The sequence below is a fragment of the Poromitra crassiceps genome, assembly GCF_964638095.1.
Source record: "Poromitra crassiceps genome assembly, chromosome: 18".
Classification (NCBI taxonomy): Eukaryota; Metazoa; Chordata; class Actinopteri; order Beryciformes; family Melamphaidae; genus Poromitra; species Poromitra crassiceps.
Window position 1 is genome coordinate 12,086,818 of NC_139636.1, and position 141,245 is coordinate 12,228,062.

At 43.8% G+C, this 141,245-nt stretch overlaps 2 protein-coding genes across 2 annotated transcripts; both read left to right on the plus strand.

Moving 5' to 3' along the window:
• Positions 1-1,876: 1,876 nt before the first annotated feature.
• On the plus strand, positions 1,877-44,263 carry lamb4 (laminin, beta 4). The gene is made up of 35 exons (XM_083654946.1): positions 1,877-2,006; positions 7,824-7,870; positions 11,447-11,604; positions 15,040-15,175; positions 15,292-15,365; positions 15,726-15,914; positions 16,150-16,213; positions 16,316-16,530; positions 16,853-16,973; positions 17,750-17,938; positions 18,720-18,875; positions 19,472-19,584; positions 19,923-20,002; positions 22,357-22,519; positions 24,817-25,299; positions 26,132-26,314; positions 27,460-27,572; positions 28,225-28,342; positions 28,458-28,638; positions 29,706-29,849; positions 30,885-31,116; positions 32,868-33,019; positions 33,604-33,828; positions 34,134-34,351; positions 34,746-34,842; positions 35,900-36,269; positions 36,904-37,070; positions 37,337-37,542; positions 37,694-37,897; positions 39,045-39,189; positions 40,224-40,431; positions 40,817-40,952; positions 41,294-41,467; positions 42,285-42,441; positions 43,178-44,263. Exons 2-35 carry the CDS (start codon positions 7,846-7,848, stop codon positions 43,315-43,317), a joined length of 5,736 nt encoding a protein of 1,911 aa, XP_083511072.1. The 5' UTR covers positions 1,877-2,006; positions 7,824-7,845; the 3' UTR covers positions 43,318-44,263.
• Positions 44,264-48,680: 4,417 nt separating this feature from the next.
• Positions 48,681-113,712, plus strand: lamb1a (laminin, beta 1a). Its single transcript, XM_083654947.1, has 33 exons — positions 48,681-48,809; positions 52,157-52,389; positions 55,947-56,085; positions 60,059-60,132; positions 62,823-63,011; positions 63,250-63,313; positions 63,550-63,752; positions 72,699-72,819; positions 73,531-73,719; positions 76,896-77,072; positions 77,866-77,978; positions 79,290-79,369; positions 79,823-79,958; positions 80,240-80,398; positions 80,823-80,950; positions 82,077-82,197; positions 83,193-83,370; positions 88,672-88,815; positions 89,494-89,725; positions 90,790-90,950; positions 92,788-93,012; positions 94,052-94,269; positions 94,974-95,070; positions 102,850-103,219; positions 104,464-104,648; positions 104,986-105,227; positions 106,771-106,980; positions 107,279-107,423; positions 108,194-108,401; positions 109,024-109,165; positions 109,883-110,059; positions 110,630-110,789; positions 111,356-113,712. The coding sequence occupies exons 1-33, from the start codon at positions 48,779-48,781 to the stop codon at positions 111,493-111,495; spliced, it is 5,391 nt and encodes a 1,796-aa protein (XP_083511073.1). The 5' UTR covers positions 48,681-48,778; the 3' UTR covers positions 111,496-113,712.
• The last annotated feature ends 27,533 nt before the right edge of the window (positions 113,713-141,245 follow it).

Genomic DNA, 141,245 nt, shown 5'->3' on the forward strand with positions numbered 1-141,245 from the left:
TTCTAAATGGTTGATGTGTCACTTTGGACCAAACTCTTCATTATGGAGAAAGGTTAGCCTCCTAGGAAGAAATTAGTCACAGTCGTAAATTAATCTGTCTGGATTATTTGGCTTTACAGTGGTAGAATTAAATAGGCTACACCTTCAGAAATGCACTGTAAAGGTGAGTGCATTCAGTAGCCTACTCTAGGAGTTGAAGTTTGTTATAACAGCTGCTAAAATCCTTAAGTGAAAGTATCACTACCATAATGGAAAAATACTTAATTAAAAAGTTTACTTAAGTAAGTCTATTAGCAGTAAAATATACTGAAGTATGAAACAAGTCACCATACTTTCAGAGTGTTATTGAAGCCTTAAACTGTCAGAAGTATGTTGTCGGTGTAACCACTCCATATGCTGTTGGGAAGTTGAAACAAATTTTATGAGCTCATTGTATGTTTTGCATGTAAAACCTCATTCTAAAAAGTAATTAATAACTTCAGGCGTCAAAAAGTACAAGATTTCCCTCTGAAATGTACAGTAGTGGAGGAAAAGTAGAAGGTCTCGCAGAATGGGAAAAACTCAAAGTGCCAGAACCTCAAAACGTCCACCTCTGATATTAGTATTATTAAAATATTAAAAGCCAATATTACATATGATATTTCACTGCTTTGGATCATTGACTGTATTACCAGTGCTTTGGATTTATAACCTCTTAAATGTCATGTTAAATGTGTTTCTTCCTCTTCTATAATGTATTGAAATCACAGCATATTTATGAATTTACGACCTGTTTTGTGTGCAACTGTTTCCAGTCAACAAATCTGTTAACTGCAACAGAGTGCAATGGATAGAGGATGCAGTGGTGCTTTGAATGGTATAGTGAAGTAATGAAAATGAAAGAAGGAAAATCTCTCTAAAATATACATTGTAAAGTATCAATGCCTCAGATATGCACCTAAGTACAGCCCTGGAGTAAATGTGCCTGCTCTCGACTCCAGCCTGTCTGAGTGTTAGGGATAAGTGTTTGTGAAGGTGGTATTAGCAAGCAGCAGGTTAGTTTATTTTATGTTATTTTTTTATTTGTGCACATAAAATACAGAAATGGATAAAACCTGCAAAGAAATAAATAATATTGCGCAGGTAGAGAGAGGAAACCCTGGATGGGCTTATTCTGGGTCTCTACCTCAGAAAAATCTAATAATAATGATGATAATCCCTACAAAGCGTACTATACATCAAAAACAAGAAAGAAACATGATGAAAACAAATAGACAAAGAAAAGAAAATCAACAGTAAAAAAAGAAAAGAACAAAAAGTAATCAAAATGAGTGAGTAGACAGTTAAAATGGCAATGTGTGATGTATGAGAGATGATGGGTGTTTGCCAATATTGATATGTGTTCCATAGTATGGCACCTCTGTAGCGTATTGAAAATTGGTTATTGGTGGTAAGGTTAATTTACAGAGAGATCTGATCTGAGAGCTGTTTTGTTCATGTCAAGTTTCTCCGTCAAAGTGAACGAGGAGCCCGCTCTATGCTGGAGACCCAGAGGAGAGACAGCCAACACCTTCTGCCCGCTCTGTGCTGGAGACCCAGAGGAGAGTAGACACAGCCAGCACCTTCTGCCCGCTCTGTGCTGGAGACCAAGAAGAGACACAGCCAGGATCTTCTGCCTGCTGGAGACCCAGAGGAGAGGAGACACAGCCAGCACCTTCTGCCCGCTCCGTGCTGGAGACCCAGAGGAGATACTGCAAGGACCTTCTGCCCGCTCTGTGCTGGAGACCCAGAAGAGACACAGCCAGGACCTTCTGCCCGCTCTGTGCTGGAGACCCAGAGGAGACACAGCCAGGACCTTCTGCCCGCTCTGCGCTGGAGACCCAGAAGAGACACAGCCAGGACCTTCTGCCCGCTCTGTGCTGGAGACCCAGAGGAGACACAGCCAGGACCTTCTGCCCGCTCTGCGCTGGAGACCCAGAAGAGACACAGGCAGGACCTTCTGCTGCATACAGGCTGGTGAAGTCCAGGTGAGCTTCTCATACAACTGATGCTAAGACTCCTGCCACTCAACCCAATCACCAGGATAAAATATTGGCATTGTCAACACACTCTAACATAAGAACAATTCTTATAAAAGTAAATGATAGAGTGTTTTCTCTCGTTTTTCTTGTAAAGGAATCAAAAATAATTATACATTGTGACACATATAAACACACGGCTCAGCTATAACCTGATCATACATTTGAATGAGATCAAAAACAGGAAGAAGTTAGACCATATAGCTTATAGTGAGCAATAAGTCATAACCAAAAAATACCAAGGTGCAATTAATAAATAGGCATGGCGCCTACGCGTTTCCACTCGGTCTTCTGCAGGGCGTGTAAAAACAAGTGACAGCTACAGATATAGGCAGGCAATCACAGGAAAACTGGATAATTGACACAGGTGCAGCCAAGAAAGTTGGTGTGTACATAGATAGATCAATTCTAACGTTTTGCCAACCATAAATACATGAATAGCATTGGGTGTTCACAAACAAAATACACAAAAAATAATAATTATAAGTGATGTCACCTACAACGCCCATGCGGTTATTTATATGTGGGGAGAATAAAAAGAAAACTGAAAGAGAGAATCAAATATGCCATTATTACAGGAGACGAAGACCGATCATTATAAACAGCACCATGGATATAACCCGGACTCAAAGCAATAGAAATGTCCAAGCAATAAATTAAAGAAACTGTTACCTGAAATACTATGCACTGCCTTTATTTTTATTTATTTTATTCTTTTATTTTTTCAGCTCCCCAATTTGGCCAATTGTCCCATTGCTCCACCCCCTCTGCCGATCTGGGGAGAGCTGTAGACTAGCTGCTAGTCTACAGCTAGCACAAGGGTTCCAAAACGTTTCAGCCCCCGACCCCCAAAATAACGGTGCCAGAGGCTCGCGACCTCCACTATCCCCAGAGGTGGTTGAAGCATGCAAACGTTTGTGCGCATATGCTGAGAATTTTGTAAACAAAAACAAAAAAGTAACAGTAATGTTTAAAATATAAAATTGTATCTCACACATTCTGTAGTTCACATATTATATACGCCAATTTCACACATGTCCCGTGACACCCCGGGAGGGTCCCGACCCCCACTTTGGGAACCGCTGGACTAGCACATGCTTCCTCCGATACATGTGCAGTCGTCAGTCGCTTCTTTTCACCTGACAGCGAGGAGTTTCACCGGCAGGACATAGCGCGTGGGAGCATCACGCCACTAGCCCCAACCCTCCTACCCCAGGAACAGATGCCTCGACCGTCCAGAGAAGGCACTAATCCGGCTTTCCGCCCGCAGACACAGCCAATTGTGCCTGTATGGACGCCCGACCAAGCTGGAGGCAACACAGGGGCTCGAACCTGCGACCCTCGTGTTGCTAGGCAGGAAATGTAGCCTACCGCTGCCCATACATTTATTTATTTATTTATTTTTCAAATAGTTAGGGGTGTCACGATACACTCAGTTCACGATACGATACGATACACAATATTGGGTTCACAATAACGATACGATACAATATTTTACCAATATTTTTTTGCGATCGATTTGTAAGGTGAGGGGGCATCCTCCACGCTAATTTGAGTAATTTCACCATTTTCATCCTCCGTGTCTGTAACGTCCCTCGTCTGTTCAAACAAAGCAATGAAAAGGAGAGCGGGCATGCAATCAGATGCAGATCAGTGCCACCATGTTCAGCTTCTTTTTCTTGCGATATGAGATTTCATCTCAACGATACATATTGTCATGTTTTGATATCGCGATATATTGTGGGACGATATATTGTGGGACGATATATTGTGACATCCCTACAAATAGTGGATGTCGCACTTTGGAATAAAACAACTCTGTTGCTCATTCAAATACAGTCAGAGCCATTTCAGTGTTGAAGTTTGTGTGGGAGCATTCAGGTTGGCTGCAGCTCCCCTCACAATGTAAATCCCCAGACAATTACTGCTGGGGCCCAAGCATTCCCCCTGAAGTTCATCAATCCCTCCAGGCTTCACACCTTCATACAGAGCCATGTACAGTAGCAGGCAGCCAGGACATTCCTGCTCCCTCCCCTGGGCTTTATTTTGCCAGCATAACCTGCATTTAAGTCTCACAATGAGGAGAAAGCAGGCAAACACCATATGACAGGTTGTTACAACATCAAGTAAAAACCAATGGTAAAAACGCATCTTATTTGACTCATATGTCACAAAGTTGATGTTACACTCCGAGAAAGCAGTAACATTTTCACAGTTACAACTTGTCATGCATGATACTTGGCTTACGGTAATTAGGGCTGGGTATGGTTTAAAAAAGTTATGAGGTCAGTACCAATACCGGTAAGCGATGCCATCCAAGACCAATAGAGTATAGCCTACTTCAGTGGTTCTCAAAGTGGCATCTGGGAACCCCCAGGGGTCCTTGAGGTGGTTCCAGGGGAGTCCCCAGCTAAAAGGGGAATCATTTGTCATTTATTTTCACTGTAATTCCATACACAAGTAGCACAAGAATATATGACTATTTTGGTCGTGGATTTCATACCCTTTCTGCAATAAAACATCTAAAAGCTCAAATCCTATCAGATGGGGGACCCTGGGACAAAATCATGAAATGGGGGTCCATGGTCTAATTTGTGTCAGTTTAGTGGTTTAGTGGTGTTTGAGAACCCAGCCCCCCCCCCCCCTTTTTGTGTGTGTGCTGAGCTGCCAACTCCATCACATCCCTCATGAAAAAGTGCTAGTGGCTATGTAGTGACATACAGGAATGGTGAATCTGTAGTTTATACACTACTCACGACACACCAGTAGAGTTCTGTAGCAAAACAGTAGTCTTTCCAGTAATAATCAGGCAGTGAATTTAGCTACTTGGTGTTAGTAGTGAAAAAGCTGTTAAAAAACGACTGCTTCACTACACAGGCATTTAAATAGTAATCATGTAGAGGTTTTACTACTTGCTCATAATATAGTGAATATGTAGTCACAACACTACAGCAACACTACACATATTTTAAGTAGTGATTAAGTAGAGGTTCTACTTGGGCAGCAGGGCTAACGAGGCCAGATTGAGGGCAGGTGTGGAGGGAAGCAGCACACAAGGAATTGACATGACCAAACTAGACAGAGTTCATGACAAATGCAAAGCTAAATTTTTATTTTATAATGTTGTAAACTAAACAGAGATGTCAAGCAGAGCGGTTTCAGCAAAGAGGCTCAAACCAACTGTGACAGTGACAACGCAATAACTGTAAGTAGAAGGCATTTTCCTAAACCACAATCAAGTCTATCATGGTGTGTTAGCTAGCTAAAGCTAATCTAAGCCTGTTAGCCTGTGTTCACTTCATCAAAGATACTGTATACACAATCAGATAAGTGGGTGTGTGTGTAGGGTGGTTGTGGTTGACTCTGTGTGTGAGTGGAGGTCAGATTCTCTGAACTTATTTGCACAGTGAAAGTAATGTGAGGCCAAGGCATCTGTAAGGAGGTCAAGTGCACCACCACCACCACCAGGAAACTGGAGGCGGTTGCTGGTGAGAATATTGTTTAAATATTGTCTCATGAGGTTGGTCTGTTTGTAATATTCCCACATGTGACTTGGCTGTTCTGTGCATGTCTCATAGGGTACCTGATTTGTGACTGCAGCAAAAAAGATGTTCTGAAGATCGTCAAGGCAACGTTTAAAAAAAAAAGTGTAAATAGGGCAATAATTCAATGTAATAAATGGATTTGAAATCAAGCTTGTGTACTGTAAGCTCATTATGGTTTGATAAGAATCATTTATATGCACGATAATATAGCATGATACTGAATAGGCAAATAGTAGCAAATGTGTCAGTTTTCAATAGTGATTCAAAAGCTTTGTGTAGAAATGAAAATAAATTCAATAGTGATCAGTAGTGATCAAAGACTACAAATACAGAAGGATGTAGTCATTCCATAGGGATTGTGAAGGCATACAGTAGTAAATATGTAAGCATTGTGTAATAATTCAATAATACATGTGAAGGGATGAGTAGTGTTTATATAGTCATTTTCCAAAAGCCAAATAGTGAAACAGAAGTAATTAAGTAGTAATCATGCAGTGATTTAGATAGTCATTATGTAGTCATCACCAGTAGTGATCAGTAGTGAAAGGTCCCAATTCTCTACTCATTACTACTGAAATCACTACACATCTCAATAGCAATCAAGTAGTGGAACAGTAGGTTTTCTGTAGATATTGTGTAGTCGTGATGAGTAGTGATTCTGTAGTGCTTTTTCATGAGGGTTCACTGTGTGTACAGTGTCTGTATATCACTCCGCTTCACAGCTGTAACCTTGATTAGGTTGCGCACCTAGTAGGAACAGTGAAATGGATACATTTAACCTTAATTATGAACAGTAAGCTGAAATCATCTGTGCTAACCTCAAAGTAGCCAACGTTAGTTTTGCTAGCTTGCATTCGGGAAACTGCAGGCAGCAAGTTTACCTGTTGTTGCTTGGCAACTCCTGGTAGTGCACTCCTGAGGGAACTTTTTTTTGTTGGCGGAGACAAATAACAGACAAAAAGATGCTCTGATGAAGGCACATGCCGAAACGCGTTAGCCCTCAATAAAAAAAGAAAATGGAAATCTAAGTCTTGCATCTTAATTTTTGGAGTGCTGCTATCTTCACTCTTGTAGTGATTTTTTTGATACTAATTCCAGTAGCTGAGCACCCACAGCCAAGGAGGCAATCTGAGGAAGCGCACCTGCTCTACATCTCAACAGACAAAAAGCATCTGTTGTCTCAGATTACTTTAAAATGTGATTATTACTTGATAAATGGCTTTGTTAGATACTGTACAACTCAAATCACAGCCGTGATGATATTACTGTACAGTACAACAGCATGACCTCGAGTGTGATGTTGCTTAAATGTCATTGATCATCACTATTGTACTCATACAGTGATTATATCTTGATACTTTATTAAAGGAACAGTTTACCCAAAGAATTTAAATTCTGTCATCATCTACTCTCCCTAATGCCAGTTGAAACACAGGTGAGGTTTCTCCATATAACACACAGGGAGGTTGCCAGCACAACTCGAGAGAAAGCTCATCACCATTGACTTCTGAATAGCGGTGGGAATCCCAAGTTTCATCACGATATGATACTATATTGATTCTTTGGACAACGATACGATATTTGCTGATATCACAAAGTCTGCCATGATACAATTTTGATTCGATTCAATTCAGGGGCCTGCGATCGAAATGAGATGATGATATGCCCATTTAACACAATCAGTTACATTTATATCAACTCACAAAAAGCAACTAAAATATGATTTGACAATTTTATTTCCGGGCTCTTCCGGCCATTTAAATGGGAAACAACCTATTATTTTTAATACAATTGACAACCTTTCAATCTATGCTTGATCACATACAAGGTGTATCTTAAAGATGACGATATATATTGATATTTTCACTGTTCGATACAATGTCGATACGATATATGATATCAAACGATATGATGATACTTTGATCTGAGATCGATGTATCCTCATCCCACCCTTACTTCTGATGTAACTGTATAGTAAGTCAGTCAGCACTTCAAACTGAAGTCAGTGGTGACTGGTTTTCTCTTGAGGTGTGCTGACAAGCTCCCTGTGTGTTATATGGACAAACTTCACCTGTGTTTCAACTGGCATGAGGGTGAGTAGATGGTGACAGAATTTCCATTTTTGGGTGAACTCTTTCCTTTAAGCCTAAAGAATGTGTTATGGCTTCAGTATGCTATTGCTTTGGTGTTGTCTAACATGTTTTCTTTCTTCTGCCAACAGGTCTGCCAGCAGACGACAGAAGATGCTGCCTCTCTTCCTGCTTTTGGGTGAGTTCAGCTCCTGTTGGCACAGCTTGGCAGGCAAATAGTTAGAGAGTCTGCGGAGAAACAACACGTCCTTCGCAGCTATTTGTTCTGACAAGGGCAGGATTAGATAGTGGAGCTTTTTGGCAGCAGGATAACCCTCTCTGCCAGCCTCGTCTTCTCTGCAGGCGTGTGATCACTTGCTGAGCCCCGATGGAGAATATTTCCACTTGCTGGCACTTGCTCTTTTTCAGAGTCTGTGATATATTTGCATTTTTTCCTTTCATTTTTCCTTTAGCGCCAAGTGTCTTGTGCAGAGTTTGTATGGTAAAACATACGCACAGCCTGGTTGACGGAATACAATGTTGGTGGTTTACGTTTCTGTAAAGCATGCATAGGTTGAATGTCAACATTTGTGAACCAAAATGTTGCATATCAACATTTCTAGATAGGTGTATGTCATGTTTTTTTGTGTCATGCTGTCATGTTATGTCTTGCATTGTCATGTTATGTCATGTCTGTCATGATTATTTGCTGCTCGTGAGCTTTTTTAGGGTGTTGGGTAGGCCCTTCCGGGATAAATAAACTAATCTGATTCTAAATACATGTCATATTGAAATAGTGTGGTGGCCAGTAAGGGCGTTGTGGCCCGGGTAGATGGAGGGTGTAAACACTTGCCTTTCACACCGGAGAGCTGTGTTCGCACCCCAGTGCAAAGTCTGCATTTCAACCATGAGTCACATTTAAATGGACTTAATGAATGCATCAAGTTGAGCTGTCTGCTGAGTATGAACAAGGTCACGAGCAAAAACGTAAAAAACAAATAAAAAAAACTGAAAAAAACACACAAACAAACATAAAATGCTTCCATACTGCTCACCTGGCATAATCCAAGTCTCCACAAGCCCAGATGCCAAGTTGACTTGAAAATACACCATTTACACCTGGTTTTTAGCTGAGATATAGCCATATGTGCAGCTGGATTGCTCAATTTCTTCCTCAAGCACCTGGCTAGTGGCTACAGTGCAGATTTCAGCTAAAAACTTGGTGTAATTCACGTGTCAAACTCAAGGCCCGGGGGCCAAATCGAGACCGGACAAGAAGGCTAGATTCAATTATGTCATGTTAGTTACATTATATAACTGGCCCTTTGAGAGCAACCATAATGCTGATGTGGCCCGGGATGAAATTGAGTTTGACACCCCTGGCTCTAAATGATGTTTTCAACTTGGCATCTCAGGGCTTGTGGAGACTTGGATTACGCCAGGTGAGCAGTATGGAAGCCTTTTATGTTTGTTTGTGTGTGTTTTTTTTCCTCCGTTTTTTGCTTGTGACCGTGTTCACACTCAGCAGACAGCTCTACTTGCCTAACGCGGCCGGTCTCATTTCTCCAAACTGGAACCGGGCCAGCTGCATTCTACTGCATGTAGTACACTGACTGTCGACAAATACCTCATAGAACCCCACATCAAAAAACCTCAGAACTATACTGTACCTATAAAGAAAATATCAGCAGTCTAGTCTAAGTAAAAAAATTGATGATTACAGTGTCTGATTGCAATCAAAAGCAGCAATGCTTTTAGTGCCGACCTATAATGTATACATGATTAAGGCATGTGTCATCTAAGGCTGACAAGTATAGTGTTTTACAGTGTCACAAAGTACAGTTTAGATGAAGGATCTCCTCATGTGCCAGAGAGCATCAGCTCCTCCTCAGACAGCAAGAGCACAGAGGCTGTTTCTGTTTCCTCCTCCATCTGAAGAAAGCTCGCTGTCATTGCAAAATACAATAAAATGTAAAGGAATTTATCTTGGTTGCACTGAGACACAAATCAACAGAGGTGGTAGAAGTACACACATTTTTTACTCAAGTAAAAGTGCAAATGCTCAACTAAAAATATGGTCGCCTGAATAAAATGTTGGCAGTTTACGTTAGTCCAAACCACAGACACCGTGATAGCAAATTATTGATTGAGTGTTTATTGATTGATTGCTTATGAACTATGGCCCTTCTAAGATGTATTTTGTGAACTATGCTCTTCATCATTGCAGAATATTCCTGTGCAGGGAGAACATGTATCTTGTTTTGGGTGGGTAGACTGGATTGTTATTGCGACTGGATTGTTATGGCTTGTGAACATCAGATTGACTACTACCGTCATGGGAATGTACTGAGTTGGAGAGAGGTTTTGTGTTGTTGTGAATGTGTTTTGTTTGCCTGTGTGACTGAGGCAAGCAGGGGACATCGGATTGGGACATCAATTGAGCTCCAATGCCAAATGCTGAGATCCAACCTGCCCGCATCCTACACCGGCGCAATTAGCTTTGTCAATGCATTCAGCTCCTATCCTGATAAGCCTAATGACACTGGGGTAAAAAGTTCTTAAAGTCAAACTCTGTATGTGGTTGCCATATTTTGGGGATGTCTAAGAATCTGCCTTTGCTCTTGTAGTAAATGTTATCCAACGTATGGTAGCTTGAGAGTTAATTCCACCAGTGAACTACAGCTGGGGGATTGGATGCTTTCCAATTTAAAGCTATGCATTTCCTAGCTGCCAACAGGGCAAGATCTATGTATTTACTTTGAATGCATTGTTTTTGTTTGGTTATTTGTCCAATAGTCTTGTTTGTTCTTGGATTATTGTGTATCTTATGCAGTTTTCTTGTTTTGTTTTGTTGTGTTTTGATGTTCTTTGTGGGGGATATGGGATATGGGATATGATAGTCCATGTATGTCGTGTAAATACCTCATGTTCTTTCTTAAAGATTAAAAAAAACAAAAAAAAACGACTAGTCGACTACTAAGCACAGTGTCGACTAGTGGTTTTACTAGTCGACTAGTCTGTGAATGCCCTACAGTAAGTACAGTAATAAAGTAGGCTAGTCTTTGTTACTTCCCGCCTCTGCATATGAAAGCTCAAGTCCCAACACAGTCCATTCAGCACCGATGAAGAAACATACCAGCTCGTGTCCTAACAGCTCAGACTGGCACTGAGGTAGAACAAGGGAACAAACACAGCAAATGCTGTCACTCATAATGCCAGGGCAGCATACCTTCATGCTTACTTTATTAATTTCTTCATATTCCATATGATGACGACTCTCACCATACAATACATGAACCCAGAGGTGGAGACTTGGACTCGAGTCAGACTTGGGGTTCATGGTTTTAATTATTTGAGACTTGACTTGATGCATGAAGAGAAGACTTGCGACTTGATTTGTGTTCTAGTGACTTGTGACTTGTCTCTGACTTGTAATCTGATGACTTGAAAACATTTCTAAAAGTCTTGACTTGAGATCTTGTGTTTGTGTAAAGACTTACTGTAGATCGAAAGTGACGAGATTTGTTCCAGCAGATGATTGAATTTAAATTCTGTTTTCTGAATTTGTATGGAATGATTGAATTTATTGTAATTGAAAATTATTATAGAAATCAAATTCATGATGCTCGCTCACCAAGTTTTTATCCTATTAAACCAATATTGCATTTAAAAGTCCTAGATATTTCGTTTTTGACATGACTTACTGTTCTACATTTAGACTTGAGCAAAGTTGTTCTCTGCATGAGCCTGATGCTGCTCTGTGCTGTGTGTGCAGTGCTGGTGCCCGGCGCTCGGCTCCAGGAGGAGTGCGATGGCAACTCCTGTAACCCCCAGCTCGGTGACCTCATGGTGGGCCGGGCCGGCCAGCTGGCAGCCTCCTCCACCTGCGGCCTGGACGGACCCCAGAACTACTGCATCATTGGATACCTGGAGGTCAGAGGTCAACTTTAAAACAGGAGGAACTCTGGGGTTAGAAGATAATTGTACTGGGTTGTACTTTACCTTTTAGTTTTTGAGGTTTTAGTCATCCATTCATACACTTCCAGTTAGGCCCATGTTAGGACACAAACATTTAATTTAATTTAATTTAATATATTTTCTTTCTTTCTTTCTTTCTTTCTTTCTTTCTTTCTTTCTTTCTTTCTTTCTTTCTTTCTTTCTTTCTTTCTTTCTCTCTTTCTTTCTTTCTTTCTTTCTTTCTTTCTTTCTTTCTTTCTTTACTGTATTTAATTATTCATTTATTTAACAGTTCCCCCCCAATAATAGTAAAGTCATCAAGCTCTGAAATAACACAAATGCAATCATGTAGTGACAAAAGAGATGTTAAACAAATCAAAACATATTATTTTTAGATTCATTAAAATAGCCAGTTTTGGAAAGAAATTCATACATAGGATCAACTTCACTATTTATATTTGTGTAAGAAACTAATTTCAAGCATTTAAGAAACCTTGAGATTAAAAAAAAATTGCTTTAAGAGAATGAGAAACATAGCGCAAACGTTTGACTGGTAGTGTATAGTTCCGTAATATTCATATACTGGCTGCTGCCCCAGTTCACCCACAGTCTGATACTGTCCTGGGCACAAGCATGAGCACAAATTAGTCATGCGGTCTCGACACTTCCACAAGGTGTTTTATACAAATTGTACAAGAAGTACCTGATATCTATCAGTGGTTCTGCACACATTCCTCTTTTAATTTTCTTTATTAGCTCGTGGTTCGGCAGTGGTTCTTCCTGGTATGTGGGCTTGTCGCTTCTTCATGCACGCCAGTAAATTACAGTTCACATATATTTCAAAATATACAAATACAAAAGTTTTATTGTCCATGATGTTGAAATTTATCTTTGGCTTCAACAAAAGTAACAAGACAAGACTATACAGACTTTGTAAACAACATAGGAAATACAAACAGTAACAAGCGCAAACCTTTAGAGTCAAGCTGAAATGAAAAATTACTTTTTGACTATTTTAGATCACATCCCTCGTCATAGAATTAAAAAAATTACAACTAAATTCAACAATGTTTTCTTCATTCAAAGCAAAATCTACAGTGTGCTTACATCAGCATGTAGGCCTACTACCCAATTTCAACCAATAATTATCATGACATCCGACAGCTGTCAATCAATCTCCAACTGTCATTCTCCGGCAATAGCTCAACAGTCATGTGACGTCTTCAGCCCCGCAAGAGAAATCCCCATGGATGGAATTTTGATTTCAAAGGTGGGGGGGACACAATTTGTACAGCCCCACATCCTCAGGCCCACACCAAGCACATTTTTGGAAGTTTTTGTAAAGGAGTTCCAGAGGTGAGAGGGAACGGCGAGAAGGAAAGGGGGAATGGCATTCCTCTGCAGGCTCCCCATAACAAAATCTCTTGCAATGCAGTGGAGAGCAGAGCAGTGGAGAGCAGAGCAGTGGAGAGCAGAGCAGTGGAGAGGGGGCAGCATGAAAGGAGCAGATAATAGTAGGAGAACATGTATTTGGAAGCTGAATAAGCACTGAGCAGCGTCAATATCAATGTGTCATCAAGTCTGTCATGAATATACTCAAGGGAAAATCATCAGTAGAGCTCAGCAATCTTATTTAAGTTACTTTTGTATGAGATTTTTATCTAATGGTATAATGAGTAAAAAAACAACAACAATCAGCATTCAGAAATAATATCCTATGCTGGGCGGGGGGGCAGGCAGCACCGCGTGTGGGAACCCCCATCCTGCGTAAGTAGGGTTCCCAGAGTAAAACCTGGCCATTTCCACCATTGGGGGTAACATGCCGTGGCGGAGGTATGCACTCTACAGAGCACCGAGTGTCCTGGTTTAACACTGTATCACTGCCTCCATGATCAAACTGAGTGTCCTAGTTTAACACTGTATCACTGCCTCCATGATCAAACTGAGTGTCCTAGTTTAACACTGTATCATTGCCTCCATAATCAAACTGAGTGTCCTAGTTTAACACTGTATCACTGCCTCCATAATCAAACTGAGTGTCCTAGTTTAACACTGTATCACTGCCTCCATAATCAAACTGAGTGTCCTAGTTTAACACTGTATCACTGCCTCCATAATCAAACTGACGACACCAGTCCGGAAACTTTGAGATATCCCAGTGTAAATAAGAGTGCAGCTGTGATGAGGTGAACCTAAAGCCGCAGGTTTGACTGACATCTAGCTGGCTCGCCCTGGTGTGGGTGTGTGTGTGTGTGTGTGTGTGTGTGTGTGCGTGTGTGTGTGTGAGAGTGTGTGCGTGTGTGTGTGTGTGTGTGTGTGTGTGTGTGTGTGTGTGTGTTGGAGACAAGTCTTGATCTGCCACCTTTATAGGTCATTACCTGGCTCTCCCTTTACATCGCTCCGGGGACCAATTTATGTTTTCCAGCTCTCGTCATTACCTCTGTTCCCCTCTCTCTCTCTCTCTCTCTCTCTCTCTCTATCTGTGTGTGTGTGTGTGTGTGTGTGTGTGTGTGTCTCTCTCTCTCTCTATCTGTGTGTGTGTGTGTGTGTGTGTGTGTGTGTGTGTGTGTGTGTGTGTGTGTGTGTCTCTCTCTTTCTCTCTCTCTCTCTCTCTCTCTCTCTCTCTCTCCAAGGCAGGTTCATTCTTCATCCTGGTATGTGGGCTTGTCACTTTTTCATGCACCTCCCCCTATTATTAATTTGAGTGTTTCAGTTACATTTCACACATATTTCTTTCTTTTCTTATCAAGTTTTTCCCCCTGATTTTTCTCCCATTTTCTCACAAATTATACTTGGCCAATTCCCGCTGCTGCCCTGGTCGTTGCTCCACCCCCTCTGCTGGTCTGGGAAGAGTTGTACAGTAGAGTAGCACATGCTTCATCCGATACATGTGCAGTAGCCAGCCACTTCTTTTCACCTGACAGCGAGGCAGATTTAGGCATTTACAAAATGTTGGGGGCACTTTAAAAAAATAGTAATTAGTGCTCTTTGTGTGAGTGTGCTTTTTGTCGCCTTCTCCTGGCAACCAGCTTTCAGGTGCTGAGTGGGTGTTAGAAATGGAAATTAAATGAATCAGATGAAAATTAAATTCTCAAAATCTTGGGGGCAATTGTTGCCCCTTGATCATGGTTTTTAGGGGCATTCTGAGATTTCTCTGGGCATTTTTGTCTTTGCCCCTGACTAAATTCCTACAGTACACTGCCGGTCATTGTATTTTATTAATCTTGGAAGTAAATGTGTATGCTTTATATTCCTTGCTGATTTATGACTAGAACGTTTTTTTCTTGACTAGGCACTTGACTACATAGCTTTGGGGTTGTGACTAGTTATGAGTCATGACAATGCTAAAAACGATGAAACTGGATAATTGAGAAGTTCGGTATGATGTCTATGCTCTTCTTGGTCTGTCAGGAGGAGCAGAAGTGCTTCACGTGTGACTCCAAGGAGCAGTACGACCGCGACAGCAACCCAGACAGCCACCGCATCGACAACGTCATCACCAACTTCGACCCTGAGCACAAAATGAGGTGGTGGCAGTCTGAGAACGGTAGGCTGAAGACATGAAGATCTTATCATAGATTTTCTGATGTTCAACCCCACTACCCCAGGTTATTAAAGTGTCTGTCTGTCTGTCTGTCTGTCTGTTTCTTACTGTATCTGTAGGAGTTCATCAAGTCAGCATCCAACTGGACCTGGACATCTTGTTCCAGTTCAGTCATCTCATCCTCACCTTCAAGGTAAACTACCAAACATGAAGACAGACACACAGTGTTTCAGTTATTCATGGTGTCACAAAGGAACATTTCACTTCTTTGCTGCTGAGCCTAGGAATCGAGTGTGCTCGATTTCTAGTCGTCTTGAAAAAGCGTACACATCTCATCCTTATAGTAATCTCCACCACAGAGACCGGTGCTCAACAGAAGGACTTCAAGTTATGTTACTGTAGAAATAGGATGAAGGGTGCAAAATACTTGACACAGGCAAGTGTCTTCATCTTTGGCTGAGAGTAAAATCTCAAACCCCAGTAGAGGACTCATGTCCCTGGATGAAAGTGTGAACTGAAATGTTTTATCATTTCTTGTGCTTCTTCTTCACAGACTTTCCGTCCGGCAGCCATGCTGGTGGAGCGGTCCAAAGACTATGGACGGACGTGGAAGGTTTTCCGTTACTTTGCGGAGGACTGCGCGGCTCATTTCCCCTGGGCCTCCACACAGCCTGCCAACAGTGTGGACGACGTCGTCTGCGACAGTCGATACTCCTCGTCCGAGCCTTCCACTGATGGAGAGGTGCACGGGCGCACACACACACACACACGCACACACACACACACGCACGCACGCACACACGCACACACACACGCGCACACACACACACACACACACACACACACACACACACACACACACACACACACACACACACACACACACACACACCACTGCATGTATTCATTTCTCCTACTGTTTTCACTAATTACGGTACATCTTTAAATATCTGCTTCTTTCTGTATTTCCATCCCAGGTGGTGCTGAAGGCTTTGGACCCGACCTTTCAAATAGAAAACCCGTATGCGCCCCGAATTCAAGGTTTTGTCCTGTTTGTTTCATTTCATTATTGGCTGCATAAAACTCAAATACCTTTTCCAAATACTGTTCATTTTTACCCCCCCCCCCCCCCCCCATCTTTAGAGCTGATCACCATGACCAACATCCGGGTGAACTTCACCCGTCTGTTCACGCTGGGTGACATCCTGCTGGGCCGCAGGCGCAGGAACCCGCACGAGAAGTACTACTACGCCCTGTACAACATGGTGGTGCGCGGCAGCTGCTTCTGCAACGGCCACGCCAGCCAGTGCATGCCTGTGGACGGAGGCAGGGGGGACGTGTTCACTGTGCCAGGCATGGTACGCCACCCTTTGCTTTAATTACGGGATGTGTTTTTTGGGTGGTCGAGTGGTTAACCCTATACGCACCTTAGTCCAATGATGAGGCTGCCATCTTGCGGTGTCTGGACCTCTTGTTAATACAATGAATGTGAAGTCTAGATTTAATATCAGATAAAGTTTCTGAAATTAAATTCATGATGCATTTATTGTCTGTTGGGATCTCTATCATCCAAGGTAACAGCTATTCAAAGGAAATTTGCTGAAAACCTATTGAATTATTAAAGGTTTTTGCAGCATCAAGCCAACAATAGGTAGACACTTTTTTCTTTTCTTTTCTCAGGTTCACGGTCGCTGTGTGTGCCAACACAACACAGCTGGTGAGAACTGTGACAGCTGCCAGGACTTTCATAACGACGCCCCCTGGAGGCCGGGTGGAGAACATGGACCAAACATCTGCAGGAGTAGGCATTCTCCTTTTCACTCGTCTAAATGATGCTACTAAAAATGCTACTATCTTGTTAGTAAAGGACTCAACACACTTTTCAATGTAGAATTACATCTCATACATTTTTAACTATTGATGTCACCAATTTATACCATTTTATGATTTATATAAGAATAATTTAATTATTTGTTAAAAAAAATTATTTTATTTAACTTTTTTGCAAAGCAGACAAAAACAGTGCACAGACAAAATATACCAATGCAAAATACTGACAGACAGAAATGAGCAAGAGAGACAAAAAACAAAGAAAAACAAAACAAAAAGGGGAGAGTGGAGTCCAGAGAGTTCATGGTGGATAGACAACCTTACAGTATATCCTGCAGCCACTGATCCAGAGTGGAAGCTTTGTTTGTAATCCACATGACTAGGATACACACCGAGCAGAGTGCAAGAGAATATGTCAAAGGTCTTTGCTCCGCAATTTAGCAGGGAGCTATCTTTTTCTTTTTGTAATTTTAATTGATCAGATAATGTGTCACATTTTTCAGGTGATGATATCTAGTTTTGGAATATAAGTAACTGAACCCTAGACCTCTGCAATTGGCTGATCTTTGGTACCATGTGATGTCATCACCTGTTGTACTAAAGGTGACATCACTTGGCTCAAAAAGATCAGCCAATAGCAGATGGCAATTGCAACAGCACACATTTAACCATTAGATGTCAGCAAACCCACAAAAGTCTAGAGTTTATTTACTCTTTAAATGCATGTTGGTTTGCCTCCTCCGTCAGGGTGTAACTGTCACGGCCACTCTGAGCGGTGTCACTTCGACGCCGCGCGATTCGAGGCCTCTGGCGGAGAGAGCGGGGGAGTGTGTGACGACTGCCGAAACCAGCGTGTCGGGCCTCAGTGTGAGCAGTGCAGGCCTTACCTGCACCAGGACCCACAGAGAGCACTGCACGACCCACGTGGCTGCATCCGTATGTTTCTACATCTTCATATACAATGAGTCCATACCAGTAGTGCTACATGGACCTACATACTATTTTTCTGTTGTCCCCCCCCCCTCCCTCCCATTTTCTCCCCAATTGTACTTGGCCAATTTCCCCCTTCTGCCCCGGTCGCTGCTCCACCCCCGCTGCCGATCTGTGGAGAGCCGTAGACTAGCACCACGCTTCCTACGACACATGCGCAGTTGCCAGCCGCTTCTTTTCACCTGACAGGGGGGCGCTGTACCGGCAGGACGTAGCACGTTGGAGGATCACGCTTTTCCCACCAGTTCCATTCTGCCCCGAACAGGCGCCCCGACCGACCAGAGATGGCGCTACTGCAGCGACCAGGACACAGCCAATCGTGCCGCCCTGTATGGACACCCGACCAAGCCGGAGGCAACACAGGCGCGCAAACCTGCGATTGGTTTGCAGAGAATCTACCGCTACACTACCCCTAGAGGCCACGGACCTACAGACTATATCGGCAGAGTCAACTGTTGGTTAAAACCATTGACTCTATAAACCATGCGTCTCCACTTCCTCCCGCTATGCAAAAGTGAAACCAAAATATCTTGTTTCCCAGAGAAGCCATCTTGCTTGTGTGACATCATTTTTTAGCCCGAGTCTGCGGGACATGCCCCCTCACCCAATTATGCAAAAATTCCTACCTATTGTACCTACATATTAAACCTGATAAACCTAGGTTATGTTTCATACAACATTGATGTCAATCAATCTCCCTGAAGCATTTGTGTTCCCTCTCCTACAGCGTGTGACTGCGACGCAGCAGGCTCCCAGGGAGACGGCCTGTGTGACCCGGTGTCGGGTCAGTGTGTCTGCAAGGAGAACGTGGAGGGGCAACGCTGCGATCAGTGTAAACGCAACTTCTTTGGCCTCAGACAGGACGATCCCTCCGGCTGCCAGAGTAAGGATTCAAGATCACATAACAACCAACAATATGATCAGTCTTCTTTTTGTCTGCCAAATGCAATAAATGTGCAAGAATTTGTCTTCTGTATCTGCACCAACACGCGTTGGTGCAGATACAATCCATGCTGACACATCTAAAGGACGACAGGGTATCATACACTGCAAGGGGGACAGACAACAATATGACTCTGAGCGATATCCATTCAAGAGGTGTGGCCAAGTCAAAATGTAGATCTCATGAGTCAAAATGAACAAGAGTCCAGTATCAATTTAAATTTTTAAAGAAAAGAAAAGATCTAGGAGTTGTCAATGCAATATAATTTCATGATGATAAAAGATTGGAGGGGTATTTCAGATTCTGTCAGTTTAACTGTCATAGAAAATGTGCATAAATTACATTTCAGTTACATTTGCCTAGTTCATGTAGGCATTTACACATTCTTTTTGACCTGGGTCTGTAGTAGACCTTTCACTGTTTCTCTGAGGATTGTTAAATGTCCAGGTGTCATCCAGTTGGTCAGGCTTTCAGAGAATCGAGTTTGCGTTCTTCTCCTTCTCATCTCTCTGGCTCTCCCTCTGTATCGCATGCAGTGTGTAGCTGTAACCTGCTGGGCAGCGTCCTGTTCCCCCATGCATGTGACCAGCAGACAGGACAGTGTGTATGTGACCGTCTGGCCACAGGACCGTTCTGCGACCAGTGTCTGGTAGGTATACTGTACTATCAGCAGGGTTGAACATCCTGCATCCCAGGTGTAGAGCAGTCCGTTATCAGATGAATAGAATGAAAACCAGCAGGATTCTGGAACTGAAAACCACTGTTTAATCCAATAAATCAGAATGCAAGCTAAGCCAGTGGAGTGACAGCATTTCAGTGTATAAAGTAGTGTCTGAATAAGCACTTAATTCTTCTATTCTTTTCTATTGACTTTTTCAGTTGTCATACACTACATACATCATACATCGTTAGAGCCTATAAGACAACTTTTCAACACCAAAGTGTAATATTTTCATGAACTGTTTCTCCTCTATCATCTGTCCCCAGCCAGGTTACTGGGGTCTGGGCAACACTGTGTACCTCTGTGCACCTTGTGACTGTGACATTGGAGGAGCACACAGTGCAATGTAGGTTCACTCTGACACACAGTGCAATGTAGGTTCACTCTGACAGACAGTGCAATGTAGGTTCACTCTGACACTCTCTTTGTCTGCTTGTGAAAAGTCAACGCCCTGCACTGTACAGTAGCATGTCAAAACATGTATGTTTATATCCAGGTGGTCCTGCAGCATGGCACTAACACTACACTACTGCTGGACTGCCTATGCTAAACATGTATGTTTATATCCAGGTGGTCCTGCAGCATGGCACTAACACTACACTACTGCTGGACTGCCTATGCTAAACATGTATGTTTATATCAGGTGGTCCTACAGCATGGCACTAACACTACAGTACTGCTGGGCTGCCCATGCTAAACATGTATGTTTATATCCAGGTGGTCCTGCAGCATGGCACTAACACTACACTACTGCTGGACTGCCCATGCTAAACATGTATGTTTATATCCAGGTGGTCCTGCAGCATGGCACTAACACTACACTACTGCTGGACTGCCCATGCTAAACATGTATGTTTATATCCAGGTGGTCCTGCAGCATGGCACTAACACTACACTACTGCTGGACTGCCCATGCTAAACATGTATGTTTATAGCCAGGTGGTCCTGCAGCATGGCACTAACACTACACTACTGCTGGACTGCCCATGCTAAACATGTATGCACCCTACAAGATATTATTTTCTTTTGTGTCTTTCTCCATCTTGGTCCCTCAGCATCACTGTGGTGTTTATGTACTGCACTTCCCACAGATCACCTGTGTGCAAGATACATCTTCTTGATCCACAGGGACGCATCAACAGTGATGTGACCTGGACTCCTCGGGTGTTTTGGGTCTCACAACATCTGACACCCTCACCCAAGCAACCAGGCCAGGGTTGATCAGGCCCGGGCTTCCGTCCCAGCAGCAACCACCCACGGATCAGCCCTCTTAATCCAAAGCCACCTGGTGGCTTTCTCTGTGGCTTCTTCTTTGCCGCACCTGTTAATGTCCAATCGGTTGAGGGCTTTGCAAAGTGAATGTCTTGCAAAGCCTCTACAGCCCACCTCTATGGGCTCATACTGCATCTTCCAGCCTGGCCTGGCCTGGCACTTATCCACCAGTTCCTGGCTTCTTCAATATGCTCTTCCCAGGGCACTGTGAGCTCCAGCATGATCAGTCTCGAATTATGTAATCTACTCTCCTGTTGGTTGGCGTGTGAAGCTCACCCTTGTATTTAAACTGCCTTTTTTCACTATTCTTGTTACGCTGACGATGGCTTAAGGCTGAAACGCATACGTTTCTTTGCCACATTAAACAAGATAAGTTGATTTGTGAGTGCCAGTTTTTCGTCCTTTACTGTTCACTGTTGCAACCGGGAACCCAACAACACTGTGCTTCAAACTTGGAGTTGTGCACGCTGCTACCTTCTAAAAGGGCAAAAAGAATAACAGATGGTACAGCCTGTTATTATTCCTTTTCATTTATCGATGCCAGTCCGATGTTCTGACCTAGAATTGACCCTCAGCATCAGGTCCTTGATCTTGCTGGGAACATGGTGACAGTGTAGTCTGTAGTGCCAGCTCAATCAGTCTGTGCGGTATGGACCCATAGGCATTGGCCAGGTCTAACCACAGAACAACAAGGTCGCCTCTGTTTTCATGGGCTTCTTTGATGACTACATCAGTCCAACCGGGAACTCCAAGAATCCCACCCTTCTGCACTGAGGGGTCGATGTAGCTACAGTATTTTGGAGGAGAGACTCAGTGAATCTTCAGGAGACGATGCTGAAAAACACCTTCCCTTCAATGAGATTGATTGAAGCTGATTGATGTTCTTTTGAGTTTTCCTCTTTGGGGATCCAAACTCCCTCAGCACAGCTCCACTGGTCAGCAACTCTCTCCCTTCGCCATATGACCTTCAATATCTTCCATAAGTGTCGGAGGAGTTCTGCCATAGGTCGGCTAATGCTTGCTTGTCTCCTTCGGTGGATGTCTTATATTGGTTTTTGAGGGTTCAAATCTCCTGCCACAGTAGATGTATTTTGGTGGCCCTGCGGCTTAAGGTGTAGGTGGTGGGCTTGGTGTGGCCAAAGCGTTCGGCGGCGTAACTGATAATGATGGCAGTCAATGTTTGGAGAAACTGTAGCGATTCCCTCCGGTTGCTGGTTTGGGCCACTTAATCCATTGCTGTCAAACAACTGTGCAGGGGCTGGGAGACTCTGGTGCATGGAGGGAGGGACTGGGCTCTGTGGGGTGACTGCTGGTCACTAATGTGTTATATCAGTGTGTGATAGAAAGTAGAAAAACAGAAAGGTATGTTTATGCAAAATGTCACAGATTGTTGCTTTAAGTCACTGTGAGTCTTGTGTGTTACCCCAGGTGCTCTCGAGAGAACGGACAATGTCAGTGTTTGCCCAACATGGCAGGCCGGCAGTGCGCTGACCCCGCCCCCGGCCACTTTTTGCGCCCTCTGGACTACTTCCTGTACGAGGCAGAGAACGCTGCTCCACTGGACCGCGGGAGCTCTCCTTCTTCTTCTCTGGTGTGTGCTAAGCATGACCTCTGACCTCTAGAAGTAGAACCCATCTGATGGTCAGAGAAGTTCACCTATTTATTAATACACTTGGTGGAGAATTTCTGTATTACCAAATAATGTTGTTACTATGATCAGAGAAATTGACTAGGAGTCAATGACTAAGAGTGAACTTGAATTCAAATTAATTACTGGACCTTTCGATTCATTTCATATATGGTTTAGTCAACTCGTCAAATACTCACGTTTGGTCAAGACTCCTCGGCATCACTTAACACACTGGGTACCCCTTTTTAGTCATTTTTCAATGTGCAGGGTAGTCCAATAGACTTCTATGGAACTCCCACAACGTGCAGGGTAGTCCAATAGACTTCTATGGAACTCCCACAATGTGCAGGGTAGTCCAATAGACCTCTATAGAACTCCCACAACGTGCACTGCAGGGTAGTCCAATATACTTCTGTAGAACTCCCACAGCGTGCAGGCTAGTCCAATAGACTTCTATAGAACTCCCACAACATGCAGGGTAGTCCAATAGACTTCTATAGAACTCCCACAACATGCAGAGTAGTCCAATAGACCTCTATAGAACTCCCACAACGTGCAGGGTAGTCCAATAGACTTCTATAGAACTCCCACAACATCTGAAATTGACGCCACGAGGGTGACAATGTAGTTACATTAAACATACTTCAGCATGCGCTGGGACGCGTCATCAGTGATGTTGACTGGGGTCGTAAGGTGTTTCGGGTCAGTTCAACATCATACACCCTCGCCCAGTTGACCCAGCCGAGGCCGATTAAGACCCCGACCCGCATCCCAGAAGCAGCCGCACATGGATCAGCCCTCCTACTCTATCTGCAACGTTGCCCGCGGAAGGGTTGATCACGCCCAATCCGCTGCAATAAAGCTAGTGCTACGCCGCAGCATTGAAAGACCCTTCGGTGCATTGGAGGCTAAGGCATTATGGGTTGTCTCCCAGCCGCTCTCCTCCTTCGTCTTACCAGGCCCTCCCAGCAACACAGGCATCCAGCTATATGCCTGGTTGTCAGGCATCCAGTGGAAAAGATGCCTCAAGAAGGCCTGTGCGCTGCACGTCATCCGGCTGCGCCAAGCACCTCGCTCTAGCCTGGAGGACCCCAGGCCGCGCCGATGTTTACACAGATTTTCGGGAGACTAATCCGTAGCGTTTGTGGATTTCTCCCTCACGAGAGAACCAGTCTGGGGTGCTAACCCATCCCGTACCGGGTTGCCGTCTCTCCGACCGTCAACTGTCTCTCCAGTTTGTCACCAATCTATACCTGGTTGTCACCTAGTCTATTCCTAGTTGTCACTGGTCAGAGAACCCAGAGCTATATAGTTACATTAAACATACTTCAGCATGCGCTGGGACGCGTCATCAGTGATGTTGACTGGGGTCGTAAGGTGTTTCGGGTCAGTTCAACATCATACACCCTCGCCCAGTTGACCCAGCCGAGGCCGATTAAGACCCCGACCCGCATCCCAGAAGCAGCCGCACACGGATCAGCCCTCCTACTCTATCTGCAGAAGGGTTGATCACGCCCAATCCGCTGCAATAAAGCTAGTGCTACGCCGCAGCATTGAAAGACCCTTCGGTGCATTGGAGGCTAAGGCATTATGGGTTGCTCCCAGCCGCTCTCCTCCTTCGTCTTACCAGGCCCTCCCAGCAACACAGGCATCCAGCTATATGCCTGGTTGTCAGGCATCCAGTGGAAAAGATGCCTCAAGAAGGCCTGTGCGCTGCACGTCATCCGGCTGCGCCAAGCACCTCGCTCTAGCCTGGAGGACCCCAGGCCGCGCCGATGTTTACACAGATTTTCGGGAGACTAATCTGTAGCGTTTGTGGATTTCTCCCTCACGAGAGAACCAGTCTGAAATAAAATGGGGGCCAGTAAGGGCGTTGTGGTCGGGTTGGCGGATGGGTAACGTTTGTCTTCTATGCCGACAGCCGGGGTTTGATTCCCAGCGTTTTCAGGTACATTTCAACCGGTAGCCACATAAAAACAACCATTTTTCTTATTTAAACATAACCAAACCATTCTCTAACCTCATCCAATTTGTTTCATTCTCTCACCATAACCATAAGTTGTTGGCTACGGTCTCGTGACGTAAACAAAAAAAAAAAGTGGTGTTGATAAATGAGGAAAAAGGTGTACCCAGTGCGTTAAAATGATGCAAAGGGGTCCTGACCTGACCAAACGTGTTGTTTAAGTACATTTTTATTAATTGTTGTACTCATTGAGAGTAACTGTGGTTTGTCTGTTTCAATGTGTCCAACTTCCCAGTTGAACCCTACAGATCCACCCATCCAGTACCCTACATATCCGCCCTACCAGTACCCTACAGATCCTCTCTACCAGTACCCTAAACATGCACCCTACCAGTACCCTCCAAATCCCCCCAACCAGAACCCTACAAATCCTCCCTACCAGTACCCTCCAAATCCCCCCTACCAGTACCCCCCAAATCCCCCCTACCAGTACCCTACAGATCCGCCCTATCAGTACCCTACAGATCCGCCCTATCAGTACCCTACAGATCCACCCTACCAGTACCCTACAGATCCACCCTACCAGTACCCTACAGATCCGCCTACAGATCCACCCTACCAGTACAATACAGATCCACCCTACCAGTTGAATCGTACAGGTCTGCCTAAGTGTGAGAAGTACTTCAGGGAGCAGGGCTACGACTTCAAGTACAGCAACGGCCGCTTTGTGTTGGTCCGACGGACTCGAAGACAAATCCGCAAGAGGAGACAGGGCAAGGTAGGACATCCTCAGTCATGGTGGCTCCAGCGGTAGAGGACAAACCATTCAGGAAAAGTCTTAATCCTCCTCCCTCCTCTCTCTGCCTTCATTTTCCTGTCAATCTCTCCTGACCTATCAATAAAGGCCAAAAGTTTTCAAATTTGGCACACACATGGTAAACTGCGTTAAGCAGATCTCCAAGCCATTTTGTCACATTGAAACTTAAATGGCCCTCCCGGCCGCCTCGTTTGACCTCAACACTTGAAATTTGGTACAGCTGTCACAAATTTCAAATTAAAACCCATAAGGTTTGTCTGCGTAGATTTTCTGCCATCTTGGAAATTTTGAAGAAACTTTGAGTATCTCCTCCTGAACCTGAAAATGGCACCAAATTTGAGATGCATGGTCCATGGACATCCCAGAACAAAAATATTTGTTGGAATGATCGCAGTTATTAGCCAAACAGATTTTTACAAAATTCAATCTATCAGAAGTCCACTTCACAGTGGCCTATGACCATGAAACTTGATGGGGACTCGCATTCACTCTCAATCGCTTGTGGACGCTTCTTGCACCGGTCCTGAGTGATTTTCAGAGGCTGTAGGCTGCTGGGCGTACAATTGGGGAGAAAATGGGAGAAGAATATGAGAAAAAAACATGATGAAAAGAAAAAGAAAACAAGTGAATGCAGTGTAGAGCTCAGGTGTGGCAACAGTCATGCCGTGGTTTAGAGCCGTTTAGGGCCACATTGAAATGTTTGTTTTTCTGGCTTAAACTTGACATTTGGCTGGGAACAGGAATAATGGCTGGTGTGTTTTGGATGGATGTTTGTCTCCTGTTCTCCATGCAGACGATTCCTCTGGACCCAGGCTCGGCGCTGCAGATCGTCCCTCGGCGGAGGACGGAGGGTGAGCCGGTCACCTGGACCGGCCCGGGATTCGTCCGCGTGCTGGACGGGGCGGGGCTGAGGTTCACTGTTGACAACATCCCCTCCTCTCTGGACTACCACCTGGTCATCCGCTACGAGCCCGAGGTAGTGGTACGCACCGCCAGCACAGTGACACCAGCATGTCCAAGTCATTATTTTACTTGCTGAGAGAGTGGGTAACCTAAAGCCCATGGCACACCAATCAAACATTCTACAACAAACACAGACAAGCACAGATGTTTGTTTGGTGTGTCTGTCCTTGTTTGGAGATGTTTGGAGATGTTTGCTCAGATTTGACATCTTCAATCCTTGGTTGTCTGTGTTTAGCCCATATGGCACACCAGTCAAACATTATTCAACAACTGCCGCACTTGTTGGATAATGTTTGATTGATGTGCCATGGCCTTAAGAGCTAACACTTACAGACTGGACCATCTATATTTGAGAGATATTGAATGATTTCTTTTTAAAGAAATGCTATATTGAGCATAGCATTAGTTCTGGCAGGCCACGAAGGCAAACTCAGCTCACAAACTCAGCCCACATCAGCTGATGCCGATGGCTCAGCTGATTCTCTTTATGCATTCAATTGGCAAATTTCATACAAGGCGCCTCATTTAAAACTGTTTCATCTCCGCCTACTTTTTTTCTGCTTCCTCTGCAAGCCGTTTGCAACCTGCCTCCAGCTCCTCCTTACATGCTGTGTCTGACTTAAACAATGTTATTTCTGTTCATTGTCATTGTTGCTGCTCTGTTGTGTAGCTGTCCTTTTTGTTTGTTTGTTTGTTTTTGTTTTTTTGCTGAGCAGTTCTCACACACATGGAAGGGCAGGGAGCTCCCAGAACATGCCACCAAATATATAACTATTGGATATGGCAATAAAAGTTTCCTTTTGACTACCAGTGGTCCTGACTGAAATAGTGTTTTGGAATAACACTCTGGACTTGCACTAACACAAGCTAAACAACACTTATATAGGCTAGTTCTTTTGTATTTACAGTATATCAACTTAGACTCTCTAGAATATACAGTATTAATCTTTATATTTTAGGTATTGTTTTTTCCCTCTCCAAAAGGATTAATGTACAGTCATTATTTGCCATTGGTCCCATGTATTGTAGTCGCACATGTATCTCCGGCTACTACACGTGTACATGCTACATACTTACAGTACATACACAAATTTCAGTGTACTACAACAAACCAGAGTAATAAGTGTGAGCCTGACGTGTTGAGCTGTTGCGTTGCAGTCTCCAGACGACTGGCTGGCCTCGGTCAGCATCATCCCTCTGTCTCCTGGTGACGGCCGCTGCTCCAGAGATCCAACAGAAGCCAGAACTCTCACCCTGCTTGGGATCGCCAGGTGAGACGCTGTGACAGACATCACTGTGTCTGCTCACCTGCACACAGTCCTCCTGACGAAGGTCTTACTCAGAATAAGCTGTTGATATATGCCTCTTCATCTTCATCATAAACACCCCTGCTTAAGTGCCTGAAATTTATGGTAACATTTTACATTAAATATCCGTTCATTAACTAATGTTAATTAATGCATTACTAACTTGGAAATCTAACATGAATAACAACATTAAGAAAGATTAGTTAACGTTAAATGCACATGAACAACTGCACTAATTCATTTTGTTACACATCTTTTGTTAATAATGACAACTATTGTGTTTACTAAGCCTGAACAGTGACATCAACAAAGATAAGTTCATATTAAATGCACAATCATTCACCAGCCATTAAACAGAATACTTAGAAATCCTGAATAACATTGTAATATTAATGTCGGTGTAAATGCACTCAATGTTTCAGAATGTAACTCGCCATTTTTATGTGTTAATTCTATGATGAATTCCTGACTACTGCAGTGCTTTGGACTACATGTCATCTCTCAATACAGTACATGGAGTTGGCAGATAACTGCTGACAAAGCCATCAATCATGTGGAAGTTCCATACGTTTTTATTGGGAACAGTTGTTTACTACTAAAATTTGTTTGTTCCCAGGAGCGCCATATTGGACGAACCGGTGTGTCTGAATGCGGGGGGGCGGTACTTTGTGGACATCATCTTTAAACACCCCAACTCTGATCCCAGATCCAGCTCACACATCCTTGTCGACTCTGTAAGACGTTCTATGTGCTTGAAAAATAATATTGGTTTTAATTTGATTTCAGCAGCTGCTCTATAGTGAGTTGCCTGGGCCTCAAAATGACTGTCAGTGGCTGTCTGTTGTCCAGATGGGTCTGATTCCGCGGATCGAGGCGGTGCAGGACTTGTGTTCGCAGAGCGAGCTGGACTCGTACCGGCTGTTCGGCTGCATGGGGCTGGCTGCTGAGCCCGGCCAGCAGGAGGCGCTGCCCGAGGTGTGTGAGGGCCTCATCAGCAGCATGTCCGCTCGCATCAACAACGGAGCTGAGCGTGAGTAACAGGCCAGCCAAGTCTACTCATATTATGGAAAGTATCAATGCATTCTCAATTCAAACTCGTCCAATAGATCGTTTTCATAGTATTGTGTGAGGCTGTGGTTTACAGTGATTTTACAACAGCTAAGAGGTGTTTACGGCACGCTTAACCGTTGTAAAGTCACTGTAAACCATCTTGGGGCTTATTGCTGAATTTGAAACCTATCTTATTTCCTGTCAGCTGTTGTATTAGCAACAGGAAGTAAGCTAGGGGGAATTTAAAATGTTTATGTTGTCAAGTTAAAACCGTCTATAATATGTTGACCCCTTGGCGTCACTTCTTAACGCACAGGATACTACCCTTTTTCATCATTCTTCGACGCCATCGACCAGTTATGTTCCTCCATCAATTAATTCGAAAACGTTGCCACGTTCCCTGGTTATGTTTAGGCAAGTAAAACAACGTTGGTTATTAGGCCATTAAAAAACTTGATTAGCTAAGGTGATGGTTATGGTTTGGGTTAGGGTTAGGGTTAAATCACAAAAATGTTAAATGCCTTACGGTTGTAATGTAGACTTTGAACATGCTGGGAATTGAACTGTGGTCCCCAGGATGAAAGGAAAGCATTTTACACCTCCACTGCACCCGGGCTTTTTTGATTGTCACACTTGCGTGACATCGATTTCAGACATTGTGGGATTTCTATGGCAGTCTATTGGACTAGTAGGACTACCCTGCATGTCCAAAAATGACAAAGAAGGGTACCCCATGCGTTAAGAAGTGACTGAGGGGTCCCCCTGACAAATAGGACATGTTGGGTATGAGAATGTATGTGTATGTGTATGTGTATGTGTATGTGTATGTGTATGTGTATGTGTATGTGTATGTGTATGTGTATGTGTATGTGTATGTGTATGTGTATGTGTGCATGTATGTGTGTCTCTGTTTTTCCTTCTGAAAACAGTACACACAGGATAGAAGCCACTTTATTTCACTTGCACTATTTGGTATTGTTTCTCTCTTTTTTTGTTTATCACTGCATTCCACATGAAAGTGGCTCTAAAGTATGCGATGTGTTTCAGCCTGCAGGTGTAATGTGCAGGGCTCTCGGGGGCCGTCCTGCAGCAAGCTGGGCGGGGTTTGTGAGTGTAAGCCTAACGTGATTGGCCGTTGCTGCGATACCTGCGCACCGTTGACCTTTGGATTCGGACCGGAAGGCTGCAAATGTACGTAACTGTTACTAACAAAGTCATCAATTAATATTGTGAGCCCCAACAGATCAGTCCACCTTATTTCTCATAGCCACAATAGACAGACACCACAGCAGGGTTTTCAACATGCATTCATATATAATAAGAATAGAGATGAATGCCATTTACCTTGTTTAGTGGTTGATTGTAGTGTTGGTCGTAGTGTGTTGGTCCTGTCAGGTTTACGGTAGCAGTATGGAGGGGTGTTTAAAAGGCAGGATGATAATTTAAACTTATAAAAATAAGACCATAATAGTATACCAAAAAGTGGTTGAAAATTGTGTGAGGACATTCCTAACAAACATGGCACGGGGTGCCAATGGTAATTTTGTCAATTTAAAACATAACTTTGCATGTCAAGAAAGTCGCAGTTTGACGCCAAACTGTTGCGCTACAAGTTATAAATCAGAAAGACTACATACACTGTCACCTAAGTGACGTCACTTTCTCTACCGGCAAAGCTGAAGACCGGCGACATGCTCCGAACTTCCACCAGCTATGTAGTTTTTATACGAAACTAACCCCTACGTTTCAGTTTGACGACAAACTTATGCAAAGTTATGTTTTAAATTGACAAAACTTACGTTGGCACCCCGTGGCACAATTCAAACGGGATCAAAAAAGTAACGTTATTCTCCGTTCACTGCCATTCATATTTATTTCAGCGCTGGTACAGGGAGAAAGCAGGAAGTGACGTTTCACTTTGGCTCTCTATAGTATACATTTTTTGTAGTATACATTTTTGTTCCAAAAACCGGTGGTCATCTCAGGATCTTAAGTGGGTAGAACTTGACAGAAGGTTTATTGTTGTCGATTGTGAAACAGCATTGGACCAGAAATTACACATAGACCCAAAATAATAAAACCCAAAAAGAAGATTTCAGATAAAGGCACAACTGAACTGATTGCAAGAAACTAAATGACATCCAAACTTAAAAGGAAACGATGTAACAACAGCAAAGCATATAGATGACTGCCACACACCCATTCCCCTCTGCTCTCTTCATCCAGCGTGTGACTGCGACCCGCGTGGCTCGGTGTCGGAGCTGTGCGACCAGGTGAGAGGTCAGTGTCCGTGCCGTATGGAGGTGGCGGGCCGCCGCTGCGACGTCTGCCAGCCGGGCTACTGGGGCTACCCGCTGTGTCGGCCCTGTGAGTGCCACGGCCTCGCTGAGCTCTGCAGCCAGGAGAACGGAGCCTGCCTCAACTGCAGGGGGCACGCCACTGGAGACCACTGTGACAGGTATACTGACCAGAGGGCACGCCACTGGAGACCACTGTGACAGGTATACTGACCAGGGGGCATGCCACTGGAGACCACTGTGACAGGTATACTGACCAGAGGGCATGCCACTGGAGACCACTGTGACAGGTATACTGACCAGGTAGTCTCTTAGAACAGACGAGTTGGCTTCCGCAATTTTCAAATGCTTCCGCCATACCGTCTGTACTTCGTGGGGAAGAATCATGCACCAACCGGAATGGGAAGCAGAAAGGCGGGTCTTCCGCTCATTAGTCCAATCAGAATCCAATATGCCGGCAGAAAGGCGGGTCTTCTGCTCATTAGTCCAATCAGAATCCAATATGCCGCATTCGCGTGTCGTGATTGGTCGGATTCCGTAGAACTTCCTTCCAGTCTGAAGGTTTTTTTCCCAACTTCCTTGTGCGTGTTTTGGGGGTGTAACGTACAGACTGTATATAGCTGCATTCGCCGGATGTAGATGAGACAGTCTGTTTTAAGAGACTACTGACCAGGGGGCACACCACTGGAGACCACTGTGACAGGTATACTGACCAGGGGGCATGCCACTGGAGACCACTGTGACAGGTATACTGACCAGGGGGCACACCACTGGAGACCACTGTGACAGGTATACTGACCAGGGGGCACGCCACTGGACACCACTGTGACAGGTATACTGACCAGGGGGCATGCCACTGGACACCACTGTGACAGGTATACTGACCAGGGGGCACGCCACTGGAGACCACTGTGACAGGTATACTGACCAGGGGGCACGCCACTGGACTCCACTGTGACAGGTATACTGACCAGGGGGCACACCACTGGACACCACTGTGACAGGTATACTGACCAGGGGGCATGCCACTGGAGACCACTGTGTCAGGTATACTGACCAGGGGGCACGCCACTGGAGACCACTGTGTCAGGTATACTGACCAGGGGGCACGCCACTGGACACCACTGTGACAGGTATACTGACCAGGGGGCATGCCACTGGAGACCACTGTGTCAGGTATACTGACCAGGGGGCACGCCACTGGAGACCACTGTGACAGGTATACTGACCAGGGGGCATGCCACTGGACACCACTGTGACAGGTATACTGACCAGGGGGCACACCACTGGACACCACTGTGACAGGTATACTGACCAGAAGGCACACCACTGGACACCACTGTGACAGGTATATTGACCAGGGGGCATGCCACTGGACACCACTGTGACAGGTATACTGACCAGAAGGCACACCACTGGACTCCACTGTGACAGGTATATTGACCAGGGGGCACACCACTGGAGACCACTGTGACAGGTATACTGACCAGGGGGCACACCACTGGAGACCACTGTGACAGGTATACTGACCAGGGGGCATGCCACTGGACACCACTGTGACAGGTATACTGACCAGAAGGCATGCCACTGGAGACCACTGTGACAGGTATACTGACCAGAAGGCACACCACTGGACTCCACTGTGACAGGTATACTGACCAGGGGGCACACCACTGGAGACCACTGTGACAGGTATACTGACCAGGGGGCATGCCACTGGACACCACTGTGACAGGTATACTGACCAGAAGGCACACCACTGGACTCCACTGTGACAGGTATACTGACCAGGGGGCACACCACTGGAGACCACTGTGACAGGTATACTAACCAGGGGGCACACCACTCGAGACCACTGTGACAGGTGTCCTGTAAATGTATCGATTCTTACAATTCTATGTTGCTGACTCAGGTGTGTGGAGGGTTTTTACGGTGACCCGGTTTCCAGAGAGCCCTGTGAGCCTTGCCTGTGTCCAGATGTTCAGACCAGCGAACGATTCTTCGCAAGTTCCTGCAACAAGGACTCCCGCAGTCTGACCTGCAACTGCTTGGATGGACATACAGGTAGGCAGTAAATGTAATTACTGACGTGCAAACATGCTTCTTGTAACAGGCTTTGTGGCACTTGGCGATTATCTGTGGTAATGCCATACTGTAAATGGTCAATAAGGTAATACCTTATTACATTATTGGCAGATATTACTGTTACGTTACAGGTTCAAGAGACACATTTCCGGGGGGCATCCTGGTAGTGTAGCGGTAGGTTCCCTGTCTACCAACATGAGGGTCGCAGGTTTGAACCCCGCGTGTTACCTCCGGCTTGGTCGGGCATCCATACAGGCACAATTGGCCGTGTCTGCGGATGGGAAGTGGGGGGTGATCGATCCTCCCACGCATTACGTCCTACAGGTGAAACTCTGCGCTGTCAGGTGAAAAGTAGCGGCTGGTGACTGCACATGTATCGGAGGAAGCGTGTGCTAGTCTACAACTCTCCCCAGATCGGCAGAGGGGGTGGAGCGACGACCGGGACAGCAGGGGCAATTGGCCAAGTACAATTGGGGAGAAAATCATGGGTGGAAATGTGAGATTTTCTTTTTTAAAGAGACAAATTCTCAAAGATGAAGTCACTGTGTCTGTGACTTTCTCAGGTCCCCGCTGTGACCAATGCGCCCCTGGTTTCTACGGCGACCTGACGTTACCGGGAGCCCACTGCGACGAGTGTCCCTGCAACAACAACATCGACCCGGAGGACCGGGCAGCCTGCGACGTCCAGACGGGACGGTGCCTCCGCTGCCTCCACAACACACAGGGAGCCCAGTGCCAGAGCTGCAAGCCCGGTTACTATGGAGACGCTCTGGCTCAGGACTGCAAAGGTACTGATGATGAAGTTAAGACCTGAAGGGTCGGACCGCTATCTGGTTCCGTCCAGCTGAGTGAACACTGGCACATATGGATAATACTCTTGTTGTATTTGTTGTATACAGATAATACTACTGATGTTTATCACATCTCTTTTCGTCTGATTTCTGTTTGTTTTGTAGATTACAAAGAAATGTGCTGACCATATAAAAAAAGTTTGGTCCATTGGCTAGCTAGAGGGCTAGCTGACCATGCTACATTGTTTTATCCAGGACATCTTCCTTGCCTCCCTAACATAGAAATATATTGTATTTCCCAGCGTGCTCCTGTGAGCGGCGAGGTACGGAGGTCACTCGGTGCCCCCTGCGGAGTCCGTGTTTCTGCGACGTGCTGACGGGACAGTGCCCGTGCAGGACGGGCGCGGTGGGCGTCCTCTGTGACGAATGTGACGACGGATACTGGAACATCGGCGGGGCGTCGGGCTGTCGGCCATGCAACTGCGATCCCGCCAACGCTCTGTCCAACGTCTGCAACAAGGCAAGACTTCAACCATCTGGCTGTCTGTACTGTTTTGAAGGATGTGGTGCGCATTTTCAAAGTGCTGCACAGTTACACACCTGTAATGTGGACACCTAGATTCAGTCTTGTGCAACTAAGGTCACAAAACTGGTTGGCTATATAACTCAGTAGGCTATTCCGCACAGCTTCCAAGTTCAAGGCACTGTAAAAAAAGAAAAAGAAAAAGAAAAAGAAAAGAAAAAATCAAACGACACTGGAATGTCCTTTAAACCCCTGATAACACAGATAAATATAACACCTTTACAGATTGAATCCTTGATATTCTTAAAAAATATGGATTGAACTTAATTGAATGATTTTCCCATAGGATGGTTATAAAGCATTTTGTAAATGTTGTAACTGTTGTCTCCAGGTGACTGGACAGTGTCCGTGTCGTCCAGAGTTTGGAGGGAAACAGTGTCATGAATGTGCAGAAAATCACTTTGGGAATGCTGACCTGCAGTGTATATGTAAGTGATGCAGACAACAGACACCAAACTCATAAGGTACACCAGCATGCTGAACACAATACACAAGTCAGTTTAATTGGCAGGTATAATAAATATACAACCTGTGATTATACAGGACGATAGACTGTAACAGACTATATATACAACCTGCGATTATACAGGACGATAGACTGTAACAGACTATATAATAAATATACAACCTGCGATTATACAGGACGATAGACTGTAACAGACTACCGGTATATAATAAATATACAACCTGCGATTATACAGGACGATTGACTGTAACAGACTATATAATAAATATACAACCTGCGATTATACAGGACGATAGACTGTAACAGACTGACAGTATACTGACACACACGGTACAGGACAACAGGGAGAAGCTAGCAGGTTTGTCTGTGGCAGTCCTTGGATGGGTGACCATAGTTATAGCAGTAGTAGTTTATTTTGTCCTCAGAGAGGAAATGATTTTCAAGAGAAGGTGCGCAAGTACGACATGGTGGGCTACAAAATTATGGAATTATATCCCTATCTTTAATCAGGAGCGCGGGCTAGCAATTTGAGAGCATGATTTATAGATTTCACGTCCAGATTTTGTAAGTAACCCCATCCTCAGACTTAAATAGCCCCCGCGTCAGCTTAGATTTGCTCTGCTTGTCCTCAAACTGTATGCTCACTCAAAAGCATTATGCTTGGACAGATTTCATGAACTCACACTCAAATAGCCCCTGCTCGCAATTACATTTGCTCTGCTTGTGCTCAAACTCTGTGCTTGCAGTCAAACTGCTTCTGTGCACTCTTGAAACTTCTGCTCTTGGATTTCTTCTCTGCGCTTGGATTTTGTGTGTGTGCAAAAGCACTGTCAGAAATCCCCAACCAATAGAATGCCAGGTATAGTGTGGACCAATGAAATTGCCCATTGGTCCATTGGTATACTCCAGCTCGTCCATCTTCTTGAAAAACGTGACGAAATGTTCCGTTTGTTCTGTTCTCATCATCTCTGTCCTAATCATTTACATTGAATCCGGTCTTACATGTATCTCTCTCCTAGCTTGTGACTGTAACATGGAGGGAACGGAGCATCCGGCATGTGACCCCGACACCGGCGAGTGTCTATGTCGCGTGGGCGTCAGGGGCATCTTCTGTGACGAGTGTGGTCCCGAGTTCGACTCGCGCTTCCCGGCCTGCGCGCCATGCCACGCCTGCTACTCCCTCTGGAGTGGAAATGTCACCGACGTCAAGCGCGCCGCCCAGAGGATGCGGACCTTCATCCCTCTCCACGGTGACCGCGTGCAGCCTGGATATAGTCACCGCTGGCAACGGATGCTGGAGCTGCACTCCAAGCTGGACTGGCTGGTCAACCTGACGGGACGCTCCGTTCCCAAGGTGGACAAGGTGGAGAAACTGAGTCTGAAAATTGGGTATGTTGTGTTGTGGTAACACACTGTATAAAAATATGGACGTAGTATAGCCACCATGACGCCAGCCTTTGTGGACTCCCGTTTTTGAAGCCTTGAGTTTGACGTTTTGATCTTTGCCATCTTGATTTTTTTTGGAGACAGAAGCAGCTAGCATGAGACCAGGGGTTTCCCACAGAGCCGCAGCGCCGCCACCTGTCGATCACACATCAAAACATAGTCTGCTTTATCGTCTATTGTACTCTAAAAGAATCTGATGAAGGTCTGCGTGCCCAAACGTTATTCTCATTCAAACTTTTTAAATGTCAAGTGACGTAGACAGTGTGCGGGAGTCCTTTGTGTCACCTTAAATGGGACAAAATGAGCATGCTGTATTGAAGGAAAGTGTTTACTCAAGTAAGAAGTAGGCTCATTTCCCCATTGACTTCTATACAATCCGACTTCTTTTTGCAGCCACTGGAGTCGCCCCCTGCTGTCCAATTGTCAATTGTGAAATTTGGAGCCTTGTTTTTGTGAATGCACCCATTTGGATTAGAAGGAATACATGATCAGTATAGGAGGAGCTGGCTTCAGTGGCTTCAATCATCACTCAAGCTGGGTTTTTTACATACCTTCTCCAATTGTTTGTACTACACAGGAAGCTGAAAGACAGCATTGATCCCAATTTAATCCTGATCGACCCGTCCCCGCTCCTGAACACTGAGATTGACGACATACTGCAGGAGTTCAACAAGCTGCTCAACAACTTGAAGGAAAAAGGCGATGAAGACGATGATAGAAAGGTGGATGAAGATGACATGGAAGGTACAGTGAAGCCGAATTGTCCGGCTGTGGACGTCTAACATCAGCTCTGTCATTATATGAAGAGCTCTATTCCAGATCCATGTATCCATTTTGCCACAAAGTCATTGCCTGAAATGCATTATTTCCCAAGCCCTAAGACGCAGCTGCCAGGAATTGAACCCGGGTCGCGGTGGTATGCGAGTGCTTTTACCTCTACACTACCCAGACGGTAGTGCAAGTTGAGCCATCATCCATTTTGACTAGGTTAACGTACCTTGATGTTTCAGAGCTGCTGGATGAGATCAGGAAGCTTCACAAAGCCTTCATGGCGGAGGAGAAGAGGGTGAGGAATGCTAACAAGGCGCTGGAGGACTCCATGGACACACGACAGGACATCAAAGAGAAGCTGGCTAGCTGCAGCAGCAAAGGAGACAGCTGGACTCAACTGGAGAAGAAGGTCAAGGCACTGAGCGTGGCCGACCTCAATGAAAACGTGAGTATTCATCTGAATTAATTCCGCCGAAACAAAAAACAAAACCACCTCGAGTGGTTCTCGTGACCCTTAAAACAAAGTCTATCTAGGTCAGTGGATAATACATTTGTAACGTAGACAGACCTGGGTGACCATGTTGTGTCTCCTGCAGATCTGCGGATCGCCGGCCCATGAGAACTGCTCCAAATCAGAATGTGGAGGCGCTCTCTGTCGCCTCTCCCTGGGAAAGAGGAAGTGCGGTGGTCCCAACTGCAGCGGGAGCGTCCCGCTGAGCCGCAACGCTACAGACATCGCAGACCGAGTGGCCGACGATATTAATGACCTGCTCAACAAAGTGCAGGACTCCAAAAATAAGGCAAGTTATCAGAGGACTGGTGTACCGAGGTCCACTCCTTTTTTCTTTTCTTGTTTTTTTTGCTGCTGCAGCTGTCACTGATGGTTGGTTGCTCGGTCAGTTAGGTGGTTGATCGGTCCACAAACAGTTCACCACCCTTTTGCTTTTGATGTCAGCTCTAAGCCTGTCTTCTGTTCCAGATCAGTGATGTCAGCTCTAAGCCTGTCTTCCAGATCAGTGGTGTCAGCTCTAAGCCTGTCTTCTGTTCCAGATCAGTGATGTCAGCTCTAAGCCTGTCTTCTGTTCCAGATCAGTGATGCCAGCTCTAAGCCTGTCTTCTGTTCCAGATCAGTGATGTCAGCTCTAAGCCTGTCTTCTGTTCCAGATCAGTGATGTCAGCTCTAAGCCTGTCTTCTGTTCCAGATCAGTGATGTCAGCTCTAAGCCTGTCTTCTGTTCCAGATCAGTGATGTCAGCTCTAAGCCTGTCTTCCAGATCAGTGATGTCAGCTCTAAGCCTGTCTTCTGTTCCAGATCAGTGATGTCAGCTCTAAGCCTGTCTTCTGTTCCAGATCAGTGATGTCAGCTCTAAGCCTGTCTTCTGTTCCAGATCAGTGATGTCAGCTCTAAGCCTGTCTTCCAGATCAGTGGTGTCAGCTCTAAGCCTGTCTTCTGTTCCAGATCAGTGATGTCAGCTCTAAGCATGTCTTCTGTTCCAGATCAGTGATGTCAGCTCTAAGCCTGTCTTCTGTTCCAGATCAGTGATGTCAGCTCTAAGCCTGTCTTCTGTTCCAGATCAGTGATGTCAGCTCTAAGCCTGTCTTCCAGATCAGTGATGTCAGCTCTAAGCCTGTCTTCTGTTCCAGATCAGTGATGTCAGCTCTAAGCATGTCTTCTGTTCCAGATCAGTGATGCCAGCTCTAAGCCTGTCTTCTGTTCCAGATCAGTGATGTCAGCTCTAAGCATGTCTTCTGTTCCAGATCAGTGATGTCAGCTCTAAGCCTGTCTTCTGTTCCAAATCAGTGATGCCAGCTCTAAGCCTGTCTTCTGTTCCAGATCAGTGATGTCAGCTCTAAGCCTGTCTTCTGTTCCAGATCAGTGATGTCAGCTCTAAGCATGTCTTCTGTTCCAGATCAGTGATGTCAGCTCTAAGCCTGTCTTCTGTTCCAGATCAGTGATGCCAGGCAGGTGGCTCTGGACACCAAGGATCTGGCGGAGAAACTTCAGGACCGGATCAACAACAAGAAGGAAAACTTTGAGAAGGAGAAAAACAAAACCAAGGAGCTCATCAGACAGGTCAAGCAGTATCTGAGGGGTCAGTATGACCGACACTGAAAACCTGGCCTGAGCCATACCCCAAGGGGTACGGGGAGGTACTACAGGGGGTACTTTAGAGAAAGGGGAAAATGGAAAAAATTTAATAAAGCATGAAAGTGTGTGTGTGTGTGTGTGTGTGTGTGCGTGCGTGTGTGCGTGTGTGTGCGTGTGCGTGAGTGTGTGTGTGTGTGTGTTTCTGCTACTTTTGCAAATTACTCCCTGGATTTCTTGTGTGATTGGAATAAAAGTGGTGTTGATAGAATCAGTGGAGGCTGAACCTTAATAATTATTTTTGAAAAATCCTATACTCACCCTGATTTCCAGAAGCCAGTTATAGTTTGTGGATGTGGTGTCTTTGACATTTTTCTGGAATATTTCATGAATGCTTTGTCCAATCCAAACAAAAACAAAATGATATCCTCAACGTTCGTATCGTTTGTCCCAGGAATCTGAAACGTTCTGAACTGGAGTTTCAGAATCACAATTCTTTTATTCGCCATTTTCACATACTAGGAAATTGTCTTGGTGTGGTTGGTGCTCATGTAACATTGATAAGAACAAATATACGAGATATGGACAAAATAAGATATAAAGAATCTAAAAAGATTATGAAAAAATATAAAAAGATAACAGATATGAACAGTATAAACAGATATAGCAGTATTAATAGATATCAACAGTCTTGACAGCTTGAACTTGGTGTAAATCCTTAACAGGCTATACCAAAACAAAGTAGGCTACAGTTAAAAAGAAAGATAGAAAGAAAGGTTGCCATCAACCAATGAAATGTGAGCACACTTATGCCCTAATGCATAGTTACATGCTTTCAACAAGCACTATCACAAAACCTTCACCAACTCCAGAGTTGCCCTTCAGGTTTAAAGCACAGGTCTTCAAAGCACAAGATTTTGAGTTCGATTTTCACGCCTCTGAACTTGTACCACCACCCATGTCTGCAGACTCTGCACCTTGATTCATGACAAAAACCCTTCAAGTTATTTGACCCAGTGATGTATATTCCCTCACCAACAGATGAGATGGTTCCACCAGAGGACATTGAGAAGATGGCCAGAGCCGTCTTGGCCATCCAGTTACCAGGATCCCCGGATGAGATCCGCTCCATGATCGACAAAATCAAAAATCTGCTCTCCAACGCCACAGACTTCGATGAGGATCTGCAGAGGCTGGAGGAGCAAGCCAAGAAAGCCAAGGAACTGCAGGAGAAAGCCCGCAAACTCAAGTTAGCACACTAGAAAGACATGGGTTGTGTTTCTTATGCCAAGCTCAGACAACACTAAATTGTATGATGGCTGTGAGGTTAAAGGGCACATATGGTGTAAAGCAGGATTCCACTTGCCTCTGTGATCATAAGGGAATTGGATGTGCTATCTAAAAATGGTGAAAGTATCTAAACGCACGGTCGCCAACTAAATCCACACAATCCATCTAGTGACTTAACAGACTAGAGTGCCTGAGACATTTCACAAATGTATGTGCTCTGGAAAATTTTAGGAAAATATCGACTGAATAACAACTCTTTAAATGGAATTTCGTCACTTGAGGTCTTTATATTTTCAGTGGAAGTGTTGAGGCGTGGTGTGATCGTTGCGACCTCCTGTTTCCAGGGACAGGACCAAGAACATCGACGTGACAGAAATCACCAAAAACATTTACGCTGCAGAGAGTGCGCAGGACGCGGCCAACAACGACCTGGAGGAGGCCAGCCGCGACAAAGACATGGCTGACGACCTAACCAACTCCGTAAATATTAGTCGTCCCTCTCGTGGTGTTGTCCATAATGAAAATGCCTTCAGCTCATCATACACAGTTTTTGTTTGTACACCTCCATCTTTCAGTTCATTTCTTTAAACTAAATTACATAACCTAAATTAATTTCTTTCCCTTTGTGCCTAAATATTGAAAAACTGAATTTCAAGATTCAAGTGGCCAACATTCAATTGGCATCACTTTTGAATGCACTGCCCCTTTTCCATAATTCAGTATCTGGTGACACAAATCTCCGCCCGTAATCCAGCCATCCATCCATCCATCCATCTGTTTAAACATGTTCCAGACGTGTGTTGATCCATTCTGACTCACAGATTACAGATAAACTGGGCGGCATTGAGAAGAAGCTGGAGCTGGAGAAGCCTCCTGCAGACCCGCTGGAGGAGATCGAAGCCCTGAAGAACAAAACGGAGATGAACCGAGAGCAGGCCAGAGAGGCCAAGCAGGCGGCAGACTCCGCCTTAGCCAATGCTACAGACGCCCAGACTGTAAGCTGCCTGCAGCCACAGACCACCTTTTCATCTCGCTACAGATAACATGCATTTTAACATATTGATTATGAATAATCTGTTCATACTAAATGTTTGTTATTTTAAGCTTACATGGATAGTTGAAGGCTGATGCCAATATTTTCAGACTGAAGTTGCTGATAGCTGCAATTCTGTGCACATATTCAATATCTTTAATGACAAAAATGTAATTATTAAATTCAAATTACAACAGCAAGAACAACAACGATGATAATAATAATAACAACAACAACAACAACAACGACAACAACAACAACAACAACAACAACTGAACAATACAATACTAGTAGTTGTAGCACTAGTAGCTTAAGAATAGTTTATTTTTCTTTTAATAATTGATCTGTATTACATATTAACAATCAGTGTGATTTTCAGGATTACACTCTGGTTCATTAAGTCTTAAAAACCAGATGAGAAACTGATTTCTGTACCTTTAACAAGGACTACTTTAACAAGTGAGACAAAGGCATCGGATAAGACGTCATGTGATGACAATAAAAAAAAAGTCCATTTTGCGGGGAAAGACCCCGCCGGGCCCTTCACCAGCTGCTGCTGAGGCTGATCTGGTCTGCATAATGTAAAAGAAGCAGACTGGGAAACAATCATGCATTCCGAGGGATTATCAGTCTGGTCAGTCCAGTAACACCAACGCAGCTAATGAAGTGTGCCACATACAGTACATGTACAGTAGGCTACTCATTCAGCTACATTCACTCACATTATTGTTGTAGTTGAAGATTCTTAGTTTTTTTTTCCTGGCATGTTTTTCCAACAGGAGCTGGAAGACGTGAAGAAACGGTTTGATGTTTTAAAGGAATCTCTCAGCTCCAACCAGACTCTGCAGGACGAGGCCACCGAACGGCTGAAGAACATAACCAAGGAGGCCGAGGAGATTAAAACCCAAGTAGAGAAGAAACTTAAACTAATTGAAGGTAGACATCTCAGCGATTTGAGCTTCTTTCACAGACAGTGCTTTCATTAATTATATTTGTGGTATACTATTGTATACAACAATAGTCCGCACCGTGGCTCCTGCGTTACATTGCTGGCTTGCTGGGGAAGCTAAGCAGGTATAGCTGTGGTTAGTCCTTGGATGGGAGACCATCTGGTGCTGGAAGTGGTGTTGGTAGCCTGGTAAACCAGCCAGTCACGTGAACATTTCATTTTGTTCTACCAGACCATCTGGCCTCAAGCTTTTGCTGCGCTCACGTGCTCCTCAGAAGCTACTACAGTAGATGTAGCTATGTGTGGAATAAAGGAAAAACAAAAGAGAATCATATTACTACATTCCAGTCCCACATAATAATGCAAAGTGGTCGCCAACCTGCACCATGCTCTTTAACGGCCATGTTCTCGCTGACTGCTCTGCTCTCTCAAATTGTAATCTTGCTAGTCATTCTGTTTTTTACTAAACGTAACTGTAATCTTGATTACATATTTTTTCTTTTGTTATCTGATTACATAATCCTGTTCTCTGTAATCTGTTACTCCCCAAGCCTGAGTAATAGTCATTATAATTTATTATTATTATTGTTATTATTATTATTATTATTATTATTATTATTATTATTGTTATTATTATTATTATTATTATTGTAGTAGTAGTAGTAGTAGGAAGAATAATTTTCTCATGGAGAGGTTTGTTGCTTTCCTTGTCTCGGTTTCTAGATTTGGAGAAAAAGATCCAGGATTTCATCAAGAGTAAAGAGGAAAGGGCGTTGGAGGTTGACACGTTGCTGGAGGAAGTGGATATGCTCCGGGAGGAGATCACCAAGCGGGTAGCCGGATACATTAAATGCACCTCCTAGACCTCTGCATCATGGATTGGGAGGCGTGTGAAGAGTGACTTCTCTCTGCTTCCTGGTACACACAGCAGTGTGGTCTCTCTGCTTCCTGGTACACACAGCAGTGTGGTCTCTCTGCTTCCTGGTACACACAGCAGTGTGGTCTCTCTGCTTCCTGGTACACACAGCAGTGTGGTCTCTCTCCTTCCTGGCACACACAGCAGTGTGGTCTCTCTGCTTCCTGGCACACACAGCAGTGTGGTCGGCACTGGAAGCCATGGCAATCAATCAACCATGTATGTAGGCTACATGTTAAGCTTTAAACCGCCTGGTCGTCTGAATAAAATGTTGCCGGCTTACCTTTCTGCGAGCCACGGATACGTTGAATGTCAACATTTGTGAACCAAAATATGTTGCATCAGCATTTCTAAATTTGTGTATGTCAATGTTATACACGTCATACAGTCTGCTGTTGGTGGCCAGTAAGGGCATTGTGCTCGGGGTGGATGGAGGCCTTAAACACGTTTCCTTTCACACCAGAGAGCCGTGTTCGATCCCCAGTGTGTGTCTGGAGGGCCTAGTTCTCTATTTTCACTTTGTGTTTCTGTCTCAGCTACAACTCACACTGCGGTTACCCTTCATGCCCGCCAGATGGCGCTCTGTGACCAAACTCTCAGCCACAACAGGAGGCTCTGTGTCTGTCCTCTGTCTCCCCTCTCGCTCAGGGTGGCATGTTTTTACCTACTATCAGTGACATTGTGCTGAAAAGCTGGTGAAGCTTTGAAACTATACAAACCTTTCTGTTTTGAATTTCCTACCTCCCATTTTGCCATTTACCATTTAAAGCTATGTCATATTTTCAGTCTAGTGTATTATTTCTACATAAGTCTGTGTGCTGGATAAATTGACCACCTTGATACCAAATGTGACTTTTTTTCAGCAGTGTCACAAGATTAAACAGTGACTGTCAGCTTGGAGTGTTTGTTTGCCTCGGAGCTCGATCCTGTTGTTATTGACTTGTAATGTAATAATTTGTAATCATTCACATAATCAATCTAGTAATCAAACATCATGTAATCATACAAACACTATCTCGAAACACGACTTGGGGAATTTACAAAACTTGTTTGGACTGATGGATCCACAATTATTGGCCAATTTATGTCGGACAGACACAACATCTGTCCTCTGTAATGGGTGTGATTTCAAATGTAACTACTGCACTTACTGAATAGCCTCAGATCTTACAACACAAAATGTCCTGACTCTCCACTCCACTGAGCGCTCTAGCTGTGAAAATACACACAGCCTAATGGACTTTCCATTTCTCTGTTAATGGTTAGGTGCATGATCGCTACACTCCAGCTAGTCTGGGGCCTAAAATCATGCAGCAGCTCTAAACCAAGCTCTCTCTCTCTCCCCCCCCCTCCACATCTCTCTCTGCGCCCCCCCCCCCCCCCCCAACACACACACACACACACACACATTTTGTGCTCTACAGGCCTCAGCATGCAGAGTCTCTCGAATCAAAAGTGGTCACTCCATCAGACTGTTCCAGTGTACAGAGATACAGGAGGAAACAGGTTTTCAACATGATTTATATCCTGGAGAGAGAGAGAGAGAGGGGGGGGGGGTAGATCCTGGGCCATGATCATGGATCCATGGGACATGCGCTGTGGGGAGAGAAAAAAAAGCTTTATATCCATGTTGTCAAAATAAAATGACCTTGTATTTACTCAATCTGTAGATATTATGTACAGTCTATGATCTGTAGCCAGAGGGGGCAACCCCTTCACACTCCCAACTCGTCACCACCTACTCATGTCTGATCAGGACCGCTTGACCAAAATGATGAGCTGGGTGTGAGAAGGTGTTGGAGTGGGAGCAGGAGCAGAGATTTGTCCTTGCGGGTACGGAGAATGTGTCTCCTCCCTGCCTCCTGGACGCGTCTCCTCACCTGGGAACAAACAAAGAGTTATTCTACAGAGGAATCCACAGGGGGCCCGGGGCTATCTGCGTTAGCATGCGGGAGCTAAAGGAATTTCTAAAAGCATCTTGAATGTCGTTATCTAAAGCGAGGCATCAAAATCTCAAATACACTGAAATGCAGCATAGAAGAGAACATGCAGAGAGCTGAACTGTCCATAAAAATGAGCTTGCTGGTGTCAACAAAGCAATACCATAGCCTACTCCATAGCCTTGAAAAAAATACTTCCTTAAAAATAAAAGTTCTGCATTCAAATGTTTTCTTCAGCAAAAATACAGAAGTATTCACAGTCAAAATAAACAGTAAAAGTCTAAATTCTTTCACAGTATACACACACACACACACACACACACACACACACACACACACACACACACACACACACACACACACACACACACACACACACACACATATTACACTCGTGATTACTTTACTAAAAAAAAAGGTCTACCGCTTCATCAATGTTTGATGGGTAAAAATCTGTATTCATGTGTTATTTCTTAGTCTCAGTAAAACATTCTAAAATATGACTCAATGGCTTACAATGAGTTAATAACAGTGGAATGAGCTTCACTTCCTAAATTGCCCAGATTACAACCAACCCCGGAGGTCAAAGGTCAGAGCCTGCTGCGCTTTGGGTCAGCAGTCACAGAGGAGCGTCTGATCTGAGACTAGCATGTCTGCAATCCTGAAGAGTCTGTTACCATAAACCTCAACAAGTCATCCATGTTAAGCTGTTCCAAAGCTCCCTGCCTCTCGTTTCTTTACTGTACATCTGATTTTAGCCTCTTCTTTCTTTACCTGATTTTAAGGACACATAGCCTACAGCAGTGATACTCAACTTGCGGCCCGGGGGCCAGATGCGGCCCGCGATGGGGTGCAGAGTGGCCCCCTGACCATTTTCTAATTCACAATTGAAAACTAATTTTAAATCAAATTTGACTGAGCTGCAGCTAAATTGTCAAATATGGCTATCTGCTCGCTGCCCAGGCACTTACAGTATAGTACTTAACTAACTTAACTTAACCTAACTAACTATCCTGTGTGCAAACAATTGTGAGACTAAACTCCGGCTGACACCCTAAAAACCTACAATCCGCTACAGAAAGATTTATATTAATATTTGTTTATTACTTGGCCCCTGGCCTCCTGTTATTTTGCAAAAGTGGCCCCTGGGCAAAGCAAGTTGAGTATCCCTGGCTTACAGACTCCGGGAGTGAGGATGAAGTAACCAGCTGAAGTTCATCCTTTCCCAGGGAACAGAGCGGGAACAGCTCTCCCCTCCCCAAACGAGTCAGGACCCCCGCCCTAATGCACACACACACACACACACACACACACACACACACACACACACACACACACACACACACACACACACACACACACACACACACACACACACACACACACACACACACACACACACACAAATGCCCTTCAAGTTGAGTGTTTGGTGATGATCTGTTATTACAGCGGGGCTCTGCCTGCCTGCCTGAGAGAGCAGAGAGGAGAGGAGGTGCTCACTTTGGAAATCTGGAAGTTTCTCTCTGCAGTGTTCAGGTCAATTGGTAGGTAGGTAGGTAGGCTTTAGTAGCCCACCTCAACCTGCTGGGCCCAGGGCCATGGGGCTGGGGGGGGGGGGGTCTTGTCTGTGGAATGTATTGTTTAGTTGTGTGTGTGAGAGGGGGGAGGGGAATATAATACTATGATAGTAGGCTACTATATAGATTCATTACACAGCTTTGTTGAATACTCAATTCTGATTGGTCAATCGACAATCGCAGCATTCTACGGTCCGCTTGGTGGTTAAAAGCACCGGGCAGGCTACCCGGTGCACAAATTGACACAGTGCGAGAACGGGCTGTCAAATCAAATTACAGTTTATTTTTCTTCATTGCAAAACCTATAATTTCAATTAGCCTAACTAATTTGAAGTTATGGGTACATTGCTTTTGCCTGCCTTTTTTTTTGGGGGGGGGGGGGCATCTGTTCTGCACACTGAAGGAAGCAGTGTTGCCAGAGAGAGAGAGAGAGAGATGCAGGCGCGGACTGCATAATCGGGCACGTTGGGCAAATGCCCGGTGGCCTGGCCTGGCCTGGCCTGATTTTTTTTTTTTTTTTTTTGTGCTCGCAGTCACGCCACTCACTGAACAGCATCCCAGGCGCCGCCTACTGGTTTACTAGTGGTTTTATTACTTTATTCAGGGTTAAGTGGGTGCATCTCATTGTAAAATTGGACTCGGCCCAAATTGGGCTTCAAACGGCCCAAATTGTGCTTCAAACGGCCCAAATCTGGCTACAAACGACCCAAATTGGGCTTCAAACGGCCCAAATCTGGCTTCAAACGGCCCAAATTGGGCTTCAAACGGCCCAAATTTTTCGACGCCGCCCTTCGGACGCCGGCACGCGCGTCGGCCCGTATCGGCCTGGCCTGCTTGGTATCTAATGCCCGGCCTGAATTAGGATCCCAGTCCGCCCCTGGAGAGATGGCAATGTAAAGATGCACCTAGGCTTTTGAGTTGAATTGAATTGAGAGAGAGAGAGAGAGAGAGAGAGAGAGAGAGAGAGAGAGAGAGAGAGAGAGAGAGAGAGAGAGAGAGATGAACAAAATGCCTTGTTTTCTGTTTTGGATTCTCTGTAATTGCTAAGTGTTGCTAATGTATGCTTTGGCAATGTAAGATGCACCTTATCATGCCAATAAAGCCCTTTGAATTGAATTGAATTGAATTGAGAGAGAGAGAGAGAGAGAGAGGGGGGGGGGGGGGGGGGAGAGAGAGAGGGAGAGGAAGAGGGTGGGAAGGGGCAGTCAAGCCCACCAAAATTAACCAGGGTAACGGGAAATAAGACCGAAAATTAGGCGATTTTTGTTTCACAATAAAACTGTTGGACGAAATGGACTTTTAAAATAGGTAAATAGATGGATTAGATAGATAGATAGATAGATAGATAGATAGATAGATAGATAGATAGATAGATAGATAGATAGATAGATAAAATGTGCCTTGTGTGATGCTATATTTTCTCCTGTCGTTTTTTACAGCTTTTTTGTTTTACACTCTTCTTTTATTGCATTTCATTATCTTGTGGTTCTTCATTGTTTTTACACATTTTAATGTATTTCATGAGCTATTATTTCAAGCATTTGGTAAGGTCTGTTCTAAATGAAATAAAAATAAACATTGTTGTTGTTTAGTAGTAGGTTAGCCTTAGGTTACAGTAGTAGTAGTAGTAATAATCATAATCGTAATCATAATCATAATTTAATGTTAATAATTATATGTGTGTAGCCCGTTGTACAAACGTTAATGACATTTTATTTTGAAAGTTGTTACAGGAAACAGTTAGCTTTATCCTCTGGGACTTGATGGTGGAGGTAGCGGGTGGGCGGGCAGACACGGCCCGGGCTCTCTGGAGGTCTGTGGAGGTCTTCAGAGGGGTCTGCAGGTCTGGAGGTGTGGAGACAACACAGAAACAGACAGAAGAACCGGCGTCATGTTGCTTGTTGAACTCGCGGCGCTGCTCGGTGAGTTTCTGCTTTCATCAAATCTGCTGCAACATTATAAAAGCGTTACAACATTTCACAATTAAAATAAAACAGCGTTGAATGAGGCTGTGAGGATGGAGTCATTACATTCACTGAAGATCAGCAGGCTACTGTAAAACAAAAGTTTAGGCAGTAAAGTAGCCTACATTTTAGCATAGGAATTGTAATGCCAGAGAGAAATGTTTCTCCATCAGAAACGGAAAAGTTATAAATTGGCCAAATTGTGGATCCATTCACAGAGAAGAGTAATCTGACTTTATAAGTATTTACTACTTTGTTTCTGCACTTTATTTTGTCATTTACAAATCCTCAAATAAAAACAATCTAGTTTGAACTGAACCACATGGGAGAGATCACAGCTAACAACCTTCTCTATTCTAAACTATCTTTTACATTTTAAACGAGACACTTTTTAGACTACTTCAGTAGGCTAGTACATTTACACCAGTAGCCTTTTACTTCTACTCCTACTTCATCTAAAATGTCAACAAAGTAACAGTAAAGTAACAGTAGCCTACTTCTACTGGAGCAGCAGGACATTCTAGTGTTCTTTGCAGGCTGCCTGCAGGCTGGGCTGTGCAGTGGTTCTCAACATGGGGCCCGGGGACCAGCAGGGGTCCTTGAGGGGGCTCCAGGGGGTCTCCAGCAAACTGATGAATTGTTCAACTTCACCCCTATTCATTTACAAGAAGTTAACACAGTTAGAGACTGTAGAAGAATATCAATGCCTGTTTTGATCATTTCTCTGTGATCTCTCTGCTGCCTACAATACAGACAGACAGTCATGGAATTCTGGACAAAATCATATCTGACAATACAAATATTCTCAGATTTGGGTCTGAGAGACAGAAATCTCACATATCGGAGCTCTGTTGCTCTTGTGTGGACTTAATGTGTTCTTGGTATGAAAAAGGTTGAGAATCACTGCTCTACTACATCCCACAATACATCCATTGAATAACTTTGTGATTCATTTCTGCGGATTATCTATGCTATTTCTGTAAATGTTTCAATTTAACTTGAGAGTAGTGAGACCCAAAAGCGTGTAACTCTCTCCGCATGAAGTGCAAAGCAGCACACTGTTCCTGTTAGCCGACACGGAGCCTCGCTGCATGTGACACTGATTTATTTAGTGCAAGACGTGATCTGCTCCAGCTGTGTGTAACTTCACATCCTCACACAGTTAGCTGGGATCCGTGGGAAATGCTGTCTTTTTTATTTGATGGCCAGAAAAATGTCTTCTCTCTGCTTCAAAGCTGGAAGCTGGAATCCTGTTAATAATACATCAACAACAATAAACTTTATTTATAAGGTGCTTTCCCCCCCCCCTTTTTACCACAAGTTAAAGTGCTTTACAGGAATAAAACAAATGACAATACAAATGGAATGAGAATAAAAAGAAAGAACACAATTTAATTTAAAAGAACCGAGTCAGCACCCAGATGGTTCCTGAAGGAAAGGCTAGGGGGCTTAGTTACTAAGCCTTTCTTAGCAAATTATCTCTTTTTCAGAGCTGTCTTAATAGCTCTGCTCTGCTGTCTAGTGTCTTGATAAACATTAAAGTTGCAGACAAACAACTGGAGGCTAAAGTAAAATACAGTCAAACACACATCAAAGTAAGAGAAAAGTCCTGTACGACTTGGTTAAGGAAAGGCGGCTCCTGAGTGAATCTGCCACAAGATCAGTTTATCAAACAGCATCGTCAGTTTAAACTTGACAAGAGAAAGCAAACGGTTTACAGTGAGGTTGAGTTCCCACACTTTTACCTGAGTTTCCGTTCAGAACTTAGGGCTTAGGGACTGAGAAGAGACCATAGGTCTTTGCACACATACAGTGTCTTTTTTCGTATGCTTAAAAAAAACAATCCGAAAACACAGACAGGTTAGTGGCTATATCGCCCCCTGCTGGTTACTGCATCTTCATGTGTGTGTGTGTGTGTGTGTGTGTGCGCGCGCGTACGTGCGCGCATTCGTGTGTGTGTGTGTGCCACCCGCTGGATGCTGAGAATAGTGCTATCACTATTTGCTGATACCTGCTGGAGCATGCAATCACTGTCTGTCTGGGCACCTGCTGACTGCTGTGGGTAGTCATAATCACTAATATCACTAATTGGTTGGTGTGTGTGTGTGTGTTGTATGTCTGGGTGTTACCTGCTGGGTGCTGTGGGTAGTGCTATGACTAATTGGATGTTTTTGGTCATTTAATCGGCCATAATGACTTAATAAAAAAATCTGGGCCTGTCACGTATGCTCGGGACCTCTGCCGGTACCCATGCCAAATATGAATTCTGGCAGGCCGACGGTGTCCACGGAAAATGAAACCGAGAGGATACAAACATGATGCATACTAGGGATGCCACAGTGTGGACATTTTCCCACCGGTTAATAAACACGTGACAACACCAGTGTTACCGGTGACACCGTATAAATAAATCTAAAAAAAAACCTCCAGCAGTCCTCACGGCCCGGATTTTTCATTTGACTGATCCCACTCCGACACAACCTTCAAGGTACTAGTCACTAATAAAAGCGTGGAAGGGATGTAAGGTTATTAGTTTTGACCGGTTCCGCTTGTCGGTAGTTAATCTACATACAATGCTTTCTCCTCCAGTCAGTCAGCCCCTCTCCTCCCTGCTGCTGTTCACTCAGTGCGCTCACACCAACACTGGCTCAGTCTCACTACATAACGTTACACACTCGCATTCATGGCTGCATCTGACTCAGACCACCTTTTCAGACCCTCCTGGAGAAAAGAGACTAACGTCAGCGACAAGTCTTGGGATTTTCTTCTGGCCATGGGATTAACATTACCAGAATTGTTTTTTATTTACATCTGCCTTATCTGTGGTCCTAAATGTATTTTTTTGATAGCAAGCTCATTCATATTGGACAATTCTACACAAAGTTGCCCCCAAAAATAATATTTCCGTGGTGGAAATGGCGGCCATATTGGGAAAATCTTGATTTTTGCTTGGCTAATAGGTTTTTATCAAAAGAACAGTCCCCAAGGAGTATTTAAGTGACAATTTTGGTAGGCTCCTTCTTTCCGCTTGTGAACGATTTTACATTAAAAGTGCATTAATCTGCTCCACTATGATATCAGAGCAGAAGTAATGAAGCAGCAGATTCAGCGTGAAGCTGAAGTGGGGCGTCCACAGGTGGCTCGTGAACCCACGACACCGTGGGTTTGAATCCTGTCTGGGATCTTTGTCGCTCATTGTCCTGATCTGCTCTGTCTCCATTATGCCAAAGAACCAAAGAATGGGTCAAATAAATCTGCTCTTGCCTGAAACACGTGGTTCAACCTGCTTTCCTCCTGTTGTGCAGCGACGGGGGCGTTCCTTTTGGCCCGGGAGGGTGAGGCCCAGAGTGGCGGGGCCCTGGATTTCGAGGCCCAGCAGGAGGTCTGGGGCCTCCCTGAGTTCAGTGACGTGTGCACAGAGGGCAGCTGCTACCCGGCCACCGGAGACCTCCTGATCGGCCGCGCGCACCAGCTCTCCTCCACCTCCACCTGCGGCCAGCGCCAGCCCGAACCCTTCTGCATCGTCAGCCACTTACAGGTAAATGTGCCTCTCTGGGGGTTCCCAAACTGGGGTCTGGGGACCTCCAGGTGTCTTTGAGGTTGTTCCTGAGGTGGGCAGTATAAACCATTATATACCATTATCACATTCATTTCACTGGTACTGAATTCAGTAGAGTTTAGCCCAATGAGAGTCTCTCTTTGCACCTGTTGTAGGATGCTATTGTTATTGTTAGATATGATTTTGTCCAGAATTCCATGACTGTCTGTATTGTAGGTAGAGAGATAACAGAGAAACTAGGATCAAAACATTCATTCTTCTACATTCTCCAATTGTGTTCACTTCTTGTCAATTAAATAATGGTGAAGTTTAACAATTGCTGGGGACCCCCTAGAACCCCCTCAACGACCGCCTGGTGGTCCCTGGTCCTCACATTGAGAACCACTGTTCTAAACCTTTCTCTCCTGCAGCTCTGTGGTCTGAACTTGACCTGATGCTCGTTCACTTGAAATGTTTGTGAAGCCTTGAGGTCCTTGCACACTGGGGGCGTTTTTTAAATATTTTCAAACCTATATCCTGTCTAGTCAATGCAACCGTGCATACCAATACCAAATTCCACCGAGCGAACTCCGGGGCACATATTTTTTCAGATCAAGGTCGATTTTTCAGAAATTCGCTTCCGACATGACATGTACACGTGTTGCTGTGATTGACAGGTGGGTAAAAATGTTCCTCGCAATCTTGTGCTGTTTATTCGCGTCGCTCTTGGTGTGTAATGGCCTTTATGATCGCCTGCCAGCAAAATCTTTCAGGTTTTTCATCTCACGGAGTACTTTTATTCTGTCTCTGATGATAATTATGATAATGATATAATAACCAGGCATTCCTTAAATGTGGTGTATTTCAATAGCACCACTGCAGACAGGTTCATATTTTTTATCCATGACCATCACATGCTGAGATGATCAGATGTCTGTGGTGGATAACGGCTGAATCCAATCAGCTTTACATTTATTTTACACTATAGATCAGATAATGAAAGAAAGCAAAACAAACGCACCAATTAAGTTGACTCATAATCAAACATGATTTACGATAACAATATTTTAATATCCGCTGTGCGGAAATCAACCACATACAGTAATTTGCTTCTCGCTGTGGGCATTTTGGCATTCAATGTTTTATTATTTCATGCAATGAAAAGTTAGTTTAAAAGCTTTCGTCTGCTGGGGGTGGACCTGATCCAACTCCCCAGCCGCTTCCCCTCAGTGAGACGCTGTTTTCTTAGCCCCCTGCTCCAGGAGCATAGGAGGAGTGAGGGAGGAGAGGAGAGGAGGTCTCAGAGTCTAGACCGTTTCCTCTGTCGCAAAAATCCCCCCATAAAGAGCTGCCTGACTTCTGACACCAACACAAGAGCCTGCCTGGGACGGTCTGGAGATGAATGGCTTGTATGCATGAGGGCGCATTGTCGGGGCGCAGACAGACCCCTGATGGCAGGAGATATGGTCCAACATCTCCTGTAGAGAAAGGCAAACAAGAGCCCAACCTCAAAGACTTTTTATCAGAGCGAACGTGTCGGCAGAGATTCACTCAAAGTCTGTTCAAACAAAGCATGAATGTTTAATGATGTTGGCCTGTATCTCTCAGGCTCAGTCCCCTCACAGGTCTATGTGATGCCTTTGTTTCTATTGAAATGTAATCAAATATAGGCTTGATTTGGCTGTAGAAAAACCAACAGATTGTATCTCCTTTGACTTCAGTTGAAATTATTTAATGACTGCTTGAAGGAGGCTTTGTATGAGAGAAGCAGCGATGTTAATAGAATTTTCAACATGTGTTTGTGTCTAGTTTGGGACAACACACATCATATATAGGCTATGCAGTGTTGGGGGATTAGTTAAGCTGGAAACATGCTACAATGTCAGCCTGGACTTGGAGCCTTGCTGAAGGCAGCTAGACCTACTGTATATACCTGAACATCAGCTTGATGAGGGGCTCGCAGGGAAGTCTTCAGCAAAATGAGTAAATTGTGTGATTTCACTACGATTTCAATGACTAGAAGTTAGCCCAAGGAGAAATGGAGTGCATATACTTGGTAATAGCTTTCACTCTCTCCTGTTATTTATCTCCCCATTTATATCATACTTGCGCTGTTCAGCTGCATCAAGTCACATTTTTGGGCAGCTGCACGCCAGCTGTGACGACAGTCTCGCCAGCCACGGCGTAGCCCTCCGCGCATACGGCGAGGGCTTTGACGTTGTAGCATGTTTTCTGCTTAAGTCTCTCAAGACAGTCTCTCTTCCACAATCTTCGAATTCTCCAGAGACAGTCTGTGCTTCAGACAATTAAAATCAGACAATAATAAGGACAGAGGAAGTTGTCATCTTCCAAAGACAAAAAATGCTTCAGACCTTAAAGGAAGTTCGATGGTATTCAACCAATCTTGACACATTGTAAAGTTTGTAAACATAACCGAGGCAGGTGATTGGGGAAATAACCAGATATCCTGCCTTATTTTGACCGGACATCCTGCATTCTTTTTTGACCAACTTTGATCAACTTGCGGGAGCCAACGCGTCAACACGATACGATATGGCACAACCCTAGGTTGAACTACTTTCTGAAATTAGTTTTAGTTTGACAAGCTGTTTTGTTGTTTTGTCCAGTTATTAATATGTAGTTATTTAACTACTTTTCATTGTGATGTACCTGCTATTTTGTGTTTCTACTCAACACAACACACACATGCTATGCGTCAACATGTGTTGTTATTGACTTGCTGTTGACATGCTCTTGGGTTTGAAGCAGCACAGATGTCCAGTATGTTGCTCCAGACTAGACACACGGATTTGCTGAAGATACCGAGGGCTTTCCCGCAGCACAATCCAGATGTTTCCGATCTGAAACACACACACACACACACACACACACACACACACACACACACACACACACACACACACACACACACACACACACACACACAAACACACACACACACACACATACGCATACACATCTTTCTGGCACACACACTTGCCCTTATTTGTCCGTAATAAATGAATCTGAATCTGAATCTGATTTAAGAGTCCCCAAGTTCCTATTTTGTTCTCAACGTGGGGTTTCGGGGTTACCACCAGGGTTTCCTTGTTTCAAACAAATGGATGCATTGTAAAATTTACAAGAAGTTATCACATTTAGAGAATGTAGAAGAATTACTGTTTTGTCCATAGTTTCTCTGTTATCTCGACAGTTTTGCAATTCTGGACAAAATTATATCCAACAATATTCTCATCTTTGGGCTCGAGAGACAAAAGTCTCCTCAAATGGGGGTCTGTGGGCCTAATGTGGACACATTATGGGCCTTGATATGGTAACTTGAGACTCACTGGTGTAGAGTCTGTAGACCGTCCACAGGCGGAACAAAAAGCCCCCATTTCAATGACTTTACCATGAATGGCCTCTTCAACGGCCGTCCTTATCTCTTCCCTTGCTTGGAGAAGATCAGCATTCTATGTGAGGAATTTCTCTGACGGTCCTCCTCTCCCTGTGTCTCTCCCCCTCTCTCTCTCCCCGACCTCCAACCCGCTCACCAGGATGAGAAGAAGTGCTTCACGTGCGACTCGGTGGCGCTCTACAACAAACAAACCGACCAGGTCAACAGCCACCGCGTCGAGAACGTCGTCAGCACGTTCGCCCAGAACCGCCTCAAGACATGGTGGCAGTCAGAGAACGGTGAGTTCCAGCCTGGTCGCCATTGGCAATGCTGCGTTTATGCAATTCACAGATATGTAGAATGTCATCGTTTCTTTTATTATTATTATTATTATTATTATTATTATTATTATTATTATTATTATTATTATTATTATTATTATTATTATTATTATTATTATTATTATTATTATTATTATTATACCCTTTATTGGATCGGACAGTAGATAAACAGGAAAAGTGGGGAGGGACAGGGGATGACATGTGGCAAAGGACCACGGGTCGAATTTGAACCCGGGTCGGCCACGCAAAGGACTAAGCCTTAGTGGTACGCGCCACCGGGACGCTGCGAATGTCAACGTTTCTGAACCAAAAATACGGAGCATATCAACATTTCTAGACGCGTGTGTATATCAACGCCTAGACATGTAGCGTCGTGTAAATTTCGACAGTCTGCTATTGCAATAGCACGGTGGCAAGTAACGGGGTTGTGGTCTGGGTGGCGGATGTGGGTAAGCCTTCGCCTCCGACACTGGAGACCGGGGTTACGCATCCCAGTGTTCAAAGTCAACATTTCAACTCTAAAGGCGGAAACGTGCTTCAGCGTAGCCTGTTTACGACGACGTCGTAGACTACGTAGCCTGGAGTTTACGACGACGTCGTAGACTACGTAGCCTGGAGTTTACGACGACGTCGTAGACAACGTAGCCTGGAGTTTACGACGACGTCGTAGACAACGTAGCCTGGAGTTTACGACGACGCCGTAGACAACGTAGCCTGGAGTTTACGACGACGTCGTAGACAACGTAGCCTGGAGTTTACGACGTTGTCGGCGGCAGCTAGACGTACATACACGAACGTCAGCTTGACGAGGGCGTCCCAGAGGACTCCCCAGCAAAATGAGTAAATTGTGTGATTTCACGAGGATTTCGTTGACTAGAAGTTAGTCCAAGGAGAGAATGTAGTGTGTATACTTGGTCATAGCTTTCACTCTCTCCTGTTAGCTCCCCCTCTACATGATAGTATACTTGCTCTGTTCACGTCAGCTGCATCGACCTCACATTTTTGGGGAGCTGCACGCCACAGCGCAGCCCTACGGCGAACACGGCGAGGGCTTTTTTTTGTGTCCGAGTAGAAATTATGCTTAAGTAACGTTTTTACACGAGCCATACTACTAACCATAACCAAATTGCCGAAACATAACCAAAAGTTGTTCTACTTGCCAAAACATAACCAAAAGGTGTTTTACTTGCCTAAACATAACCAAAAGTTAAGTTAAGTTTTATTTGCATTTATTTCAACGTTGGAAAGGCGATGATGTTTTCAAATCAACGAGCCGTTTTGTTTCGCATTTACCCTGATATCTCTTGATACCTTGACGTTTTATTCTGGTGACTAGGTTGTGAGTTCTCATGGGAAAACACAAGTCTGGGTTAAGAGTTCAATTAAAGGTGACTCTATTTCCTTCTTCTTTGGTGCCTCTGTCTTTGTGCCCTCTTGCTTTCTCATCTCCTAGTTTGTGTGTAAAGACACTGTAATCAGGCTGTAGGAGGAGGGAGGCCTTCAAAGACAAAGGCCAGCAATGGCTGACCAGCGAGACACGGTGACCTGTCAGTAAACTTTGGAATGACGGGAGGAACCCTCGGGAATGATTAGCAGGATGTAGCCCGGCTTGTAAAAGTGTGCACAGCGTGTCATTAATGCTAAGAGGCAGGCGTTAACAAGGCACCACTTCTCTGTGTTTTTCCCCCGCTAGTTTAAAGCTAGTGCAATGGATAGAGCAAGGCACTAATACCTTTTCACATCAGAATGACCACTATTATCTGGGGCTTTCAAACGCAGGTAAACAGCGTGCGTTAAACACTAAGAATAGGCCATTGACACTTTCAGGTTGCCTTGACCCGCAACACAGTAGTCGGTCAGACTGTTCTGTACACCCAGCAGCCTACATGTACGTACGTAGCTGGAAGAAGAAGCTCTCTGGAGGTTTCTCAGGAAAATGCCTAAGATGGGAAGAGAGACGCGCTGCTGGCTGTTCTCCGTTCCATAGGAAGTGGATGGAGAAGTGGATGAGGGTCCTGCTTGTTGTTCTTGGCTTGACACAAGTCCAGATGACTCTGTTTTTGTTTCTCTTTCTCTCTTCCCTTCCTGCCTCCATCTGTGTGAGCCTCTCTGCCTGCTTGTGGGGAGTCTCTCTCTGTCATTCAATCTCTCCCCCCGGTATGTCATCCCATCTCCCTCTGCTGCACTCCTCTTAAAACCCTTTCTTCTTCCTGATCGCTTTTTCCCTTTTTGAGGGGAGAGTTTTGAGTGTGGGTTTAAGACCATTCTGACTTATGAGACAGAGACTGAATCATGTAGAGTCCATGGTCAGAATGTGATGTTCTACTACATAACATTTACATTTGACAGTTTAGGTCAAAGAGAATGTTACTTACTGCTAAGCAAGAGATTTCTCTAAATGAAAGAATTGTGCAGGAGAAATGTGTCTCCAAGCCAATTCACGGGCAGCAGCTGTGGTGCACATTCCTGCAGTCAGCATGCCAATCGCACGCTCCCTCCAGACATCCGTGTATATCATCATCCGTGTATAGCATTGTGTTTTAACCTGTGCTGTAACCGTGTATAGCATTGTGTTGTAACCTGTGCTGTAACCGTGTATAGCATTGTGTTTTAACCTGTGCTGTAACCGTGTATAGCATTGTGTTGTAACCTGTGTTGTAACCGTGTATAGCATTGTGTTGTAACCTGTATAGCATTGTGTTGTAACCTGTGCAATAGGTTGAGTCGATGTCTCGTCGTAGACGCCGGGGTAGCTGGCTGGTGGGGGCGTGGTCAGGGTGGGGTAAATCCTACCCGTTCTCTCCCCATTCAGCAGAGTTAGCATTTAGCTGCTAGCCCAGCCCAGGCAGACAGCATCGGGGATTCAACCATCGCAGTAAACGCACACCTGAACAGACGTCTATGTACCTGCTCTAGAATCCCCAATCCTGTAGTGTAGAGCCACAGCACCGTCCTTTGATGAGTCAGCCCGTTGAGATATATGTTTTTTTTTTACCCTACTCGCGCGCCAGCCGTAGCAACATTTATACATCTATAATCATACTGTTTAATCAACATCTTGATATGCCACACCTGTCAGGTGGATGCATTGTCTTGGCAAACTGCTCACTAACACAGATTTAAACACATTTATGAACAAAATATGAGAGAAATAAGCCTTTTGTGTGCGTAGAAAAAGTCTTGAAAAAAAAATGGGAGCCACAACCAAAGTGTTGTGTTTATATTTTTGTTCAGTAGTAGGCTATACATAGTTGAGTGCAGGACAAAAATGATACTTAGCTACATATTGCACACATATTGCATACTTGTTGCACACATGCGTAAGGGATAATCAACTGCTAGGTGAGCGTTTAATGATTTTAATGCACGACGTGGAGGCGAAGAACCACGCGAGGCGTACTGTAGCCGAGGTTGCCTTCACAAAGTGCATTAAAATTGCACAGCTGGCAGTTTGTTATCCCGCTTATACCGTGGTAATTTGCCAACAATATAAAATAAAAGCATTCGCAATGCAATGGAAATGCAGTGCTCCAATACGACGAACTTTGGATACGATCGGGCAACGTCGAGAGGTAATGTTAATCTAGTCCGCATACATCGCCTCCCTGTGGTGGTGCTGTGCCGTTTACCGTAATTAAACTGTGCAGGTTGGCTAGCGGATGGATTTACAATGTGATTAGACTTGAGCTGGACCACATGTGCGTTAAACGGTTTTAACGCACACCTGCCGGCCAATCCGAGAAGAGTACTCACCCAGACCATGTTATAATTGTTCAATATTGCACAGCCCTGGACATATTGCACTGGGGGGAGTCTTTAAAAAATGTTAATGTGAGAGTGCGGGCAGGCAGAACAGTGTGATTGATCTGCTCTTTCTCTCCCTCCCTCTCTCTCTCCCCCTCTCTCTCTCCACACTCCCCTCTCTCTGCAGGTCAGGAGAATGTGACCATCCAGCTGAACTTGGAGGCGGAGTTTCACTTCACCCATCTCATCATGACCTTCAAGGTGACCAATAGGAAGAGGCGTGGGGGAGTGTGGGAGAGGGAGGGGGAGGAGGGAAGGAAGGGGGGGGGGGGTTCCTGGAAGCTAAGCTATTCTCCCTGGGAGGTCCACACACACACACACACACACACACACACACACACACACACACACACACACACACACACACACACAATACTTTCTCACATATTTTCTCTCGCTCCCCTTCTCTCTCTCTCTTGCTCTCTTTTTCTTTCACTCTTATGTCCTCTCTTTCCTCCGTACTCACTTTCTCTTTATTCATGTTTCCAGTGTATTTTGATGCACATTTTGAAGTATCAGATTAGAAAATGTAGAAAATGATGGAAACGGCTAAATTTCGCAAAAAAAAAATGTACGCTCGCTTGAGGTGGTTTTCGGTCTTTTTCGAAAACTACCGGTAGTTAGAAAGCTATCAGAGCAGTGACCGGCTTCTTCCGGACCCATCAACCAATGAAATTAGCTCGGCGCATGGTCATCCTGCACCCATCCTAGGAAGAAAAAAAGCGTCCTGCACAGCTGGCAGCTTGGCTATGCGATGCAAATGACCCGATAATCCTGCAGCAGATCAAATGTTCTGGATCCTAAAGTATTACCCCCAAAGGCTCTCACTCCGTCCATAAAATGCCTTTTGCACGGTGACTCCTCAAGCAACTGTTTTGTGCATCTCGTTTCCCAGATGTATGGCAAGCGTGGTAGAATGGGGGCATTTCTCCTGTGATAATGGCCATACTATTTACTCATCACCGCCGGGAAGAAACAAATATGGCCACCAGCAGATTACATGACATAATAATTACTACGTATCTGTGGCAAATAAAGCTCTCTCCAGCTATGATCTTGTCTCACCTGACCCCACCCACACAGCCTACTTATTCGCTTTACAGCCGTTAATCAATGTAAATGCACCTGATTCAAATTTTGAAATGAGAAAGTTTGCTTAGAATTTACGCAAAACCTCAATGTCAATCAATCAATCAATCAATCTATCTACCGGTATCTATCAATCAATCTATCAATCTATCAATAGAAGTAGAAGGCAAGGCTCTTTAAAATGTAAACATGACTACTTTCTCTTTGTCTCCATCTTTTCTCTCTCCTCCTCTCTCTCTCTCTTTATTTCTCTCTCTCGCTCACTTCCTCACACCCACACCCACACACACACACACACACACACACACACACACACACACACACACACACACACACACACACACACACACACACACACACACACACACACACACACACACACACACACACACACACACACACACACACACACACACACACACACACACACACACACACACACACACACACACACACACACACACACACACACACACACACATAGCTGTGTAAGCCTGTGGAATGTGGTAAAAGCTTGCCTGGGGGTGTTTCCCGGCTGTGTGCAGGTCAGATGGCGTTACTCTGTCAGAGTTAATGCTGACAGCCTAATAGCCTAATAGCAGCTTTACAGCTTTGAGTCTCACTCTGCAGCATCTCTCTTTTATATATATATCTATATATCTATATCTATATCTATATCTATATCTATATATATATATATATATATATATATATATATATTTATATATATATATATATATATATTAACAGTACATAGCAGAATGCAGTGTAAGAAATAAAATGGAGGCATAGCAAAAGCGCTATATCACCACAGTTCAATCCCACCGAGATGACGAAACACGATCGTGGACCTGGCCCGTCGTCCAGCTCTAATTTACAAGCAGAAAAAACACAGGTTCCACTGCAACTCAAGTCTGGAAAGGAAAAGACAAAAACAGAAGAAATATTTGGCTTGGCTCTAGATTTTTCTAAAAGAGAGATATCATAAAACAATACCGCCCAGACTCTTTTAAGAATCGTCTTTTTTGCAGCTGTCGAAACAGCAAGAATCGTTTCACTGCGTATGATATTACGTTTAGGTTATAACCAAAAAGCCAGAGGGCTGGGCAAAGTGGAAGATCTACTAATGTTTCAACAAGATGTACCCAGATTAATTTAACAGTTGTACAATTCCAAAATATATGCATAAAGGTTCCTAGTTCAGAATGGGAGCACCTGTCACATAGATCACTATCAGTAAGTTTCAGTCTGACTATGTGCATAATGGTACCAGTCCAGTACCTTCATGACTGGTACTTACCGGACCCAATTGCAAAACAGATTTAGGTGCTTCATTTAGGTGCCATGCCCGAGCTGCTGAGTGAAATATCCACCCTCCGGTGCTCCGGAACCGGCGCCGCACGCACCTTCACTAACATTACACTTTAAATGTTCAAAAGTATTAAAAAGGCTTCAGGCACGTTTAAGCACTGAAAGGTATCATTTTAGCACCGCTATCGGAAAAATACTAAACGATGCCCATCCCTACGTGAAACATCTGAGAAAGTCTTCAATTAAAGTAATCTGGGACATTTTCAAACAAACACATGTCTGTCCTGCTCCTCTAACTCAACACTGATCCAGTCTATCTCCAGGTCATACATCTTGTCTGTTGTAAACAGGCCATGTCTGCTAGCTCTTTCTTAAACACTCTGGAGGGGGTCTTCAATGTCACAGAGACACATTCCTGTTCGTAATTCTGACTGGCGCGTCCTCTCTCCTGTTTGTCATTCTGACTGGTGTGTCCTCTCTCCTGGGCCCAGACCTTCCGGCCGGCGGCCATGGTGATCGAGCGCTCCTCAGACTTCGGGAGGAGCTGGCAGGTGTACCGCTACTTCGCCTACGACTGTGAGTCGTCCTTCCCCGCCGTGTCCCCGGGGCCCATGCACACGGTCGACGAGGTCATCTGCGACTCGCGCTACTCCGACATCGAGCCCTCCACGGAGGGAGAGGTACTGAACTGCCCTGAGATCCACACATCTCAAACGTTACTATTGACGACACAAACTTAAATTCTGCTACTTTTTAAAGGATAACAAGTGGAGTCCTTGCTTGAACAATTAACTGCAAAAAATCAATATGTAGAGTTTTGCAATAGAACTCTTCAATTTGGCATTGCTCTTATTTGACTTATACAAATGAATCAACAGTGAATCTGTAATCAGTGTGTCGTCCAACGGCTCTTTGCAGGTTATTTTCAGAGTTCTAGACCCTGCGTTCCGGATTGAGGACCCCTACAGCCCTCATATCCAAAGTAAGTCACTCTCACTCTACACTTTCACAATCGTGTGTTGTCTCCTGTGTTGTGCATGAACGCGTTAACTCTCGCAGGAGTTAACGACGTGCACAGGAGCAGCAGGAGTTAACAGCGTTCACCAAACAGCACGTCGTTACCGCAACTGCTCAAGTTTCCGAGCGGAAATCTGTGTGTGCGCGTGGGCATACGTGCGTACGTGTGTGTAATGTGTGTGTGTGTGTGTGTGTGTGCAGACATGCTGAAGATCACCAACCTGCGGGTGAAGTTCACCAAGCTGCACACGCTGGGCGACAACCTTCTGGACTCCAGGGTGGAGATCAAGGAGAAGTATTACTATGCTGTGTACGACATGGTGGTGCGGGGGAACTGCTTCTGCTATGGCCACGCCTCCGAGTGTGCGCCCGTCCAGAGCACCGGGGATGCCATGGAGGGCATGGTGAGTAGAAATGGATCGTGTGCGTGGGTGTGTGCGTGGCGTGGGTGCGTGCGTGTGTGTGTGTGTGTGTGTATGTATGTGTGTGAGTGTGTTTGTGTGTGTGTGTGTGTGTGCGCGTGCGTGTGCGTGTGCGTGTGTGAGTATTGCCAATCAGAGGAAATCTAAACAATGCATTTCCTGTTAAAATTTTCTGTATCATTCTCTGCTTAGACTCAGTCTGTGTTTTGTCTGGTTCACTTTTACAGCTTGTCTTTATTGCCAGTCAGGAAGCTGTGGTGAGATATTTCGTTTTAACCTTTAAATAAGTCCATTTACTAGAGAGTAAATTGTAACATAGTTTATTTACAAAAACAAAAGTCCATACACGGATCCGGATCACTGCCTGCTTACCCTACTTCCTCAAGATGGCAAATGACCCTGAACAAAGGAGGTCTTACTTCTTTATAACCTTTGGTCTAGGCTCCGCCCAGACACTGTGTCTGCAGTTCACAGCGCCCTCTATCTTCCTGGAGTAGTAATGAACAGGATTATTTATCTACAGTTCCCTCCTTTTTTTCCTTATAAGGAAAAACTTAACTGAGGGATTTATTATAAAGTTGCTTTTTGGTTTTGCAACTTTTGTCTATCAGCATACATCATCAGCATTTTGACATCTCACCCCATCCAGAGATGCGCACAAGCAGGTCCACAACGCAGCCTTTCCCAGATCACATAATCCACAAAGTCCAAACCACTTCTATGAATCAAATGACCCGGGAACCATGTTACGAACCACCCTGCACACAGCTCTGCACTGAGTGCGGTGACTTTTAACAGCTTATTCACATGCAGAGGTAAACCTACTTTTTCCATTTGCTGTCCTTCGAAGTAGGGAAAGGCCTCTGCGAGCTTCTACTGTTATAGAACCTCTCACTTAAAAAGCCTGTGCATAACCCAGCCTACCAGCGATACCAAAAGTCTATGATGATGCTTATTATATAATGATAATGTTTATACTATATTATAATAGGCCTTTTATACAATACTTCTAGAATTAATTAGTTACATACTCTAGTACTAGACACAACATACATTCAACTCAATCATTTACAGTACATATTATTACACTTAACAGCTTTCAAGGTTTATAGTTCACTATCAATTATTTGGCATATGTTTCTGAATTCAATTAGGGAGTGCATGATTCTTGTGGCAGTTTTATTTCTTCTTCGTCCTCGCGTTGGGTCGTCTTCATTGGCTCCACCTACTTGCTATTCACACACACTCCATCCATTCCACTTCATTCATTAAATCAATATCCTTTCTCACTGCTAAACTGTCTGTTTTATTGACAAGTTCCTTTGTCTTGAACTCGATGTCTCCCTCGATGTTCCTGGTTTTCCTGAAACAGAAAATCTAATCTTAGTTCTCCTTTTACATACATCAGTTTATCTCAACAGTCCTGCTATTGTTTAATTTTGATTGCATTTTTCATCATTATAACCAGCGTTCATGCAGACATTACAAAATGAAATTCAAGGATTTTCCAGTACTTTCCATAATACTATTTTCATTGTCAAGGATTTCACATAACCAAGACTTCATGGCAGATGTAAGTTTGGCTCAAAAGCCATCAATTTTACAATTTATTTTATTGGGTATTTGATAATTTATTGGTCTAACAACACAAAAGCTTAACTTCCGTGTGATCAGATCAAACCCCCTCTTTCCTTACGTTCCACATTATTTGGTTCTGTTTTGCATACGCTGTTTCTACTTGGCTTAGACAACCTGTATGATGATAGGGTTAGCATTAGGTGAGGGAAAATTGCAAAGTAAACTGGCTTATTAATCAATGGGAGGCCATATTTAATATATTTTGAGAGACAATCCAAGGACCACTCAAAATCTGTCCACAAACCTCATTCGGCCTCAGGGCCGTGCTTTAGAAACCTGTATTGAATTTTCAACTTGCCAATTCATCTCAAAATACTGCACACTCCAGATTGCACATTTTCGCTTAAAATCACACAGTATCTCAGCATTAAACTAAATCAATAACACTACTACAATTGCAAATAGCTGAAGATTATTCAACAAGAAACATTATACAAATATGCCACTTTGTACTCAACTTATCATTGGCGACTCTTTCTGCAACACTGGACAATTTCCCTCATTATTTCAACATTTAAATTTGTACTGTATACATTTTCATACTCACCAAACTATTTTTCCTATATTTTCATATTATTAATTGCTATATTCATTGATTGTATCACACATTTTCAAATATTAATTGTCCAGTGTTCCATCAATGAGTCATTTCCTATCTGTTGCATTGAACCCTCCTCTTTGGCTCTTTGTATCCTCCGTCTCCACTTCCTTCTCTGTAAAGACACAAACATAACTTAAATTATTTACATAGCACCACACAAACATGGATCTTCAGGATTCAATTGACATTAACAGCATAATTTGTATAAAGAATGATTCATCTCACCTCTTAAATTAATTCCTCTTCAATATTACCTGCCATGAATTCGATCCCCTCCACGACTACTTGTCCAATAACTTTGGTTATAACAATCAACTTTTCATAGTTAGTTATGAATTAGTTAGTTTGGTTAGTGTATTAATTCATGCAGTATTTCAGCTGTTCCCATATTTCCACGTCATACTTACCTTACTTTCTGATCCTGTAAACAATTAATCACACAACAAATAACACAAATAACCATTCTCTATCTACAGTATTGAGCTCACTTAGATTCTATAACAAATAAAATTCTCTCCTAGTCAGTCCGAAAATGTCAAGTCCGTCCCTTTCCCTCTCATACACACAGTCACAAGTCTGAACTCCCTAATTCTTCATTATTCTCATTATTCTCCGCTTCCTTCCCCCCTCTGAAAATCGCTTCCAGATTTTCACTCCATTGTCCATCTCTGTATAACAGACAAGCATACAGATTAATGACAATTTACACTTTTAAAAAGCAAGATTATTTTCTCCATCAAACCTCCACACTTCCTTATGACGAAATAAAATTAGACTGAATATTAACCAATACACTTTAATTTAGTTGGAGTTTACCCACTGTGGAGTTCACATTCAAATTTTGTTCTTCAAACCCTGTTTACAATGACAGACAGACGGCTCTTCTCGGTCTTCAAATTAGCATTTCAATCACTTTTGCTGCAATAAAACCTTTGATCAGCATGACTTCCAATTCTTTTCAACTCCCCTTCTGTGAAAGGAAAATAGTACCAAAATTCTGTTGTCTTATTAGTTCCTTTTAAATGATTACCCTCTTTCCACGCTTTATTATGCTGAAGCACTGACTAAAGCTCTCCACTTAAGCACTGCTTCCCCTCCTTCTTGGTATCTGAAAAATAAGAGTTAATTGTCCCTGCACATCATTCTTAAATGACACCCCTTGATATAACAGATTAACATGAACTGGCCTTGCTTTTTCTTCTCCTGTAACCAAAAGCTTGCACTGCAGGTTTTTCTTTGAAACAAAGCCCACTCTCCTCTTTTTAGCCAAATGCTTGGTTAGTGTTGACTCCCTTTTGCATACTCACACCTACTGGGGACCAATCGCTTTCACATCCTGTAGTGAGCGCTCTTGCTCATTCTGTGAAATTAAAATTTAATTCAGATGTTTAATTTCCCCACTAATAGATTTGTTAATCACCACATGTCCGACCTAAAGGAAAATATTAAATCAGGAATAACAGCTTTTCTTCCTTCCTGCAAGTAAAGTAATGTTATGCTTCACCTCAGAGTTTTACATGACATCACCTCTCAGCCTACAGTCCCCTGTAAGAAAATTAGCATTTAGATTATTCCAAGTTCTCCTCCCATTCCTGTTAAGTCTCAGAGATTTAAATGACAAGACAACATTGTGTAAATATAATTCCTGACTACCTTTGCTTGAAACTTATCAGCTCTTCACTACTGTGGGTTTTTTCCAGCCGCTCATCTCATCTCGGCCTGTTTCTGAAATGTTAAAACCAACATTAATACCCTTCATAATGTACAATTTTCCTGCACACAACAACTGCCTCCTCTCTTCCTCCCATGGTTCCTTTCCCTGAAACACACACAAATTATGTTAAACACAGCATAGATTTCCCATTTTCATTTATTACTTAATTTTCTGTGCTCTCATTTTCTCCAGTTCAGCTGGACTCCGTCTGAAATAAAAGAACATAGTGCTTTATTTACTTGTGACTTAATCACGGTAGACAATTCATTTTCTCTTCTTCTCAACTTTCAGCAAAGTTAAATATGGATCTTCATAAAGCAGTGTAACACAATAAAATACTAACAAAGGATTTCTAACCCACAATGACTTCATCTGAAATGAGGTTCATCGTGTTGTTTATATTCATAGCCTTCACCTTGTCTCTAATTCTAATTGGCAACATAAATTGGAAGAATCCGAAATTCAACTCAAAATATGGATATTGATATTACCATAATTAGACAATTCTGTGTTATTTATTCCCAACCAAATTTTCATTTTGCTCTCCACCTGAAATCTTACCATCTCAAAGTCTCACTCAATGCTATTGTTTTCTACCCCCTCACCCCTACTTCAACTCTTCTTATCTCTGTTTAGGAAGAAGGGATGAGATGCATTGTCACTATGTTAAATAACTAAGTCCTTTTACCCAACTGGAGTCATTCTGTACTCTTATTCTTCAAGGAGCCTGCACATTGTAAGGACACTCCCTTATTCTGTGCTCCTCACTCTTACAACAAAAGCATCCTGTCCTCTTGTCTCTGTTCTTTTGTCTTTGATCAGGCTGCCCTGCTGTCACACCCCACCCCCCCCTATTTACCTGAAGGGAGCGGGGGTGAGGTGGCTTCCTGTGAAATCCTTCTCTTCTGTCTTTTGTTGCAATTTCTGTTTGCTTTGTATTTACAAATGCCTCAGTTATACTTATTTTCTCCTCTCCTGTCAATAATTCTACACTCTCCTGTTTAACTATCTGTAATTGACGCATAGCTTGTACTAAGAATTCCTCTGCTTGTCTTTTGGCGATCTGAGCAGCCCATAAATTGTATACTATTTCATGTTCCCTTCGGGCCTGGTCATCCAATTGTTTAAGAGATAATTGTTCTAACACTGCATTTAATTTCGCTTTCTCAAAAGTGCCCATAGCTGGCCATGAACCCTGTGTCCAATAAGACCACTCAGTTGTCTTTTCTGCTGCCATGAGCCCATACAGATTCATCATTTCTTGGATAGGCAGGATTTTCTTATCTTGATTTCTCAACTCCATTTCTGAAAATTACACAAATAGGTTATTACACAGCAAAGTTTCCCCTAATTCTACTTTATTTTACCAAGTTGCTTATTTACTATACAATCATGTGCTTTACTTCTAATCACGTTTGAGTATAATATTTGTAGTTTTACACATGCAGTACATTCATTCCCACAAAGACTACAAGTCCCATTGTCCTTGTGAACAACACTCAAAATGGCCGACAGCCATGTGCTCCCCAACTCACACAATAAACAACCGGCGTAAAGCAGCTGCTGGCTTATAAATTAATTCCCTAATTATTAAGCCCCAGCTGAGGATAGAAACTATTGATGTGATAGTCAATGATTTTCTTTCATACAAGCCGATTTAACAAACAACCGCGGTAAAACAACACAGCCACATGCAACAAATTCTGCTACCATTGTTCATCCCAGCAACTGAATAGCATTCACACTTAGAAGCATCGTCTTATTAAATTTGTGCAACCACAACTGGTACTGCGTCTCTTTTCATTTCAGTATATACAAAATCTCCTGAGTGCCACTATCTCAGAGCGGCCAGCTTTTAAGCTTACCGTTTCTCACATAAACTCCCTTCAACATTCCTTACCATACACTTTTTATTTGCTAGCTAATTCAGTCACTGGATGACTAACGTACGTTTTATTACTTATTTATTTATATAGCGCTAATTATCTCCCAACCGGGGGAAATCCGGCGACTTCAAAGCATTTACTCCGCTTCCTCTAAGGATTTACTGTGGTCTCATGGGTCGCCAATGCGACTTCCCCTTTCTTTGTTAGCACATTAGCCACTGCTAACTATTGTACTAAACAGTCTCCCAGAACAGACAAGTTGGCTTTCTCAGGTCTTTATCTCTAGAGCATAAACTTTACAGGCCTCTAAGGTCTCATTCCCACTCCTTGTGAACGATTCTGCTCCTGATAAAAACCCCATCTAACGGTCAAATGCTTCCACCATATGTGTATAGCTGCATTCGCCAGAAGTAGATGAAACAGTCTGTTTTAAGAGACTACTGAACAAAGGATCGTCCCCCCTCCCGCACAGCCTCTAAGGATTTTATTTATTTACCTAGGTTCTTAATTCTCTCTCACTGGTAGGCCTACACAATCTGCAGCAGAATATCTGTTACATCAATAATATGATTAGTTACCGAACTCAGTTACCTTATAATGTTTAATGATTTCCACCTAGTGGATCCTTGAGGCTCCAACTTGCCTCTTAATCAAATTTCCCAATAGCAACATAGCAATCTTTCTTCCACGCTATTCTTTATGCTCTTTTAATCATTCGGTAACCAATCATCTATTGGGCACATTTAACACACAACACACTTAGACTTTTGCATTTCCAAATAATCAAATTACAACTCACCTTGGCTTTCCATTTGCTTCTCGCCGGCCTGCTCTGCCTGTGTTGTTGTTGATTTGCGCGCTCCACAGGAATTCAGGTCCGACGTGAAACAATGGCCCCAAACCTCAGGCCCAAAGCCTGCTCTGACTATACCACTATACTTCCCCCCTCGACACGGGTTTCGGCAACCAAACTGTGGTGAGATATTTCGTTTTAACCTTTAAATAAGTCCATTTACTAGAGAGTAAATTGTAACATAGTTTATTTACAAAAACAAAAGTCCATACACGGATCCGGATCACTGCCTGCTTACCCTACTTCCTCAAGATGGCAAATGACCCTGAACAAAGGAGGTCTTACTTCTTTATAACCTTTGGTCTAGGCTCCGCCCAGACACTGTGTCTGCAGTTCACAGCGCCCTCTATCTTCCTGGAGTAGTAATGAACAGGATTATTTATCTACAAAGCTTAGAAGAATTAATTCAGTCTTCTTGATCCCAGACAGTAAATCTCCGTCAGCAATTAATTAACTACACAAAGCTTCAAATGATTAAGTGCAATCCCCTTATGGAGAAATAGGCAGACACTGTCACCGCAGGTAATCATTTTAAAACTGATTCCAACATGAAACCAACAGCTAAACTCCAGTCTCAGCCGGCTTTCTGAAATAAACAACACAACGCATAACTCAACACTGATTCATGTTTGTCTTGCCTGACAACAGCACTGCAGCTATGCTGATTACAAAACAGTGTATCATAGTGTCTTTTTTGTTTTCTGGAGGGTCTTAAAGGAGAACTTCACCAAAAAACAATGCTGATTTATTTCGCACATGATCTCACACAGATCAGAAAACTGTACGCAGTTTTGCAGGCATTCGTTTAGTTTGATAGTTATTGACAGTTGACTTGAGTTACGTGTGGACCGGTGATGTCATCACAAGACTGTACACATTGATTCAGTGCCTTCTGATGACCTCACTGGTCCACACCTAACTCAAATCAAATCTCAATAACTACCCAACTAAAGGAATGCCTGCAAAAGTCTTTACAGTTTTCAGATATGTGTGAGATCATGTGCGAAATAAATCGGCATCGTTTTTCGGTGAAGTGTCCCTTTAAGACCCGGACACATCGGGCCATCGGTGAGCGTCTGTGCAGCCCTAGTCTTTGCGGTGTGTCGCACACCGTTGGCTCTAGTCGGCTTTTTATGCGGCTTTTTCAGCCAATTCTACATGTTGAATCTCCGTCGGTGACAGAAATCACTCTGATTGGCTGGTCAGCAGCTTGAGTGAATCAGTGCACGAGAAGGGAGGGCACACGCAAAAACATTCTTCTCATTTTTCAACTTCATCTCATCTGATCATTCTAATACAGAGATATTTTCACCATGACGTGGCCTTCAGGAACGCCCCTTGAGCCTGTCTCTGCATGATATCACCCACTTAGGGCTTTGACACCGGCAGGGCGCGTTCAGACCGAAAAAATAATTGGTTCAGAACCTGAAAAGTTGGTTCTCAGCGGAACCAAAAAATAGTTGGTTTTCCCTTGGGTACCATGACATCGTCAGTGGGCGTGTCTTATTCTAGGCTGTGAAAACGAGCAGGAAGGAGAAGAAGGCAGTGACAACATGGAGAAAAATAATTTGCGGTGGTCTCCTGAGGAAACCAAATGTTTAGTGGCAATTTGGGCATCTACCGAATCTCAAGAAAAGCTAGAAAGCAGTACAAGAAAGAGCAAGTCGTATGCCGAACTTGAGGAAGAGATGGCCAAGGCTGGGTTCACTCGAACGCCAGACCAAATAATTAATAAACTTAAAAAACTGAAGAAGGACTACCGAATAATGTCCTCCCACTTAGGTTCCGCTTAAACTGGTGTGAACACGGGCTGGTTCGCCAGAAAGCACCAAGGTTCTGCGACTCACAGAGCCAGAACCAGAACCGCGTCTGTCTGAAAGCGATTACGGTAGTGTGGTGGTTTCTCCTTATTTTTCACCTCCGCCTCTTCCTTTCTTCTTCCACAAGCAAAAGAACAGACAGGACAATGCCAGCGCCATTTACAACTTTTTATCAGAAATATTCTAGATTACAAGTAGCTGTATTAGGAAACCATCTAAGCCAGTGTGGTGTGAAAATGGTAGGCAAACAACACTGCTTTGTTTCATGTATCTGGTTTGTACATCAACAGTCCTCCTAGGTCTCAAACAGAAGCAGAACTAAGTGCTAGTGCTAGTTGACCGTCGGCTGTAGTCTTTGTGGTGTGTTCAAGTGCAACTTGTGTGTGTGTGTGTGTGTGTGTGTGTGTTCCTCTCAGGTGCATGGTCACTGCATGTGTAACCACAACACTAAGGGTCTGAACTGTGAGAAGTGTGAGGAATTCTACCACGACCTGCCCTGGAGGCCGGCCGAGGGCAAGAACACAAACGCCTGCAAGAGTGAGACATTTTTCTATTTTTTAGCATTTTATTTTGCGTTTTTCGCACTCAATACATGAATAAATAAATATATAAATAAATAAATATATATATAAATAAACAAACAAACAAACAAACAAACAAATAAACAAATAAATAAATAAATTGGGCTTCACATCTATTCGTTGACAGCCAAAGTCTTTCCATGTTACTGCAATACAAAGAGCTCTATCTATCAATTCAATTAAGTTTTCAGAACAAGATGTTTTTTAAACTTTATTCCTCTCTTTATTCTCAAGTACCGTATTCAATTTATTTTGATATGTAGCTACAAACTCTTTACATTTTTCGACATTCAACGTATAGTTTTCTGATATTCATTAATGCTCAATAAATCATAAAATACAGGAGATTGCATTTCTTTTCTGAACACAAATGTCATAAGATAGAAATGTATTATTCCTTAAGAGTCCTGCTTTTTTCTTAGTCCTGCAAAATAAAGCAGAAGAGTTGTGTATTTGAGTTTGTACAAATGTCCCTCTGGTTTCACTCCTCACTGTGGGAGTCAGTACGTGATTCATCCTCTCAGTCTTTCCACAGCTTCATTGTGCCTTCAGATCCTCAGTGTTTGGTCCTCAAACAGGAGAGATGTCACATCTGTTTACAGCATCTGCCTGCTGTAAACACTCACTTATCCCCCCCCTCTCCTCTCCTCTCCTTCCTTCTCCCCAGAGTGTAACTGTAACCACCACTCTGACTCGTGTCACTTCGACATGGCGGTGTTTGTGTCGACGGGGAACGTGAGCGGGGGCGTGTGTGAGGCGTGCCAGCACCACACAGCAGGACAGCACTGTGAGCAGTGCCAGCCCTTCTTCTTCCAGCACCCCGAGCGGGACGTCCGCGACCCCAACCTCTGTGAACGTGAGTGACCGCTGCCCAGGTAGAGTAGGTCTCCAACATGTGCCATCACAAACCAGGAGTCTGCAGGTGGCCATTTTGAACACTCAGGGTGGGAAACTATTTGGAAGAGCGAGTCCAGCCCATTCTGTGCTGCTGTCGTGAACCAAGATACGCTTAAAGAAAGGCTTTGCCCATTTTCACACACTTCAAAATGGCCACCATGTGAATAAGGTCAAGAACCTTTTATATCCCAAATTTAAAACGTTCTTAGTTCTTAGTTATTGGATGGTGGGTGATGGCAAAATGGAAAATCACAGTATATATCGTGCGATGGCACATGAGGCTCTACAAGAGCAGATGAACAGAAACACAATGTAGATCACAATGTAGATCTGGTAGGTCTGGTTCTTCTATGGCTTCACTCCAAAGAAGCATTTTTAGTACCATTTTGCACCTTTATGTTTCTGAGCTTCTTCAAGCTGAGCTGTGTCAGACAGGAAGCTGCTCTTTGGCAGAGGCTGCAAATATCTCACTTGAGAGAGAGAGAAGCCAAGGAAGTCTCAGCTTGAAGTGAAAAAATAACATACAGTAAAATGACTTTGGCAAGTTCTATACAGAATATGGTTTAAAAATTATCTCTGACATGTTTTGGCTAGGGATGCATTTATCAGCCGTACATCGGCATTGGCCGATATTCGCCTTGTTGACTGACTTGGCAAATAAGATGACATTCAACGTTCAACTGTGCCTAGGAAATATGGGCTTTTGGCGATGTCATGGTGTGTTGAATGTACCATTCACGCTAGGAAATTCCAGTGTTTGGCGGAGAGCTAACTACAGCATAGCTGCTACAGTGTGAGCGAACTACAAGATAGCTAATGGGAAAAAATATTAAATTATTAATATATATATATTTTGTTTTTATTATTATTAAAATTAGATCTTATAGAATAGCCTAAATGTGTGTGATTTCGTTAGATAGTTCAGAGATTCATTAGTTTTGGGGAATTTGACAGTTTTTCCCACTTTCCAAGAGTCAGACCAAATAAATGCCTTCAGAGTCAGACAGACCTTTTTAAGTATTTGGTGTAGTCTGTAGTTAGTATGTCGACCGGCAATAGGTTCTATGTTGACTCAATTGTTGAGTGTCTATGGGATCAAAATAATAACATAATAATGATCACATAGGCATCCATGATTTGAGCGAGGGGGCTCCTTTTTCCAAGCTTCTTTCTCTTATCGCTCCTCATATCCTGCCTTCACTCCTGCCCCCCTTCCTGCCTCTCTTTAAAATATATCATTTATATGAAATGTTCATGTCATGTCTGGCTCTTTGATGAGTTGAGAGGAACACCTGGGCTTTGAAGACAGATCAGATCCCTCTGGTTGCACACTGTAAAAAAAACCTCACCTGGTAGAGTGCGTACCACAAAGGCTTACCGCGGGCGACCCGGGTTCGAATCCGAGCCGTGGTCCATTGCCGCATGTCATCCCCTCTCTCTCTCCCCACCTTTCCTGTCTGCCTACTGGCCTATTTAATAAAGGCAAAATTACCCCCCCCCCCCCCCCCTGCATAAAAGAATCAAATTTAAACGTTACTTTTATTAAACTTGAAAAACATCTGTCATTGGGGTGAGATAGTCCCACAGGTTGCCAGTGCAATCGACTTGTTTTAAGAATCTTCTTGAGACATTTAGTGGAGTGATCCGCCTTATTTCAACATATTAACACTTGTAACCTGGAAATGCAACCAAGTAAAACGATCACAGCCCACTCAAAAAATGTAAGTTGACAAAAAATAAGTTAGAATAAGATTGAATAATATGAGACCAAATGACTTGTTCTGATAAACATTTTTTACAGTGTAGCCCTAACCGCAGCTATGTGGCTGGTTTGTCATCTGCTTGACTTTCATGTTTGAAACGCAAGCGGTCTAATGAGGCCTCAGATGTCTGTGTGTGTGTGTGTGTGTGTGTGTGTGTGTGTGTGTGTGTGTGGGGGGGGAGGGGGGGCTGTGTTGGTACTTGCCTCTGTGTTTGACATTTTACCTCTTTTAGTTCATTTTCACTCTATTTGTTATCGCTAGTGTACATTTCTGTAGCTCGGTCTCAAGCACACACAGTGACTAGTTGAGAGACTTGACTTGAGACTCCTCAAAAGACTTGAGACTCGACACGTACTTGAGATTTGGAACTCGTGAACAATCTTTATTTATTGATATATATTTTTTGGCACATTAACATTCAGGAAATGTCTACTAAGTAATAATGTCAACTAATCAATGCTGATACTGTAATGTTAATAGATAAAGGATAATAAAATCCATGCCTTGAATTCCTTAGTTTTAGCGATGCAGTATTTCTAAGCAGACCAGATGGCATGCAGCAGATGATAGAACGCTCATCCATAAGAGCCTTCACTCTTGACTTGGACTTGTGACCAAAGACTTGTCACTTGACTTGGACTTGCAAAAAAAAAATCGCTTGTGAGCATCTCTGGTAGCTCGTGCTTCGCTGTCTCGTCACTCAGTAAGTGTGAACTCTGCCATTTTCCCATGGCATGTTCGCTTTCTGTCTTTGAAAAGGATGTTACAGCGAGTCTGTCCTCTTTATCCGCTTCCTGTTTATGAGTTGAGAAATAACATTACTATTTGGTCATTTCCTTTCCTTTGTTTTCAGACTGGCCATCTGTATGTTTTCAGACTGGCCATCTGTATGTTTTCAGACTGGCCATCTGTATGTTTTCAGACTGGCCATCTGTACTGTATGTTTTCAGACTGGCCATCTGTACAGTATGTTTTCAGACTGGCCATCTGTACAGTATGTTTTCAGTGGGCATCTGTATGTTATTTTGAGCTTGGTCCACTGTGGAGACTGAGAATGAGCCGTGAAGCTGTAGAAATGATGCTCTCTTATCAGTGAATCCAGTAACTCCCATCCCACCGTTCCCTCTCGCTTTCAATTCTTTATTCTTTACCTTCCTCCACTGTGGATAAATGTTGTGTTTTCTGCTAGTGCATACGATGTCCAGCTGGGTCAAAATAGTGGCTCGGAGTCGGCACCCCCGTTGAGTGGAGTTTGCCGTGTTAAATGCTGCGTTTGTTTAGAACTCGGAGAAGAAAGAATAGTGGTTATTTGAGCCTCTCTCCATCACTGAAAATGTGTTAGCTGAAGTTTGTCCTGCGTGTGTCTCCGTAGCGTGTAACTGTGACCATCTGGGCTCTCTGCACGGGGGGATCTGTGACGGCCTGACGGACGTGCGGGCGGGGCTGATCGCCGGGCAGTGCCGCTGTAAGCCCAACGTGGAGGGAGAGCGCTGTGACCAGTGCAGACCGGCTCACTATGGCCTGGGGGACCCCCAACTGGGCTGCCTGGGTGAGACACACACACACGCGCACGCACACGCACACGCGCACACAAACACACACACACACGCACACACACACAAACACACACACACGAGACGCACTGTCACACACACATACAGTATACACACTGTCATACCCCTTTCAGATCGAGGTTGATCTTGTGTCTGAAAGGGTTAATCCGTGTTGCCCAACTCGTCTTGGCTCAGACATGGGTCGGACAAGGGTTGATTTGGGGGCTTGACAAACGAATCTCATTGCTTACAAATGGGCGGCCTTGGAGCTCTTAAACTCTATGCAGCTGACATATCGGTAGGTCAGACACATGGCTGTAAGACTCTTGCGGTTCTAATGAGCCCAATTTCATCCACATAACTTGATGTGAGAGGTCAAGGGACCGATTTTAAAATAGTTAATTTACCTTTCTTAAAAACGTTGCTGAATTTGGAGCTATGTTATGCTTAATTTCCAGCGAGCCAGCATAACAGGTCTGGTACCTTCGTATTTGTCTGGATGTCTAGTTTCAGCTAGTAACAGAAGCTTCGCTCTGGCTTAAAAACTGAGCTGGCGAGAGCTTGTCAAACACTGCACCATCTTGTTTTAACAAATAATTACCGAGGTCCGGATCTTGGTGCTCCCAGTGAGCACCTATAAACCTGAGGTCTTCACTACTTTTCTTAATCTTCCAGAGCACCAAGTGTTACGTCCATAAGAAATCAGGAAATTGAGTATCAACAAAGTAATAACAGAGAAATGCTTGATATGAAGTAGCTTATGAGTGAGTGTGTGTTGGTGTCCTGCAGCCTGCACCTGCAGCCCTCTGGGGACCGTCCCGGGAGGAAACCCCTGTGACGCCCACTCTGGAGAATGTTACTGCAAACGCCTGGTGACCGGCCGAGACTGTGACCAGTGTCTGGTGAGGACCGCACACACACCTTAGCAAACGTTACATACCACATCTTGATATTTGCATGTTATTCTTAGCATTTGTTTTATGCTTTTGACTAAGAGCAGTACCATGTGATGTGTTGAATATTACAGAGCTGCTAAGGCGGTTAATCGATTAAAATCTCACTATTATACTAAGGCGGATGGGTTCCGCGCGGCGCACAATTTCTCACCCGCATGTGCAGTTGAGCGTGCAGAGCGTGCTACAAATGCAAAGCACGAGCATGCGATGCTAGAAATGAGCGTGCTAACCGCGCAATATTTCTAGTTTAAATGATCGATTAACTGTTTTATTCCTTTATCAAGCAAAAATACAAAACATTCGCTGGTTACAGTTTCACAAATGCCAAGATTTGCTGCCTTTCTCCATTTAAAGTATATCATTATAAAACTAAAATCTTTGGGATTGATTTTTATTTGCTGGTCAGACGTGACATTTTGCAGTTAATTTGGATTATGTGTCCAGCTATTTACCAAGCAACTGAAGATGGAAGAGAGGCTGATCCCAGACAGCGGTTATTTTCCTATAGTCAATAAGTGAATGATTATAGAAATATTTTTGCTTTACAGTGCTTTGTTTCAGAGCTAAAAGATAGGCTCGCTAAACGCTGTATCGCCGGACGCAATGTGAACGCTCGCTTATACCGTTCAGGTCGTTCTGCGTCAGTTGCCAATCACGGAAAAGTAGACTCAACTACTTCAAATGATTTCCTGTGGTCGTCTACAACTTTCTACAACTTGTACCGTCCTTTGTGGCAAACCACACCGATCTGGTGGTGCAAGGAGATTAAAACAAACATTAAGAATGATTTATAATTAATGTTTCATAATCAGATGTGGCACTCAAGAGCCATTTAAACTACTCTGCTCTCTGGTCCTGCAGCTTTGCTGTGTAAGTGGTTTTCTGGCTCCACTCGCTGCTGTCCCACTCCAGCTGTAAATCTCCAGCTGTGAGCCAGCTGGGGGTCTGGCTTGGGGAGGGGAGGGGTGTGGGGAAAGTGGGATGTGTGGGGGAGGGGAGGGGTGTGGGGGGTGTGGGGGAGGCGTGTGGGGGGTGTGGGGGAGGGGTGTGGGGGGTGTGGGGGAGGGAAAGTCCCAATCCACTTTATATCCATCCACAGCTTGCAACCAGCTTTTTAGAGAGGAACAAGGTGGGAGGTCGATAATGACATGTCGTTTAAGGCCTGTTTTTTAAATGGTGTGTGTGTGTGTGTGTGTGTGTGTGTGTGTGTGTGTGTGTGTGTGTGTGTGTGCGCGTGCGTGCGTGTGACTCCCACAGCCTCACCACTGGGGGCTCAGTAACGACATGGATGGCTGCAGACCATGTGACTGCGACCTGGGCGGAGCCATCAACGACGAGTGAGTTCACAGTTCAGCTGATTGAAAACATCAAAGGCTTTTCTGTTTCAAAAAGAGACCACCGCATAGTCCCGACTCAACTCCACTCGTCTTTTTTGGTTTTCCACTGTGCAAGTACCTGTTTAGTACCATCTCTGTCATGGTTCCAAGAGAGCTGAGGTGATACCAAAAGGTGATGCGAAAACACTGCAGACTAACTGATTGGTCAGAAAGAATTGTCGTCATTGCGCACACATTATACTAACGTTAGCTACCAGGTTAGCTTACCCTCTTGCGTGTAGGATTTCACAAACTCCTATTCTTTTCATTCATCTTGCTGCCTTCCTCAGCCTATTAATAAGTCGCCTACAAATGGATCGGATCATGAAATAAGAATATCATCCCAGGATCCATATGTTTTTCTATGTCTGACCCCCCCCCCCCCCCCCCCCCTTTCCTCCCGCCTCTCTGCAGCTGCTCCCAGGAGACGGGTCAGTGTGTGTGCAGGGAGCACATGTTTGGCCGTCGCTGTGACCAGGTGGAGTCCGGCTTCTACTTCATCGCTCTGGACCACTACACCTACGAGGCCGAGAGCGCCAACTTCGGACCCGTGAGTCACCTGTCACCTCGCAGCCTGGTTCCCCTCAGCCTGTCACCGTGCTCAGAGGAGACTTCCTCTCCGTCAGCTTTCTGCCCCTTTTTGTAACTGAAACTTATATGACCAAGGTCTTCTTCTTCAATTCAATCTAATTCAATTAAATTCACTTCAATTCAATAAGTATCTTACCCCCAGTTTATCCTATGCAGTGTTGGGTAATTTTGGGTAATGGGTAATTTTATAATTTTTCCAGTAACTAGTAATATAAGGGAGTACAATTGTCTGGTCCTCAGGGAGTGACGGTGGTGCCGCGGCCTCAGCCTCAGGACCGCAGCCCCACCTGGACAGGGATCGGGCTGGTCAACGTGCCGGAGGGAGCCTTCCTGGAGTTCTCCATCCACAACATCCCCCACTCCATGGAGTACGACATCGTCATCCGCTACGAGCCACAGGTGGGAAGCAGGGCGGCTCCTCTGTCTGATGGGGGGAGATCAAAAGCCTTCACTGTATTCAATGCCCTTCATAGTGAGAGTCTTTTTTGTCAATCCATTTTAAAAAGCAACATTCCCAAACAATATGTTGTGGTCTAAAAGTGAAAGGGTGATTTCAAAGGTGTTGGATGTGCTTTCTAAACATGGTGCACACAATCCAGAAAGGCGAGCTTCTAAACGAGCCGTTTGGACTTCCCTCCCTGTAGCTGCTGGATTGCGGCGTCTCACGTTTCACTCATGAAACGGTTAGCCAATCAGAACAGATTGGGTCATTAATATGAATTAGCCTTAGATTGTTTTTGGTACATGACACCACAGACAGCATATACTGTATATACTGGAGGGCTGGCTTTAAGGCAGTCTGTCTGGATGTGTTGTGCTGCAGCTGCCGGACCAGTGGGAGGAGGTTCTGATGACGGTCTTTCGGCCCGGGCCCATCACCGCCGACAGCCGCTGTGCCAACACCATGCCTGATGACGACAACCAGAGCCTCTCCCTGCACCCCGCCTCCCGGTAACACACACCAACTAGCATCCGCGCATGCGAGCGCGTGTGTTTGTGTGTGTGTGTGTGTGTGTGTGAGAGAGAGTCTGTGTGCGTCTGTAGAGTGTGTCTGTATGTGCAAGTGTGCATGTGCCTTTCTGTGAGTGTGTGTGTGTGTGTGTGTGTGTGTGTGTGTGTGTGTGTGTGTGTGTGTGTGTGTGTGTGTGTGTGGCTGAAGGATGATTCCACACAGAGACATCTCTCTCCTCCTGTGTTGATGTTATTAACCATAACATATAACTCTAGTGTACACACAAAGTAAGTCAATGATGTGTGTGTTTAGAGTGTCCTGTCCCGTAAACCATCCTGATCACATGACCTCACATTCTGTTTGGTTCTGGCCAGAGCCGTATAATAGAAGAGTTCCGACATCTCCATTCACTCCAATGGACCAGTTTTTTTTCCAGGAAGTAGAAAGTGGAACTCTTGAGTAAAAAAAGCAGCACTGTCGAGTTGCAGCAAAATAGACAGTTTGTGTTGTACTTTGAAAGGGTTTTTCATCCCTTGAATCAAATTGTACATTATCAGCTTTGTTTTAGCATGCAAAAGTAGCGTGAGACCCATTCCTGGCTGTTCATTGGCTAATGAGTCTCGCATTTTGGTCCTCCGCTGACGCCACTCTCTTACTAGAGGACACTAGTTCTGGCGATCAGTCTGGCCTCCAGCCCGCCCCCAGCAGATTTCCAGAAATTACAAAGTGCACGGGCCAATCAGGGACCTGCCTTGTATTTGACAGCTGGCGAATCAGGCAAAACAATATGGCAGCTCCCAAAGCCACAAGTGGCAACATTAACCTTAGCAGAGTAAACACAGCCCTAAGTGCAGTTATTGCAGAAATAGACCCAATAACAGCAATTAAACAAGAACCAAGAGTATGCACCAGTTTGTCTGTGGAAAAAAAGGTTTTCACTCTTGACTGGATTTCGATTGGATTTGACTATGCTGATTGGCAGAAGGAGTTGTCTGTCAAGGCAAGTACTCCCACACACTGAAATGGACGGGGATGGATTGGAGTCCAGGCTGATACGCAGAGCCACACAGAGTGTGAGATCACGCTATCAGGATGGTTGTAAACCAGGCTGTGTCTCCTCCACAGCTACGTGGTTCTGCCGCGGCCCGTGTGCTTTGAGACCGGGCTCAACTACACCGTGCGCCTCAGCCTGCCACGGTACTCCGCCCTCAGCGACGTGCAGTCTCCGTACACACTCATCGACTCGGTGAGCAAAAACACTCACACCCGTTAGGGCTGAAAGATACAGACAAAAATATCCATTCACGATTATTTGACAGAATACTGCAATTGACCTTTCCTAAGTCCCGCCTCTTTTTGCTATACCAGCAGTCAACTTTCCCCTTTCCTGTTATGGACCTATTCACCAATTACACGTTTGTTAGAAGGTAACATTACTAAGTCATGGACAAATTACATTGTATATAGTCACATCTTAAGTTTTCGTTAGCAAAATGCTAGCTAACTAGCTAGCTAATGTATAGCTACGTCTAGAGGAGTAGCCTAATGTCAGATCACCAACCTCCTCCTTATTTCTGTGGTAACATTACGTAACGGGATTTGGGAAAGGACAATTAGGTTGGTTGCTGACACATTTTTAAGATGACATGAATTAGAATTACCCAGAGATAAGAAGGGAGTTGGTGATCTGACATTAGGCTAACTCTTCTTGATGTAGCTATAGCTAGCTAGTTAGCTAGCTTTTGGCTAATATTAGCTAAAGTAAGATGTGACTATACAATGTAACATGTCCGTGAAGATTGAATGAGATACCCATGAAATATGACTTAATAATGTTACCTTTGAACAGACGTGTCCTTGCTGAGTATAACAGGAAAGGGGAAAGTTAACATTCTGCCGGTACAGCGAAAAGGGGCTTAGGAAAGGTAGTTTTTCTTTAATTAATAATAAATTGTTTAAAGAAAAGTATGGAAGGATTAGAGCCACATGAAAAAATATTTGTTCTGAATTTAAAGTCAGAATTCTTAGAATAATTATTTTAACTCTGAACTCTCAGAACACAAAAACAAAAATAGAGATATAGATATCAGTATGCAGGATTTACTGAGTTGAGTATGATAAAATGTTCATTGGTATATTCTTATAATTTCTTTATTAACAAACATTATTATTGAGTAGTACTATCTTCAGTACTATCTTCATCACTAATCCTGCCCCCGTTGGGTCCACCTTGGCCCGCAGATCGTGCTGATGCCTCACTGTAAGAACCTGGAGGAGATCTTCCCCGGCGCGGCCTGGGACACCTTCCAGAGGTACCGCTGTCTGGAGAACAGCCAGAGTGTGGTGAAGACGCCCATGACTGACATCTGCTACAACTACATCTTCAGCGTCTCCGCCCTGCTGCACCAGGGAGCCAAAGGTACGTCTGCTCCGTCTCTACTGGAACACAACAAAGGAAAGTCACATGTGATATTTATAATGATTCGGATATGTGTGATGTTTGTCACTGGGATTTCTAGTTGTGGGAATCATGGAAAAGTCAGTCAGTCAGTCACTCAGTCAGTCAGTCACTGAGTTTAGTTAGTGAGTTTAGTGGGAAAATAGCTCGGGATAGGAAGGTGGTAGAAAGTCACGATTCAAGGGGTGGGTAGGAATAGTGGTTAGAGGGATATGGGTGGTGTTTGGGGGGAGCGAAAGAAAAGGGGCCATAGGGGTGCCCAAACTTTTTTAGGATGAAAGTTAGCGGGAAACAAAACAAGCGCAGGGCGGGAATCGGATTTTAGATTTTTGTTCCCCCGTCTTTAGTTTAGTTTTTGCTCCAAGTGAAATGTTTTATGGTCACTCACAATTCAGTAGGTCACAGGTTGGCTTTGTTCTAGCCTTAAAACTCGTTATATAAGGATTTTTCTAAATGTCTATCGAGAAAATGAATGGGAAACTCACTTCCGGGGCAAGAGACGTCATGTGACTGTTCAGCTCCATTGGTCAGCTAGAGTCAGGATTTGAGGGGTGGGTAGGATTAGTGGCTAGCTAGGGGGATATGGGTGGTGTTTTTTCTTTTTTTCTCTCTTTTTTTTTGGGGGGGGGGGGGCGAGGGGATAAAGTGCTGTGTTCTAAAAGGTTTGCACTTGTTCAACTGCAAATTATGTCCTCCAATGAAAAAACTCTGCCAACATCTATTTTACCGACCTACCCCACCCTTAGGGCTTTCACACCAAATGTACAATCGCTGCATTGTGCAGAGCAAAGCCATTGTTTTCAATCAGGGACGACGCGGCAGTGCTCTCCTAAACAGCTGCGCAGCCTGAAAGAGCCGCGATATTTCGCCAGGGTTTGCGCCCAAAGTTCAGCTATATTGAACTTTGACCCAAATACGCTGACCTCTATGAGGCGTCTCCACTGGCATTCCGACATTTACAGAAAGCGGAAGTTCTGCAGGCGCCAAGGAGCCTACAAAGGAGCACCAAGTGGGGAAAAACACATTTTAACGTTAGCATTGTAAACCAGTAGGCCTATTGAGAAAAACACATTTTAACGTTAGCATTGTAATAGGGCTGCAACTAACGATTATTTTCATAACCGATTAATCTGTCGATTCTTTTCTCGATTAATCGATTAGTTGTTTGGTCTATAAAATGACAGAAAATGGTGGCAAATGACGATCAGTGTTTCCCAAAGCCCAAGATGACGCCCTCAAATGTCTTGTTTTGTCCACAACTCAAAGATAATATCAGTTTACTGTCATACAGGAGTAAAGAAACCAGAAAATATTCACATTTACGAAGCTGGAATCAGAGAATTTAGACCTTTTCTCTTAAAATTGTACTCAAAACGATGAATCGATTATCAAAATAGTTGTCGATTAATTTTCTGTCGATCGACTAATTGATTAATCGATTAATCGTTGCAGCTCTACATTGTAAACCAGTAGGCCTATTGAGAAAAACACATTTTAACGTTAGCATTGTAAACCAGTAGGCCTATTGAGAAAAACACATTTTAACGTTAGCATTGTAAACCAGTAGGCCTTTTGAGAACGAGTATTTGACCGTTTCTTCGGAAATCACAACACATTTTATGACACGGTGAGAGAGTATCATGCGTCGTCGTGCCTGTGGTTAGAGAGGCCGTTCTTCAACTTAAACCCCCCACTCTGCTGAAGTGCCCTTGAGCAAGACACTGAACCTCTGACCACCTGTGGATGGGGGGGGGACAGAGAAGAGAATTTCCCTTCAGGGTTAAAATAAAACTGATGTTGTTGCAAGCAACTTTGACTGACAACATTCATTCTCTCTTTGCTTTGACACATCATCCTCTCTGTGTAAAACCTCAAATACCAAGAAACGCCATTAAACCCATTTGAGTGAGTGCGGCTGACGCGTTTGGGAAATGACGGCATGTCTTTCCCTGTTGACCTGTCAATCATCCAGTATCCGTTCTCCTCCCTCTGTCTTCTCTCCCCTCCACTCTCTCCCCTCCCCTCCCCTCCCCTCCACTCTCTTCTCTCCCCTCCACTCTCTTCTCTCCCCTCCACTCTCCAGCTGTTTCCATGATCTCTCTTCTTTCCATGCTCTCTTCCTCATATTCCTCCCTGCTGTTCTTGTCTCTACCTGCCCCGCCTCCCCCGTGTAGTTAGCATGCGCTGGCTGTGTCGGCTTTCCGACCTTTGTCACTCGTCGAGTCTTACCAACCTCCAGACTCCGTGACCGTCATGCCGGGTCTTGTACAAACCTCGGCTGGCTTCTCCGTCACATTCCCCTGGCCCTGTGTCCTGGATATGATGAAACAATTATCTGATCCATAATGATGGATTATTTTGTATCACGTGTTCTGATCCAGATCCTGCAGACCTCACCTTGTGTGCGACTGACAAATGACATTACAGAGTGCTGCAAACAACACACCTGTATGTTAAATAGCTAGCTAGCTGTTAGCTACATTAGCTAATATAAGCCCACTACTGCTGCCGTAACCACTTCACCGACACGGGACTCAAAATGCCAGTGTCTCTTCTTGTCTCTCTGCTAGATTTATTCAATGCATTTATTTCCTTTTTTTTTTGCAGCATCATTGGACCACTTGAATATGAATGAGGATGGCTCAGAATAGAATAGAGTAGAGTAGAGCAGAATAAAATAAAAAAATAAATAAAAATAAATAAAAATAAATAAAATAAAATAAAATAAAATAAAATAAAATAAAATAAAATAAAATAAAATAAAATAAAATAAAATAAAATAAAATAAAATAAAATAAAATAAAATAGAATAAAGCAGGCATCCGGGTAGTGTAGCGGTAGATTTCCTGCCCACCAAAGCGAGGGTTGCTGGTTTGAGCCCCATGTTACCTGCGGCTTGGTCTTGCATCCATACAGGGACAATTGGCCGTGTCTGCGGGTGGGAACCTGGATTAAGCGTATGTGTCCTGGTCGCTGCACTAGTGCCTCCTCTGGTCGGTCGGGGCACCTGTTCGGGAGGAAGGGGAACTGAGGGGAATAGCGTGATCCTCCCACGTGCTACGTCCTGCTGGTGAAACGCCTCGCTGTCATGTGAAAAGAAGCGGCAGGTGACTACACATGTATCAGAGGAAGCATGTGCTAGTCAGAGGAGGTGGAGCAATGCCGACCCGGGACGGCCTAACAGGGAATTGGTCAATTACAATTTGGGGAGAAAACCAAAATGGTTTGCTCCTTCACATAAGCCCTTTTCCCACATGCGTACCGGAAAATTACCTGTAAGTCAATATCGGACATTTCCCTTCACACTTCGGCTCGCGCATGTGGGAATCTATCAGCGAATTTGCCTGTATGTTGGGGGGCGGGGGGAGGGGGGAGCTTATTTGGGGGGTCGGCAAAACTCGAAATAAGTTCGCTTGTCAGTTGTCACACAATAAATCACACTCGTTTGACTTAAGAGCAGCGTCAAGCCGCCAGCGTAATAAACACAGCCGATTTACCCCCTCCCCTCTCTGCTCGAGAGCAGCAGCCACACAGGACAGACACAGCGAGAATGGCAGTGGCTTGCAAGGTGCTCAACGCTTGTATGTATGTAGAGAAAGCAAATGCACGAAGCGAAATGTGGAAGTAGTTTGCTTTGATGTGCGCGAATGATTAGATGATGCACGTTGAAGAAGTTGGGATCCGTGTCTGAGAGAAATAGTTGCTGGTTCGGTTTATCCGTTCACCTGCGTCGCGTTGAAGCACTTTTTACAGACTGGCTTCGTTTGATGTGTCCGGGGTTGCCTTCGGAAATCAGCAAGCTGACATACTGCTCTTATTAGGCTATCACAAGCTCATTTCGCCAGTTTGCTTTAATGTGCGCGAATGATTAGATTATGCCCGCTGGAACATTAAGCAACGTGTGTAGGCTACACCTTGCCCATGATTGAAGGACCGCTGTCGCGAAAAATGACTGGACCCGTTTCCACTTGCGTCCCCTTAAGAGCATACCGCTCTTCTGACTGGCTCGAAACTGGTGAAATGTCGGGGACGACGGGGTCGCGCTTATACCGGCACGACGACTTTCTCACATGCAGGCATTAGACCACGTTCCGGTCATTTAGCGGTACAAAGCGCATGTGGGAAAAGGGCTATAGAAAGGAGGTTGAGGTGATTCAGGCATCTGGTAAGGATGCCTCTTGGTCGCCTCCCCAGGAAGGGGTTCCAGCCACGTCCAGCTGGGAGGAGACCAGGGGGCAGACCGAGGACCAGGCGGAGTGAATACATCTCCACACTGGCCTGGGAACGCCTCAGGATCCCTCAGTCAGAGCTGCTTAATGAAAGGGAAGTTTGGGGTCCCCTGTCTTACTGCAGTAAATATCAGATGATTCCATGGCCTGTGTGGGCATGTTGTCTGGATCACGTTATCATCAGACTGTATATTCTGCAGTGAAGCTATCCCGGTCCCTCAGCTGTGGCTTCTTCTGCCATTACAAACCGCTCCTTGGTCTCCAGCTGCTGCCTGCTGTGTTTATTTACCTTATCTTAATGAACCTCCATTCATCTTGTTTAGTCTTGGGTTGGCATCAAAGAGGTTCTTTCCAGCGGAGATGCGGACGGCAAGAGACACAGCAACACATTTAAATGCAGATGAAGAAAAAGCGAGAGAAAAAGGAGAAAACCGAGGAGAGAGAATGGCCTCCTGACAGACTGTAAACATTAATGAATTGAAAGGAAAAACAGCTGTTAACATTTTGCATCGCAGCTCTGCCTCCATTTCAGGGCTGGGCGATATGACTTCAACTCAATGTCACGATTATTTCAAACTTTTACCTCGATTATGATTTATGAGCGATTATTTATTTTATACGCTTTTTTCCTTTTGTTTGCTCGATTTTCGCTCGTGTCATCCTCCAGCCTGAACGCGGACTAGCGTTAGTTTGCCGTACCCATTTAGTAATTTGGTGTATTTCTCTTCTTTGTGGATAACTGGCCAATTGTCCATATATTTCCATACAATGATGATGAAAATGTGTGAGCGCTCTAAAACAGCAGTGGTAAACATCAGGTTTTAGTGTCAATGAAGACAGGTTAAGATCTTGCTCGTGAGCTCTCAGCAGGAAGACACTTATTATTATACACTGTACACATGACAGTTGTATTATTGTGACAATAACAGTTTGAAGTTAACGCTTGTCCCTAACAAGCATGCGGTCAGCAGGAGCAGCAGTTGAGTGTTTGGGTTCCCTGACGTGTCTCCTCCTTTCTGACTCCATTTCCCAGCATGCAAGTGTGACCCTCAGGGCTCCCTCAGCACCGTGTGCGACGCGAGCGGTGGGCAGTGCCAGTGTCGGCCCAACGTGGTCGGCAGGAACTGTGACCGCTGCGCCCCCTCCACCTTCCACTTCGGACCCAACGGCTGCAGAGGTACCACCATTTATTTCTAGGTTTTATTTCTATAGCTGCTCTCCTCAAAGTGCATAAACACATAAAACATAGCAGGTATAATCTGTCACATTAGCTGAGGTTTACTATTCACTCTCTACCATCTGGTCTCAAGGATTTAAAGGATAAGTTCACCCAAAAATGAAAATTCACTTATTATCTACGCACACCCTTTTTAATTCATAAAACCGTCCTGGAGTTTCACAGCAAAACACTGTTGCAGCATTCTCCTAAACAATTACAGTGGATGGTGACCAACTTTCAAACGTAAAAAAAAAAAAAAAAGGGAAACACACACACACACACACACACACACACACACACACACACACACACACACACACACACACACACACACACACACAATGCCTCCATACTGCTCCTCTGGGATAATCCAAGTCTCCAGAAGCCCTGAGATGCCAAGTTGACTTTAAAACACGTCATTTACACCCTGTGTTTAGCTGAAATCTTCATTGTAGCTGTGAGTGTAAAGTGAGTGTGAAGTGACAGCGGGACTTTCAGCTCACGGCTACAGTGAAGATTTCAGCTCAAAACAGTTCGAGTGTAAACATAGATACTGATATGATTGCCAATATAATGGTACATCCCTAAATAAACCCTTCTCCCTCCCCTCTGTACCCCCTCTCTCCCTGTGTGCAGCCTGTGAGTGTGACCCTCAGGGCTCGGAGCACGGCTTCTGCTCGGAGCTGAGCGGTCAGTGTGTGTGTGTGGCCGGGGCGTACGGCCGGCAGTGTGAGCGCTGCCTGCCCGGGCACTGGGGCTTCCCCGCCTGTCGGCCATGCTCCTGCAACGGCCACAGCGAGGAGTGTGACGCCCACACGGGACGCTGCCTGGCCTGCGGGGATCAAACCACCGGACATACCTGTGAGAGGTCAGTCACAGGTCACATGATGAGGAGTTTGATTTCTATAATACTTCATTCAATTCAATCATTCCATACAAATTCAGAAAGCAAACAAACGGCAACAGTCGTCTGCTTACCACGTCAAGTCCATGTCGAGTCAAGTGAGAACAAATTAAGAGTCCAGTATCAATTTAATATCGTAAAGAAAACTTAAAACCATATCTCAATACTATATACTGTAATAAGGCGGAGGGGTACAATTGCTCAACTGTGTACATGCTCAGAACGATGCACGAAGTGCGGCCCTAGAACTGAGCGTGCATTACTTTTCAATGCAATATGGTTTTAATGGGACAAAAACTTGGTACGTGTAAGAGTATCATGAGTTTGATTTTCTATAATCAGTTTCAACTTCAATAAATTCAATCTTTCCATACAAATTCAGAAAACTGGATTTAAATTCAGTCGTCTGCCGGAACAAATCTCATCACTTTCAATCTAAGTCATTAATACACAAACACAAGATCTCAAGTCAAGACTTTAGAAACCTTTTCAAGTCATGTAAACACATTCATGAAAAAACAGTATTACATTGTTTTCATTCATAATTGTGCGGGAAAATTGCAAAACGGTTCCATGTGTACATTGGAACATTTCGCTGCCTTTTGTTATCAGTCATTTTGTACGAGTGGATCTCACTTCTTCACTCTTCAAGTGGGGGCGGCTTTAGCTCAGGAGGTAGAGCGGGTCGGCCAATGACGCAAGGGTTGGCGGTTCGATCCCCGCTCCCTCCCAGCTGTTAATCGTTGGGTCCCTGGGCAAGACACTTAACCCTCCTTGCCTCGTATGATTGGTATGAATGTAGACATGAATGGTATGATTGGTATGAATGTAGACATGAATGATGGTGGTTCAGAGGGGCCGTTGAGCACCAATGTGTGGCTGCCACGCTTCTGAACCACCGGTACGAATGGTGTGAACGAATAATCATCCTGTGTCAGTGCTTTGAGCCTTGGAAAGGCGCTATATAAATCCAATGATTATTATATTATTATTTACTCATTCACCTGTGTTGAACCCCCCTCCCACAGGTGTCTGGACGGTTACTATGGCGACCCTGTGCTGGGGTCAGGTGATCACTGCCGTCCCTGTATGTGCCCCGACGGGCCGGGCAGCGCGCGACAGTTTGCCGGAGGCTGCTACCGCGGCGCAGACTACCAGGTGCTGTGTCTCTGCAGCAACGGCTACAGAGGTACAACGGCTCTCTTTAGGAATAACAACACTATACAAAGAATCAAAGAGACGACGATGAAAAGATAAATAAGCATACAAGTAAGAATAGGTAGTTATACAAACATGAGAGACATTGCCTCAACCTATATAGAATATATAGCCAAAATTACATAATAACAATAAAAACATGTAACATGAAAGCATAATGCAAGAATAAAACCAGTCAGGGAGTAAGTTACTTGCTCTTTGTCTGTCTGTCTGTCTGAATGTCTGCAGGATATCTCAAAAAGTTATGAATGGATTTGCATAGAACTTTGTAGAAAAGTAGGTCATGGGCCAATTTAGAGCTGATTAACTAATCCACGACCACTGGCCAAAAGGGGGCGTGGCGATGGGCGTGGCCAATCACAAAAAAGGCGCCTAACTTCTCATAACACCACGAAAAGTTGTAGATAGGCTAGCGGAGGTATGCACTCTACCGAGTGCCCTCTAGTTGATTATGGTATTGTAAAATACCTTTTCATTGCAACTTTGATTGACCGATTGAAAGTTTCCTTCTCCAAAGCTGCGCAGAGGCTGCAAAAAAACAGGCCAAAACAACATTTGGTTTGGTCCACATGTCACAATCAGTGTGTGCTGTTGGATAGATAAAGACATGCAACACATACTCAATGTGTCCTTATGCATTTAGAATGTTTCTGAATTTTTTTTCCCCCTTTTTTGGTAACCCTATATATCTACCCAGGCTACTATATATCTTGTTTCCATGATAAGAAATAAATCGCATCCGTGAATCAAAGCTGCGATTAAAATGCATGTTGTAATATAAAATCAAAAGACGGCACCTGATCACGTCCATTACAACATGTATTTATCCCATGGAATCCGTGCCCAGTTTGCAGGTTTCACAGTTAAAAGCCCGCGTGACACAAACAGCTGCCAGCGTTTACTGAACACCGGTACATTTTCCCCGTGGCGGGCATGATTACACAGTGCCACTGCTCAGACATGTCGCCCTCAGGAAGCGGAGTTTTAATGCAGTTGTGTGGTGCGCAGGGAGCTTTGTGATTTCCTGTGATGTCAACATGTGTGGAATGTGATATATGGCTAGATTTGACGGGAGGTGTGTTATTAGCTGCGTGTGTTATTAGCTGCGTGCTGCGCGTGGCTGTGAGGCGCTAGAGATGCTAGTTATTTCCTCTGAATGGGAAGGTGTTGATGGAATGATGACGACTCCCAATGTGCAAAAGTGTTAATTAATGTACTTTCTCCTTTGTTTCCTCTCTGCATTCTTCTCTTCTATACACTCAACTCTCCCCTTCCTCTTATTCATTTATCTCCTTGCCTTTCTTTCTTTCTTTCTTTCTTTCTTTCTTTCTTTCTTTCTTTCTTTCTTTCTTTCTTTCTTTCTTCCTGCATTTTGGAAACTCACAGTGGGCGATATGTGTGAGAAAGCAGGAACGCGCGGATGCATTATGCATACGTGGTCGTGCCTATTGGGAATTCGCACTTGTTAAACAAATGTGTACCCTACAAAGTTTCCAATAACTATTTCTGAGAGAAGGATGTGCAATAACAAAGATGTGTATTAATATTAGAAGATAATCCAATAAATGATGCACATTTTAAAATAAAAAGTTTCGGTTTGGAACTCGGGCAACCTTTTCTTTATATAGTGGGGGGGAGGGGGAGACAACAACAATGAATCGATTGGTTTGTTAACTCGATAAAATGCAGCCGTGACTGTCGTACTGTACGTAGGAGACCCATTCTGATCATAGCTTAGTAAATCTGTTGGAGGCTAATTGAAAATGTTTTTTTTTTTCCTCTTCTCTGTCTCCTCCCCTTTCGACTAGGTGGGAGGTGTGATGAATGCTCTCCTGGTTACTATGGCAACCCGGCGGTGGCGGGTGGGCAGTGCCAGCCGTGCCAGTGTAACAACAACATCGACATGCTGGACCCGGGCTCGTGTGACGCGGACAGCGGGGAGTGTCTGAGCTGCCTGTACCACACAGAGGGCCCCGCCTGCCACACCTGCAGCCTGGGCTACTATGGAGATGCCCTGCTGCAAGACTGCAGGAGTAAGTCCACTGCTCTTTACTGATGCTGTGCTTTCAACCAATCAGGTGCAGCTCTCTCCACCTTCACTTAGCCTGCTAGACCATCCTGACCACGTCAGTAGAGCAGGGAGGAGCTATTTTTGTAGGCTTACCCAGAAGTCCCTGCACTTCCCTGGTTCTTACACGTAAATGTCAATGGGATTTTTTTTTATTAAACGGTTAAATGCATGAAATAAGGTCTGTGGTGGTTAACACAAGAGTTTATGAAACAGCGAAGGTTTGTGTTCAGCAAGATAATCTTCACAAGTGAGGACCGCTTTTATGACTTTTGAAGCGTTAAAAAATGCATTTACGCTTCGAAAATCATAAAAGTGGTCCTCACTTGTGAAGATTATCTTGCTGAACACAAACTTCGCTGTTTCATAAACTTTTGTTAACCACAGACCTTATTTCAAGCATTTAACCCAAATCCCCATACAAAAATCCTATTGACTCTTACACGTAAGAGCGGGAAATGCTAACATCCAGGTCTTCCAGACTCATTCCTGCTGTACTATATAGTTATTTGTATAGTTATTTTCTACTGTACTACGTTCTTCCCCTTTGTCTAGCCAACCGTCTGTCTCCTCTGACTCATTTATTGTTTCAACATGGTGTCTAACACAATACAGCTGTGGTCACTGGCTGCACAACTTCAATGTGGAGCTGTTTCCCCTCAGTCCTCCGCTCATTAGCATTAGCATTAGCATTTTGTGACCCTCGATCAAATCACTTAGTCGTCTGACAACAACTAACACCTATATTGTGTTGTAAGCTATATTGAGTTATTTAGGAGAAAGAAGTTCTTCTTATAAGAATAATAAATATTGTGGTTCAAGATTTAATTACATATGTTGTGAGAATAAAAAAATAAATAAAGCAGTATGCTAAAACTAGCTATCCAGCCATTCATCTGCAACCGCATATCTGTTGATAATTCTGAATACAAGATAAGAATGACATGCCAAACTTCCCATTGAAATCTTTAAATCCTCATTGCTCTGTGTTTTGTCCTCCTCAGAGTGTGTGTGTAACCACCTGGGCAGCACCCCAGCCAGCTGCCCGGTGGCGGGCGACTGCCATTGCGACCGGGGCACCGGGCAGTGCCAGTGTCTTCCCAACGTGGTCGGCCAGTACTGTGACCGCTGCGTCGACGACACCTGGAACATGGCCAGCCAGAGGGGCTGCGAGGCCTGCGACTGCGACCCCACACACTCCTTTGGAGCCTCCTGTAATGAGGTGAGCCTCGTGAGGGTGGGACTGCACAGCATTTTCATGCCTTTCCCATGTCCCACATATTGACATGATGTCCCACTTTTTGATTCACTCTAGTTTTCAAAAGCCAAACTACTGAGAGAGAGATAGACCAAAAAAAAGGTTTTCTGTTGTTCCGGCTTTCCTGATGTTTAGTCTTCTATGACAGACTATGTTTGGGTTGTGGATTGTAGGTCAGGATCAAAGAAGACATTTGAGGATGTCATGTTGGGCTTTGGTGGGGGGAATTGTCGCCATTTTTCACCATTTGGTGACATTTTATAGACCAAACGGTTAATCGATTAGTCTAAAATAATCAACAGATTAATCGATAATGAAAATAATCCTCTTAATAATACTTTGTCCTTAATAATAATTGTCCCACATTTGGCTTGTCGGGATTGGTCACCCTAGCCTCGTCTGTAGGACCGGTATCGAGAGGTGCTTCCAGTTTAGTCCCGGTGTACAGTAGGTACCAGATGTGTTCGGCCTGCTAGGTGTGTTTGGGGTACAGATGATGTCATGACGTCAAGCATTATGATTGCTATGCTAAAGCTGTAAAAATGTTTACCAGCTTTGATGGAGAGTTTTTCAATCTGTCATCTTTTTCGACTCATTGCACAGCATTTTCATTCATTTTTCTCTGTATGTTTGAAATATAAAATAATATTTTGTTATCTGCTCCACAGATCAGTGGCCAGTGTTCCTGTATGCCAGGCTTCGGAGGCAAAACGTGCACGGAGTGCAGAGAGCTGTTCTGGGGAGATCCAGAGGTCAAATGTCACTGTGAGTTCAGGACTTAAGTTTTTAGATGTGTTTACATGTGTTCATGATCGATGCAAAAGTGAATACAGATCCAACCCATGTTTTCCTCAGAAATGTGTCTTGGTGGGTGGAGAGGCTTGAGGTTTCCTCATTCTCGGTCATTCTCGTACGGACTTCTGTACGCAAAGTGACCGCTTCTTTCCTTCAACATCAACATTTCAAAACACAATATTAAACTTTGGAGGTGTTTTTGCTCGACTCCTAAGTCAGTCTCAAGTCTTGGTGAACAAGTCTCACATCAAGTCGCAAGTCTAGAGAGTCCAGTATCAATTTAATATCTTAAAAAAAACTAAATATATGGGATCCTTCAATGCAATAAGGTTTTAATAGCATAAAAACTTAGTAAGAGCATCATGAGATCGATTTATATAATCACTTTCAGCTTCAGTCGTCTGCTGGAACAAACCTAATCACTTTCAATCAGAGTCATTTACACAAACGCAAGATCTCAAGTCAAGACTTGAGAAACCTTTTTAAGTCATCAAAGTAGAAGTCAGAGTCCTTAATCCCAAGTCACCAGAACCAAGTCTCACGTCTCCTCTCCGTGCATCAAGTCAATCAAGCAGTTAAAAGTCCCCACCTCTGGTAAACTTCAACAAACACAGAAGCCCTTTGTCCTAAATTCCTACAGTCCTGTCACACCAGGAGCCCCCATCCCCCCCCCACCTGGTGCATCGTGGGAACTGCGCTGCAGCAGCTTGGTCTGCGGAGGACAAACCTCACAGCATCCTCGCTGATCTGCTGTGCTGCGATATTAAGTCCAGATGTGGCCCTTGGCCCTTTGGCTGTGTTTCCATGGCGATCGACGGGAATCTGTCTGAGCCTCCCAATATCCCCCCCGTCCCCCCACACAATGCAGCGTCTCTGTTCTGACGGAGAGAAGGCTGTCCGACGCGGTGCCTGCTGCCGGCAGAAAGGACCCTCTGTTCTCGCACCTGACGGGACACATGCTGCTGCTGAGTGAGGAAACCACTATCAAATTAAACTATAGATGCATGTCCTTACCCCAAGTGAGGGAGTTCAAGTATCTCGGGGTCTTGTTCTCGAGTGAGGGGCACGGCGGAGTGCGAGACGGGCCAGAGAATCGGAGCGGTGTTGCATTCGCTTTACCGCACTGTTGTGACGAAGAGAGAGCTGAGCCAGAAGGCAAAGCTCTCGATCTACCGGTCGATCTTCGTTCCTACCCTCACCTATGGTCATGACCGAAAAGACGAGATTGTGGATACAACTGCCCGAAATGGGTTTTCTCAGGAGGGTGGCTGGCATCTCCCTTATGGGTGAGAAGCTGCTCGTTCACACCGTGAGGGACTCAGAGTAGAGTCGCCGCTGCTCCTTCACATAGAAAGGAGACAGTGGAGGTGGTTCGGGCACCTGGTAAGGATGCCTCCTGGTCGCCTTCCTAGTGAGGTGTTCCAGGCACATCCAGCTGGGAGGAGCCCACAGGGCAGAGCCAGGACCTGGTGGAGTGACCACATCTCCACGCTGGCCTGAGAACGCCTCCGGATCCCCCAGTCAGAGCTGGCTTATTTGGGGGTTTGGTGTCCCCTGCTGGACCTGCTACCTTTGCCACCCGACTCCGGATAAGCGGTTGAAGATAGATGAATGCATGACATGTTGAGGGGCTCCATTTTTCTTTGTTTCAACAAACCACTTCTTCTTCTTCGAGGTCACCATGCTCATTGGCACTGAACATCAAAGCGTGGTTCTACACCATTAGAAGTGTGGTGTGTTTTGGGTTTTGGTGTAAGACTGAAAGACCCCCCTCCCCCCCCCCCCCCCCCCCCCCCCCCCCCCCCCCCTCCCACACACACACACACACACACACACACACACACAGAGCATCCTCCCAGACCATCGAATTGAAGCCAGATGGGATTTGTATGTTGCGAAAATGTGGGAGTCTCCCTCCCCCAGACCCAGTGGTTAGCTGTCTTCTTATCTTCTGGAACACACAGCAAATGCTTGTGGAGCAGAGAGGAGAGGGGAGGCAGTATCGGCTCTGCAGATCTGACTCAGAGATTTCCTGTAAAACATCTTCACAGTGAAGGAAATATAAAGTTTACTGAGGGGACTCTTAACTCTTCACCAAGCTATATTACTTATCTGTGGAGCAGCTATTTTATAGTCTTTTAAACTCCCATGTTTTATTTGAAGAGAGTGTTTTTTCTTTTACTACTACTGTCCTGAAATTCAACGTTAAGTAACAACAGTTACCACTTCCCCTCTAGCTCCATAAGTTAATGAAGCAGTATACAGGGCATCTGGGTACTGCAACGGTAGATTCCCTGACGAGCAACACGAGGGCCGCAGGTTCGAGCCCCCGTGTTACCTCCAGCTTGGTCGGGCGTCCAAACAGCCACAAACGGCCGTGTCTGTGGCTGGGAAGCCGGATTACTGTAACAGCCCGTTCACACCATATGCCGAAGAAACGCTCAACCTACGCTGAACCCACAAGTTTAATTTTGGCGTCCTTGTTAACAGGCAAGGCCGTTCACACCAGCCGCGCGCGTGTCACGCTCAAGGCACGCTCACGCCTTGCTCAAGCGATCGTTCAGGATTCAGTCCTATTTTCCACGCGTGAAGCGTGAAGCTGTCAGGCATGAAGTCAATGGAAGTTGTGGGCGGGTTCAAGGCGTGCCGAGCGAGGCGCTGAGGAAAAGAGAAGGCTTCTTGTGTGACCGGTTAAGCGTCAGCTCAGCTTGAGCCTGCCTCAAGCTTCAGTTGTGCTTATGTTAAGCGCCAGGTATGAACAAAGGCTAAGGGTATGTGTCCTGTTCGCTGCACTAGTGCCTCCTCTGGTCGATCATAAAAGTGCTCCTCATTTGTGAAGATTATATTTCTCAACACAGTTCGCCGTTTCATAAATCTTTGTTAACCACAGACCTCATTTCATGCATTTAACCCAAATCCTCATACAAAAATCCATTGACTTCAAGACAAGGGAACCAGGAAGTGCATGACTTATGGATTGGCCTCTTGAGCGGGGGGGGGGGGGGTTTCATCACTAAATGCCATGGGGGGGGGGGGGGGGGGGGGGGGGGGTGTTTCATCACTAAATGCCGTGGGGGGGAGGGGGGGTGTCGTCACTAAATGGCTTGATGTGAGGAATGTTTGTGTTGCCACGGTGTGTTTAGTCTGCTGTTGAGGAGAGGAGAGCACCTGGACCATGTGCTCATTCTCCCACACTGCAAACACACACAGAGCTTTTGGAGAGGGTTGTTTGGTGTGTGTGACGGGGTGTCTGGAGGGGTGGGCAGTGATGAGTGAAGCCTCCACTTCACCAGTTAACACCCTGAAGGGACAGAAGGGGGACAGACCTCATCACTACGGAGCTCACACTCACAACACATTTCCATTGAGGAGCCTCTTAACTCGCTGTGCGTGTGTGTGTGTGTGTGTGTGTGTGTGTGTGTGCACGTGTGTGTGTGTGTGTGTGTGTGTGTGCGTACACGTGTGTGTGTGCGTGTGTGAGGCACAAAACCAGGATTATTCCAGAGCTAAGCCCTCGTTTCCCCTCTCATTCCAGCGCTCTGAGGTGACTGGGAGTCCAAAGTCCCCTTAAGGAGGGAGGAGAATAGTGATTGAATGCCTCTGTGTGTGTGTGTGTGTGTGTGTGTGTGTGTGTGTGTGTGTGTGTGTGTGTGTGTGTGTGTGTGTGTGTGTGTGTGTGTGTGTGCGCGTGTGTGTGTGTGTGTGTATGTGTGTGAGAGAGTGAGAGAGAGACCAGATTAGACTGTTTGTCTGTCATTGTCTGTTTTCCACAAATGTGTCTTGTGTAGAAGTGCAGAAATATACTGTACATGAAAACAGTCATCCCTTTGTCCTCCTGTCTCCTCTCTCTCTCCCCCTCTCCCCCACCCTCTCTCTCTCTCCCCACTCTCCCTCCCCCCCCTCTCTCTCCCTCTCTCTCCCCACTCTCTCTCCCTCTCTCCACCCGCCTCTCTCTCTCTCCTCACCCAGCAGTCCTTCAGTCTTCCTCTGCGTCTGTTCAGAATCAGCAGTGTGATGGACTCGGTCATAGATAAAGTTTGCAGACTGGGAGTGTGAGCCACACAAACAGAAACATCTCATAGTTCATATCCAAAATCTCTCGAGTAAATTCCTGGAATCTCTGCGTTTCCTTCGCATATCTCGAGAACCGTTCGACCGATCAACTTCACACTTGGCCGGGTGTATTGCTGGGGACCCCCAGGAAGTGCAGTGTTGGATTTGGTGCAATTTGCACACGTGACACGTTCAGTATTAATCAACTTTGAAGAAAAAAGCAGCAGAGCTCAAGTGCTATGGGCACACACGGTTAGGGCTGGGTCGGTTTGAAAATTTTAAAACTGGTTCGATATTGCTGTCTAAACCGGATCGAACCGGTATACCGATTTTTTTTGTAATAAAAAAAAAAAAAAAATTTTTTTTTTTTTTTTTTCAAGCAGGGCTCCCGAGTGTGGCCCATAACTGTCTGTAGTGCAACTTCAGTCCACCTGATAGCGATAATACACCTCTAAGCTGGTATTGTCAACCAGCAATGATACTGAATAAAAAGAAGCAGGACACCTGTGTAACAAACACACCCTGTATTTATTTCTCATAACTATTCAGCTCAACTTTTCTTCTAAACATCAAAATAATAAATGAAATAAGACTTCTGCCTATAGTGCAACTTGAGAAAAAGGCTAATAAAAACACAAGCAGTGCAATCAGAATGGATTGGCTTACAGCTGAGCTGCCTTATAAACTTCAAAACTCACAAATTCACACAATATAGGGCCTAGGCATGGGTCGGTTTGAACATTTTGAAACCGGTTCGATATTCCCCAAAAAAACGTATCAAAGTGGCTGCAGTTGGTGGCGATAATGCACCTCTAAGCTGGTATGCTGCCAACCAGCACGAACACTGAATACAAATAAGCAGAACCTTTTAACTGTAACAACACACTGTTTTTATTTCTCATAACTATTCAGCTTAACTTTTCTTCAAACATCAACATAATAAACAAAATAAGACTTTTGCCTACTAGTGCAACTTGAGAAGAGGCTAATACGAACAATAGTGCAATCAGAATGGACTGGCAAAAAAAAAAAAAAAAAAAACTTAATTTTTTTTTTTTTTTTTTTTTTTTTTTTTAGGTTTTTTCGGTTTGCACGTGATCAAACCGGTTTGGGCTCGTATACCGAACCGAACCGGTAAAACCGGAAATCGACCCATGCCTACACACGGTTCTTGAGAAAGCTGCTTGTTCCGGACAGGCATGTTTTGAACAGGCACTGCACTAGTGTTTTTTTTTTTTTTTTGGGGGGGGGGGGGGGGGGGATTGACTGAAGTTCAATATCTCTCTATAGTATAGAGAATCTAGTTTTGCACTTTGTCAACCAAAGTCAAAGACATACGTTCCCTGCCTCAAAAAGCTGTGGACATGTCATACCGGAGTGAACGTCCTCATTACAACATGAATACAAGTCACACATCAAGTGTGAGCCGGAACGTCGTCATTTGGCTTCTACCAGGAGGTCTCCACTTGCCGCTGACTGTGAGCGTGTGTGTGTGTGTGTGTGTGTGTGTGTGTGTGTGTGTGTGCGTGTGTGTGTGTGTGTGTGTGCGTGCGTGTGTGTGAGCGTGTGTGTGTGTGTGTGTGTGTGTGTGTGTGTGTGTGTGTGTGTGTGTGCGTGCGTGCGTGCGTGCGTGTGTGTGTGTGTGTGTGTGTGCGTGCGTGTGTGTGTGTGTGTGCGTGTGTGTGCGTGCGTGTGTGTGTGTGCGTGCGTGTGCGTGCGTGTGCGTGTGTGTGTGTGTGTGTGTGTGTGTGTGCCAGCCTATCTGTCTGTCAGCAGGGGTCTGTTTGCCTGCAGGAGGCTTTGTGTGATGGAGCCTTTTGTTCAACACACACTCCACACACAGCCTTTGAAGTAGGCAAACATCCTCCTCTTTCCCCATCCCTCCATCCCACATCCCACCATTCACTGACCCCCCTCCCCTCCCCCCATGCCACCATTCAGTGACCCCCACCGCCCCACCGCCCACCTCCCTGCCTCCCAGGTCATGGAGGTAATGTGTGTTGATATTTGTTGTCCAAGCTGCTGTAAAGCCAGGACTTGTAAAGTTGCTTCCTCCCTAATGCTAAATTGACAAAAACGAAGGATTTTTGTGATCATGCATTTTTGACCGCACACAGCAATTAAAGTTCTGATTAAAGGTGAATGGATCAACAGGTAAGGTCTTTGCACACACCGTCCGATTGTTTTCGTATGCGTGTTTTTTAATCCGTCATCTGAAAACACAGACGGGTCCCAGCTCGCAAAAATCTATTGACTGATGCGAAAAACGCAGAAAATCGAACCTCGTCCGAAAACTTCAATGACGGACGTAATTGTCGGATTCGGTGTGTCTATAATGATGATTGACACAAATGAGGTCGTATTCTTTTTTTTTCCCCCGTGCGTCAATTTCGGACGAAAATACGGACTTGGTGTGCAAAAGCTAGTACTGTGACACTCCGTGCTTTTCACTGAACAGTTATTTCAATCCAGCACAAAGTAACAAAGGGGATCTTGGGAAGTCTTGACTGCAGTGTAAACTGTGCTGCCAGTCCTTCACATTCCACACTGACACATTTACGGAGGGTAAACACTGTCATTTCCTACATGTAAGTAAGTCAAGCTTATTTGTACAGCACCTTCCCCAGATACAGAAATCACAATGTGCTTTACAATAGAAATATAGCAATATCAACAGACCGCACAGTGCCTAAAGCCGCCTACAGACTGTAAGATTTTAGCAATCTTATAAGTTTATTGCAGGTCACACTGCAATAAATTATTAATAATAATTTAGGGTACAGCATCAGGTTTGATGTGTGTAGACTGTACGACGATGACACGTACTCGCAGGTTACGACGCACGTCCCTCCGTTAATACCAGTCAATCAGCCGTCAAAGAATCAAACGTCAGCAGCACGCGCCCAGCTACCAAGCTACCAAGCTACCAAGCTACCAAGCTACCAAGCTACCAAGCTACCAAGCTACCAAGCTACGCATCAATCAATGTAGAGATGTCAGTAATGAACTGAACTGACGAAGCTCGGCAAGAATCAAGCCCCTGCAAAGTGGTATTTATGTGTATGGAAAAACATCCAAAGAAGAGGAGACGGAGGATGTCAACCCTGACAAATTAAAGTACAACTCAACTACACTCAAACCCACATGTTTGCTGAAGCCTGACACCTAATGGTGAGAAATAGGGTACTGAACTGGCCTTCTCTTATTGGCTGGTCTTTTTTGGCAGGTGATGTCACAGGGGACAGAGACCAGTCAATAGCAGAAGGTCAAAATAATAATAATAATAATAATATCTGTGTGTCATCTACATTTGACACGTCAGCAGTGAGGCGCTGTCCATGCCTGGTCTGCTGCTCGGATGTAGGATTACATCCCAAACTGTTTGCTCTCCCACTTGCCACAAACAAAAAAAGCGAGTCGCACACCTGTCGCTCTCTCTCCCTCTCTCTCCCCCTTCGCTGTCTCTCTCTCTTGCTCTCTCTCACCTGTTGTGCTCTGTGATTTGAGTCGCCGTGGCGTCTACGTAAATTTGCGCCACTTTTTCTGGCAATAAATCGTGTGTGTCTGTGTTTTCGGGTTTAGTCTGTCTCTGGGTCGAGCTTCAACTCACTCGGTCGGTTGGGGTTGTGGTTTGAATCCTCAGGCCCGTTGTGAGCTCTCCCTGTATGTCTGACCCTGGTGCCGTCTGCCTTGCAGCCTGTGACTGTGAGCCTCGAGGCATCGCGGAGCCGCAGTGCCACAAGGCCAGTGGTCACTGCGTGTGTGTGGAGGGCGTCTCCGGGCCCCGCTGTGACACCTGCGCCCGCGGCTTCTCCGGCACCTTCCCCGACTGCCAGCGCTGCCACCAGTGCTTCGCCGAGTGGGACGCCATCGTGGGTCAGCTGACCAACCAGACCCACCGCCTGGTCAACAAGGTCCACACCATCAAGGCCAGCGGCGTCACCGGCCCCTACAAGCAGACCATCGACAACGTGGAGAAGAGCGCCGGGGAGATCAGGGCCATCCTGTCGCACAACCCAGCCGCCCAGCCTCTGTCTGAGATCCAGGACCTGCTACAACAGGCTACGTGCGTTTATACAATAATCTATACAACAACAACAACAACAAGTGCAAACCAGCAAATCACCAGCAGTGGTTCTCAACGTGGGGTCCTTGAAGAGGTTTCAGGTTGTCCACAGCAAATTGAGGAATTGTTCAACTTCATTATTTCATTGACAAGAAGTTAACACAATTATGTATATAGAATGTATAGAGTGTAGAAGAATGACTAATTTTGTCATAGTTTCTCTGTTATCTCTCTACCTACAATACAGACAGTCATGGAATTCTGCCCAAATTCATATCATCGAACAATTCCGATTTGTGTCTTTGTGTACAAAATTGCATCAAATGGGGGTCTGATGTGGACTCAATGATCTGATGTGGACTAAATTAGGGGTCCTTGATATGAAAAGGGTTGAGAATCACTGCTCTACTACACCAACAGCTAACATTACTGTTATCATACACTTAGCAAGGCATACTATGCTAACATCACATCCATAACAAATAATTACGCCTATTTGTATTAACAAGCTAAATCTAAAACTATGTAATGTAAATAAGCTAAAACATCCTTCGCCAGAACACTTGCTATTTCCTTTTATCACCATGTTATTATTTCTGTTAGAGGTAGAAACACAACATTTGCTGTGGAGACTGGCTACACATGTCACATGACATATTTATCGTGCCTTAATTGGTAGACAAAGTTGATTTTCTTTTAAAAACGCACACAAAAATGTAACAACGAAAGAAAAAAAAGAAAAGAAAACGCACAAAAACAAAGAGACTTGGCTTGACTCATTAATTTGATGTAAGAAAAGCTTGTGAAGTGCAATTTTTTTTTTTTTTTTTTTTTTTATTACATTACATTTACATTACGTCATTTAGCAGACGCTTTTGTTTTGTCCAAAGCGACTTACAATATCACAATTTGTCAACAGTACAGAAAACCACTATGCAACACAATCAATGACAGCCAAGATATTTTGATAGACTAGCACCATGTAGGAAGTAGTTTGAGAAGGAATAAGTAACATGTAGCATTTTTTTTTTTTTAAACCTGAAAACTTTTCGCGGACCCCCTGGCAAACCCCCTGGGGGTCCGCGGACCCCCATTTGAGAACCACTGCTTTAAGCGCTATAAAGGGAAAGTATAAAATTACACTGTGGGCATTAATGGCTTAATAAATAGATAGTTTACATAATATGAAAAAAAAACAATATGTGCATATTACCGCCATGTAACTGTCCCTGTGTGTTGTGCAGCGACCTGATGTCTGAGCTGAGCGGTAAGCTGAACCAGACGGAGGAGGCTTTGGTCCAGGTGAAGATGGAGGACAACAGCACGGAGGCCAAGCTGGAGGCTGTGAGAGAAGATGCGCAGAAGCTGGAGCGCACCGTGCAGGAGCTGCTGGACCAGGTGGAGTTCATCAAGAACTCCGACATCAGAGGTGAGGAGACACACCGCGGCCATGTTGTCAGGTAGCCCAGAGGTTAGAGGTCAGAGTCTCCTAGATCAGCAAGGAATATTTGGGGGCAGGACAATTGTATTACTTGGGTGGTTGGAGAGGCACATTTGTGACACAAGGATTTCTCCGTGTTCTGAATTTGAGGGAATTGGACCTGAAAAGTCCTTGAATTTGATGTTTAACGTGTGGGAAACCTGAATTTAAATTGTGGGCAGAGCGATATTATCAACAGATAAATATGAAAAAGGTCAGTACGTTTAGAAGCAAAGCACCAGCAGGATGCAGGTCTTCAGGTGTTTTGGTCTGTGTCTGGTCGCAGGAGCGGCGGACAGCGTCACTAAGTACTACCAGCAGTCACAGGCCGCCGAGGCTCGAGCCAACGCTTCCACCAGCGAGCCCGGCAGCCCGGTGGAGAACTCGGCCGCGCTACGGCAAGCCGCTGAGGACAAGATGAACGAGACCAAAGCAGAGTTCCACAGGAGACACAAGGAGCACGCCAAGAGACTGGACGACCTGGCAGGACAGCTGGAGACTCTGGACCTGTCAGACCTCAGCCAGAAGGTAGGAGAGATACTCTCCTGTGCGAGTTTAGTCCCAGCATGGAATTTAAAGTGTGATGCTTCTATTAGATTAGATGAGATTAGATACAGAAAGTACACAATTACATTACATTAGAGGAGGAACAATTTAAAAACTCCAGTCTCCTGTCACTGTTGCTTTAGATCAGGATTGCGTCACCCATTTAAAATGAGTATGGTACACAGCACACACACAACTTGTATGGATAGAACAGTCTTTCCCATTCAAATCAACATTCTTGGATGGTCGGCGCGGCGGACATTTTTATGTTTGTGATCCATGGTGCTAGCTTCTGTATAAACCGACTTGGGGAGACGTTTTCCAGCAAGGACCACAACAGTATAAAACTGGCTTTGCAGCTGAATTGAGTTGTCACTTTATCACCACTAGGTGGAGCTCTTAAAGCTTAAATGTTTAGCATCTATACACAGTTAGTGGAAGTGGTTAGTTGAGGTTATCTGTTTCAGCCGTTAGCTGTTTGAAGTTAGTGAATGCTAACTTTTCTTCTCCACTAAAGGTGGGCTAAGCCATCTTAGTTCATAGCATTTAAGAGGTTATATTAAGTTAATTTGATCATGCTTACCAGCTGGGTTTGCTAATATGCTGATTTGACAAGAAGAGGTAGAGAGAGAAGCTACGTTAACCTTATCGCTTGTCGAGTTTTGACTACACAAAATAACAAGATCACTCATGTCAATATTATGTATTAAGTATTGTATTAAGCTAACTAGAGCTGCAACGATTAGTCGACTAATCGCTTAGTCGATCAACAGAAAATTAATCATCAACTATACTATCGTTTAGATGAATTTTAAGAAGGAAAGAAAAACTAAAATTCTCTCATTCCAGCTTCTTAAATGTGAATATTTTCTGGTGTGTTTACTCTTCTGTGACAGTAAACTGATTTTATTTTGGTTGTGGATACGGTGCCGCGTCTATGTGCCGACAGGCCGCAGTGCCGACAGGTCGCAATTCCGATAGCCCACAAGCAGAACCAGCTGAGCGAGGCGGCGTGCAGCGTGTCGGTGGAGCTAACCTCTCCCAGCCCCCACGCCAAACCTAACCTCCCCCCATGCCTAAACCTAACCTCCCCCAGACCCTAACCCAAAACCTAACCTCTCCCAGCCCCCACGCCAAACCTAACCTCCCCCCATGCCATGCCTAAACCTAACCTCCCCCAGACCCTAACCCAAAACCTAACCTCTCCCACCCCCACGCCTAAACCTAAGGTCGGCATTGCGGGTGGTCGGCATAGCGGGTGGTCGGCATAGCGGGTGGACCCCGTGGATACTAGTTGGTCTTGGGCTTGTGGAAAAGGTGACTGACCTGTTTCACCATTTTGTGACTTTATAGACCAAACGACTAATTGATTAGTCGAGAAAATAATCGACAGATGAATCGATAATGAGAATAATCGTTAGTTTCAGCTCTAAAGCTAACACCTTTAGCCTCCAGCGCCCCTATGTAGCTATCATTTATGTAGAGAAAAAGTTGGTCTCAGTGTTTTGTGTGGTGCATCCTCCAGACGTGCGGGAGCCAGTCGGGGCTGGAGGCAGGCTGCTCGGGCTCGCCCTGCGGCGGGCTGAGCTGTCTGGACTCTGAGGGGAACCGAAAGTGCGGCGGTGAAGGCTGCGACGGGCTGCTCAGCCTGTCCCACGGCGCCTGGACCAAGGCCTCACAGACAGACCAGGAAATCACCAGCGCCATGGAGGAGGTGGACAAGCTCTCCAAGATGGTGAGAACCGGAAAGAGAACATGAGAGATAACAGCTCAGCAGCATTTTATTCATCTAAATGGATGGATGTTTTTCTTATTCGATATCTTTGTGTATCACACTTGGATTTATTTATATCTCAAATATATAATTTGCAAGAAATTTGGTTGAAAGAAATAACACTACAATAGATTGGATTCTCTATATTTATATTGAACAATGTCGTTCAGGTAATAATTTCCAAAAACGATATGTAGTGTTTTGGAAATTACCTATGGAAGGTGTGTGAGAATGGATCCTAAGCGTGCTGCTGTCCCAGGTGGCGGAGGCCAAGGTGAAGGCGGACGAGGCCAAGCTGAGCGCTCAGGACGTCCTGCTGAAGACCAACCAGACCAAGCAGCGCGTGGACCGCAGCAACCAGGAGCTCCGCAGCCTCATCCGCCACATCAGAGACTTCCTCACACGTACGTCAGGCCGCCTTCTCTACACCTCCTCTTTCTCTACAGAGCCACACTGTGTCATGCAGAACTATTCCAGGGACACAGGATTATCAGTAATATTACCCAATAAATTAGTTGTTGAGGTTTCCAAGCCAAGCATCTAAATTTGGTGGGAAAAGTCAACAGTTATTCAAATTTTTTATATTTAAAATCAAGCTGGGAGAGTGTTGGCCATTTTACCATCCAGGAACTTCAGTTACTTCCTACCAATTAAATACTACCATCAGAGTTCCCACTGGTCCATGACATCGTTGAAAGTTTGTGAATTTGAAGGGGGAAAACAGTGCCTTGAAAGTTTTTGAAAATAGACATAAATAGACATGGGTCATTGAACATTTTGTGCAAGAATAGAAATTGAAGTTCTTTTGATTTTGTTTTTACTTAACATGTAACACATACACGGCACAGTTGACAATTGTTCACACATTCAAGCCTCTCTCTCTCTCTCTCTCTCTCTCTCTCTTTAATTGTATGTGAGCTTCTGTAAAGCCTGCTAGTTCTCATTATAAAAATCCTCTGTTTTGTAACAGTAATTAACCTTGATCCATGTCTCAAACTATGCCTTGAATTTGAGGGAATTTGGCCTGGAAAGTGGTGTCGGATCCCTGTACTATAAATTATTCAAATTTTGGGAATACATTTGTAAGAAAAGGTGTTCATTTTTCCAGTTTAAGGCTAAAAATCTCAAATGTAAACATACTAAAAATTACGCTCTCTCCTGTGGCTCCATGTAGAGGATGCGGCTGACCTGGAGAGTATCGAGGCAGTGGCTAACGAGGTGCTGGCCATGCAGATGCCCACCACCCCCGCCCAGCTGCAGAACCTGACGGACGAGATCCGCGAGAGGGTGGGAGAGCTGGGCCACGTGGAGGCCATCCTCAACCAGAGTGCCAACCACATCCAGAGAGCCGAGACCCTGCTGGAGCACGCCCGTGCAGCCAGGTAACGCCCGCAACACACAGTCCACTTGGTCCTCTTAACAGTTTGGTCTTCTCTGGAGGAAGGGACTTACAACAAGGACAGCTGTGGGTGCTGGTAGCTAGGCAGTGGTTCTCAAAGTGGGATCCGGGGACCACCAGGGGATCCTTGAGGGTCCCCAGCAAAAAGGGGGATATATTATTTTCACTATAATTCATAAGTAACACAATGACAGAATGTACGACTGTTTTGGTCATGGGTTTCATACACTTTCTCTAATAAAACATCTAAAAGCAAAGATCGGATCAGATGGGGGCCCTGGGACAAAATCTGATCATATGGGGGTCCGTGGTCTCATTTGGATCAGTTTAGGGGTCCTTGATGTGAGAAAGTTGGAGAATCACTGGCCTAGAGGGCTTGTGATAGTAGCCTCACTGGTTCCAATCCCTACTAATAACATTCATCACTAAATGTGATGAATGTATAACACATTTGATATGAAACCACATTTAATGCATTTGTCCCTGTTAAATAAACGAGTAAAGAAAATAACTGCTCCAGTGAGCCTGCTCAGAAGCCACCAATAGACGACTGTGGTTGTTGTCAGCTGACTGTGTTCCTGTGTGTGTATTCCTGCTTCCCACAGCAAAGAGGCGACAGACGTGAGGGACACGGCACAGATGGTGAAGCAGGCTCTGGAAGAGGCTCAGAGAGCCCAGACTGCTGCCAGCCAGGCCGTCCAGCAGGCCACCTCCGACATCAACAACACCAACAACCTGCTCTCCTCTGTGAGTAGTTTAACTCCTGTAGGAGTACTGTTTAACTCCTCTGTGAGTTCACCTCCTGTAGGAGTACTGTTTAACTCCTCTGTGAGTATCTTAACTCATGTAGTACTGTTTAACTCCTCTGTGAGTAGTTTAACCCCTGTAGGAGTACTGTTTACCTCCTGTAGGAGTACTGTTTAACTCCTCTGTGAGTAGTTTAACTCCTGTAGGAGTACTGTTTAACTCCTCTGTGAGTAGTTTAACTCCTGTAGGAGTACTGTTTAACTCCTCTGTGAGTACGGGTTAACTCCTCTGTGAGTAGTTTAACTCCTGTAGGAGTACTGTTTAACTCCTCTGTGAGTAGTTTAACTCCTGTAGGAGTACTGTTTAACTCCTCTGTGAGTAGTTTAACCCCTGTAGGAGTACTGTTTAAGTCCTATATGAGTAGTTTAACTCGTGTAGGAGTACTGTTTACCTCCTGTAGGAGTACTGTTTAACTCCTCTGTGAGTAGTTTAACTCCTGTAGGAGTACTGTTTAACTCCTCTGTGAGTACGGGTTAACTCCTCTGTGAGTAGTTTAACTCCTGTAGGAGTACTGTTTAACTCCTCTGTGAGTAGTTTAACTCCTGTAGGAGTACTGTTTAACTCCCCTGTAAGTAGTTTAACTCCTTTACCGTTATCTACAGTGTAAACAAAATTAAAATATGAAATATTAAATGTCACTGTAAATGTTGTGCACAGGTGGAATCGGAGACAGCGGTCTCTGAGTTCAAGCTGAACAACGCCACACAGAGGCTGCAGCGGCTGGAGCAGGACGTGCTGTTGCTAAGCGAGAGAGCTCAGAACAGCTCGCACAGCACTAACCTCACACAGCACGATGCAGAGAGCATCGGCAAGGAGGCGGAGCAAGTCAAAAAGGTCTGTGTGTGTGTGTGTGTGGGGGGGGGGGGGGTAAAGGAAAGGGTTGGGGGTCAATTCATGAATTAACAATGAATGATCAATTACAATTCAACTGAGGAATTGAAATTTGAAGAAAAAAAACACAAGAAACAGAATTGGAATTAAATTGGAATTTCAGAAAGTTGAATTTAATTCTGAGAAATTCCATGCTTTTTGAGGTAAAAAATAAATACATTTCATAATGTAAGAGAGAAAAATTAGAGCAAACAATACATAGCCTGCCCTACACAAATACCAAAGTCCTAAAAAAACATTGTGACATCATCAGTGGGACAAAAATGTAAACAGACAGACAGTCAAACCCCACTTGCTCCCTTTTAATACAAGGAAGGATATAGTATGACTGCAGAAGCCACTGAGTGACTAGGTTGTGGAGCTGTACTGCCCTCTGCAGGCAGTTCCAAGTAGAGAGTGCAAAGAAAACAAAAGCCATATTTCATCACTGTATTTTTTTTTTATTACTTTGTGTATAAATGTAGGTTAATTTATGCTTACAATCTGTGTGTGTGTGTGTGTGTGTGTGTGTAGGAGCTCGACACAGAGCTAAAGGTTAAATATTCCACAGTGGAAGACCTGATCAGAGAGAAGGCAGGGGGCTTGGCCGACGCCAAGAAGAGGGCGGAGTTACTCCAGCAGGAAGCCAAAGACCTGCTGCTACAGGCCAGCAAAAAGCTGCAGCTGCTGAAAGGTGACATGCTGAATATGAACACAATATTCAAATAATACTAATAGAGCACCGCAGGGATGACGTATTTCTGTAGGCATAACCAGAAATCACCGCCATGTTGGGTCGTCGAAAAGTGAATGGGGTTTTAGAATGAGGATTTCGCTTAAATGCATGAAATCACCTTTAAAAAAAAAGCATTTACGCTTCAAAAGTTATAAAAATGGTCCACGTTTGTAAAGATTATTCTGCTGAACACAAATGACCACTCCCATAAACTTTTGTTAACCACAGACCTTATTTTATGCATTTAAGTGAAATCCCCATTCTAGAAACCCATAGCCTTTTCGCCTGATGAACCGAATTGCTACTTCCGGACTCATTCCTGCGGGACTCTATACTATACTAAAAATACTACATATTCCATTTCTCCATCACTGGACATTTGGTGCATGATTTGATCAAAAGTGCCTTACATAGCTGTACAGTTATTTATTTTTGTTCGGCCACTTTGCTGCAGTACTGCTGGGCTGTAGTAAAGAACCTAAATGCAGTCCGTTTGTTCTAATCTGTTTTTTTCCTCGGCCCAGACCTGGAGAAGTCATACGAAGACAACCAGAGGACAATGGAGGAGAAGGCCAACCAGCTGATGGACCTGGAGAAGGCTGTCAAGGCTCTGCTGGAGGAGATCAGCCGCAAAGTCACCGGCTACAGCACCTGTCATTCATAGAGCCTTCTGCCACAAAGCCACCGTCTACAGCACCTGTCTCTTCCACAGCCTTCTGCCATGCAGGCGTCTCACCCATTGACTGTATAAAATATGGACGTCATGACAGCTCCCCAAAAGTGAAGCCAGAACATCTCGTTCGCCCCCTGGTGGCTGGCTGCAGTATAGTCATAAATCGCACCTCCTCCATGTTAGCGGATGGGACATAAGCCAAACTAAAAAGTCCAAGTACACATCAAATATTTGTTTTTGTTTCCAAAGATGGTTTCTGTCATTTTAGGTAGTTCTTATCACGCTTCTAATTTTTCTGATAAGTTTGTTTTTACATAGTTATTTGACGATATAAAAGGGGATATAACGTCATGAGGGGGCGTGTCCTGTGGGCAGTCATCCCGCCACCTGACTCTACTGCGCAGAATCGGGCTCCAAATAATGTCACACAAGCAAGATGGCAGCTCACGTTAACAAGATATTTTGGCTTCACTTTTGCATAGCGGTAGGAAGTGGTGACGCACTGTCCATATTCTATACAGTCAATGCACTCACCCTGCACACTCAGTCCAATGGTGTCTCTTTAACCCTGACTTAACAACTAGCTTAACCCTGTTTCACACTGGCCCCAAAATTTGTCCCAAATTGACTTTGTATTCGGGTGAAAAACGGGGCAACATTAAACTGCTCGATACCAGCGAGTGGTTTAACATGAGGAAAGAGAGAACAGCCGATATGGAGGCTACCTAAACCCTGGTCCAACATGGCTCTTAGCTCTGGGCTGACCAGCTTTTCACACAAGGTTTTTTGCATTATCCCCTGAATATCAAGTAAACTCAGGTCGAAGAATGTGCATTGTGATTAATTGTCTGCCCTGCACTGTTATTGACCATTCCTGTTTGAGGTTTTCATTCCAAAATGAGATTCCCACTATTAAAAAGTTAAACAGAAAATAATCGATTGCATAAAATGTTGGCACGTTTTAAAGGATAGTAAGTAACTCTCGGGACCAGGATTAATCCTCAACGGGTTTTCCGAGTATAAATAAAGCTAAATAACACTTGGTTGTCAAAATGACAACACTTTCACAAAGTAATTCTTTATATTGTTAAGACGGTAAAGATTCTTTTCCAAAATGGACATAGAGCATTTTGGAATAGCACACTCTTCCCTTAGTAGCCTACCTATCAAACGAAGAGTCGTTAAACCAGCTACGAAGAACTTTTGGATATGAAACAGTCTGCATTTATACTGAAGCCTCACATCTTACCTACATCAGCAAATGAGACCATGAGAGAGGAGATCGGTGACTTCTATATCGCTTTTCTAAATGCCTCTGCGCTGGTCGTGCGCTCATCTGACCAACTGAAACTGGTTGTAATTTTTGTTTCCGACCGGCAAATGAAGCAATAACGTTAAACTTATGCAGTAAATAAAAGAGTGCGGGAGGCTCACTGACTCAGAGAAGCCCTGCCTGGCCTGCCACGGCTCAGACAGCCCGGTGGAGACAGCGGGAGGAGCCTTTGTGTTCAGGAAATGCAGATTTTGTTCTGGGCAAACAGTACCACGTTTGTCCAGAGGTGGTGCTACAATCAACAAAATGGATGTTCCTCATAGCTACTTTAACTACCATCTAGTGACAGTAAAATACACAAGCAAAATCCATTGCTTTGTGAGTTTAGAAACAATTAAATGAGTTGAAGAAGCTGACCAAATTTGTGCCAAGGAGCTGCATAGAGCCAAGATCATAAAAGCCTTTGAAGAACCGCCATGCCAAATCTGTCTACATAAAAGACATAATATCAAGTGACAGAAACCAGATGCAGCTTTTCAAACCGCCTTGTATGGTTGTGCTATCAGCCAGCAGACCCGCAGACACCAAAGACAGCTGCTATAAAGTCATTTGAAATTGGAGTAAGAAAAAACATTTCTCCCTTTCACTTCTTGAGACCAGCAGTGAATCTAATTTGAAATGTCCAAAATATGTTGAATGTCCTCATGAATGTAATTAAATAAAAGTGTAATTTAATCAGTTAATTCAAGTTTGTAAACCAAAGTTTTTAAAGTGCTGAAAGAGTGAATGTTTAACCATGAGACTGCAAAGATGTATACCTCGAACCTTTTGTATTTTTCTACACCGTTTTGTGACAGCCAAACTACAGTCAAAGATGCTATGGCCAAAATCTTGACACCCAATTGATTTTTTAATAAAATTACCCATTGAAATTGTTCTGAGTGTGTGCCGTTATTTATATGACCTAACCCTAACGAGCCCAGTCTCACTGTACAGTATAGTTTCACAATAACGGATATATAGCCCCTATATCACACATGGGCAAAAAAGTAGGCTACTCAAAGTAAATTTTGTTCGATGTAACATTTTACATTGCTTCCATCGAAAAATTATTTTCTTTAAATCATTTTTTTTTATTATTATTATTATTATTATTATTATTATTATTATTATTATTATTATTATTATTATTATTATTATTATTATTATTTATTTATTTTTAGTTTTCGTTTAGGTCCGAGTGAAATGTATGGTCTCTCCTGGCTGATTCTAAATATAGCTGAATCGCTTGGTTTGAAGTAAGCCGAACCCGAAAGATGGCGTGACTTTGGCACTCTTGCCATTACCCATCGTGCACTGCGTGTGGTAGCCTACTGTAGCTATATATTTTAAAACAAATCTATAGATGTGATCATCGGTTGACTCCTATAAACAGTAATGCGTGTTTAAGGAAATACTAGAATAAAAAGGCAACAATGCAGCAGTTTAGGAGCTTCACCGTCAGTGAGAGTAGCAGCAGGGTGAATAAGCTGCTCCGTGGTGAAGCTGGTTACTTCATCTGTACTCCGTTGTGCCTGCGCCTCGCGCACGGCAGGCTTGCTGAGGCGGGGCGAGTGCACTAGCTACTAAACTTTTACTAATTTTTTGATAGCCCCCCCCATATCTGGGGGGCTATATCAAGGTGAAACGGAAAACCTTATTAAAGCAAAGAAATCAACAGGGGAAGCTGCCGTCGAAATAATCTCGCATCTCTAAAGACAGGGATCAGAAAGACCTCGTCATCACGGCGGCTGCATTCGTTTATACTTGGAAAGTCCAGTTGCTAGTCTACTAGCAAAAATAAAAAATGTCACGTAGAAGTTCCTGCTCGCAAACCTGGGTATGATCAAAGAGCATGGAAGGAAAGAGGCGACATTATGCATCTTTGGAAACAGACGATAGAGGCGCTGCGGTAGCGCCAAAGCAGCACTGTGTATGTCCACTGAACTTAACTTTCTAAATTGACTAAAAGCTAAAATATTGCCTTTTCAAGATTTATGACCTATTAGCCAGGCACTTCAAAAGTCATACAGTGAGAAATACAGCATCAGTGACAGTGCTTTTGTGGTTCACTGTCTATGTCAGCTGCCTCCAAAGGGAGAGGTTGTGCGTTCTAAGCTGGAATGTGTACAGACTGAACATCTGTGCTTTTTGAGGCAGCAAAGTTATTTGTATTTGATCCCTTGTCTATCAGAACAGAGACAACTGCGCTCAGCCACATAGACAGACCCATACAACTCAACACATCCGCAATCATTTTATAAATATTTTTTATGAAATAAATAACATTTCTAAAAACCCACATAGGCTATTTGTGCTTTTCCGAATACCGGCTTCTGCTCCACCCCTAGTTCAAACCCTATTCAATAAAGTAATTAATAATTAACACCAGAAGGTGTCCCCTGGTGGCACACTGAGTTGAGTGTGTAGTTTATCATGTAAGCCTCTATCCTCCCACAGACAGTGACTTGGTTCAAAACCAGCCTGTGGGCTTTTGTTGCATGTTCGTCTCTCTTCCACTCTCTCTCTCGCACACCTCTGTGTCCTTCTCTTATGATACATCTGTCAATAAAGCATAAAATGTCTGAAATAAAGACACACACACACACACACACACACACACACACACACACACACACACACACACACACACACACACACACACACACCAGCTTTATGTTGATTGACAGCTGAAATGTAACATTTTTAAAACCAGACAGGTCAAACTTTTCACAGCGGAATTCAGCTTGGAGTGTGTAGTTTACCATGTAAGCTTCAGTCCTCCCACAGTGACCCTGGTACAACGTGCAGGATTTGGTTGCATGTTCTTCTCTCTTCCTCTCCAGCTTTATGTTGATTGACAGCTGAAATGTTAATTTTTTTTAAACAGACAGGTCAAACTTTTTACAGCGGGATTTCAGCTTAAGTCTGTTCTCTCTCTCTCTCTCACTCTCGCTAATAGTCTCTCGCTCACATGAAAGTGAGGCTTCCTTCAGGTACTTCCAGTACATTCAGCTTGGGTGGTGGTGGTGGTTGCTTAAACCTGTGCTAAACCTCTGGTGTCACTCCCTATTTACTCTTTAGGCTTTAGGGCAAGGTGTCACAATAGTCTACTGGAAATTTCTTCGACCCAGTAATGTTGTTTCTTATGAACTTTTATGATTGAAATGTCATATTTATGCCTAGTGGATGAAATTCAACTTGGTTGCTAAGAGTTGCTAGCCTGGGTAAACCCAGCCCCCACGTGACCTGCTCTCAGAGTTCTCAGTCACTACACCTTGTGACTCGTGAGCAGGGTTAAGCCTGAGAGCAGGTCACTGGGGGCTGGGTTTACCCAGGCTAAAGAGTTGCATGTTGGGCAATTTGAGTAATTACCATAATGAGCTAATTAATCACCAAAACTGGAAATTAGCATGAATTATATAAATAGTGAAGCTGAAACCAGGAAATTGTTATACTGTATTCTTGCTTTTAATCAATTTAGAAAGGTGATCTTGAGTCTAAATTGATCTTTGGAAGTCCAGAAATTAATCTCTTGCCATAACCGAGTCTACTTAACTATTTCTAAATTGACTAAAAGCTAAAATATACAATAGCCTTTTCCAGATTTTGATCTATAGCCAGGTACTTAAAAAGTCATATGAAATACAGTCATACAGAGAGAAATATAGCATCAGTTGCACTGCCTTTGTGATTCACTGTGTATGTCAGCTGCCTTCAGAGGAAGAGGTTGTGAGTTCATAACTTGATTGCAGACTGAGTTTTCATTAGATTTTTGAGGCAGTAAAGTTATTTGTGTTTGAATAAAAGTGGAAATAGGGCTAACAATAATTTTTTAGTTTTTATTAGACTTCTAATTAACTTGAAGATATTAAAGCCGTAAACAGCTGGTGATGTTAAAGACAGGGCAGTAATACGTCTCCTCGATCGGGAATCAAACCAATAGCCCACCTGTCAGTATAGCGACAGAGACACATCAACTCATCATGCTGAGCTATGAGCTGTTTGGAGTTCACCTTCTGAATTCTACACACTGACAACAACACAGCATAAAGAGGGAGATAGGTTGGAATTGAATGAGTGAGCAGCTGTTTATCTGACTGAGCTAGTCAGAGACTGACTAGAGTCCTACATCAGCTTATTTCTATCAGTGTTCAAACTACTGATGATAAAAATAGCATCACTAGTAATGCCTGAGGCAGGGATTGAACAAACAGCCTTCAAACATCACTCAACATCCTCATGTTTATCTGAGTGAGCTATAGCCGACTTCCTCTTCTAAACTTTTCATATTGTAGCTTTAAATCTTGATTTGTGACTGTTGAAGTAGGTCTGACATAGTCTCGCTGGCCAGCCTCCCCTCCCTCCCTACCACGCGGCCGGTCACCATAACTGGGATAAACCCTCCCCTGCTCTACAAAATTTGAAAATGGCACTTCATAGATAGATTGATTGATAGATTGATAGATACTGTAGTACAAGTGGATAAGGTGGTTACATGTGTTTCCCTTTTTTTTTTTTACAGCCCTTTATTGTCGGGAAGTTTCATCACAAACGATCACAAACAAGCAATAACAATAAATATGACACGTTGCTTTCCTTATTGCTGCTATTTGACTTTGCACATTTCTAGTTTTGCATGATGGTGAAAGTGCCCTGCCTTTATCCTGACTTAGCATCACAGAACAACAAACTCATTTGAGAATGAGATGAAACAAGGCTGGCCATCTTAATATTTGTGAAGCTGCAACGAGTAAACAGGGTTCCTACTGTATAAGCAAGTATGGAAAAGTATGGAATTTGATTTTAGTATTTTCCAGGTCTGGAAGACAGGAAAGGTATGGAAACATATTTGTTTCCAGACTATTGTCTATTGTGACTATTCATTTTTCTAAATAATAACATTCTGAATTTAGACCAAATAAATTGATAATACAAGCAAGTGCTAATTGACTGAGGCTCGAACCGTCAACCTCAAAACTGTCATGCAGCTATCAAACTCTGTGAGCCAGAGATCTTCACTCTTCACTTGAGAAGTTCTTCATAGCCCAAGCTTTCAATGAGGCTCAACCCTAGAACCTCCAAATTGTGGTGTCATTTACAATAGACATGCCCCCACCACTTTTCAACACAAAGTGACACCCTTGTGTACTCGGATGTCATATGGTCTGACAGAGAATTCTTGAAATTTGAGTCTGGAAAATTATGGAATTCTGACATGGAAAATGTATATAAGAACCCCAAGTAAATATTTTGTATTTTTACTTGGTAAATGATTACTCAATTATCAAAATTTTAAATGACTTCTCACACTATAGAACATTCAAATCTAATGAGTGCAGCAAGCATAGACTACTGAACTGGCTGTACATGCACTTATGCGCAGTCTGAAACTCCCTGCATGAAAAACATTTGGATTATTTTATTCTTTTCATATGACAACAGTTTGCAAACATTTAGTATTTACATAGGCTATAGAATAGAAATGGTTCAACATTTTTTCAAATCACACAAAAATTGCCACAAACATCATGTATAGGCCTAGTCAATGAAGACACTGACATGCTGAGACATATTTCACGTATCACACTATGTTAAACAAAAGGTGTAAATATTGCACTTTTCATTTTGACATTTAGGCATGATCATTCTTAGTTTTGTGTCACTGTAATGAGTTACTGATTAAATAGCTGACACTGTTTCCAAAGAATGATTGCTGGTAATCTGCTCTTTTTTATTATGGGAGGTTCTCACTGCATGTTGTGCTGGGAAGTGTTGCAACAGTGGCTGAGAGTCGGGTTACAATCAAATCAGTCTGATTCTCTAAGTCTGGTCCCCAGAGTAAAATGTTGGCAATTTACGTTTCTGTAAAACCATGGAGATGTTGAATGTCAACATTTGTGAACCCCAATATGTTGCATATCAACATTTCTAGATATGTGTATGTCGATGTTATACACGTCAGAGTCTGCTATTGAAATAGCGTGGTGGCCAGTAAGGGCATTGTGGCCAGTAAGGGGATGGATGGAGGGTGTAAACACTTGCCTTTCCCCCGAGGCTCGTGACTCGTGTTCGATCCCCAGCGTTTCCAAAGTCTACATTTAAACCATGAGTCACATTGAACGTTTTTGATCATTTAACCCTAAACCAAACCATAACCATCAACTTAACCAAGTTGTTTTAGTTGCCTAACCTTAACCAAGTTGTTTTAGTTGCCCAACCTTAACCAAGTTGTTTTAGTTGCTTAACCAGAACCAAGTTGTTTTATTTGCACTCAGCAACTTTTTCCAATACCCCGACATTTCCAAATTATGTTGTCAGTTAATTTGAAATGTTGATTATGCAACGTATTTTTGGTTCACAAACATTGAATGTCACGTAGCCTATTCGTGGTTTGTAGAAACGTAAACTGCCAACATTAATTTTTTTGCAACTGGGTTGATTCTCTTCTTCATCTTGCGTCCTCTCACAGATGAACTGTCGTCAATACTTGGTCGTCTTCAGAGTCCTCCTTCAGCCCCACTCCGCTGTCCATATCACCGTCGGAAAAGAAAACTTTTGGCCTCGACTTTGGGAATCCGTCCTCCTCGTCTTCTTCCCTCCCGCTAGGTGACCTCTCCTCTTCCTCGTCCTCCTCCCCATTGCTCTCTCCATCATCTGGGATGACCCTCTCCTCCTTGGCGTTGGGATCGATGTCCTCCTTGAACCAAACAGACTTGTAGCCCTCCTCCATGCGTCTCTCCTTGGTCAGGATTGGTTTCACCCCCTTCTCGTTGTCGGCTTCGTCCGAGCCCGCCAGGCTGCCATCGTCCGGCAGGAGAGCATGCAGGGGAGCTGTATACCTCTGTATGGCCTCTTCCAGGGCTAAGTTCCTCTCCTTGGTCTCCGGGTTTCCTCTGCCCAGCTTTATGCTGTCCTCCTCTGGACCGGCAGAGCCCATACTGCCTGCGTCCTCGTCGTTCTGGAAACCCTCATTGCTGTACTGGACGCCCTCCTTCAAACCGCCTGGACCTTGACCCAGCTGGGGAAGAACATCAAATCATCAAAATATTTATTTTAAGTTGTTGTTCCTTTCTTCTACCAATTGTTCATGGCCAATTCCCCCTACTGATCTGGGGAGAGTTGTAGACTAGCACATGCTTCCTCCAATACATGTGCAGTCGCCAGCCGCTACATTTCACCTGACAGTGAGGAGTTTCACTGGCAGGACGTAGCGGGGAGGTTCACGCTATTCCCCCCAGTTCCCCTCTCCCATGAACAGGCCCCCAACCGACCAGATGATACACTAGTGCAGTGACCAGGACATACTGTATACCCTTAATCCGACATCCCTCCTGCAGACATGGTCAGTTGTGCCTGTATGGACGCCCGACCAATCCGAAGGTAACACAGGGGCTCGAACCTGTGACCCTCATGTTGGTAGGCAGGAAATAGAGAGCTACAACACCCAGGCGCCGCTTATTGAAATTTCTAAAGCACATACATGAGCAACAGCGCATAATGAGCATCTGAACATTTAGGCTATAAACATGCAGAATATGCAATGAGTTTTGACCTGAGGAAGACCGCTGCGCTTGAGACGTACTGCAGAGTCTGCATGTTTACAGCATAATTATATCATGTTTACAGCATAATTATATACTGTATACACCTGCTTATTATGTGCCTTATGCACGTTTGAAGTTTTAATAAATATTTGACATTGCACAAGTAAAGTGCTTTCAATACCTTTATTTTGATTTTAAAAAGAACTTCCGTGCACTCCGCCTGCTTTGGCAATCTTTTTTTTTACGTTAGTACTCACAGAACTTTGGAAGATTTTTTTTTTTTTTTTTAACTTTAGTACTCACAGAGCTTTGGAAGACGCTGGCCTCAACAATCTTCCTCCAGTCTGCTTTGCTCTTGTGAATGTGACAGGCGAGGAGCCCGATGACCACCAGGCAGACGATCAGCAGGGCGGCCAGGCTGGCGCCCACCGCCGCCATGTCCTCTGGTCCATAACCGCCCACAGGGCCGATCACACCGTCTATGAAAAGATGTCACCAAAAACAGGTTTCACCCAAAAAGTAACAGGTCACTGTCCAATAACACAAACTAAGCTTTGAATGTTAGTGAAACAATCTCTAAATCATCTTTGGTTAGATTACATGCATGTCATTCGTGATAAGATGCGACCTAGTCGGTGCTAAATCAATCTTGGCACCCACAGTCTATCAGTCTGATGACTAATATGACCCTGGGACTGGGACAGACGGCCGATATTTTGGGGGTTCCTTTTTATGGATGTCTGCGTCAGACATCTGCTTCCGCACACATCGGTTATTGTTTACACAGTCTACAGTTGACGCGAAAATGGAGTTAGAGCTGATCGATTTTTTTAACAGGACTTTGTAACAGGATTAAACATCTTTCCAGTGAGGGGCAAAACACAGTTTTGGTCTAGCTATATAGCTAATTTCACCTTTTCATAACAACTGTAGGGGGGTAATTTTTTATAGTCAGATGATAGAAAAGGGGGTGATTGACAGATCGCCTGTCCAGTGATCGTGCAGCTTGCCGATCACGGACCAATAGCAGGCGGATCTGCGGCTCTGGGAAACTCCATCTCACGTGAGGTGCGGAAGGACTCAACCCATTCCCTCCCACTCTGCTGACGAAAAATCAAGATGGTGACGGCCAACGTTTGAACTCCGCCAGGGAGAAGAAATGTAATGGGACAGCTACGTCCGTATTATTTATGTCTATGGTCCCCACATGCGCAGCAATGTTTGCTTGTTTGTTTTTTGACATTTTTGGGCCCGGATGACTGCCAGAGGTGCAAAAAAAAAGAGAAGCAGATGAGAGGGAATCTCCTCAGAGAAATACGTGACTACCTGTGTGAGGATGTGCTGTACTGGCAGTGGCGCTGTCTTTAGTGGTCAAACTGGGGTTAGTCGTGCTGTCTTCAGTGGTCATGATGGGGTTAGTGGTGGTCAAATCTGTGGTTTCCACTATCGGTGTTGTGGACACAATGTCTGTGGTGCTCGGAGCTTCACTGGTGGTGGAAAGCCCTGGGAGGAGAACACACTGTTTGAATCTTGCCACATTTGTCCTGCCTCCTCTCTTACTGACCCCTTATCCAAACACTGACTTTTTAAGTCAGTTCTTTCAAGTCTATCCCTACAGTATTTGCTACTTATCAATGATAATGTTGATTGGTAGAGTTCTTTTTTAGCACAATCCATCCGGTTCCTCATAGTCGCTCTGGAATGCTGGGGGGAAATGAATGCAAGGTCAATGGGATGACGCTCCTGACGCTCCTGACTGAAGCTCACTGAAATGTACTTTGTGTGTACTGTGTGTGTGTGTGTGTGTGTGTGTGTGTGTGTGTGTGTGTGTGTGTGTGTGTGTGTGTGCGTGTGCGTGCACTGTGGTGTGTGTGTGTGTGTGTGTGTGTGTGTGTGTGTGTGTGTGTGTGTGTGTGCACTGTGGATGACATTTTAGTGAGCTTCAGTCAGCCTATAACAGGAGGAGCGTGACTCCATTGAACTTGCATTTGTTTTTGCCTAACATTCCAGAGCTACTATGAGGAACAGGATGGATTGTGCTCTCCACCATGTGGCTGTTTTGTTTTTCATTTCTCCTCCAGCGATCCAGAAAATTCTCCACCTGTCCCACCAGCTGTAACACCATCAATACCCAGTTAGGGTTATGGTTAGGTAACACCAAAACAAAAGCCCACGCACCCTCAAGGTTGCTGTCTCTCCGACCTCCTTTACATTCTATACACTAGTGATTGTTGTAGCAACTATGTGAACAGATACATTTTAAAGTATGCTGATGATTCTGTTATTGGCAGCCTTTTAGAAGGGAAGAAACAGGACCATGGCCCGGTAGTAGACGACTATGTTTGATGTGATCAATCTTTCCTCCATTTAAATGTGTCAAAAACCAAAGATATGATCACTGATTTTAGAAAATCACCATCTAACCCACCGTCTACTGTGATAAAGGTGCTGACATCGACCTAGTGGATAGCTACAAATATCTGGCTATCGTTACAAACTGTTTCGAATCCCATGTTAACGCTCCCTCTAAAAAGGTCCAACAATGTATTTTCTTTTTGAGGAAAATTAATTATTTTAATGTTTCTTCTGAGATGATGACTCTACAGGAGCTTTATTCAATCTGTTTTAACCTTTTGTTTTATTGCCTGGTTCAGTAATTTAAACTTGTCAAATAAGAACAGACTTAGTAGTCTTGTTAAAATATTGAGCAAGATTTCTATGAGCAACCAGACCAAGCTTTCAGAGATCTATAACATACTGTACATGCCCTTAGGAAGGCCCATGCCATTCTGAACTACGAGAACCACCCTCTCCAAAGGGAGTTTGAACTTTTACCTTCTGGTCGGCGTTTCAGAGCGCCTGTTAGGCGAACCAAGATACCCATTCTCATGTCTCTTTCATCCCTAGCTTCATCAACATGCTTATAGCAATTAGCTCTCCGCTGTATTCCTTTTGCACATATGCACATTTGCACTTTTTACACTGCATTTTGCATTCCTTTTCTTATATTTGTTGTGCAATTTGGTTTGAAATATCATTCCCTGCCCTGGCTCCTCGTTTTTTATTGCTTTTTTTTATTGTGAATGTTGTGTCCTGTTTTGTTTTTTGTTTTTTTGTTTTGACCACCTTTAAGCGAGAACCTTTAAAACATTTGGTTTAAGCGAGAACCTTGTTATTTTTTATACTCGCTTAAACCGAATGTTTTGGTCACTCTCTGGAAGACCTTTTGGCTTGGTTCCTTAAAACTCATTATATTTGGATTTATCGAAATGTCTACGGAGAAAATGGATGCGGAACTTACTTCCGGGGCAAATTACGTCACGAAAAGTCACGTGCCTGTTGAGCTCTATTCGTGCCACAGCAGTTTTAACCACAAAGTTGTAGATTGTCCTGAATCTACACAGTCTATGTTGTTGTGTTGTTAGCCTGTCATGTTCTGTATCATCTTATAAAAATATTGAGCTTTCTCTGCTGGCAACAGACTGTAAAATCATCAGAATTTATATCTTTGCATTGCTAATGGGCATAAGGAGAGTGGCTGCATCACTACTGATTTACACATATCTCCACGGTTCGTGGAAACCAATGATGGAATAAACAGTATTTCTTTTACACCTTATCCCTACAGCCCTCACATGCTGGGTTTGTATGAGTGCAATGTTGAGTATCAAATGCAAAACAGGCAGAGGAACAAGTGTTGATTTATGTAAATGCTAGAGCCTTTCACATCCTACCTAGTGTCACCTCCACTGTGAGTCCAGCTGTAGCCAATTCTCCAGTAATCGTGTCCACTGCCTCCACCTGATAAGTGTACAGATGAAGTTGAGCATTAAGTAAAAACAAAAAATATGAATAAATAAATAAATAAGTATTGGGTAATACAACAATCTGTCCCTTCGACTTGTACTTGCTCTGTAGTGGACGGTAAACCCACCTTTAAGTTGAAACCCGTACCCAGTTCATGGTGCTTAGTCATGAATAAGTAACCTCCAATGAGAGAGAAATCGCTGCTGTTAATTTGATATGTAACGTCAGGATTCACACCCTGTTTGAAAAGAAAGCAATGGGTCAGTGCTGCAAATCAAGTGGATATAAAAGAGTCCCAATGTGTTTCTCAAAGTCACAAAGCACGACCTGTACGTTGAGACTACGGGTTACTGAAGCTACGAAACGGTCTGGAGGAAGCTAGCGAAGCTCTGGCGTACCACGTACCAAGCTTCACTGTTGCCAATGGAGCGGGAATGTTAATTGATGGTGCTATTAACTATACTATAACAATACTATTCCAGGGTGTTCATTCACTGTTCATACTTACACCTCTGAAAAATAATAATGCACTATAATTGATATGTAATCCACGAAATGTAAGAAGGTGCACTAGCCAGAGGGGGCGATGTAGGCATTAGGTGCCTGAAATAAAACGGTGGGCAGTAATGGCGTTGTGGTCGGGGTGGTGGAGGGGCATATACGTTTCCCTGGCGATGAGCGGGGTTCGATTCCCAGCGCACATCATTAAAAGTTTCAACGAATGTGTTTCTTAATAAACCATGACCAAACCCTAATGTTAACAAGTTGTTTTACTTGCCTAAGCATAGCCGTAACAACCAACCTTTGCGGATTTGCAGTGACCGCTCGTGTTGCTGGAGACTCGTAGCAGGGTTATGCATGAAAAAGCACAACAAATACTTCCCGTAAGATATCCTACGAACCGTTTCATGAGAATACGTTGAGTATTTACATTACTACTACTGTAATAATTTAAATACCCTCTATGCTAGCTTGATTCGTCATCAGAGCATGTAAAACAGTTGAAGCAGCTGTACTTCTGTTTGTAGCCCTTTGTAGCTTTGTGTCACCAGCTTGAGCTGCCATTGAAAACAAAGGACTTCCTGTTACTTTGTAGCCCGTAGTCTGAACGTACTTTAAATCAATCATGAGTCATGCAGTTATTAGAGTACAATGTCTATCTTGTTGTGTTTTACCCCAGTCACAGCAAAGTCATCATCCTTCGCCTGGATCAGGAGGGGCTCGGCTGTGTTAGTGGAGTCCAGAACCATCACGCCTACTTTGGAAACAAAGCCGCCATATTGTTCTTTCTCAAACTTCGGAGGGTTCAGAGTCTTAACCAAAACCTTGATTGTGACTCTGGTGGTGGCAAACTGGAAACTGTTGTCTTTTTGTACGGCCTGGAAAGGAAAACATACATGCTGGTTGTTTTGAGCACTGGTAAGAAATTGGTGCAGCCTAAAGCCAGATCTGATTGTGTTCCTCGAAGTTGTTCTAATTCTTCCATATTGGAGGCATTTTGGGTAAGATCAGACCCAAGAGTCATCAGCCCAACCAATCAGAAGTAATGTAACACTAGCTTGTAGTCTGCTCCATCCACCAGAGGAAACACCAACTTTTGAACCATTTTTTACCTAGGGGAAATTAGGAAAATACATTAAAACATGGTCGGTCGTAGAATGGATTTTATGGGTTTAGGCATGAGGAGTCATGATTGGTTGGGTTAAACCATGAGGAGTGACGATTGGTTAAGGTGAGGGTAAAATATCAGGCCAAGCGAATTAGAGGCAGAGTCCTCCCTCCAGCCGATCCAATCTAACACCAACAAAGTGCCTTACAGTATAATCTGAAAAAATTGACAAGGTGGGAATTTGGCCGGCCATATTTGGATCATAGTTCAGTGAAAGATGAGAAGACCCTTTTATTTGATCTTCAGTCTCACTGTTGACCCAGTAAAGCCGGATATATTAGGCTACTTGTTTTTTGCTATGTGTCCGTCTGGAGCCTCGTTCCTCGTGCACATCCTATCCAAATGAACTCTACGGCCATGTTCAGACTAGGAGGCCAAATCTGATTTGTGAACTTTAGTCACCTATTAATGATTCTATCCAGATTGGTTTTATGAGTCTGATTTGTGTCACTTGTCCCAAACCACATATGGAGGTCTGGACACACAGATCCGACTTGAACACTTGCCCAAATCAGATTTGTGGCAGTGCGCACACACTCCCAAATCAGATTTGGGAAACCAATCAAGATAATGATGATTAATGACTTAGCAGCCAATAAGATTTGCCTGTAATGTGAACATGGCCTACGTGTACGCTCCAAACAGACGCAGGATACGCGAGGCAGCCATCATGCACACGCAAACGCCTAGTTTAAAGAAACTCTATAACCGGCCTAAGGGAGCTGGACGTTTCTTCAGTTGCATGCCCAGTTAGTTTAATGAAGCTGGGAACAGCGAGGCCACCAGTACTGTTAGGAAGTCGAAGGATTGCTCTTCTGATGCAGGCCGGCTTAAAGGGTCGTGTGATGCCCTCTGTAGGGTGAGACCATCATCAGCATGGTGGTGGGCAGGTTGGACTGTTAGAGTTACGATTCTGTCTGTGGATATTTGTAATATATCGAAGCCAAGGAGGAGTCACAATTCTGTGTATGAAGTTACACCACTATCATCACAATATCTATATAATATATCACAATATCATCCTATCTAAATGGGGGGGGGGGATCCTAATGATACTGGAACATGCTGAGATGTAAAAACTTTGCTAGGACAGCCATCTTAATCAGGCCAACGCAGCCATGCCAAGGGAACAAGTGCATAAGAACTGCATATAGATGCCACATTTTGCAGAAACATTTACCAACACTGTCAGGTTAATTGGGCCCAGGATGTCGGCTGGTTTCAGCATGGTAATGTTCCCACTGTCAGCGTTGATCTCAAACAGCCCGGCATCGTTTCCTAAGAAACGGACCGAGGGAAGCCATTAGAAGAGCTGGAGGAATGCTAACTGCTAACGCTCAATCAATCATTTTGCCCTCACACGCTCCACACTGAGGTTTAAAAACACTAATGTCACTTTAGTCAGGCTAAAATACGCATCACTGCCAAAAGGGAATGAGCAACAAAGAAAATATTATTTTCACACTTTTGTTTTTAAGGTAAGACAAGATTGCAGTTTGTTCATCCCATGGGAGAAATTCAGGTGGCAGAGCAGCAATAAATAAATAAATAAATAAATAAATAAATAAATAAATAAATAAATAAAGTAATTGTTCATTATAGTCCAAGCAGCTTACCACTCAGAAATGTGTATGTTATGTCTTCGTTTATCCCAAAGTCTCCATCGATGGCATAAATCGGTCCTGGATTGAGAGGTAAGTAGCCCGTCTGCAAGGAGAAGCAGACTGTGATCACTACTGTAACTAATACCATTTAGTTAGCGGCATTGTTCCCAATGCTGCTTTGAGGCCCTGGCTTGGATTACATTTAAAGAGATGAAAGAGATTAATTTTATCTTCCAACTCTATCAGCCTGATATTTCCTCCTGTTAGCTGTTGTGTGTGTGTGTGTGTGTGTGTGTGTGTGTGTGTGTGTGTGTGTGTGTGTGTGTGTGTGTGTAACCCTAACCTAACCCCCCCCAAACCAATCACTAGTGAATGACGTATCTGAAGCGTTCACTAGTGACTGATATATCCTGAACCAATCACAAGTGACAGATGTAGGCCTATATCCAGCTGCTCTGAAGTTAATTCAGTCACACTGATGCTGCAGCCAGTGTTAACCAGCGAATTTACCAACTGCACCAAGAATAACATAATGAAAGACACTGAGACAGACTGGAAGGATCAGATTGTAACCGAAATGTGTGAGAAACAAAAACGCATGTGTCCTCTTTGTTACTCTGTCTGCACATATTGGTGTGGGATATGGCGGTTACAACCTACAATAGATATGAGCAGAAAATGGTTGAGTATGCGGGCCTGCGGTGTGAACGGAGACAGTTTCAGATTTTTGGCTCGAGGAAGAGATTCACCTCTTGTTCCGTTAACGTGATGCTCCCACTGTAGCCGGCGCCCTGACAGATCAGAGCGCCACCCACGTTGTACTGGGTGCACGGCTGGAACCACGGAGGTCTGTTGTCAATGTCCGTGATGGTGACCGAGATGGTGGCTGTGGCGGTGAATGAGGGCACTTCTGGTACTAAGGGTGATGTGTCCTAAAAAGAGAGAGAGAGAAAAAACAGTACAACAACTTGATTCTTGCCACCATGACCAACTGGATATGAAAGTAGCCCAGAGGTTAGAGAAGCTGGCCTGAGACTGGACGACTGCTGACATTTTAGGACTGGAGGAACTTTTTCATAGCTCTAAGAACAGTTGGAGGAAATGCCCCCTTTTATTGTGTCTGCACCGCAGGAACTGTGTCTGCACCGCAGGAACTGTGTCTGCACCGCAGGAACTGGGAATTAACAATCAAGCCCCTTTTACACAGCCGACAGCAGATGGTCTCATCAACTGAAAGACCAGTTAGGCCTACAACATTAGTAGCCTACCAAAAAGACATAAAAGTATGCACAACTTGATGCACTTGGGCGCAAATGGCCGCTACCGACCTTAGAGAGTTCAACTTTTAAAGAGGACATGAAACATTTGATCATATGACTCTAGTTCATTTGCATTTCACCTCAAACAAGACAGGACACTGCTTTCAAGTCTGAAATGTACCTAGATTTGCTAGAAAGATGAACATTTCACCTTTTCACAACTGGGGCGCTGCTTGATGACATCACTAGGTTGAACTAGATATCATATGATCAAATATTTCATGTCCTCTTTAAGCAAAAATAAATAAATAAAAAAAGGAAGGAAGAGCAATGCAGGAAAGTGAAGAACATTAAGCGGTACTCACCTGAGCATACAAGGTCAGTTTCACACTTTTCACTTGGTCGTAGTCGAGAGTCGTTTGCACAATAATGTTTGAGCTCTCGGGCCCTTGCATCGTAAACCCCTCCTGCATGAATTGAAAAGGACACACTATTGAGACCCGCAAATAGTTTCACCGCAACCTATTGAGAGATAGTTAGAAACAGGAGGTCTGACCGGCTCTGATGTTAGGCTGTAGTAGAGCTTAGAGGTCACGTCTAAGTCCTTGGCTGGAAAGCTTCCCACAACTGTGCCTACGGATAACAACTTTTAAAAAGAGATTAATTAGCAAGTCAGTGTGATGTACATAAAATCAACTTTAGCAATGTTAGGATAATAGACAGATAGAGAGGCACAGACAGACAAACAGACAGACAGACAGACAGTGATTGAGTGAGTGAGTGAGTGAGTGAGTGAGTGCCTTTTAGTATAGGCGCTCGGCCCGCCCTGCAGCTACCGAGCTGGCCGTGCAGCTCACATACGCTCTCTCTATTTGGCATGCGCAACGCACAATTGCTCAACTTCTCATCACACTTACTCCCTTTTATATAAAAGGATTGCCTAGATGAAACTAAACCAAACACTTGGACACCAACCAAACTTACATGGACCTAAATGTGCATGAGTTTTGTACCTGCCCACAAAAGAATATTTAGCCATTGTGAATAACTTTCTTTAAAAGGCCAGAATTTATGTAAATCTATTTGGCCAATTAAATACACGACAAAGGAGAAGAAGACGAATATGACAATACAATACAATACAATACAATACAATACAATACAATACAATAGGCCTACAATACAATACAATACAATAATACAATTTCCAGCATTGGAGGCCTAATAATTTCTACTGAGTTAAAGGTATTTAGACATTGATTCTCACCTCAGGGACGGGAAGCTGGTACAGGCTTTCTGGAAAGATTGGAGGGTGATCATTCATATCGTCCACAAGCACAATCACAACAATATCTAACTGGAAGAAAGAGACAGAAATTCAGCCTACTTACTTTGCTGTGTATCTATTGTTAAATGATAAATTATTAAATGAGGATTCAGCTGAAAGGAACTGAAGGAGCTTCTCCAGCTGGTGAAAGCAGAAGATCAGCACAAAACAGGTGAAAGAAATCCACACCAGGCGGGTACTCACAGAAATGCTCACAAGTCATTTTTGCAAGTACAAGTAAAGTCTTTGAGATTGAGTCCAAGTCACGTGTCAAGTCTTTGAGGGGCAAGTCCAAGTGAAGTCTCAAGTCTCTTATGGATGAGCATTCTATCATCTGCTGCTTGCCACAGTTTACTTAGAACACAGCTATAAGGAATTCTAAGCATGTCAGCATTGATTAGTTGTAGCCTATAGAGTACAGCAGGAATGAGTGCGGAAGTAGCACTTCCGGCTCGTACGTGTAAAAGGCAATGGGATTTTTGTATAGGGATTTCGGTTATTCATGAAATAAGGTCTGTGGTTAATATAAGTTTATGAGTTTGTGTTCAGCAAAATAATCTTCACAAACGAGGTCCACTTTGACTTTTGAAGCGTAAATGCATTTTTTTTACGTGACTTTCAGAAAATGCTTCAAAAGTCACAATTCCTCGTTTGAAAGATTATCTTGCTGAACACAAACTTTGCTGTTTCATAAACCTTTGTCAACCAAAGATATTATTATTATTTCATGCATTTAACCAAATTACCATACAAAAATCCCATTGCCTTTTCCCCCTACGAACCAGCAGCACAGGGACTTCCGGGGTAACCCTACAAAAATACATCATCCCTGCGGTACTCTACAAATAATGAAGGTTTATAGATGGTTTTCAAGGAACTGTGTTGCTCTAGGGAACAGTTTGGAACCTAGCTTGTGTCCTGTCAGTTATTGTACTAGCAAACACTGCAACAGGAAGTAAGCTGGGGGCAATTTAGAATGTTTATGTTGTCAAGTTGAAACAGTCTATAGAATTAAATCACTTATTAAATTTAAAATTATGTTATTGGATAAAACTCTGGTAATTTATTTATTTTTTGATCGATGATTCCACTGGTAACCCAATGCTGAATAATCATCACTGTAGACTGATCAGAGCTTGTAGTCGGTTAGTTTCCAACACAGGGACACACTCCTCTACTGTTTTGCATTATGTTGTGTGTATGATGCGTTTTCAAAGCCCTCTTACCACTGTGGTAGAATTATCTCTGCATATCATTTCAATGTCATAAGTTGTTTTGCTCTGCAAACAAACAAAGTTTAGCACAATAGTCAAGACCAAATTAATTTAGACAACGCTTCATCTTTTAATGCAGCTACAAGGAACTTTCATTTTGTGTTGATTGAAGTGGTGCCTGTGGACTGTTCGCCCAGAATGAAAACTGGTGTTATGATACCTCTTGAGGTAGGAGGTCACAGTCATGGTGTCAATCTGAGGGGACTTCCTTAAGATGTAGCATCATCTTTTCCCACTCATTTCAGTATTTATTAGGGTTTTGTGGTATATTGATAAATGCCGATGAGGTCATCGTATCCGATGAGGTCATCATATCGATGATATCACTCAGCTTTGTGTCATTGCTGATGACGTCATCGCTGTGTGACATCCTCACTCTCCATTGTGATGTCATACATCCCTGATTATGTCAGTATTTGCAGTAGCCGGACTGATTGGCCCCGGATTGTTCCCCTTGGCAGCCCATCCCGCCTCAAATAGGCACCAGTGCAGCACCTCCGCTGAGAGCAGGAGGATAGGGTTGTAATTTCTAAAGGCGTATGCCGAATCTGGCCTGGGCGGGCGGAGTCAGCACTTAATATTACAACCATACAGTCAGTGATTACAACGGCTATGCCGAGGCATGCTTTTTTCTTTTCTTTTCTTTTCTTTTCTTTTCTTTTCTTTTCTTTTCTTTTCTTTTCTTTTCTTTTCATTCATTGATATCAGTTAAAAGTTCCTCATAGCTGCTTTAACATCACAACAATATCAATGCAGATTTTTTCCAATAATTGTAATGAAGATATATTTCCACATAATTCAAAATCGTATTGGTTATTGTATTTGAATTTGCCTTGCCCTACCTCATAGTCCAACACCTCTGCTGCTATTAGCTGGTTTCCATCGATTATAAATGGGTTGTCTGGATCAACAGGAGGTTTGAACTCGAGGGTCACTCCTTCACTGACGGTAATATTGACCACAACTGCACCTATGATGTTGTTTTCCAGGAAGTTAGCAGTGTCAGGGCCGGAACAAACTGTAACGGAGAGAAAATGCTCACACCTGTTACACTGTGGAGATTAAAGGACAAAACTGCTTCTTTTCAACCTGCGTCTTCTCTTCCTAGTTTTTGCCATCATGATGATCACAGTCAGAGGTGGAAAGAGTACTGACAAATCCTACTCAAGTACAAGTATTGTTCCTTTAATGTAACTTTACTCCAAATTACGCAAGTAAGAGTAAAAGTATTCAAGTAGTACATTTGCGTTACTTTAAAAGGTTTTATATTTTAATAATGTACCCTAATACATTTCACACATCCAGCACATGTTAGCAGAGTGACCTAAGCTGTCCCTGTCTTTGTCTGTCTTGTCTTTCATACTGAACAGCTCGTTCAGATGCAGCAGGAATGCTCAGTTTGGAGATTCTCTCCTTTGCCAGATGGGCTAGAGCTGCTAGCAGCAGCAATATCACAACCTACCAGACACATCCATTTAGCTGTGGCTATCAGCAGTGTCAAATGACAGATTTCCCAAATAATGTGACAATGGGGATCAATTTGATCGTCTAATTAAATTGGTGCGAGCCACCAGTTTGAGCACCCTAAATACGGAAGTGATTCTGGACCTGGTAGCCAAGAGTCCCAATCATGGATGGGTGGAAGGTCCCAATGCTACTGTGCTGTTTTCATAGTGCGGTGTGCAAAACAAAAATCTAAATTACTCATTTACAAAAAACTACTCAAGTAGAATATCTATTATTAAAATTACTCAAGAGTAAAAGTATAGCATTATAAAAATACTTAAAAAGTACAAATCCTCAAAAGTACTTGAGTACTTTCCACCTCTGATCACAGTGCAATGCGGTCGCCAGAATAAAACATAATTTTACATGTCTGCAAACTAGGGATATGTACAATCTCAATGTCAATTTTAAACAAAACGGCGGTTAATTTGAAAACCTCATCGCATTTCCAACATTGAACGTAAATAAAACCACTTTAACAACTTTGGTTGTTTAGGCAAGCAAAAGAACTTAGTTAAGATTAGGATTATGGTTTGGGTTAGGCTTAAATTATAAAAATGTCAAATGTGACTCAGGGTTGAAATGTAGACTGGGATCGAACACAGCTCTCCGGTGTGAAAGGCAGGTGTTTACGCCCACCATCCACCCTGACCACAACACCCTTTCAACACTATTTCAATACCAGACTATGATGTTGAGATAGATGTATCTAGAAATGTGATATAACACACACACACACACACACACACACACACACACACACACACACACACACACACACACACACACACACACACACACACACACACACACACACACACACACACACACACACACACACACGACTAAAACACAACACCTGCACACAGCAATCACATGTTTTTCCATGGTTGTCAAACTATTATAATTTCAGTTACATTTCAATCATAACCACGTTCTCACTCCCATCTCGTCAAATACTGGCATTTGATCAAAATGTAATAGCTTCTTCCTTGCCCCATGTTACACCCTTCCATGAAATTTCATGACAATCTGCCCAGCAGGTTGTCCGTAATCCTGCTGTCAAACAGACAAACAAACGGCATCAAAAATATCACCTCCTTGGCAAAGGGAATAAAGGAGCCTTTTCCAGAGTCTTGTTGTGTAGATTTCAGGACTTACTTAAACTTTGGGCCTGAACGGTCGTCGGGAGCAGAAACACAAGTAAAAAGCTGGTCCAAATCCTCAGAGTGGGTTGTGGATGCGTCCGGTCCATGGCTGCGTCAGATGCCAGCCTGACAGACAGACTGACAGTCTTCCCAGTCTTCACAGTCGACCTTTGTGGCTGCCTGGGCCTTATCTGTGGCTTTATGGCTGTAGGAGTTGGTCCCATGGTGGACTTTTCCCCCTCGTAAAAAAATAACAACATCTGTTGCCGGGAAGCCGTATAATAATTTGTCTCTCCGTTCCTCATTTAAGAGAGAAAGTAGCCACAAAAAAACACCTTTCTGCTATTTCTCCCTCGCTCCTCTCCCTCACACTGCTTCATCAGACAAACACCACCAGACCAGGCAAAAGTCTCGACCCCAATGTTCTGTGTTTCTCATTGAAGCCATTTTGATCTGAAGGCTTCTGCTGAAATTAGTCTCTTACTTAGTGAAGTGGATCTTATGTATGAATTTCATGCAAAGTCCGGCTACTTTAAAGAATCTAAAATACAAGAAGGTTTTGATTTGTTTAACGTTTTTGGTCACTGCTTAATTCCAATGTGGTGTGTCTAAAGTTTTGACTGGTAGACAACTGTGCAGGTGAGATTACAAAAAAAAGCAGACTCTGAGACCTGAGGGGTATCTTTTTTCTTTTTTAATTCTTTCAGTTAAGTAGGCCTACATTTCTGCTGAAGTATTGTACTTGGTTACATTTAAAATTCCATCTTTTTTACAGCAGTACTTTCACTTCTACTTACAGTAAGTAAGTTATCATCAAAGTAACACTTCTAGTGGAGCACGCCATTCTAGTTCTCTCTCCACCTCTGTTGAAAGTTAATTATTATTAAGTGAAATATTTATAGATCCAGGCTGATCGAGTGTTGTGTTTTATTAACCAAACAACTTCAGTCACCTGATATCATTTATGTATTATCATAAATGTGTACTTTGAGCCTATAGGTGTCACTTGTTTCAATTGGGAGATATCTCAGTTTCTCATCTCTTGGTAATGTCACTGTGGTCCGTTACTTCTCATCCTCTCAAACTACCACAAGACTTTAGAAAGTCATCACTCAGTCAGCCCCACTTACATTGAGCTGGTGGAAAACTACAAATATCACAGCACTTTCATTGATAGAAAGTTATGTTTTGAACTCAATGTGCATGGTATTTTTTAAGGAAAATTAATTATTTTAATGTTTGCAATATCATGATAACTCTTTTTTTTATCAGTTTTATTTACTTGACACTTGACTTAACACCCTGTTTTTAGCTGAAATCTGCACTGTAGCCAGGTGCGCGAGGAAGAATAAATCGGGCAAATCCAGCTGTATTTCAGCTAAAAACAGGGTGTAAATGATATCTTTTCAAGTCAACTTGCCATCTCAGGGCTTGTGGAGACTTGGATTACGGCAGGTGAGCAGTGTGTAAGCTATCCCTTTGGAATAATCTGATCCTGTCAGTAGTAAAAACAAGCTTGTTTAGTGCAGTAGGGAAATGTGGGAAAAACGGCTGCCAACTGAAGTGATCTTGGTCAATACTGCATCAATTTCAAAGAGTTCTGTTCACATTAATTAGTTATACATAAAAAGAAAATATGAAAATAGGGTCCAGGTTGAAAGATACAGAAATTATCCTATAACTTCCTGCATTGTGTCATGGTATGGCAAACTCAACTTGTCGAATAGGAAGAGACTTAATAGCCTTGCCAGAGTGGCAAGCATAATTATGGGCCTTTTTCGCAGCTGCCATTTTGTGTCTAAATGGCAGGGTAAAGACAGGTGCAACCAACTCATTAATTAGGCCCCCAGGCCCCCAGCACTGGAACAACTAAATGGACTGGAAGTTGGAAACCTTAATTAATGTTTTGGTGCACCTGTGTTACTTCCTGCCTTTTAGACACAAAATGACTGCTGTCTAAAAGGCCTACTGGAGTGATTCAGCTCCAGCTCACTGACATTTTTCAGACATGGGTTATTGGGCAGGAGCAGAGTTATTCTGGACTGTTCTGATCAGCCCCTACATGCATGGGAATCTTTGTTGTTGCCATCAGGCCGCTGTTTTTGACAGGTTGAAGGACTACAAGAATCACAACATCTTTTGTCTCTGTAGCCAGTAGCCAATTTGAGTTGCCTTGTTGCTGAAATGTGCTGTATATAAATAAACTTGCCTTGCGTTTTGTTATTCTGTGTTGTTGATTGATGGTGTGGACCGCTTGGTTTGATGCCTGCAAACCAATTTAACCAATAAAGTTGAGTTCAGTTAATTATTGACGTGCTTCCACATGACAACAGATGAAGCGTCCCCAGGTTAAAGCTATGTGAAGACATTGATGAAATGGACAGCATGTGGCATTTTAAAGACATACTGATGTGAATTTACTAAACCTTTTCCCAGAAGCCAAACACAGAGGAAAAAGACATATTGCCTTGTGCAGCATGAGAGCAGAGACATTCCTGCTTTTGTCCCCAGTCACTTATCAAAATGTGACCATCACGTTTTCACAATGAGGGGGAAAATGAAAGATGCTGGTTGCAGATGAAAGTCAGTAACGCAGGTGCAACAATCAAACTGTAGTAAACTAGAAAAAGAGGAAAATAAATCTAAACACTGATGAAAGCATGGAGTTGAGATGATTGCTCCCTATAATGCTTTTATAGGCTACTGTATGGGCGAAGGAAGCTTTTGGTTGTTGGTTAAAACTGGCCACCAGTATTAGATTGGTCAGTGCGGCCTCCAGTGCAAACTGTGGTTGTACTGGTCAGCTCCCAGCCTCCCAGTGTGAAAGAGTGCGTGTTTAAATGTCAAGCTGGGGAGTTCGGAAAAAAGATTTTGCTATGTGAGCATTCAAATAAATGTTTTTAAAACTTTTAAGTTTTTTAATGAGCTCCAATAGCAAACTGCAGTCACATTTCCTGTCATTTGCTGAACAGTCCGAACCTTTCAATAATGGGATTAATATTTTGCTGTTGTTTTTTTACATTTATTGTACCAGACATGCAGGTCACTTACGGTAAGAACAAGTTATTTATATGGCCGGCCTGGCAAGAGCAACCTCTTGAGGAGGGCAGGAGGAGAACGGCGTCACCCTGCCTGATTAGCTGATATTGAGGCACCTCACAGTGCCCTTTTGACTCTACTTACCGTCTACTTATTCATTTTGGTCGCTCTCTTTTCCTTTTTCTTTGTTCTTTTCTTGTTTTACTGTTGCTTTTCCTTTTCTTATTTATTGTTTGCTTGTTTCTTTTCTCGTGTTTTTATTTATATTGTATGCTGCATGGTAATGATTATTTTGAATATTGGTTTTAATTTCTGAGTATAGAGACTAATAATAATAATAATAATAAGCTCACTTAGGGTTTCTGTAAAAAAAAAACTACTAATGTTCATGTTAAGAAGAGCCCTTAAAGTCAAAAATATGTTTTTCTTCTTGCTACTATAGTTGGATGTTTGAGCTTCATTGAGCAGAATGATGTCTGTGCAGAGTCAGACTTTGTCAGGCTTGGAGCCGGAAAAACCCAGAAGCAGACAGACAACCAGTTACGTGTCAAAAAGTGAACAGAGTTTTTATTAATAGATCAAGGTGGGGCACTCCGTGTGCTCGGTGGAGGAACAGGCAAGCAGGCAGAGGATCCTGGAACACAGAGGACAGATGGATCAGGCAAACAGGCAAATCAGGTGGGCAAAAGGTTATATCGTCAAAGTACAAAAGAATGTTCAGAACTCGTAGCGATGCTCAACTGGCTGGGTACAAACCGTGAATGGCAATGTTCCAGCATGGACTGACAGGCTGAGGCAGTATTTGTAGGGCCGTGCTGATTGGTGCTGATTGCACCCTGGTGCCAGGTGTGTGGAGCCTCCCACTGGTGGCGTCATAGGCCGAGTCACAGGTGGAGTTAGCCCTTTTCACAGCTGCCATTTTGTGTCTAAAAGGCAGGGGAAACGCAGGTGCAACCAACTCACTAATTAGGGCCCCAGCACTGGAACACCTAAATGGACTGGAAGTTGGACACCCTAATTAAGGTTTTGGTACACCTGTGAAACTTCCTGCCTTTTAGACACAAAATGGTGGCTGTGAAAAGGGTCTGTTGTGACAGACTTTGACACTAGAAGGCTGTTTCCACAATCGTCTGCTGAAAGTGACAAGTTTCTCTACATAATTCGTGACATTACAAATACTGGAGCCAATCCCTGTGCAGTATTCAGCAGTTAAAGCCCTTGTTTGTATGCTGTGATTGGCTAGTTATGTTCTGGATAACCCTGATTGGTTGCTTTGGAATTTTGAATGAGGCAGAAGGAGGGAAAGTCATTTTAAGGATTTTTAACAAGATAAAAAAAAATGTTGGTTAAATGACACAAAGTAGAGTATTTTATATACATCTTATATACTTATTATTAAATGCTTATTAAGCATCAACTAGCCTTTAATTAGTGTACCCTTATTGTAAAGTGTTACCCTGAACATTTATGACTGTCAATTATAAAGCTGCAAAACAAGATTTATTTTTGAAGCATGCCAATGGATATATGCACATAATTTACTTCAGTGTGACTTGCAGATGGGAAAACCTTTTTCTCTTTTTTCCTCTGTTACCCCCCCCCCCCCCCCCCCCCAATTATACTTGGCCAATTCCCCCTGCTGTCGAGTTTCACCGGCAGCATGTGGTGCATGCGGACCACGCTACTTCCCCTCAGTTCCCCTCCCCCCGAACAGGTGCCCTGACTGACCAGAGGAGGCACTAGTGCAGCAACCAGGACTCATAAACCCACTGGCTTCGCACCTGCAGGCCTGGCCAATTGTGTCTGTGCTAGGAATGTCTGACCAAGCCGGAAGTACCGCTGCCGGGAAATGAACGCGGTCTCCGCCGTGGTACAGTAGGAATCCATTCACACTCGATCAGCAACATAGAAACACCCATAAAATGTATTGCATAGATAGAATGTATTCAAAGCTATTATAGTTTTTGTGCAACAGTTTGCAATGTGTGTGTACTTTCTTTAATATAATTCTATATCCATTCACACTCGATCAGCAACATAGAAACACCCATAAAATGTATTGCATAGAATGTATTCAAAGCTATTATAGTTTTTGTGCAACAGTTTGCAATGTGTGTGTACTTTCTTTAATATAATTATATAATAAGAATGCAGTGTTCGTGTGTGTGTGTGAGTGAGTGAGTGAGTGATTGAGTGAGTGAGTGAGTGAGTGAGTGAGTGAGGAAATTGTGTTTGGCCACAGCTATGCCATTTTACGTGCGATCACACTGGATCTGTCAGGAAGTGTAAAGAGCATGCCTGCGGGTGACCTAACAGAGCCAGATTTTTGAATTAGGTAATTAGGGTCGATTAAATGGGCAGAAGTGGCTAATTAATGCCCAAAATTTGTCAACACAGGATCAGCACCATGGAGAGCTCCATCCGTTAGCTACTGATGGAGCACACCTGAGGGGAGGAGCACAGCTGAGCGGAGTTGGACTCAGCCAGGGAAGTGGACTACTATGAAAACCCTCTGGGGAGAGAGAGGAAAGGCTGCAAGCCAACTCTGTGAGCTGTGACTAAATGGCTAGCGATTGTGTGCTCTTAACGGGTATCAGAATCAGAACTATAATAACGACGAGTGTGAGTGAGTGAGTGAGTGAGTGAGTGAGTGAGTGAGTGAGCGAGTGAGCGAGTGAGTGAGTGAGCGAGCGAGCGAGCGAGGGAGTGAGCGAGGGAGCGAGTGAGGGAGCAAGCTAACAAGCTGCGCAGCTCGATACACTGCATGGGTATTCCACTAGTGTAGTGAGAAGGAAAAGGACAAAAGAAGAAACATTGCAAATGCATACGAAGCAATAAGTCGTGTTTTATGGGAATTATCAACACAGTCTTTATTCAAATCAAAGCCTGCAAGTCCACGATGTACAAATGGTGAGTGGACATGTGAAATGCTCGATAGACTTATCAAACTACAGTAGGGCTGGGCAATATAGATATTATATATATAGCATGATATGAGACTAGATATCATCTTAGATTTTGAATATTGTGATATGACACAAGTGTTGTCTTTTCCTGGTTTTAAAGGCTGTATTACAGTAAAGTGATGTCATTTTCTGAACTTACCAGACTGCTCTAGCTGGTCTCTGATTTGCCTTTACCCACTGAGTCATTATATCCACATTACTGATGTTTATTTATCAAAAATCTCATTGTGTCAATATTTTGTGAAAGCACCAATAGTCATCTACAACATTGTAGCAATATCGATATCAAGGTATTTGATCAAAAATATTGTGATATTTGATTTTGTCCATATCGACAAGCCCTAACCTACAGTAATTCATACCACAAACAGTAAAGGACAGTAAAACGATATGTGGACAAGCAGCGTTCACACTTTGAATATCTTCATAATTACAGTATCAAGCCGAGCAGTTGGTCACAGACCCTGAGGCTTCCCTGGAGTGGACATGCTCACGCCGACCTGGTCTCAGACGTCTCTGTGTGAGGCCGCGGGGGAGCCCGGCTGCGGTGGGGGAGGAAGGGGGTGGGGAACGTCCCACTACAGGTCAGACGGCCAGGACAAGATAGCGGGACACATGTACTGCTTCAGCAGCACATTCACCTTCTCCGTGTCTGCTCCCACCCCACTGAGGACAGACAGAGAGAGAGACAAGACACACACACTTTTGTTTTTGAATTATGAAGTGGGCATGGCCTAACTCAAAAGGGGTGTGGTCTAATATGTAGGAGAGGAGCCCAAGTAGAAAGGGGCATGGTTTGAGTCTGAGGGGAGTGTACTTGCAGTAGCGTCATGCCCATTGTAACTGAGGGGGCAATTGCCCCCTCAGATTTTTGAGAGGTAATTTTTTTTTTTTTTTTTTTTTTTTTTTTTTTTTTTTTTTTTTAAATAAACATAGGCTATATTATTATAGGCTGTGTATGGTAGTTGAAACATAGTTTCAAGTTTACGTTTATGTATGTTTGTAGTTAAAACAAAAACATAAATACTGTATAGGCTACATACAGTACAACACAAAAGGCTGTTATTTACCCTTTGTCGCCACCTGGTGAGTAAATATATATAACTAAAACCATTAGAATTGACAACCGGTCCGCGACTTTTTTTTCCCATGTATCTACCAGTCCTTAGCACAAAAAAGGTTGGGAACCCCTGCTCTAGAGGAAAGATTTCTACCTTCTGAAAAGGCAATACCAGCCAAAATAAACATTGTGTTACATTGCTTTGAAACATGTGGTCTCCCTT

Bases quoted from the DNA above. Each gene is read 5' to 3' on its own strand.
- lamb4 (XM_083654946.1), top strand. From the start codon at position 7,846: ATGCTGCCTCTCTTCCTGCTTTTGG. The intron at 15,366-15,725 runs GTAAACTACCAA...TCTTCTTCACAG, and splicing joins ATCTCATCCTCACCTTCAAG to ACTTTCCGTCCGGCAGCCAT. The intron at 39,190-40,223 runs GTCAGTATGACC...CCTCACCAACAG, and splicing joins GGTCAAGCAGTATCTGAGGG to ATGAGATGGTTCCACCAGAG.
- lamb1a (XM_083654947.1), top strand. From the start codon at position 48,779: ATGTTGCTTGTTGAACTCGCGGCGCTGCTCG. The intron at 105,228-106,770 runs GTAGGAGAGATA...TGCATCCTCCAG, and splicing joins TGTCAGACCTCAGCCAGAAG to ACGTGCGGGAGCCAGTCGGG. The intron at 110,060-110,629 runs GTCTGTGTGTGT...GTGTGTGTGTAG, and splicing joins AGGCGGAGCAAGTCAAAAAG to GAGCTCGACACAGAGCTAAA.